General features: G+C 38.4%; 7 protein-coding genes, 1 long non-coding RNA gene, 1 other non-coding gene and 1 pseudogene across 10 annotated transcripts; 5 read left to right on the plus strand and 5 right to left on the minus strand.

Moving 5' to 3' along the window:
* The first annotated feature begins 579 nt into the window (after positions 1-579).
* Positions 580-4256, plus strand: LOC122657873. Its single transcript, XR_006332382.1, has 4 exons — positions 580-701; positions 830-831; positions 1978-1987; positions 4245-4256. It is a non-coding gene; the product is annotated as an uncharacterized LOC122657873 (long non-coding RNA).
* A 1242-nt stretch (positions 4257-5498) lies between these two features.
* LOC122657776 (probable xyloglucan endotransglucosylase/hydrolase protein) lies at positions 5499-7810 on the minus strand. Its single transcript, XM_043852569.1, has 4 exons — positions 7605-7810; positions 7401-7501; positions 7062-7255; positions 5499-5919 (listed from the first exon to the last, which is right to left on the minus strand). The coding sequence occupies exons 1-4, from the start codon at positions 7789-7791 to the stop codon at positions 5514-5516; spliced, it is 888 nt and encodes a 295-aa protein (XP_043708504.1). The 5' UTR covers positions 7792-7810; the 3' UTR covers positions 5499-5513.
* A 4410-nt stretch (positions 7811-12220) lies between these two features.
* Positions 12221-19739, minus strand: LOC122659510 (probable xyloglucan endotransglucosylase/hydrolase protein; the record flags this gene model as incomplete). Its single annotated transcript, XM_043854614.1, has 5 exons — positions 12221-12605; positions 13413-13621; positions 13741-13841; positions 13918-14052; positions 19673-19739. Coding segments are annotated over 5 exons (897 nt in total), but the record flags the coding sequence as incomplete, so codon positions are not given.
* Positions 19740-19820: 81 nt separating this feature from the next.
* Positions 19821-32358, plus strand: LOC122657410 (vesicle-associated membrane protein 724-like). Its single transcript, XM_043852107.1, has 5 exons — positions 19821-20127; positions 21415-21556; positions 21698-21818; positions 31575-31637; positions 31790-32358. The coding sequence occupies exons 1-5, from the start codon at positions 19932-19934 to the stop codon at positions 31937-31939; spliced, it is 672 nt and encodes a 223-aa protein (XP_043708042.1). The 5' UTR covers positions 19821-19931; the 3' UTR covers positions 31940-32358.
* Positions 32359-42863: 10505 nt separating this feature from the next.
* LOC122660134 (flowering-promoting factor 1-like protein 3) lies at positions 42864-73659 on the plus strand. Its single transcript, XM_043855313.1, has 2 exons — positions 42864-43285; positions 73609-73659. Exon 1 carries the CDS (start codon positions 42933-42935, stop codon positions 43275-43277), a length of 345 nt encoding a protein of 114 aa, XP_043711248.1. The 5' UTR covers positions 42864-42932; the 3' UTR covers positions 43278-43285; positions 73609-73659.
* Positions 61653-62300, plus strand: LOC122660132 (histone H2A.1-like). The gene is made up of 2 exons (XM_043855312.1): positions 61653-61870; positions 61963-62300. The coding sequence occupies exons 1-2, from the start codon at positions 61670-61672 to the stop codon at positions 62191-62193; spliced, it is 432 nt and encodes a 143-aa protein (XP_043711247.1). The 5' UTR covers positions 61653-61669; the 3' UTR covers positions 62194-62300.
* Positions 64093-64163, minus strand: TRNAG-CCC. Its single transcript has one exon. It is a non-coding gene; the product is annotated as a tRNA-Gly (tRNA).
* Positions 66829-86215, minus strand: LOC122660131 (ATP-dependent DNA helicase Q-like SIM). Of its 2 annotated transcripts, none has more exons than XM_043855311.1 (16): positions 85913-86215; positions 84859-85489; positions 84538-84757; positions 84313-84423; positions 83681-83870; positions 83151-83484; positions 82410-82636; positions 81651-81707; positions 77948-78028; positions 77589-77652; positions 77264-77363; positions 77083-77166; positions 76812-76899; positions 69695-69811; positions 69475-69567; positions 66829-67169 (listed from the first exon to the last, which is right to left on the minus strand). In XM_043855311.1, the coding sequence occupies exons 2-16, from the start codon at positions 85451-85453 to the stop codon at positions 66864-66866; spliced, it is 2667 nt and encodes an 888-aa protein (XP_043711246.1). In that variant the 5' UTR covers positions 85454-85489; positions 85913-86215; the 3' UTR covers positions 66829-66863. The 2 variants fall into 2 exon arrangements, with proteins under 2 accessions (XP_043711246.1, XP_043711245.1); XM_043855310.1 differs by having other exon boundaries at positions 85893-86215.
* A 646-nt stretch (positions 86216-86861) lies between these two features.
* On the plus strand, positions 86862-90513 carry LOC122659511 (annotated as a pseudogene).
* Positions 90514-91475: 962 nt separating this feature from the next.
* LOC122659804 (glutathione S-transferase F13-like) lies at positions 91476-92558 on the minus strand. The gene is made up of 2 exons (XM_043854937.1): positions 92336-92558; positions 91476-92254 (listed from the first exon to the last, which is right to left on the minus strand). The coding sequence occupies exons 1-2, from the start codon at positions 92480-92482 to the stop codon at positions 91739-91741; spliced, it is 663 nt and encodes a 220-aa protein (XP_043710872.1). The 5' UTR covers positions 92483-92558; the 3' UTR covers positions 91476-91738.
* Between the last annotated feature and the right edge of the window lie 17498 nt (positions 92559-110056).

Raw genomic sequence — 110056 nt, forward strand, 5'->3', positions numbered from 1 at the left:
GGGTTCTCAAGATGGCGACCTCCTGAGGCCATCTTCAACTCCATCCCCTGCTTGCTACACACGAACCATTCGTGGGATCTATTGGGACCATCAACGAGAGTTGCGACGATCGGCGACGACCTGCGACGTGGGATCTACTGGGACCATCACCGAGAGTTGCGACGATCGGCGACGACCTGCGACATGGGATTTGCTGAGATCATCACCAAGACCTGCGATGACCTATGACAACGGGGGAGGCAATTTATTTTTTTTTTATTTAGGGTTCGAATATGAGATATTAGACTTCCAATAAAAAATCCCATTCTAATTTTTTTTCAATTTAGGGTTCGAATCATCTCTACTCACCAATTAGGGTTCGATTCTGCTATTTTTTTTTTAACTAATTTCAATCAAAAATCCCATTCTATATTCCTCAAATGGAACCACCAGAAAAAAAATCGTTTGTGGTGCATGGTGTCTTCTGAGGGAGAAGTAGTAGTCATGGCAGTTGCCTCTGAATTAGTTGATATTCAATGACTTATTGCACAGTAATGCTATTTCAGCACAAATTTTCTATGATGAGGAATGTAATGTTTGATGGGAGTACTTAATGCTTCCTCTGCAATTTGTTCAATCTCCAAGGGTTGAAGAAAGCACCTAAAAAGGCAAGTAATTGCAGCAGTGGTGTACTTGTTGATCCTCATTTTGGAGAAATTTTGGTGCGGGTATGTTGTTATCATTTAGAATTGGGCTAAAAGGTTGCAAGCGCTCAAGCGTTGCCATTATAAAACAATGATGGTAATGCTCCATCAATCTCAGTCATTGATTTTCTGACATAAAATCTGAGCCGTTCAATTTTTTGAAGCACAAACAAAAGGAAAAAAAATGGATAAATGCAATGTTAAACGCACCAAATCAAGATCAACCATTGATTTTAATCCAAAAAATCCTAACCGTTCAAGATTTTAACCCATAACCGGCTAAACCCTAGTTTTCTTCTCCAAGGACCATCGCCGCTGGAGCCCTAGTTCTATTTAGAAGAAGGGAAGAAGCGAGAAGAGGCGACGAACACCACCGCCTAGTTCTCAGTCATTTTCTTCTTCGTCTTCATCACACGCTAAAGACCCCTGCAACGTTGCCCCTCTCCTTTTCTTTTGCAAAGGCAACTAACACTACCGCCCCAACTCTTCTCCCTACGGCCGAACCTACCCTTGTTTACACCATTTGCATCAATTCTAAATAAATACAGAGAGAGAAAATCTAACTTGTACTTTGTACAACCATGGACACATGAAGGAAGATAAAAACAGAAAAACAAAAACAGAGTAATGGCAGATTGGCTTTGAATTGTTAGGCCTGATTTTGTATGATTTCTATTTCAATTTCAGGGGGTGATTTGTATTTCTGAAATTATTTGGTTTGATTTTTACATCTTATTTCAATAAAATAGAAATTCTGAAATAGCTGAGGAGTTGTTTCAGAATTTCTATTTCATTTGATTTAGCACTCTTGCTCTTGAATGAACACATGGTTAAGTTTATGGGCAAAGTAGTAATTTCATGTTAAAAATAAAATACCACCCTTCTTCTCCTAGTGGTCTCATCATCACCACCCCACTCCCACCACTGCCACCGCCGCCACCACCACCACTACCCCGCCATCACCACCACCGTCACCACTGTCGCTGCCACCGCTACCGCCGCCGCTACCACCACCACAATTGCCATCACCACCACCACCACCCCCACTACTTCTACGTCACCACTACCTTGCCACCACAGTCACCACCACCACTACCCAGACCCCACCACCACCATCCTTCCCAAAGAAATATAGAGAATTTATTCTTAGAATTTGAATTATCACACGAATTTTTTTATTCTTGAAATATTTCATATTGATACAACCAAAACAATTTCAAATTTTTGACCAAAAAACTATTTGTTGACTATTTCAAGAAATCAATCCAAAATTGAAATAGAAATCATACGGTAGATTAATTTTTGTAGTTAAGGGTAAGGAATTTTAAACAAGTTTAGGATTCCTACAAGGACTGATGTATGAGTATGACTGTGGAAACATAAGGGCTGACTAAACTTTTTCTTGAAAACCGGCTATTTTTTAAGACCATTGTCAGAGACCTCAATCAATAATGTGTTGAACAATGTTGTTCTTCGTGGAAAGTTAAGAAAAATTTTCTACTTTTTCGGGGGTGCGAGACTTCAGAAGATTAGAAACACAGAGTCTATAGAGTCCTAAGAATCCAACTGAGATATCCCCTAATTAAGAACTTGAATCCAACGGAGTCATCCAGTATAGGTACCTCATGTAGGCGGAAATGACTATTGCTCTTTCAACCCTGTTCACGCCTTCCCTCTTCCCTAATCCTCCCCTAACCAGCTCACCCCCATCCCCTTTTTCCCCATCCCAGTCCCTACCCATGCTCTGTTTTTTTCATCCCATCTCAGTAGGGTTCCACTTTTTTCTTTAGGAAGATGACGGGGATTCATTGACGGTAACCGATGGAGAGAGAGAGATATCAACTTCACGGTGTCTCTCGATCTTCGTCGGCGCCGGTGAGAAATCCAACTCCGGAGTCAAAAAGGAGAGAAAGAAGAGACCTGTAATAGCCGGTAATAACTTAAAAGATAAATAAAATTGTGCTTTAAAAAATTGAACGGTTCAGATTTTATGTCAGAAAATCAATGATTGAGATTGATGGAGCACTGCCATCACTGTTTTAGAATGGCAGTGCTCGAGCGTTGCTACCGCTCGCCGTTAGAATTGATACAAAATTACTTCAGATTGTACAACAATTCTTCTTTCTTCCCTTATTTGTTTCGTCTCTGTAGTCTGTACGAGAGAAAAGAGAGGGGCAGTTGAGATGAGGGAGAGAAGAGAGAGATAATGATAGGTGGAGAAGGGCATACCTCTGCGGGTGAGTTTCAAGTCCTGCAACTTCAAAGAAGATAGCAGCAGCTTCAATTGTGGGGAAGGCAAACGGTTAAAAAGGTTTGAATAGGCTTTTGGTAATAAATGTTAGAAGGGAAAATTGACATTTTACATTTTATTATTAACACCGTCCATTTAAAGGTGTCGAATGTATAATTTAGAAACAAAGGGGGTTGCACTGTATTTAGGGCAAACCTCAGGGAGTCGCAATGTTTCATCCCTTGCCAAAAAGATAAAAAAAATCCAATGGGTTGAAAAGCCCAGCCCAAACCCTTCAAGGCCAACTTTGGATGGGCTGGGCCGAAAAAACATGAAATATAAAATAAAAAACGCTAGATGAAAGGCTTGAACCTTCGACCTTGTGGTTATCAGCCATCCAAACTAACCAACTGAGCTACTCCAGCAATTGCTTCTAACAATGAATTCAGAAAATATAAAATATTAAACTAAGGCAAGTAACATTATTCCATTTTAAATCCTATTCAATGTGCAAAAGTCTACTTGGATTGGAATCAATTGTGACCAAGGTTCAAAATCCAAGTATTGGACTCGGGATCGGTCATGGCCGAAACCTTTCTGGATCAGGATCGGATCTGTCTAAATCGGTCAGGATCGGTCAAAAAACCCCCCCAAAATTGTTTTTTTATCGATCGGGTCATGTATCGGATAGAGTTGGTGGGTGTTGTGATCTCAGGATCGGATCGGCCGTTATTATCTGGATCGGATCGGTCAAAATCGATTGGTATCGGTTAGTATCGATCGGTGTCGGTCAAGATAATATAAAAAACCTAAAAAAAAAAAAAAAACTTAAGAACTTTGAAAAAATAAAAAAAATATTCAATTGGATTGGTCAAAGATCGGATCAGATCGGCCGATCCAACCGAGTTGGGCGATCCAATCAACGATCTAGTCAAAACTTGTTGTATCGGTCAAATCTTGAGATCGGCCTCGACCGATACCAATCCGATCCGATACCTCAAACCATGATTGTGACTAATACCCGTCAATTCTACCATGTTTTTGGTTGATTTGGATCGGAATCGACACTTTCTAATTCCATCTTTTAAAACCATGCTAAAAGTACCCATTTTTAGTGAGTTCTTAAACACTTCGACCACTAAAAATGGTCAGTTCGTAGAGTTCTCAGAATTATTTCTATATTTCAGATTTGCCACATAACTATTGATGATTGCTAAGGGGAATGCAAGTGAAACCAAAGGCAGAGCTTGGTATGCATTATTAGAATACATTCTTGGTTGATTTCACATTCTCACATTCTTGGTTGATTTCACATTCTCAGTTGATAAAAGAATTATTTGTATTGCTCGAGAAGCCCTAGTAAAGACAAAGCAGAGTTTAAAAACTCAGAACTCGGATTAAATCAATCAAAGACGGTCATTTTCACCGTACCTGTGTTTGGGCCCAAGGGCAGCATACCGCACATGCCCAAGTAATGTTCTTTTTTCCATAATCTATATACAAAGTTTAATTAATGTTATTGATAAAATTTCACATTTGCTACACAATCATAACTAACAAATTTTGTTATTCAAAATTAATTTCACTTCCCTTCTTGATCTTGGATGGAATTGAAATATTTTATTATTCTGCTTAATTTTGGTTTAAAAAACTGGAATGTTTAACTTTGGAAAATGAAGCAAATAAGTAATTGTTAAGAACTTTTATAAGAAATATATAATTGTCGTTATCCAATGGACCTCCCCTGATGTATCTCTTTAAGTACATTCTCCCATGTTTCTAAAAAGTACATAAATTATCCCTACTTTCCAAACCATTTAAGGATCAGGATCGTTTCCAAGGAGCTGCCAGTTGTTGGGCTGTACCATCTGTACTACACACATCCTTAGGAGTGCGCCGAGATGTGTGCGGTACAGCTCAACCACTAGATGCCGTTCCTTGGCAGCACCCTGGGCGCACGCCTCCCTGGAGATGAGCTAAATTCACCATTTAACACTCAAACTCAGTCGTTAGTGAATTCTGTTAATTGCTAATGATAGGAATTCTGAATAATTTTTATGACCACTCTACCCTTGAGTCTTCCTTTAGCCTCGGTGAATAGGAATCCATTTGCTATAGGCTGAAGGATGAACGCGAGTGAGTATCAAGGGGTATTTTGGGAGCATACTAAAACCATAGGGGTTTTGTGAACCCTAAGATGGTGATTGAACTTGAACCTTCATTGGTCGAAGGAAAACTTTGTCCACACATTTATTTCTCCATACTTTGAGAGACAAGCTAAGATGAATGAAAAATATTTAGATATCACTTCTATCCTTATACATTTAATTAATGAAAGTTCTTACCAAAAAAAAAAAAATTTAATGAAAGTAAATAATACCACATTATCACCTCCAATTCGCGAGCACCTCCAATTCCTTCAATTCCTCTAATAGGGGGGAGTGGACCCCACCTTAGATAGTGTTTTCGGTCATTTCTGCCCCCATGTGAGAAATTGGAAGAATTGAAAAAGAGCAAATTGAAGAGGATAACAATCCGTGAATAGCACAACCAACGATATTCTCTCTATGTGAAATACCAAGCAAAAAAAGATTGTCTTCCTATATGTCCCTATCCCTAGCACACTCCGGAGGGACACTAGGGAACCTTGATCTATCAGTGCAATAGTTGTAAATTGTGTATTTCTTTCGGACCCATTGGAGTCTCCTGTACTGAAGCCCATCTAAGTCTTGGAAGGCTTTCTGGTCCCACCACATTTTCCCACGAGTGTTGCACACTTGTGCCGATTGAGGCGACGAAGCATCGCAACCGTCCACGTGGAAGGAAGTGTATGATGCTACAAAAGGTGCTTTCGTCCAATCAGTTTTATCCAATCCTCCTCTGGTAGCCCAGTCATCTGCATTCCATAGGCTTGAATATATCTTCATGGGTTGGTTGAAGGGGAACTTCACACCAAGATCTTTGCTGTTCTTGAATATCCTTATAGGCACTTCATCCACGAAGAAGCTGTGAAATTTTGTTCTCATGATTAGAAAATTTGTTCTCATGATTATTAGTCCATAATTCAAACCCACTTTAAAAATCCTAAATCCTAAATCTGACCTAGGACAGATCAATGGATTTAGGCTATGTTTGGAATGAAAAGTAGGGGGGAGGGGGTTAATCAACACTTCCACTCATGGGTGGCTTTGGCATAATTTGTTTTTTCTTTTTTTTGATATATGATACTATGTTAAATGTTAAAGGGTCCAATTTAAAATCTTTAGGTATGTAGTGAAGATAGCTCCTCAAATATATATATTTTTTTGATAAAGAGCTCTTCAAATATATGAAGGCACCAAGAATTGGTCTAGATATTGCTCATAATCGACAGAAATCTAGGGTTTATTTATAGAAAAAAGGACCGAGTTGGATTTGGGAGAATCAAAATCTGCCCAATCCGATCTGACCAAGGTTTTAGTGTATGATATGGGGACCAATATCGGTTGCCATCAATATTGATATTGATGTGAATCAGCTGAGACTGATACTGATTACTAAAACCTTGATTAAATCAACACTTTTGCCCCTCAAGATACCAAATACATTTTTTTTTAAAACTTTTTTGCCCTCCCTTAATTCAATACCACTAATACAATATCAGACATATCGATGTCGTCCACAATCGATACCAATATGGATCGGCCTCTATGACCATCCCGATCTTGATACCTAAAATTATGGTTCCAATCTTTAATTGTACGTCTGTAACTCCCAACACCTCAATAAAAATCCTTAGATATTAAAAAAATAAATAGAGTAGAACACATCTACTCATTATTATTTTCCTCCTTACTTTTATCGTAAGTAAAATTTTCTTTTCTTTTTATTTTTAAACACATTTCTTGCATTCCAAACATGAGTCGGAACCTCTCCAATGAGTAGGAGAATCCAATGAGCCATCCGACGACTGGGCTGATTGTACGTGCATCGGGATGCATGCAAGCACACCACACACATCCCGATGTACACCCATCACAGCCAGTGCTTATTGGGCGGACTCTCCAAACATAGCCTTAGGATATATACTATTGCTTTGTAAAAATGAATAGATCAATGGATCTCTTTGATTGGACCCATGAATGAAAAATGAAGAAAATGGAACTCACACAATCTGATACATGTTCCATAAAAGGGAGTAGGTATGATAATGCTTGGTAGGATCAAACCAGAGGTAGATCCTTTGCTCTCTGTCTCCTTTCCCTCCTGTGAAGACATTTGTCTGCAAAATGTAAGGCTGACCTGTTCTGTTCCCCAAGAACTCAAAATCTATCTCATCATGCTCTGTATTCTGTGATGAAAGCTGAAGCACAAAAAAAAAAAAAAAAAAAAAAAAAAAAAAGACCAACCAATATCAAATCAAGCAAAATGAGATGAGAATGCCATTAGAAGCAACACCATAGCCATTATAAAAGAAATATAATTAAAAGGAAAGAGCAAATTTTTACATAGAAAGCAGTGACAACCCCAGCAGAGTTACCTCCAACCATCTTTATTCTCATACTGAAATGCCCAAACAAGTAGGATCCTCTAGACTGAAATCCCGTTCCTTAAAACAAATTTCACAGAATTAAAATTCCTTCTCACAAGCCAAGTTAATGAAATAAAACTCTCCCAGTAGTGATGGTAGTAATAGAAAAAGTAGTAGTTACCAGAGTATTTGTCAAGGACAAGCTTGACCTGGGAACCACCATTGATGTACTTGATATGATCACTGGACCAACTGGGCACATAATTCTTTTGAAATGGCACATCTACAGGCTTCTTAGGTACTGCACCCATCATGACTTCACATACTCCACAAATTAGAAAACCCACAAGCAATTCCCTCATCTTCATATCTCTGCAACCTATAGAGAGAGAGTTTCAAACTGAGGGAGGGAGGGAGGATTCACTATTAGGTATAAATAGGGAAGGGAAGAAGGAGTAAAGTTGGTGGTGGGTAAGGGTTGCTTTGGCCAAAGAGAAAAATCCAAGTGGGAGCAATTAGCGGAGGACTGCACATGACAATAAAAACAGAGCTTTCTCTGTCTCTGTTTAAGAAAGAAAGAACGAAAGAAAGAAAGGTGTGGTTTCAGAGTATGGTTTGAACTTTGAAGAGTCATGCCGCGTTTGAAAAGAAAGAGACACCACCAGCTGATACCCACCCCGTGGCTATTGGGTCGGCCAATTGTCTTTGAAAGGTAAGAAAAAATGTGAAAGTTGAGAAGTGAAGGAGTAAGTAGTTCACATTCACCAACTTTAGTTGGTTCTAGCAAATGGGATATACGTGTGACCCTATCAATCAATAACCCAACATTGATGGAGAAGATCTCGGCTTTTTAATTTTACAAATTTTTCTATGCTCCCCCAAACACACTTGATGGTCTTGGTTGTGTTCTATTTATTAAATGTCTCAAATGCTTTATCTCTCTTTAGGGAAAAAGATCTCGTCCGGGAGTGTGGCCTATGCCAGCACTCCCATGAGTCTATCTCTCTTCTCCATGTGAAAAGACATATTTACCCCCTTTGTTTTAAGAAGGAAAGAGATATACACATGGAAAGTGCTGGCCTCCCTTTAAATTTATTGTGGAGATGTTATGTACAATAGTCCCACATCGGTCCCATAAGGGCTTGGATGTGGGTATATATATATATATATATATATATAATATTGGGTTTTCTTCCCTTGTATATCAGTTTATGAGGGTCAGATCTTTCAATCATAACATTGGTGTTTTTATTGACCCGTCCTTCTTGATCCAGAGTGGATTGACGAGGTGGGGTAATGTTATGTACAATAGTCCCATAAGGGCTTGACCGGTATTTGCCTGTTCATATCTTTGTGCCTGACAATGGCTCTCTGAGCTGAACATTACACCCCTACCCTCTGCACCCACTTTAGCTAAAATTAATAGGTTAGGACTTTTTGCATTTTGTTGATATCTTACATTTGTTTTTCTTTTCTTTTCTTGGTTTCCAAACATAGCTTAATGTTTTCCTTCACATCAAAAAAAAGTATGGATGATAAGGATGTCAATCGGGCAAGATCGGCCAAGAGTTAGAACCGGTTGTTTTAGTTGGGTCTAACCTGTCCCCACCAATTTAAGGTTATACATTGTTATCGACCGTTTCGTTAATCAAGTCTCGTAGCTTAAGACATGGATACGCATCTATTCAGTTGGGTCTATTAATGGTCCATAATAGGGCTCTTAGTGAATGTACTATAATCAGGCTAAATAGGCTTAAACGGTCTAATCACGCTATAAACAGTCGATTAATAATTGACTTAACAATGTCGTTATCACCTCCAGTTTCTACCCGCTTCAATTCCCTCCAATTCCTCACATAGGAGCGGAAATGACCACCTTATCCCCTATCCGAACACACTGCCCAAGGTGGGGTAGGATGGTCATTTCTGCTCCTATGTGAGGTATTGGGGGGAATTGAAACGGGCAACGAATTGGAGGTGATAAAAATTCAACTAAACATCGTTACCCACTCTTTCCATAATCGTGCTAGGCCCAGCCCGCTATCAGACCATTTACTAACCGGTCAATTGCTTGTATGATTGAAAATAAAATAGATGGAATTTGTTTCCATAGTATTTAAAAAATAAAAAATTTAATGGAACCCAAAACATAGAGAAATTGGATATGAAATTTAATAGAAATTAATGATTCTGTCTATTTATAACCTTGTGTTCACCCTTAATCCCTTATTATATACTCTCATATTATATGGAAACTTGCCTTTCAAAAGGGTACTACGGATTCGGCTCCTCTCTAGCGCATCCCGAGCTGCAAATAGTCCAGTACGGCAACAAGCGTCGTCACATTGCTTTGGCGCCATTTGGATGGTGCAGATCGAGTTGAAAATGAGGAGCACATGCGATGGAGAGAAGGATTCGGCTCGTCAGTTCCAGTTCAACTGTTACTTCTGGGTCCTTACAGCTCATCAGTTCCAGTTCAACTGTTACTTCTGGGTCCTCACAGCTCACAACTTTCCAATGTGCTTGTATTTTACTAAAGCTGTGTTTGGTATGCATTCTTGGAATGCATTCTCGGTTGTTTTCGTTTTCTCGAACGCTACAAACACCTATTTGTATCATCTGAGAATACAAAATCAACTTAGAATGCATTTCAAGAATGCATACCAAACACTGCCTAACTTAGTGGTGGAGAGTCAATTGATTAATTCGCCCATTTCTGCTAGAGTGTTAGAGTTGTTTTGGCTAAATTGGGGACAACCTGTAGGTTTGAAATCTTTTGATTTGAGAAAATTCTATTTAGCTATTGTTGGGCCAAAAGAAAAGCCCACTTATATTGTGGTCCATTTCATTTTCCAAAAGATACAGTCCAATAAGTTTTGTTCTAACAAAACCAACAGGGGTTCGTTTTCATACACGGCCGTGTACGCATGTATGGTCGTGTCCCCTCTCACAAAGAGTTAGAAAAGTCATAAACCCCTACCCATTAATTAATGCCTTGAAACTCCCACCTTCTCACATACACGGCTTACACAACCGTGTATGAAAACTTTCCCCAAACCAAAAAGTGTAAGGACTAGAGTTTCTCTTCACTCACAATGAAGAGAAAATCTTTTAATCCACGGGGTTTTGGTGAGTCTGGACTCTTGGTGGTTGAATGGGACTCCAAGAATAGTGCCAGGGACATTTCAATCTTCTTACAATTGGAGGCAGATCGAATAATGACACCTGAATGATTAGATTCTCTTCACACACAATGAAGAACAACCTGTGCGACCGTACTTAAATTTACAACTACCGCATACTGCGTTTGGTATGCATTCTAGGTCGATAATGTACTCTAAGAAATCATATCAAACCAAACATAGCCTTAATTTCAAAAAGTCCACCATATGATTCCATATGCTTTTAAATTATACTTGTATAGTTTATTCTCTTCAAACACGATTTAGAGTTGACATATTCAAAGGGGTGGGGTGATCACGACCCATAAAATGTTGAGGTTGAGAAGATGAAATGAAAAATATACATTAACTGAATAGTGGGCCCTGATGATTAAGATCACAGGTGGAAGACTAAGTTTGTGTTTGGTATGATTTATTGGAATGCATTATTGACCAATAATGCATTCCAAGAATGCTTAGCAAACAATTTTCAAAATAGAAATCATACCAAATCAGGCATTGATTAATGAAAATAACACCGCCAACAATACTCTCTTGTAATGTGTATGAACACTAAGGGTCTTTTTGGTATTATCATTCATTTTTTCGTGTGTTTGGAATCATTTATTAAACTTATTTTTATTTTAAATAAATGAAAACACCCCCAAAATCATAATTGATTCATGGATTATGGACAAAAACAATTTTCCTTTATTTTTTGTTGAGTTTAATGAGCACATGCTCATAAGGCAGAAGTAGTGAGGATAAAATAGACATTTGGTTTTGATTTAGAAAAACCCCTTCTTCTTCCTTCGATAAAAAAGGGAAACGATCTGTTATTCAGGTCTTTCTCTTGTCGGCAATTTTTCCGGCATCGTTCACCAGCACCTCCTTGATCCCTCCCTCTTCTCTTGCCGACCTTTTTTTTTTCTCTCTCTCTCTCTCTCTTCTCCCAATCCTCTCTCTAGGAGTGTTTGGCTTTTGGATATAATGGATAACCAACAACCCGATCAGCAAGAGACCTAGTCAATCCAAATCTCTCCTATTTCCATTCCCGCTCAGACTTCGTTACACAACAAGGATAAGGATCAAATCTGAGCGATGATTTATTGTAATGCAAACATTTACTGTAACAATCCAATTGTATTCACTACTTATGCAAACTCTGAACAGAGAAAATATACAAAACAAAATACTTCCAATACACATCAAACCAATCCCTCTATAGTCCCTGCTGCTTCCATCCTCTCTCTCTCTCTCTCTCTCTCTCTCTCTCTCTCTCTCTCTCTCCTATGTGCGTTTGTGCTTTATGTATATGTTACCACTTGGTATATTGAAGCTAGTGCGGCGGTTAAGTGGTTGTGTACATATATAAGAAAGTTCCGAATTGATTCCTTTCAGAAGAAGAATCCCCATCCGTTACAGTTTAGAGTTGATTTGAGAAAGAAGATGGGTGATGGGAGAATTTCTTCACCTATTTATTGTGAAAATTATTTACACATAGATAGTTACCAAACAATTTTTATTATTTGACCAAAATGGTTTTCAATAACAATTCTTTTTAAATAGGTCAAAAACAAAATAAAAAATGATACCAACAGACCCTTAAGAAAAGAGATTCTCTCTGTACATGCCCTTATGCCTTATTCCTATCACATTCTGGAGCGCGAGGGATACTTGGGTTCCTGCAATAGCTATAAAGGGCGCGTTTATTTCGGACCCATCGAAGTCTCCTATATTGATGCGCATCTAAGTCATGGTAGGCTATCTGGTCCCACCACATTCTCCCACGAGTGATGCATACTTTTGCTGATTGAGGACAGGCGTCCACATGGAAGGAAGCGTAAGTTGCTACAAAGGGTGCTTTCGTCCAATCAACCTTGTCCAATCCTCCTCTGGTAGCCCACCCCTCTCCATTCCATAGGCTTGCGTATATCCTCAGGGGTTGACTGATGGGGTACCCCACACCAAGATATTTGTTGTTCTTGAATATCCTTATAGGCACATTATCCACGAAGAAGCTGTGAAATTTTGTTTTCATGATTATTAGCCCATAATTCAAATACATTTTAAAAATCTTAAAACCTTAAACCCTAAATCCTAAAACTGATCTAGGACGGATCAATGGATTTAGGTTATATTTGGAATGAAACGTGGGGAAAAAAATTTATTGAGATGTGGGATAAACCTCTTCATTTCAACATTCCTCATTATATGTAGCATTGGCATAACTAGTTCTACATTTGGACAAACTATTTAGGAAGCATAAGATATATATGAGCTTTGATATCATGTTGGAGGGTCTAACTTAATCCTTAAAGCATTAGGTGGAGATAGTTCCTCAAGCATATGACAAAAAGTAACAAAAAATAGAATGAAATGACACAAAAAACGTATCATTACTTTTGTTTTAAGTGAGTTTTTCATCACCCTTGGAGAAAAGAAGATTCCTTTGTTACGGGTGAATTGACATCATGTTTGGATTCTTGGGTCATCATTACACTCTTTGAAATTATCCTCCCATGTTGCCACATGACCAAACCGATGCCAATAGTAAAGGACATGGGTAGAGGGAAGCTGGTCCTTTGTTTTATTATATTTTTCTTGTCTATTCAATTTTTGCTTTTAGGCTTGAACGGGTCAATGAATCTTTTGATTGAACCCATGAATGACCATAGTTTTAGGTATCGGTATTGGTAAAAAAAGATGGTCTATTTTGAATTTTCGATCTATTCGATATGTATCGTATCCATCGTAATCGATAGCCGATTCAATACCGTGAACTAAAACCATGTGAATGAACAATAAAAAAAATTAGAACTACTCACACAATCTGATACTTGTTCCATAAAATGGAGTATGTATGAAAATGCCTGGTAGGATCAAACCAGAGGTTGATCCTTTCCTCTCTGCCTCCTATCCCTCCTGTGAAGACATTGGTCTGCAAAATGAAGGGCTGACCAGTTCTGTTCCCCAAGAACTCAAAATCCAGCTCATCATGACCATCTCTATCTTGAGTCTCTGCCTTTGATGAAAGCTGAATTAAAAAAAAAAACCATAGCAAACCCAGAAATCAAAATTAGATGAGACAACCATTAGAAGCAAAACCATAGCTGTTCAAATATATAATTAAAAGGGAAGAGCAGAGAGATTTACATAGAAAGTAGTAACAAGCCCAGCAGAGTCACCTCCAATCAACTTTATTCTCATACTGAAATACCCAAACAGGTATGAAGCTTTGGAGTGAAATCCAGCTCCTTAAAAACAACATTTCCACAAAATTAAAATTCCTTCTGATCACAACCCAAAATGATGAATTTAAACTCTCCTTACCAGAGCTTCTGTCAAGAACAAGTTGGACCTGGGAACCACCATTGATGTACTTGATATGATCACTACCCCAACCAGGCTCATAATTCTTCTGAAATGGCACATCTACAGGAGTCTTAGGTTCTGCAGCCAATAAGGCTTTACATAATCCACAAATAAGAAAACCTATAAGAAATTTCCTCATCCCCATATCTCTCTGCAACTACCACCAATGAAAATGGCAGATAGCAGAGAGAGAGAGAGGGAGAGAGAAGAAGGACTTCTCACACTGAGAAATGGAGAGTGAATTCACAATTGGGTATAAATAAGGAGATGAAATTGGAAGATTTGTTCTGGGAATGGATAAGAGCAATTAATGGAAGACTGTTCTGCAAATTATCGATCCAGAGAGGCAGAGATCAAACGGTTAAAAAACAGAGAGTTGGGTCTCTGTTTTAGAGAAAAAAAGGTGTAGCCATCAACTTAATTTAGTTGGTTCCAGAGTTTCATCAAATGGGTTATTGGTATTAGAGATGAGATAAGATTAGAAAGAAAGAAAATAAGTGAGAGAGACAACAAAGATAAAATTAGAGAAAATGGAAGAAACCTAACATCTGGATGTACAGAGGAAGCTGGCATCTTTACTCATTATAGCATTTGCTTAGAATTTCAAATTTATCTGGGAAGTATCCAGTCTTGAGAATCAAATAGAATTTCTTCTGCAACCTTATGCGATATATATGGATTTCCGCTGTTCCGTGACTCATTATAAAGTCGACGGATTTTCTTCTTACTATAAAACTTCATTGTTGTCGATAGCAACAAACCTGTCCATTGATTTACTTAGCACTATTGTATTCTAACTCCTTGTTCGACAATACTGAATTGAACCACCATTTTTCCACAGAGCCTCCTCCGTCCATTTGAATGCAAGTAGAATAGATGAATAGTCATTTAATGAAAAAGAATTGAAATATTCATTTCCTGTCGGAATAAACATATAGATTTAATCACTAAGATTATTGATTAATTATGAGAGATGAATGAGCATGGGGGAATATTATCCTCTTCAATTCCTAGAGCTCGGCAGTGCTAGGTGGAGATGCCGATACGTGGTAGCTTGAGCATCCAATAGTCCGAGCTCAATATAGTCAATGAGCTCGGACCGTTAGATGTCCAAGCTTCCACATGTCGGCATCTCCACCTAGCACTGCCGAGCTTTAGGGAATTGGAGAAGATAATTTGAGTTGGGTGGGGGGTGTTGCATGAAGGGGGTGAGGAGAGACGTTCCCACATTTTTAGATATTAAAAAAAAAAAAAAAAAAAAACTCTTAGAGGAGATTGTCGGTTTTTTTGTTTGACACATGTTAGCTAATCAACATATGCGAAGAGTACTTAATATCCGCATATGCACAGTTGATCCAGACTTGGGTTACACTTCAAATAGTATTAGGGAAAAAGATCTCTACCTTTTTTTTTCAGTAGAAAGGAAAAAGATCTCTACTTGGTGGTGTTTCCTATGCCCTCCCACAGGGCACCTTGAAATGACGTTTTTGCCCCTGGGTAGATACCCAGATGTGCTCCCCCATTGGCCCAAACGCTTGTGTAGAGATCTCTTGCCCATTTTATTATTTTTTTTTGAGGGGGGGGTACTACTACTAGATTTGTCAATTCCAGGCTTGCCCCAGCAAGCCCGATCAAGCCCATCCGATTAAAGCCCAACCCAACACGTTTTATAATCAGGTGGTCCCGGTGTGGGGTCCTAGCCCCCCGACCAAACCTACTGTTTAGAAGCCCGGCCTAGCCCACCCGATTATAGCTTGACTAAGCTGGAGCCTTTAATATCCCTTAAAATCCCCATTTTTAGAGCTATGGGCCTATTTTTAGGACTCAATGTTTTTTCAATTAAATGTACTAGATTACTCTTTTTCTTCTCCTTTCATGATTTTAGAAGTCATCTTCAAGAAGGTTTTATTTCATGCATGCATAGTCCCTTTAGCTACTTCTGGTAGAGAATCCAAACTAATTTTTAAAGTTGCTTTTGGGTAAGTGGGTGGGGGTGATATATGACCAATTTTAGTCCCTTCATTCCTTTAATTTTTAAACTAAATGACATAGGTATATAATCCTATGTTGGAGTAGATGGGTGGGGGTGATAAATAACCAATTTTAGGGTTGCACCGTTTAGAATCCGTTTAAAGACCATTTTGAGTTAAACAAGCACATAACCCGATTATAGTACCTGATTATAGCCCGAGATCGACCGAGTCCATCCAGGCCTAGCCCGATTAGCTCAATGGACAGTCACGGTGCAAGTTTCAAGCTTGATTAAGCTCGGTTAGGCCTGAGTGCTCGACTGAGCCCAACAGGTTGACACCCCTAGGTTCTACAATGCCCACTTTGGGGCCAAATTAGATTGTTGGGCGCCCAAGGGGACAACCCGTGGTGGTGATCAAAGGGGGAGAGTGTGGGACCTATGGGGTGGGAATGAGGTACAACTATGCCTCAATTGTGTGGGAGCGGGTCTCAAAATCAAGACCGAGACCCTCAGCCCTAGAGCGACATCCAAGGTGCAACCAACTGCGCTAGGCAAAAGTCCAAATAATACCTCCTGTAACAGACAGGAAAATGGAACACTTCATAGGGGTTCTTTGAGTGATTTGGTCTTAATAGACATCTGTTTTGTGTATGTATTGTAGACTATATAACCTTTCTCCATAATTTCCTTGCCACATTATTCTCAGTTACCATTATTCTAGTCATCTCCTGACCGGTTTTGTTCTTTCTTTCCACAATTCCATTATGTTGTGGAGTTCTAGTTGCACTGTGTTGTATCTTGATCCCATGTTCATGGCAATACTTAGTAAGTTGATTCCAAGTGAACTCACCACCTTGATCAGACTTTAAGTACTTGATTGTTCTTCCCAACTCATTTTCCACTCACTTTTTGAAAATCTTGAAACAATCTAGAGCTTCAGTTTTCTCTCTAAGGAACATCACACATGTCATCCTTGTACATCGTCAATGAATAAGATGAAGTACCTCTCTCCTCCCGATACCTCTGTTCTCATAGGCCCACAAAGATTTGTATGGATCAAGTCCAAAGGCTTGCTTGAATAATGTTCCTTTGATTTGTATGTGACCCTGGTCTATTTCCCTTTCTGGTATGAAGCACAAACATGGTCAGTGGGAGACTTGATTTTGGGTAAGTCTCTTACTGCCTCCTTTTACTCAACTTGCCTCCTTTTATTCAACTTGGACGAGTTTTTGAAACTTATGTGCCCCAACCTCCTATGTCATAACCAATTCTCATCTTTCATTACAACCAACTTAATTTTTCACTACAATGAAGGATTCCGAAGCAGACTTGATAATCACTCATCAGTTGCCTTTACAAGTAGGAGCACACCACGCCCCATCAGTGGTAATAACACAAAACTCAAGACAATGCTCTACCTAAGGAGAAACATACCAGCATAAGGCCGCAAAGGGGCAAAGGAGAGGGCATGGATGATGGATTCCTCCTCGTTATTGCATAATGGACAATGAAATTCTCAGGCATTTAATGGGCAAAATCTAATTGTTAGGTGTATAATAAGGATGAAGTACAATGTGATCTTAATCTATTCCTAAAGGCAAGGGCAGATCGGGCGATCTAATCCAAACTGATCGGGATCCATCCGATTCACCCGATTCTTGTAGCTTGATTGCACTGCCTCAACTGAACTGGTGCCTAAGGGTGTCAAACGGTGCGGTTTCGATTCGGTGCACATTTTGCAAGGTAGAAATCAAAACCACACCGGATAAGAATCACCCAAAATCAAAATCATTTTATATGCGGTGCGATTTTTGCGGTTTCTATTCGATTTTTATTATACGACTAACAACCGATTTACATGCGGTTTGTCATACCAGTTCACATCTGGTTTCAACTTTGTACCCTTTAATTCTATCATTCATTTCCTTGTTATGTGGGAGAAATTGTATATTTCATAAACAAATTAGAATATAATTAAGAAATCAAACTATCACTAACAAAACCTTATAATTAATACTCAACCTTCCACCTTTGTACCCTTTAATTCAATTAACCGATTTCATAAACAAATCAGAATATAAGCAATCAACATAGAATCCTATAAAAAATTAACACCAAGCATTAAATAAAATATCTTGATCTTGTTCAAAAGATGATTCCATAAGGTTTCCAACACCACCAAAACCAAGCAAACAAAAGAAGTTCTAATCATCAAAATTATCCCCAAGGAAAAATGACTGAATAATCTAATATTCTATAATGTTATGCTTCCAAGCTCCAATCTCAATCCAACAGTCCATAATTAACCATAGACATTCTACAAAGATGCATCCACGTCACTTTAATTTGCATTCTTTAGCTTTTTCTAAGAGTTCCAATGCAACAAAGATGAGCTTAGATGTTCCCGTCTCCACCCATTAGAATTTTCTACTCCAGAGATTCTAACACCTCCCTGTTATGCAAAGTGAATGTAAATTTTTCTTGTTAATTTCTTAAGTGTAATAAAAGATAAATGAAGAAATCGTAAGTTGATATCTATACTGAACAAGCTAACCCTTCACGGGTATTATACATTAGTTATGGACTCTTGGATTCTATCTGGTTCTATTCGGTTTAAAATTGGCGGTTAACCAACGATTATCCGGTTCTGAATCGAATCGAACCAAACTGGATAGAGAACATGTGAAATCAGAATTGCACCATTTTTTTGCGGTCTGATTCGATTCGATCGTAAACGGTCGGTTCCGATTTCGATATTCGGTTTCGGTTTCATTTTGACACCTTAACTGGTGGTGATAAACTGACAATGAAGGAACCTTAACTCCATCGGGAATCACCTTAAAAGATTTATAACCATTTTGCTTCATTCTCCTTCTGAAACTTGCCATTTTCATAGAACAAATCCAGCGAGAAAAATCCGAGGATTGTGAACTATTAATAAAAGCATTGTGTCACTTAATAGGTTTCGAAGAATGACCAAGTTTCCCTCACATCTGTTGCGGTTTCTTCTGAACATTGTTTCTCATCAGTTTCATTTGGTTTGGTTTTCGATTTTCGATATAGATATTGGTCGATTTGGTATGGTCTAATTTTCAGTTGATCTCGTCATACCCCAGTCCAAAACCAATCCGAGAAAGATCGATTCGATTCGATCCAGATTTTTTTGGGTCGATTTTATCAGTTCGGGCTAAGTTTAAACAACTTAATTTTGTTGTTGTCCATTTTCTTCTCTTTTTCGCTTCCAAACATAGCCTAGAATACCCTATGAACTATGGCGATTGGCGAGTGATAGGAAGAGGATCCAGGATTCAGTTGTGAAGAAGAACTGGATGATGTGAAAGGGGTTGTTGTTGTGCCGTTGGAACCGGTGAACCTAAATCTGAAAAATAAATTGGAAAAACAAGATCAAATCGTCCCTTTTAGTCCAAGTTGTTGACTCTGGATTCAACTACAGATTGACAAACATACCTTCTTCGTCTCCATTTCTAAGTTTCTACCCTTTTTATATTCCAAGTGGAGAAATCAAGGGTAAATATAAAACCTGCATCAGAGTCGGAACCCTTTCAGTTACAGCGTTACACACTTACAGCTGAGACGAAAGGGGCAGCCCACCGCCTTTCCTGGCTCTCTCCCACCTTAATTTTGGTTTTAATCTCATTTAAAGAAAAGGTTTTGGTAGCAATTAAGAGGGAAAAACAGTTCTGGTAGTACTTTGCCTCTGCTTTGCTTTGCTTGGCTTGCTCTCCGAAGAAAGCAACCAACTGACCAAGGAAGCAGGCAGAGATCTCAGACCAGAGACAATTTCTTTTGTTTTTGGATTGAAAAGATTTTGATTGTTGTTGGTATAGCAGATCGACCTACTCTTTAGGAGTTAAAACTTGCAAGACTCTGATCCACTGTGAGAGACTGAAGGGTGGGTTTTTCCTGTTCGCTCTCTTCTTCGATTCCCTTGGCTGAGGCGAAACTCCCAAAGGAAACAAAGGACGGACACAGAGACAGGATGGGTGAGGGTCAGGAGTTGTTCATTTACAGCTTCGTGGCCAGAGGGACCATGATCTTGGCGGAGTACACGGAGTTCACGGGCAATTTCCCTGCCATCGCATCTCAGTGTCTTCAGCGCCTCCCTTCCTCCAACAACAAATTCACTTACAACTGCGATCACCACACCTTCAACTTCCTTGTCGAAGATGGCTACGGTATATATTTACTATCTACTCTATTCCCTTTTCTCTCTCTCGCTACCACTTCCATCCTGCTTTTCCTTCGAGTTTGAATTTTTTCTTGTTGATTTTAACTTAACTGAATTGGATCTATTCCTCGCCACGTTTAGCGTACTATGATTCGAATACCACTAAAGCCACTAGTATGTGTGTTTGTGCTTCTCTTGACATTTCACATGGTTAGAATTTTGTTTTCTGGTTCGGAATCACCTCGTCTTATGCGTCCCTCGTCACTAAGTGCATAGTCAATACCATAAGGGCTTCACTTTTGGCTCTGTACACCCAATTGTTTACTGCAATTTTTTTTTTTCAGTTACTGCAAGCTTTGTGTCTAGACTTTTAACTTTGCGGTTGACCTTGTCAAAATCATAGTTGATGCAAATGGCTGCTATTTACTCATTTATATCAAGAATCAGATAAGTCCGTGAGATGGTGAGAGGGACAGACAAAGAGAGGGTTCATTGCGAATTGAAAATTCTATTTTAGTAGTATTATTTGAATCCTAATTGAACCTTCTCATTCTTTGGGACAGAATATCGAGGTGTTATTGATTTTTCTTGGTCATTAAACTCACTAAATGCTGAACAGGCTGGTGGCCTAACTCTCCCTCCCCCTGCAAGCACGCGTCTGGCCTGTCTGTCAGTACCAACTGCATTTGGAATCTGGTAACACTCGTGAAAACAAAACCTGGAGCGTTATCTAGATAGGTGGCCCTGTGGCTGTAACCTCTATGAACATGGATGAACCTGTGTCTGAGTCACTAAACTTGTTGCAGCATCTCCTATTCAATTCAGAGTTTTCACTGATTTGAAATAGGTTTATATGGTTGATCCATTGACCGTTGGTTTTCGCTTCATATCTTAGAACTTAATGTATGTTTCTATCATAGTTGTCAAGGCATCTAGGCGCCTTGGTTGCTTAGGCACCTTGTTGGTGTCGCCTTGTGTCCAGACCCCCTTCAATGCCTTAGTTCACCTACAAGCCGTGACAACTATGGTGTGTATATTATTATTATTTTTGTCTAATGTCCATGTCTTTATGAACATCTAAGTGAACCATTTTGGTTTTTTCTTTATTTTTTTTATTGTATTATGGGGATATTTCTAGTTCTCTATAGGATGCGCATAAGTTGTGGGAATGTATTTTTGGTCCCTTTCTTACCTTTTTGTTAAGAATAAAGCCTTAGGCTTTTCTCAATCATCTATTTTGATAGGTATCCTTCTATTCCACATCCTACATCTGACCACTCTCTGGATTTTGCAGCATATTGTGTAGTCGCCAAAGATTCTGCAGGGAAGCAAGTCTCCATAGCCTTCTTGGAACGAATGAAAGCAGACTTTAAAAAGAGATATGGTGGAGGTAAAGCTGATACTGCCATAGCCAAAAGTCTCAACAAGGAATTCGGGTATTTTTGTCCTTAGAAATTGCACAGTCCTGTCGATTATGAGTTTATCCAACCTTACCACTCTTTTTCTTTAGTTTATTTTTCTTAGTAAAGATTGTTTACGAATTACAGATTAAAGAGTACAGGTTGAAAATTTTGCAGACCTGTTATGAAAGAGCATATGCAATATATCACTGACCATGCTGAAGAGATTGGGAAACTTTTAAAAGTGAAGGCTCAAGTTTCAGAAGTTAAAAGCATTATGCTTGAAAATATTGACAAGGTACTTAAATTTAGTGTAAAAAGCTGCTCTATCTTAAAGATTACTTGTGGATCAAGCTCAGTGGTATATAAACATTAAGTTTTTAAATCTATGAAGCACTGTGTATGTATGCATTGTTTGGACTTTTGCTTCACGAGTTTCACTGTATGTGTTTCTTGGGCTGTAATCTCTAGGCCTTTCACTATGTCTTATTCTTTCAAGAACCTTGCTTACATATTGTACTATATTCACCTGGGCATACCTGTTGGGGACGAATGTGCAACCATGAGGAAGAAACCAAGTAAGCAATCGCATACAACACAAGGAAAATTAATGTGATTCGGCACGAGCCTACATCCACCCAAAAAAACTAGAGATTTTTCACTAACCAGAAAAACAATCTACTCTACTTTCCACCTCACAATGTGATCTCCCTTGCTTGTATCTAGGGTTTTCCCCACAAGACAATATCTAGGAAACCCTAAAAACCCTAATCCCCACACAATCACAATTTTACCCAGGTACATGTAAATGATGTAATGGACCCAAAACCTGACCCAAACATATACAAGCCCAATAATTAAATGGACCACTACAGAATACAAGACATAAAAATCTAACAATCTCCACCTTGGCTTGGTTCTACAAGTCACCTTGACGAAGACCGGTGTTGATGTCGATTCTTCAAACTCTGCCATTGTCTCTGCTTTTCATCATACCCAAACCGACATGGCCCACAACCCCGCTCGGGGTGCTCCGCGCAACTCATTGCCACATGATGTGACTTGGCTCCACGTCTCCTACCGCTGCAACCTAATCGGATAGATCACTACTACTCGCAAGATTCGAAGTGGCAGAGTCTCGCTTCCAGATCTGCATGTGTTCACAATCTGAATTGTTTGCAGTCTTTGTTGTCATACTGTACTTCTTGCCTGAGTTCCAACAGTAGCTCTACTAGTTTCAACACTCACTACAAGTTTGTGCATATTATCAGTCATCCGTCCCTACATCACAACCATGGCCCCTCTAGAAACCCTGAAAACTCCACCTTCAAATAAGCATATGAAACCTCTCGAATCTAGTGTTTCTAGTGAAATTCAATGTTTTTTCCTTAGATCCGGCACATGTCTAACCCCATTTAGAGTTTGCACAATCTCATCAAACATGTGAATCCGTACAATCCCAATCCTAACAATTTTGCTTTCAACATTGTTTTCTATTTTGACCGTACCACTATCACATGCATGATATAGTTGGAAATGGTGTAAGGATCGATTCAAGAGAGGAGAGGAGAAGGTAGGAGGTGAGAAGAGTAGAAGAGAAGATGAGGAGGGAGGAGAGGAGAAGAAGAGAAGAAGAAAAAGATGTGCAGCCAAAAGTTAGGGAGAGAAGATTCCTCTCCCCTATTTGATTTACTAACATGAAGTGAGAATTACATACACCTCCCTAGTGAGGTAAAAGGTGAAAAAGTAAAATTACAACATAAACTCGAACACTCACTCTCAAGCTGGAGAATAAATGTCATACATTCTTAGCTCGCATAAAAGGGCACTCAAATGATTAGGGATGAGCCCTTTGGTAAAGATGTGATGCAGATTTATCACCAAACTGGGCTTCTTTTATTAGGAATAAGTCTAGGGTTGGGTTGCATACATGTTGGGCCTTTTATCCCATGGGTTTCTAATGTAATAGGCCACTTTTATGGGCCTAAAATATGGGTAAATAGGTTGTATACGGGATTAGCTCTCATACTTAGTTTTATTTCCATACTTAGCTTTTTATTTGGTGTTTTAAATTGAACCGGTTCAACCCATGGTTCAATTTAAGTGATTTTATTAGTTTTTCTTTTAGTTGTTTAGTTGGGCTGGATTAGGACTTTATTTTGAGTCTATTTCAGTTTCCTAGTCAGTTTAAGTTGGCTAATAGGTTAAGGATTGGGTTATGCCATTTTTTTTTAGTGTCTAAGTCTATTTTTGAGTCTTCTATATAAGTTTGTAAGGGAGGCCAGCATTGGATACGAATTTGATTAATAAAAACTCAGCTTTATGCTTGCTGCCTTTGTTGCTGCCCTTGCTCCATCGTGAGTGTGCCTTGTGAGTAATATCAAGGTGAAGGGATTGGTGGATCTCCAATCGACTCCTTGCATCGTGAAGATCGGGAGGGCTGTTACTTATCTCCTTGCATCTTGTAGATCGGGAGACCCCTTTGTTCATCTTCAAAGGTGCTGCCATTGAAGATCTCTTCAAATCCAGTAAGTTTGAATTTGAACTTTGTTTAAGCCTTCTTCTTCTCACTCCTCCCCTAAGTAGGATTCCTCCATAACTTCAAATCTGTCCATTAGTTTCAAACCAAACTTTCAGCATACATCCCTTACATCATTATTGACACTTGATCCAAGTTTCATCAAACTCCCACCACCCTAAACCCTAGAATCCCCTATTCCTACCTCCATTTGGAATTGTCTCCAATAACCTTATCTTGCTGTCTAACTCATCTAACCTACTTCCATTCACTCAAACATCATAAAACCTATACCATTAGACTTCCCTACACCTGCCTATCATTACCATATAAGACAACCCTAACCCTAATTCTTCCCTAATTAGCCTAAGCTGTCCCAATCAGCCAGCCTTGTTAGGTGAACCCATTCCCCTGGCTCCTAGTGGGATTACTCCTCCCTAGGACTACATTAAAGTGGTATCAAAGCCATGGATTTATATGGCAAACCAGTTCTGCCCCCTCCACCTGATCCTATGGCTGCTATAATGGAGATGCTACAGAAGTTGAATGAAAAGGTGACACGATTGGAAGAGAAGAGGACTACCCCTCATAGGGACAGCAACATTCTCCTAGAAAAGGACAGATATCAAGTCAATTCGGTAGTACAAAGAGCCCCAAGGAGAGATCAATACAGAGAAGACAGAGAAAGGTACACAGATCATAGTGAAGATAGGAACAGAGGATACAGAGATTACAGGAGACGCCGTAGACCTCCAGAGACGTATGAGTTGAGAGACTATGATGGCAGACCAGATCCACAGGTATTTTGTGATTGGTTAGCTGCTTTAGATGATTATTTTAATTGGTATAATTTGCCTTAGCATAGGAAAATGAGACTAGCACATACCAAGCTAGTGGGACCAGCACATAATTGGTGGAGAACCCAGATGGATTATCCTAACTATCGTGGTAGAGAACCTGTTACATGGGCAGAGATGAAAGAAGATCTGAGTAAAAAATATTTCCCACGGACGTTCAGAGCTCTACAACAAGGTAACTTAAATTCCCATCGATAACATCACCACCAAAAGGCCTTCAAATCTGAAGACAACTTGAAGCCTCCATCAATGAGATTCCGTTTGCAAGTTGAAGACTGTTGGAAATCTGACATTACCAGTGTTAAATCAGCGGCTGAATACAAATGTACATTGCCAACGGAAATTGAGAGAGCACAAGTTGAAGACAAAGCTGAAGTGATCACAGTGAATTGTGATGAAAAGAAAGAGACAATGCCTGGAGCTTCAAAGATGGAAAGTCAACATGTGGAAGATTCTACTGAAGAGGTCTACGTTGAAGAAGTCAAAGTAGACAAAGCTGAAACAGCAGAAGATGAAGAGGTGGTTGAGAATATTCCACAGGAGATCAATGATATTCAAGATGTTGTTCTTGAAGAGGTGGAGCTTGTATCTCAAGTATTAGATGAGAAGGTTGCTAACACTGAAGACTCTATGGATAGGGCATTCACAGTTGGTGCTGATTCAGAGGTAGAGCACATAGATTTTGTTATGCCACCATGGTTCTTCGAAGAGAAAGCTCCACGCCTTGAAGACTATATTCCTAATGTTCCTGCTTCACCGGAATTCTGTTTGGGGATGGTCAAAGCTGCTGATCACATGTTGATTCCCCCTCATCACTACAAAATTCGAGGATGAATTTTTTCAAGCTGGGGAGAGTTGATGCAGATTTATCACAAAACTGGGCTTCTTTTATTAGGAATAAGTCTAGGGTTGGGTTACATACATATTGGGCCTTTGGTTTCTAATGTAATAGGCCACTTTTATGGGTCTAAAATATGGGCAAATAGGTTGCATACGGGATTAGCTCCCATACTTAGTTTTATTTGCATACTTAGCTTTTTATTTGGTGTTTTAAATTGAACCAGTTCAACCAATGGTTCAATTTAAGTGATTTTATTAGTTTTTCTTTTAGTTGTTTAGTTGGGCTGGATTAGGACTCTATTTTGAGTCTATTTCAGTTTCCTAGTCAATTTAAGTTAGCTAATAGGTTAAGGATTGGATTAGGCCATTCCTTTTTAGTGTCTAAGTCTATTTTTGAGTCTTCTATATAAGTTTGTAAGGGAGGCCAGCATTGGACACGAATTTGATTAATAAAAACTCAGCTTTATGCTTGCTGCCTTTGTTGCTGCCTTTGCTCCATCGTGAGTGTGCCTTGTGAGTAATATCAAGGTGAAGGGATTGGTGGATCTCCAATCGACTCCTTGCATCGTGAAGATCGGGAGGGCTGTTATAACTTCAAATCTGTCCATTAGTTTCAAACCAAACTTTCAGCATACATCCCTTACATCATTATTGACACTTGATCCAAGTTTCATCAAACCCCCACCACCCTAAACCCTAGAATCCCCTACTCCTACCTCCATTAGGAATTGTCTCCAATAACCTTATCTTGCTGTCCAACTCATCTAACCTACTTCCATTCACTCAAACATCATAAAACCTATACCATTAGACTTCTCTACACCTGCCTATCATTACCATATAAGACAACCCTAACCCTAATTCTTCCCTAATTAGCCTAAGCTGTCCCAATCAGCCAGCCTTGTTAGGTGAACCCATTCCCCTGGCTCCCTCTCTTGCTGCCATGCATACCAGGGGGACAGCCATAAAGCATCCAACATCTCTCTCTAGAAAAAAATTCCAGCAAGTAGATAACCATAAAAACCTTAAAGAAAACCAACTCACATACACCCTTCACGATTTAGCTTCATTCCATAACGACATATAAGTCTCAAATGATGTAACTCACCAACCAATATCAATCAAACTCACCATACACAACATTTCAAGCTTCTTTAAATAGCCTTCACAATCTTGGAAGCTTCAAACATCTCATAAAAACTTGAAAAATCTCCAATCAAGTGAGTATTACAAAGTGTGAATCCATTGTATTTTAACTTGAAAGCTTCACATACCATAACCAACAACAAACAACCACTGAATAACTCAAGCACAACACTGACAGTCCAAACTTGGTGGTAAAACAGAGCAGCAAAGTTTGATGTTGCAGAGAATGAGGGCTAGGTATTACCAGCTGAGCCAATATAGGCTTGAAAATAGACCTTAGGGCGACTCCAAGGAACCTGGTTCCAACCTCTACAGATCTCAGACGAAGGAGAAAAACTGACCCAAGCCAATTTTTTTCAGAACTGGCGGTACTGTAGCAGTGGCTGAAAAACTGAGTTGCAGACCATGAGCTTCCCTCCTTTACAACCAAGCTTTTGGGGGCTTGAAAGAGAAGCCTAGGGTGACTTCAATGAGACAAGACCCAACTCAAACAGATGCTGGATGTGAGAGAGAAAGAGACATTCCAACACCGAAATCACTGTTCACGTGAACAGTATTTTGAGCTCCTATTGCTCCACATACCTCCTTTTGATGTTCCTATGACCCTCTTCTAAGCTTATCTCATGGTTCCTTTGAGTTTTTCACACAATAGTCTCTTCCTTTGGAACCCCTTTATAACCTAGGGTTCCAAAGAGAGAGAAATGGAAGCAGAGTACCGGTAGGACGACTCTCAAACCAAAGACCTGCTCTAATAACAAGTTGGAAATGGTGTAAGGATCGATTCAAGAGAGGAGAGGAGAAGGTAGGAGGTGAGAAGAGAAGATGAGGAGGGAAGAGAGGAGAAGAGAGAAGATGATGTGCAACCAAAAGTTGGGGAGAGAAGATTCCTCTCCCCTATTTGATTTGCTAACATGAAGTGAGAATTACATACACCTCCCTAGGGAGGTAAAAGGTGAAAAGTAAAATTACAATATAAGACAATAAGATACTAAACTAGTGCCCAAACTACCCTTATTACATAAACTCTAACAGATATGTAACAAACTAATCCCTGTCTGAACACATGAAATGAAAGACCATAATCTAAAATCCAATCTGAAATTTCCAAACCTAATAAAGAAGTGAGAAAGATATCTCGTCCTCCAGGACTCTTCTGTGACAACAATATTGGATGATTTATCTCCATTCTCCTTTTTATCCTCCTTATGCCCAAGACAATTCCTCTTTAAATGACCTTCCTCATAATAATAACAAATTATTTTGCGACTTTTCGACTTGGAGTGACCCTTACACTATTCAAACTCCTTTTTCATTTAATCCACCTCTACCCTGACCACCACCTGTAACCAAAGCACTACCCTCCTTGACGTCCCCTCACCGTTATTTTTCCGTCGTGTCTCATTTATCAACAGAGTAAGAATAACCTCGTCAAGTTTAAGAGTATCCTTACCAAACAGTAATGTTGTCACAATATGATCAAATGAAGGAGGTAGTAAAGCCAACATGAGACGTATCTCTCCTCCTCTTCAATCTTAACATCTAGAGCCAACAATTCCATCAGTATCCTATTAAACTCATCCAAGTGCATCTCAAATTTCGTTGCTTCTGACAACCGAATGCCATATAATCGTTTCTTAAAAAATAGTCGATTTGTCAACGGCCTAAACTTGTACCTACTCTCTAGTTTTGCCCAGAATTCCTTTGGATCCACCAACTTGATGATCTCATGAAGAGTGTTATCCGCAAGATACAATTGGATCGTACTATTTGCTAGATCCCTCAACTCTAGTTACTCATCTTCCATTATCTTGTCTGGTTTGTTCGACGTCTTCCTAAGAGCCTTGACAGTCCCCTCCCACTTAAGAATATTTTTCACCCATTGTTACCACAAGGTGAAGTTATTATGGCTATTGAAAGGTTATATGGAGAAGATTGAACCTTTCATTGCCATCTGATTTGCCTGATCACTTGACTCTGTGCCCGTTATCAACCTCAACATACCTGACCACCGTTGATCTTGCTGGAACCTGCACGATCTACACCAACGGAGTGGAATTTGTTTGATTCCCACTGTCCACTGTCCATAGTGCCAGAAAACCTTGGGACACGTATTTTGCAAATAAATGCTGGAATTTTCATTATTTACAAAATAGTCCCCCTCGCTTTACCAAAGCTCTAAACAGCCCTCTTGTTCTTGCCATACTAAGTTTTCATTGCTAAACTATGGGATCACTACTAAACCGATCTGAATCCAAAATAAGAACACCAATGGAAAGATCTTCAAGAACCGAAGAAGCAAAACGTCTATACCCTTTGATGTGAGAACTTGTAAGCCATAAAGGATGATGAACCCTACCTTGGGTAAGACAATGAAAAACTACTTTTTCAGTTCTTTGATCCACGGTATGTCTTTTCCTATCATTCAAGGAAAGCGTGCCATGTGACAGAAAAAAAGTGAAGAGAGATTCGCACTATTGAGTTGTGTGAGTTTTCTTTCCCTGTTTTTTTTTTCCTTCTTCATTCAACTTCCTTGTCCCCCTTTTTTTTCTTTCTTAGGCTATGCACGGCTTTTTTCTTTCTTCCCGCCACACGCCTTCTCTTATCGAATCTAAAGAAATTTTTTCGTAGCAGGAACTTTCGTACCACCTGTGTCTTTTTTCTTTACCTCCTTACTGGCCATGAGTTTCACCATACATTTCCTCTTCCAGTAGATCCTTTGGTACTGCTTGTTCCCCAAATCTCTATACACCACTTGTGACGATCTGCCGAACGTCACTCTGATACCACTTGTTGGGGACAATTTGCAATCATGAGGGAGAAACCAAGCAAACAATCACACACAATACGAGGAATTTATTATGGTTCGTCATGAATGCCTACATCCACCGAGAGAACTAGAGATTTTTCACTAACCAGAAAAACGCACTACACCACTCTCTACCTCACAATGTGATCTCCCTTGCTTGTATCTAAGATTTTCCCCACAAAGACAATATATAGGAAACCCCAATTCCAGTTTTGTACCACTTACATGAAATAGACCCAAAACCCGACCCTAACATATACAAGCCCAGTAATAATTATGTGGATCACTACAGCATACATGACATAATAACCCAACAATACCTTTACATGGAGGTCTGATATTTTCTTCAGGCTGAAGGATCTGCCCATATTTTTCCATTATCGCCTTGCCCATACTTCCCTACATCACTGCACTTGAAAATATATCAGTGGTGGGTATTTCATGCAGGGTAAGGTGCAAGAGATGCTCTCTTGGGATATGTGTGTGTGTATGTGCCTAAGTTTAATTCTGTATGCACAGAAACCATCTATTAAAAGAGTACATTATAGGGGTTGATCCTTGTCAGAGATACACTGTTGGGGTATGATTTATTATTGATCATTCAAGGGTATGGGTACCCTTGGAGAGTGTCATATTACCTTAAGACAATCTGGGGAGTCGGCATCCAGTTAGGACACCCATTCCAATCCAGGGCTTGGTCAGGGAATGACATAGCAGACTCTCTAGCAAAGAGTGGAACTTCAGGGATATGTAATCTGGGGGAACAATCATTCTATTTGTAATTTTGGTGTCTCATCTGTTTTTGTTCATGTTTTCTTCTCTTTCCCCTTCTTCCTCCCCACTTGGGGCGGCAGTGTCACTATTTCTTTCAAGAACTAGTGCCTTTTAAGCTTGATTTCTTTTGTTTTGATTGTAAGTTATTTTGTATTCTTTTCCTGCATCTAACCAATTGATCTACGGTTCTAGTTGGCTGGGTCAGAGCCAACTAAGCATTGACTAGTACCAGGCTGTTGGTTCACTGTAATGGTTTGACTATGTTGCGTATGCTTTTAACTTGAGGTAGTGTCCTGTTGTTCTGCTCCTTATATCACTTTGCTTTTATTTATGCGATTTAATTATTTTGCAAATACTTTGAACATGAGGCAGTTAAAGCTATTTCTTCATCGTGTGTATGTTGTCCCTTCTTGTGTGGCCTTCTGTTTTTCATTTATCTTCTCCTCAATGTACATGGATAGAATATGTAGTTGACCAATGCCGTGGTTGTTGAGATGAGCTTCTGTATGAGTCACGTAGCATGTTGGATGGGGCCCTGATTTTGTGGGGGAGGTGGACCCTAAGGTCCCCCGGTCACATGTTTTAGTCAGAACAAAATCCACCAAGTGTCAAAATAAAGTTTTGAAATCCAGGACTACCAAGAAGGTGCACACAAAGACAGACTACAGAGTGCATGCTAAAACAAGGGAGCATGCTGATTCACCCGGGGGGTAGAATTTGGGTCTGAAATTTGACATGTGGCTAGTTCAGAACTTGCCTTATCTACCAATGGTCAGAATTGCTGCATCATCCTGCCACGTGGTAGAACGAGGTGGACTGTGGAGAGAAGCTTGTCTACACTGAACCATGTAGCAGACATTATGCCTTAGAAAATGATTTTACTGGTGCTTTATTATATGATTTTATTATGTATTGGGTATTTGATTTATTCTTATCTGATGAATCTTGTTAATATTTGTTGCCTAGGAAATGTCTAGTCATTTGCTAGTTGCCTTAACGACACAGTTTCCTGCATAACCTTTATTCCTTGAATTATGTATCTTAATACTGATTGCAATATTTTTTATGGGAACTACTTTATATGATGTTTGTGACCTGGAGAACACCTTTCAGGCTCTTGATAGAGGTGAGAAGCTAGATATTCTTGCTGATAAGGCAGAAGATTTGCGTTCTCAGGTGAGTTAAACTTGGTAGTGTTTCTTAGTTGATCATAATTCATGTATCATTTTACATTCTCCAAGTGCTCAAGAAAGTTTTTCCCATTTCTTCTGTCATTTTGAAATCTTATTGAGCAAGAACTGAAAGACTGTGTTGGGTGATGCTTTCAGGCACAAAATTTTAAGAAACAAGGAACAAAAATCCAGCGAAAAATGTGGTATAAGAATATGAAAATCAAATTGGTTGTTCTAGGGATCCTCTTACTTCTAGTCCTGATCATCTGGGTTTCTATTTGCCATGGTTTTGACTGCACTAATTAATGTTTCTTAAGCATTCAATTGGACCATACAAGCATACAATTCTGGATTGATGCAAGCAGATATTCAATCAAAATGACTGAATTCAGTGGGGCAGGGCAGAAATTTGGTTTTGGAGGAAAAGTTCTTTATGCCATTCTTTTTTAACTCTCATATAGCAGAATTCCATTGGAGGCATCAGTTTTGTGTGAGATTTATTTGGTGGAGTCAGCTGGTTGGGTCTGTTTCAGTTCCTTTTCTTTGTTTCGCTTTTGAAAACAAAATACTTAATGTAATGTGGTAGCTCTGCAGCGATATGTTGAGAGTTTGTCTGGTAAAGGACATTTTGTTTTTACAGGAAAGCTAAGCTAATTTATTGGACCATTGTTTATGTAACTCTACATAAATTCCAATTGTGGAGTTAGAAAGACCTTTTCCTCTGTCAACGTATCTCTCTAATTCAGAATTTTTTTTTTTTTTTGGATGACTGTCCTAGAAGTTAAGATAAATTCTATTGATCTCTGGCATTAAATCTGTTCAGGAATTAGGCTGGATACAATATGTGTAGAGGACTACAGGGTCCTTTATTGGGACCTGCTTTTATGAACAATGCTAAAATGTGGAATTAGGCTTGTGATCACAAAAAAGGTGATGATGGCAGGAAATGTATTATGGAAACTTTATCCCTGTTTAACTGGTATTATGCTAGCCTGAATAGGTATATTTTCTTGCTAGTTGCATTCCAGCAGGGGAGAAAGAAAAGGTAGATAAACTAATTTAATTCACTGTGACTGGTTTTGGAACTTCGCATTCTTGTGATCTGAAGTATTTTTATAAGCTGAATACTTTTTTGAGAGATAAATATTTATATATGCTGGACTTTGTGATTTGTTATGCACTATGTATTTTATTTTCTAGTGGCTTCTACTCTCTATCCCTAAATGGTAGTATTTCACTAAAACTGCATTATTCAAGTTAAAACACAGGTCATACAATCACTGTTAAAACAATCACTGACCCTTTCCTCACCTGAAAAACTTTCTTTCTAGTTGAAGCTTTAGAGATGTCTGTTAATGAATCGTTAAGGTTTGTATTGCTGATTTTCAGTAAGTTTGGCATGCAAATCAAGCTTCATGTCTGGCTAATTTGTGTTAATAACAGGAAGAAATGCCACAACTCTGTGATGACAAAAGGATCAAGATTAGAGAATGTTACTTTCCTTTTTGGAAAGCCCATCCTTTATAAGGGCTATCGCTTAAAAAAAAATAGTTTAGGCATCCCAAGAATTGGAGTCATTCTTATTATTGAGGTTATCTTACTCTTAGCTTCTCCTCCTCTCTTGCTTTCTTTAGGCATGTTGAACAGCAAATATGATAGCTCACTCTGGCCATGTTTGGGTTAAGGATTTAAAAACCAGGAATTGGGATCTGGATCTGGATCTGGATCTGGGTCAGAATCAGTGGAAATCAGCCTAAACTCTAGCATCCCCGTACAGGATTGGTCTGATCCAGATCGGCCGACTTAAAAGATCTGATTTTTATTTGTTTAAATTTTTTTTCTTAAATAGAGCAGGATTTCATTCAAGTGATTCACCGACTTTTAAGTATGGATCACAACATCAAGGAACTTTAGCATGGCTTGAACTTTAACACTAAAAGTTAAGCCAAACCTAGCCTTCCTTCAGTGGGCCCAAATGTGTTTATTGGGCTAGTTTATAGACTCAATTCCTCTTATAAATTACGAAACCCAGCTCTGGCGAATTGGAATTTCTGGCCCATTAAACTTAATTGGGCCTTTCTTACTGGTTAAAGCCTGGGCCAGGCCAACTCGTATATCAGCTTTCACCTCAACCAAACCAGAGTTGGTGCTCTATCAAAACGGTAGGCTGAACAGGAGAAACATCGAGCAGCAAAAATTTAACTGTAAAAGAGACATCTGATGTTCTTGAATCTAGTTCATGTAAAAGAGTGACAAGTGGTATCAGGTTGGGTCATAACTCGTACCCAGGAGGGAGGTGAAGCCGGTGAAAGTATTCTGCTATTGTACTAATGAAAATAGTTATTTCGGTTTTCTACTGGCGGCTTCAACTATAACCTCAGCTCTATTACTCCAAGCCAGACGTCCGGCTTCGTCAATAAAATCACTTCCTCATCCAAGCCAGACGTCCGGCCTCGTCAATAAAATCAAAACCCTATTCTAGTTGCTCTCTCTATTATCTCTCTTTTTCTTATTTTCTCTTGCATGTAACTTTCTTCAAGATTAATGCCTAATTCCTGGAGACTTAAAGGCAGTCCTGTCTATTTAATATGCTTCCTCCTATATTGCCATGGCCTGGTTGGACAGAAAGAAACCTGAGTTTTTTTTAAGAATAAAACTGCACAAAAACAGAAGTTTTTGAGACTTATCTGGGATCTCTTACCCCATTGGAGCCAATCTTCTAAAGAGTTAGCTTTGATTACATCTTTTTCTTCTGTTCTTAGCTGTAACCTATCTAGAAAAAGCAATATTAATGGCAAATAGGGATTGGTGAGCTCTCCCTTGCATCTCTGTAGGTGTGTAGGAGGAATTAGATAGGGATTTCCAGTCTAACTCTAAAAAGGAATGGCATCTAATAAAGTTTAGATCAACATGATCTTTATTAGATCAACATGATAACTGAGACTACAAACCCTATATCATTCCTCACACTCCTCTTTATTCCTTTTCCCTCTTGTAACTAATCATCTTCATAGAATTATTATTATGTAAATACCCACCTGCAAACAAATCTGTGAGTATCTATATATGAAAACTAGGAATCAAAATCTAATTAGCTAGAGCTATCTAATACCATGTGAGTCATGGTTAGTGTATGTATTACGAATCCTAATCTCTATCTTAAGTTCAGTTTGATAGCATTAATCTATCTTTACTTGGAGAATATTTTAATATAAGCCCATCAAGAAAGTCTAATGTGGGAAGGGACTTTATTCTGATATTAATCAATGCAAATAAACTTTATACTTCATTTTTAATCAAAGTTTAACATAAACTTAGGAATAGAAAAAAAACAATTCTTTCTGATTTCAACTTTAACCATATTCTCTTTACAACAAAAAATCTCATTCCCCCTTTTTCTTTAGCAAAATTCCTTTTGAATTAATGGTATATCAAATGTAAAAGTTAAGACTCATTCATATTATGGATTGGCACTGGTTCAAATATCATGGAAAATGACCTCAAAGGTTATTCTGAATGGTACTCAATCAAATGTCTCTCACCATTTCCAATTCCAAAGAGGTTCTTCAGTTCTTTATAGTTTCAATATTATCTAAAATTTGATTATCTCTTCCTTTGTTTGGTATGTGCACTTAAAAGATGTAGCCAAGTATCTTTCTTGGTTGGATGGAGAAAATAAGGGTGTAAGTCAGTCTGGAACCGGGTATTTGGTTCAGTTCCAGGGAGTGGTGGTGTGATCTGAAACTGAACCAAGTCTCACCTCGGTTCTGAAAATCGGTACTCAAATCAAACCTGGTTAGTTAGTTTGGTTTCGGTTCTTATCTGGTTCTGAAATTCGATTTTTATTCGGTTCTTACACGGTTTGATTCTAGTTCCAGTACTTAGTTTATACTATAATATAGTAGTATATTAGTATTATAATGTACTAATATACTATAATACATTGGTATCCAAATTCAGTTTGGCTTTGATTCGAACCATCGGTTATTATGCTGCAACCCAAACCGAACTGAATTCAATTCTTCCATCAAAGTCTGGATTGCAACCAAATTTAATTTTATTCGGTCTGGATTTGATTTCGGTTTTCGATTCCAGTGCTAATTTGTCACCCTTAGTAGAACATAAAGATTTCGGCTTTTCAATGGGTTGGGCTTGGGCCAATTAGGTCAAGGATTAAAAACCAGAAATTGGGGTCCTGGATCAATCCCGGCTGATTCTGATCCGATCAGTCAAGAATCAAGATTGGTGTAGAATCGGTCCCCATAAGCCCTAACCTTAGTTTTTGTATAGGGATCGCCGATCAGGATCAAGTATAATGGGAATAGGCTTGGCTGATTCGAATCCATTCGGTCACGATTGGTGAACAATTGGTCCAATAAGCCCTAACCTTAGTTTCAACATAGGGATTGGCCGATCCAAATCGATTAGAATCAAGATTAGCCTTGGCCGATTCCAATCCCAATCATCCGATCTGGCCAATAATCTTGGGGCTATCATACACATTGTGTGTCTGGATGAGAAACTCTCTAGTTTCTAGTCTCTCAATTCATGGGGAGCCTACTCTTACTCTGATTCTCTAACCCTATTCTACTGGGATAGGGACCAGGATCCTCTGCAGTATCGACAGGGTAGTGGTGCACATCCGACGGCATAGCAGAGGCCAGATAGCACACATGGTACCCATGACCTCTGTTGTTCCGCCGGATGTGCACCGCCGCCCCGCCGATACTGTAGAGGATTTTAATTCTGGTCCCTGATAATAGCTAGCATGACACACAAGTTAAAGGTGGTTTAATGGGTTCTAAGAAATTTTCTCTCCTTGAATAAAACTTTAGCTGAAAAGATATGGGGAAAAAAGGTTTTGAAATAGGATTTGGCAGCTGATGAGGTAAGTACTGGAACCATATGGGGTGGGTAATGAGGTCCAGTGCCACCTAAGTGCTAATGTCTTTTTCTTTGCTTTGTCTTGTGTTTCTGTTTTCCTTTTTGGGTTGTTGTAGTAGAGGTATCCAGTGATATTGATTGAAGTAGTAGTGTAGAGAGAGAGAGAGTCCTATATTAATTTCTGTTATGGAAGGAATTAAAAACAATAGAGATTGAGTGAAGGGAATTTCTTCTCTTTTTTCAACTTTTATTCCTTTTGTAACATTTTCTCAAGATGGGTTTGTTTTGTTATGTTTTGAGTAAAAAATAAAATAGTGGTCCATGCCAACTTGATTCTAAGATGATTAAGATGGGTTTTTAATGAAGAGTACTGAAGAGGAAGGGACAAAGCCTTGACTTATAACACAAAACACTGGATGAAGAGAGGTGGTCAAGTCTGTGTCGGGAAAGAGAAGCAATAGAAGAAAGACAAAATTAAAAGGTGTCTGTGCTTGTTACATTTAAGGCGTATACGAAATGTACATCTCTCCTCCAATGGAATCACCATTTCATTATGCAATAATTATGCTTGATCATTATGCAATAGAGACTTCCACCTTAACTTTTATTGGATTTCTTATCTTTTCTTTTGCATTGTTCAGAGAGATCACTTTCACTTACAAGTTTCAAAGGGAAAGAGATCTACTTTTTTTGTTCCCCTCCAAATCTTCATTTGTTTATAACCTGAACTGTTTATCTATTTGCCAGAGTTTTAACAGTAATTCTATCTATTTCGATAGTCCTTATAAGTCAGTTTTAGAGATTCTCTATCATCTATCATTTGCATCACAATTATGATCCCTCTAGAAATCCGAGCACTTTACCTTCCAATGTTTCTAGTGATATTAGATTTTTGTTTCTTGAAATTTGACACGTATTTGCCGTCAAGTCAAAGTTCACACAATCCCATCAAACAAGATAATCTGTATTGTCTAATCCCTCTCTCTATCATCTGTCATTTGCATCACAATTATGACCCCTCTAGAAACCCGAGAACTTTACCTTTCAATGTTTCTGGTGATATTAGATTTTTGTTTCTTGAAATTTGGCACGTATTTGCCATCAAGTCAAAGTTCACACGATACCATCAAATAAGAGAATCTGTATTGTCCAATCTTGACAACAACAAAAAAATTTGTTCAAATCCCACTAATCTTACTTTCAGCATTGTTTGTCATCACATGCATGATATGCGACAAACTGGTCCCTGATTGAACACATATGAAATGAACCATCCGAATCTTGTATCCAATCTAAAGCTTTCATATCTTAAAAAATAGTGAGATAGATATCTTCATAACCCCAAGACCCTTCCAAGATAGAAATCTTGGATGCTTTTTTATTTTTATTTTTATATATATTCTCTTTTATTTATCCCCCTTACGCTTTAGATAATTCCTCTTTATCACAATAATAACAAGTTATTTTGAGATCTTTTAATTTGTGTAGCGATCCTTATTCTTGTTGAGCTTTTTTGCCTTTCAACTAACCTGTCTCTGCCCTTATAACCAAAGCATTATCCTCTTTTGATGTCCTATCAACACTATTTCTTTATTTTCTCTCATTCATAGAAAAAAGTAATAACTTTTAAGAGTATCATTATCAAATAAAAGTGTAGTTACAATGTGATCAAATGAAGGAGGTAATGAAGCCAACAAGAACAATGTCTTGTCCTCCTCTTTGATCTTAATATCTAGAATAAACAACTTTGTTTGCATTCTGTTGCATTCATCAAAGTGCACTTCAAAATTAGTTCCATTTGACAACCGAAGGTTGTATAATTGTTTTTTTTTTTTTTAACAACCAGTGTATCAGTGACCTAAACTTGTATATGTTCTCCAGCTTAACCTTCACTTCCTCCAGGTCCGCCAACTTGATGACTTCGCAAAGAGTGTTATTCATAAAATACAACTGGATCATGTTGTTCACTTAACTCAAATCTAGTCACTTGTCTTTAGCCACCTTGTCCGGCTTGTCTGATTTCTTCCTAAGATCCTTGATCGTACCCTCCTGTATAAGAATACTCTTCTCCTGTTGTTACCATTAGGTAAAATCATTAGGCCATTGAAAGATTTTATGGATAAATCTGCACTCTTCGTTGTCATCTAATTTACTCGATTTTTAACCTTTGTTCCTGTCATCAACCTCAATGAACCTGATTAGCCTTGATCAATATTGATCATAAACAAATGCACAATCTACACCATTGAAACGAAACTACCAGATACTTGCTATTCACAAAATTCGCATTACCAGAACACATATTTTTTTTTAAAAAAAAAAGACCACTAGTGTTTTTTTATTTGCGAACTGATGAACCATGAAAATGACCACCAATTGAAGGGTGACACATGGCAAATTCAAAACCGGATGGGAGAACCCGGTCCAAGAAAGAACCAGGCGTTGACCATATAGGATCGGATGACGCGAGGCATTGCCAAGCCGAGTCCTTTAAGCTTGGACACCAGCCCAAGCATACCAGGCCAAGTCTTGTACACTCGAGCACCAAGCCGAGCCCTTCGCGCTTGGACTTCAGGACGAGCTTGGTGAGCTCGGATGTCAGACAAAACCCCCTTGGCACTCGGGGGTAAAGACGAGTTCTAATAGCTCAACCTCATGGTGCCAACCATGGTCACATCCAGGGATCACCTAGGCATCCGAGGCTTAGCGATCGGATGTACTAAGCCGAGTCATGGACTGAAGTGATAACTGTTACTCCCGTAAAGCGAGGAGCCGGGTCAGCAAATCCCTATATTCTCTGGATAAGCTAAGTCAGCAGATCAGGCAGTTAGCGATCCATGCAATTGTCTCCCATCTAAATAAGGACTCTTGCATAACCAAGAGACACTCTCCGAATATAACTCTGCTGAGAGGTCTACCAATGGAAGTCGGACTCTTGCTATACAAGGGCTCTCCTTCACTGCCAAAGTTGCCCCATAAATACCCAGGTATGGGCTCTAAATGAGGGATCGATTTTTGCTAAGTTGAATTGTTGCTAAATTGGAGACCTGACTTAATCATCGGAGAGTCTTCGGCTAGAGTCACACCGACTCTCTTGTGCTAACCTAATTTTTTGCAGGCTCATCCATGAGCAGACCGGATGAAAGTTTCCAGTCCCAACACGAACCATTTCCTATCACTTTACCTAAGCTCCATATCTTTTGCATTTTACACCATGGGTCCACCTTTTTTCCTTCTCTCTCCTAAGGTTGCGCATTTTCCTTACTTCTCTTTCTCCTAGGGTTGCACCTTCTTTGAATGAAAATGAAAAAAAAAAAAAAAAAAAAAAAAAAAGTTGGATACTTACATTTTCTTTCTCAAGTGAGATTTGAGAAAAGATTCAAGCACCTCTCTCTCTCCTTACTTCTCTTTCTCCTAGGTTTGCACCTTCTTCGTATGAAAAAGAAAAAAAAATTAATAGTTGGATACTTACATTTTCTTTCTCACGTCAGATTTGAGAAAAGATTCAAGTACCTCTCTCTCTCTCTCTCTCCTTGGGCTGCACGATGCTCTTTTCTTCTCTCCTATTTAAGGCTCTCGTTTCTTCTTCTTGTAAGATCCTTGAGCACCACATGTTCCCTAGATCACTTCACACCACTTGTGAAGATTTGCCAAATATCGCTTTGCTACCATTGTTGGGATAAGAGCATAACCATAGAAAAAAAAAAATGCATACAATCACACATACACAAGAAATTTACCGTGGTTTGACATAAATACCTACATCCACTCAAGAGAACGAGAGAATTTTCTATTATCCAGAAAAAAAATTACACATCTCACCACTTTGTTATCTAATATGATAAACAAGGGTTTTTTTCTCTTCCAAAAGACAATAAATAGGCATCCTATGAACCTTGTCTCCCACGCAATTATAATTTTACCCCTATATATAATGGACCTAGAACCAACTCAGTAAAACAAATATAGGTCCAATGATAACTGTGTAGGCTTAGAGTATAAGACACAAGTCACACAACCCATTAGATCCATTATATGGGGGGGGGGGGGGGGAGGACAGTCTAAGTCAAATTGAATAAAGTTTGACTGAGCTAGGATCAGGGTTTTAGGAATCAGTATCTAGATCGGACAAATTTATTCCTATCTTTCATTTAAAAGGCAAGGTTTTTTATACTTTTACCCTTCATCCATATGATCCATCGATACAAGGTTGGCTAAGGACAGGGATTGGAGACCATTGATACTGATCCAGATCAAACAATTCTGTTGATCCGCTAGCAATCCCTAAAACCATGGCTGGGATCATTCAGACTTCAGACTTGGGAATCCTAGTTTGGCAGGGAGCATTTGGGAGAAAACCCAATAATAAACTTGTAGCACCAAATGATGTAACAAAGGCAACTATTAAAGATGTATTTATCTTTTAGGAGAGTAAGAACTTAAAGTTTTGATGAATTCAGTAAGATGACAGAATAGGTTGAGGTGAACCAATAGGCACTCTCCTTAAGACCTTAATCGCCCCCTACAAGTGCAGTCGGGTGTATGCGAGTAGGCCTCCAACATATAACAACTATGTTAGCTTTCGACAATAATAGTGCACTCCACTACTACAAACCCCTTCGAGAGAACTTCAGAGTTGTATTAGGCTACACTTGTAAGCAATGCAATTGTGAAGATATTGTATTGGTTTTTCAAGTTAACTGGCAACGTAGTAGTATAAGAGAGAGAGTATAACATGAACTTGTGCATTTTATTTTGAAGGCACTCACTTCCTCTATTTATAGAAGTGGATGCATCTCTTCAATGATCCCCATGGAATGGGTATGTCCATTGATTCGGACGGATTGGATTAAAAGATTTCAATTCAAGTGCTAGGAAGTAAGTGTCCCTTGAAAGTATCCCATGGAGTAGGTGTGACTCTTTTCCTACAGATTGAGTTTAAGTTTCAAATCCAAGTGCTAGGATCGTACTTGTGTAAATAGATGTCTCCTAATAAGCCATGTCCTTTCTATATGTACGGGTATGATATACTCCTTGCCTTATGGGCCCGAGTACAAACCCAAAACAATTAATATGTGACCAAGTCCAAAATTGGCCCAACAGTAAATAAAAAGATAATTAATGGGCTGGGCCAAACACGCCTCATCTCACTACGATCGGGCTTGGCCCGGCCCGGTCTGCTCAGTGCGTGCATGTGTGTGAAAAAACACCCGAACACCCCCCCCATTAAGTACACATGGGTGAAAGGATAGTCTCTCCTCTAAGAGGCTCACACCACTATAGAACCGTAACCTATTTATATGCCTCTTATCTTTTCTCTTTCACTTCCAATGCGGGAGTAAATATTCTACATAAAAAGTGAATTGCCTAAAAACAAAACACATGAAAACAAGAGTGCAAGTTCTCGTTAGAGGAAAAACCAAATATTTAAAAAGAAAAAAAGATAAATATTTTAAAACTAATTTATTTAAGGGAGAAAGTTCTCTCGTTGAGGGGAGTGTGCGCCTTGTATCAAACACATAGGAGGCAAATGACCACCTTGCCTTGCATAAAAGGTGATAATGATCACATGTTGATGCCGCCGCACATGCTCCCATTGGCCCCATGCACATACAAGGGCCACGCTCCCCACATAGAACTTTTGCCCTTTATTTAAATACCATTTAATACAACAAAAATGCAAGAGGAGGGAGAATCACTTTCGGAGTGGGTGGCTCCACCAAATGTTTCTCCGAAGCCCAAACATATTGGATCTTTTTGTTTCTTTAATCAGCTCTCTCTCTCTCTCTCGATTCAGGGAAAAATTCGAAAATGTGATAGGGGTTGTTACGAATCTGTACGGTTCACATCTTTCCCATTATAGAAAAACTATTCCATAACCATTATCAATCAATTTTAAAATCCAAACAGAACCTTCACTAATCACTACCATATATGATATTCTGTAACCTCACAATCATAAATTGAATACACGCTCACGTATCAGAGCAAAGAACGAACGGTGCTGATCTTTCTACTGAAAATAAAATAAAAAAAAGGTCATTTTCTGTTTGCTTTTTTGTCTAGAAAATTCTCGATCTTAGCTAGGAACAAAGATCCTTAAAAGGACCCACTTAGCAAATATGGGCCCTACTTAAGTTAGTTATACGGGCTACCTGTATGGAAGCCCAACAACACTAAATCTTTGGACATGCTGTTGTGGGCCACACAGCCCACTACAAATATCATTATTATAATTATTTTTTTATATATTTTAATCTGAAGCTCACCAATATATAGATGCCACTTCACTCTCTCTCCCATTCAGGGCTTCTCTCCTTCTATTCTCTTATCAGAGCTAGCTTCTCTTCTCTGTCTCTGTTCTTACAGTTACAGCTTAATTCCTTCATTACTCATCATCACTAAGCTCTTAGAGATGTCTGGAGTGTGGGTTTTCAAGAACGGCGTGGTTCGCCTGGTCGAGAATCCGGGGACGGAGACATTGGACGGCGGTCGTCAAGCCTCAAACTCCGGTCGTCGGAATAAAGTTTTGGTTCATACACCCAGTAACGAGGTGATTACTTCATACTCTGTACTAGAGAGGAAACTATTGGGGTTAGGGTGGGAAAGGTACTACAATGACCCAGACCTGCTTCAATTCCATATACGTTCCACGGTTCACCTCATCTCTCTCCCTAAAGACTTCACCAAGTTCAAATCCATGCACATGTACGACATCGTCGTTAAGAACCGTAATTGTTTTGAAGTTAGGGATATGTAGCTCTTCTCCAAGAACCCTAACTGTGTCTTCTTTCCTCTTCTCTCTATCGATCTCCTTCTTTAATTTGTGGGTTTCTTCTTCTGAGAGGCTTAAGTTGTTGTTTCATGAATTCATGTGTGTTAGCTCTGCAAATTCTTGTAGTAAAGCTATAGTTCAGCAATGAAATATGGGTTTTAATTTGTGGTTATTGGTTGCGGGGTAAGGCTATGTACATTTATCCCTCTCAGATTCTCTGCAGTAGTGGGAGCCCTGTGTACTGGGTAGCTCTCCCTCTTTCTCTCTCTCTTATTAAAAATTTCCAATTAAACCATTAAAGTGACTTACTACAAGCTAGCTATTCTGCAACAATACAGATCCTTTACGGCGTGCTGCTTGTAGCGGTCGGTGCAGCTCAGATAAAACGCCATGTGCAATGTCCGCCTTGACGGCTCGGACAGGAGTAACGTGAACATTGTGTGCGATGCTCTGTCTAGGCTGCACAGGCCGCTACTACGCGCAGTGTGCTGTAGAAAATCACGATCCAGTCTGCAAGAGAACATTTATTGCCATTCATTTGAGTTGGCCATGAAGACATTTTTTTTCCCCGAGGAAAGGTCAACATCAGAATGTCAATTGGGATGTCAACACATGGCATACAGACGTGAATAGTAAGCAAATCCAATGGTTGGCTTGAAGTGATTTTCCCCGTCAAATCTCACAGAGATGAGATCGCAATGTCGATCTCAGGTCTCACTCAATCCATTGTTAAGGTCTAAATTAGCTGCGTTTGGTATGCATTCAATGTGGATTTCGCTTTCTCCGTTGATAAAAATCAACTTAAAATATCAAACACATTCTAATTAGATAGACAATATTTTTATCACTTGAGAATATGAAATCGATCTATAATGTATTCTTAGAATACAAAACAAACACAGTTTTAGAGGAAAAAAAGACTTGCTACTACACTTATAGCAGGAATATTCCTGGTATAAGGCTAGCAGCCAAGGAAAGTGAATAATTCACTTCCCTTTTGGGTTCATAAATACCCTCCTAGTTTTTTGTATTTTCTAAAATACCCTTTAAGATCCCATTTCCTTGGCTGCTAGCCTTAGCAGGAATATTCCGCTTTAAAGAACCCAATCAACCATTCTAACTAGAAAAATAGCAGGAATGTTCCGGCTACAAGGCTGGCAGCCAAGGAAATATAATAAATCACTTCCTCTTTGGAATCATAAATACTCTCCTAGGTTTTAGTATTTTTTGAAAGAGAAAAAGTTTTCTGTCCGAGAGTGTGGCCTACGCCAGCACTCCCATGAGTCTATATCTCTCTTCCCCATGTGAAAAGACATCTTTACCCTTTTGTTTTGAGGAGGAGAGAGATAGACACATTGGAGTGCTGGCGTAGGCCACACTCCCGGACAGAGAACTACTTCCCTTTTTTAAATTACCCCTTAAGATTCCATTTCCTTGACTCCAAGAATATTCCTCCTACAAGTGTAGCACCAAATTGATGTATGCTCTGCATTTGTCCGGTCCTGCTAACATTTCTTGCCAATAGAAAGTTTCCAAGTTCATTCTCAGGTACTCATTTGTTCTTTGGGTAATAATTGCTGTCTTTTTAGGTTCAGTGTCTGTGATTGTTATGAAAAACAAAACAAAAAATACTTTCTGAATGTCACTCCTCTTTGTCTTAAGAAAAGAGAAAAGAAAAGAACCGTACAAACATCATTCCCGTGTAGGAAAAAAAAAAAGGGCTTGATGGCAACGTCTGGGACTCGCCATTCACTGAGGCATGGTCGCTACGGATCTTTATCGTCTCCATTTGTCTGCCCCTCCATTTCCTCTCATAGGGGGGCAAAAATGACCACCCTATCTCCTGCCCGAACACACTGTTTGGGTGAGATCCATTTCCCCCCAATTAGATAAAATGGAGGAAATGAAAGGCCAGATAAATGGAGACGATAATTTTCCTGGTGGCCACCCCCTCCCATCCTCCTAAGTCGATGAGGTACGAGTGTATAGAAATATTGTATGAGCATATATAGAGGCTAGGAGAAAGGTCAAAAAACACCAGAACTTATTAGTATGGACTATGGAGAAATTTTCATGCATGAGTGCAGGAAAAGTACAGGAATCTATAGGGTATGTTTGCCCTTACTGTATAGGATCATTAATATTCCCATAATGTTCCCCTCTAGAGACCATCCGAAACGCCTCCATCTCCTTGACCATGGCTGAAGGAAAATTGTCTCCTAACTAGTAGTATTATTAGCTGGAGAAAGAGAATGTTATCTGGGCGCATGCAGTGCGCTGCACCCAGACACAGGGGCATGCGAAATGATCACCACACCCCATAAAAAGATGGAAAATCCAGAGATGCGAAGGTCATTTCATGTGCCCTTGTGTCTGGGTGCACCACACACACCTAGGTAGCATTCTTTCTGTCAGGTAGCATTCTTTCTCCCTATTAGTTGGAACTCAACAACATTATTGCATAAAAGGATCAAGGTTCCCTTCACAAATGGTGAAGAGAGAAAAAAGCCTTTATGCCCAGGATCTGATCCTTTGATTGGAATTTTTTTTTTTGTTCAAACCCTTTGATTGGATTAAGAAAGGATGTTTTGGATCTTCAAAAAGAAAATAGAAGGCGGAATTATTGATGACATTCATTATTCCAAGAAGCTATTCATAAAATCAAATCATATTGAATGAAGAGATTCTCTCGTTACCATGGATAATGAACACCGTTTGCCGCCGTTGAACTTTCTTACTTCTTTCCATTGGGTGCCAACTATAAAGCAAATGGTCCCGACTCATTCAGGGTTGACTAGAATTGGTGGTCACCAATCACCTCCTGGATGGTCTATGGAAACGGCAATAACCATTTCTAGATGCAAAAGCGAGACTAGACTTTTTATCAGTCATTACCATTCAATTTGGGATTTGGGCATATACACTAAGGGTGTTTAACAGTATTGTTTGATTCACGGTGTCAGAGGTAGAAGCCAAAATTGAACCATTTATTAAATAGTTTTATATAAAAAGGCATAAATAATTATTTAATATAAATCTACTCTCATATAAAAAGACATAAATAGTTATTTAATAAACATATTTTATCTCTTTTTAATTTTGAATGATTAGTTTTAGAAAAAAAACATAAACAATGTCATCAATGTGGAGTGAGGCTATGTGGATGTCGAAGATTCAAGAAGGTGTTATTTCTTTAATATATAAATCAAAATTTAATTGATCTAAAAAATTTAAATGGTTAAAATCAAAATTGAACCATTTTATTAAACGGTCTCATTTTTTAAACTAAAATGAACCACATATTAAAAAATGTCATGATTTTGATGTAAAAAACTCGGTTCGATTTGGTTTTGACACCTTTACTTGTCACCCCCCCTAAGCCCTCTTGGACTTAGAATTCTAGGGACCTTTAAGGCTGTAGCCCTAAAGTTGTGAAAAATCATTGGTTTAACATTATTTACTTATTTATTTATTTTGGTAAAATTGGTTTAACATTATTTCAGTTGCTTTCACATTGGAAATTGCAAAGAGAAAGAAACTGGACATTATATGGTTTGAAAGTGATTCTCCGACATTTGTGAAGTCTCAGGCTCTCAGCCTTTCCCTTGGAAATTTGTTCGATAGTGATAGAACCTTAGGGATTATTTGTTTTCGTGGTCATGTAAGATCTCTTATTGCTATAGTGAGATCAATGTTATAGTAGATAATCTTGCAACTATGGGTTCAAATCCAAGATCTTATTGTGAGCGGGGAATCTTTACGTACGTGAGTGTATGTGAACGACTCATAGTCGTTCAGATGGAATCCAATTTGTGAGAATATTCCATTTGAACGGCTATGAGTCATTCACGTACACTCACATACGTGAAGATTCACCGGACTCGATCTTATTTATATCATACTTGATTTAGAATAGAATGGAAGTTATGTCAAGACCTAGACAAAGATTTTTATTAGCATTTGGCTTTTTGTTATATGAAGGGAAAGCATGGTATAGCATTTAAAATAATAACTCTAATAGACAAAAGATTGGCCATATCTACAAGGAGAAAAGCTCTCTATGGAGGAGTGTATCGCCCATGTCCAGACACAAAGGGGGCGAAATGTCCCCCCCCCCCCCATGATGTATACGCTTGCATTCTCATTGGCCCATATGCATGCGCAGGAGCCACACTCCCCCCACAGAGAACACCGACCAATCTATTATTGGATCAATCTAGAGCTGTGGATGGTATTCATTATCTGAATAAATTCCAAGTCTAGAATGCATTATGAAACGAGAAAATAAAGAAGGGTTGAGTTTCATCATACATTTTAGACCTAGAATCTATTCCAAGATAGATACCAAACACAACCCTAGAACTAATATTTTCCTTTAGGAGCCATTCCTATACATTAAAAACACACTTTTTGTTTTCTTTTTTGCTAAGGACTCTCAATTCTATGGATCTGAATCATCTCCAACTACTTGAGCATCCAACTCCTCTCCAATCACTCATCTAACGGCTATGAGGATTTGAACATGCATCTTAACATCTATCAATACCTGAGGATTGTGTGTTCAACTCCTCCTCTTCATTAGATGGGTAATTGAAGAAAAATTAGATTTGAAGAGGACCTTTTTCCCAAAATCTATCAGACCCCATTACTCGTTGACCTTTCTCCCACACATAATACAGACAAACAAAAAAAATAAAGAATGGCTGCTCTTCCAAGGTAGTGTGACATCATAGGCTCAAAACAGTCCACGTAGACAATGGATAACCAAATAATGGTTTTCCCTCTTTGGGCTGCCAAATCACCTGCCATATGTCAGATTTTTTTCAATGAATATAGGCTACAAAATTTTTGCTGGATTTCTGGAGTGAGAATTCTAAAATCTATATAAGGGTCTGGAAGAGTATGGACAAAGAAATTAAAATTGGCTTTTACTGGTATGGATAAGGGTCTTATCAACACATTCTTAAAATTCTAATTGAAGAAAGCTTGGCCAATGGGCCATGGAGAAACTAAGGATTCTCTTTGCCTCTTTGCAGGTTTAGCCCATTCCTCCCCCTCTCTCTTCCTCTTGAGTAGTCACTACTAAGACTCCTGGACTTGCCTTTCTAAAGAGAAATTTGTTCCTTAAAGTGTTTTTGGATTTGTCTATAGAGAAAGACAGGTCCCATGGACCCCATGGACCCATGGACCCCATGGACCCATGGACCCCATGGACCCATGGACCCATGGTCCCATGGACCCATGGTCCATCCTATCCATAAAGGATGAGGACAAGAGATCCCATTTTTTGTCTTCTCATAAAAGCCTTTGTCGTATCATGTAGATAGTTACTCAACTTTAGGAGAATTAAGCTTATAATTTCCTTTTACTTTGATCAATCATTGCTTAATGGTAACTTCTAATGTTCTTATTCCATTAAAGTGGATATGTTCTCTATAAGCCATTAGCACACTTGAGGAGGGTGCTTAAAGCCTTAAACACTTTATTTTTCTCCTTAAAGTATTGGGTTTAGTTTAGAAGACTAATGTCTTAGAATCCATTAAAACACAAGAGGGTATCAACCATCACTGATTACCAACTACATCGATGATTCGAAGAACCAACCAAGTGCCAATTACGACTTAATTGTATGGTTAGATTGTAAAAAAAATAAACATATTTTCCCTCAAGTATGGGTTGTTCGAATTCCATAACAACCTAATTGGTACTTTCGATCGCTTAAGGTGAGATGATTTGGTGTGATGATTAATAATGGAAGAACAAGAGGTGTATAATATATACTCTACCATCCCCTTCAAGATAAAGAGTGGTTGACAGCCGATGGCTTTGGCAAGTCCTTTATAAAATGTGTTCTAGACCCAGAATCTATTCCGAGAATGCATACCAAGTGCAGCCTAAATGTTCACTATTTCAAGTTTCCAATAACAACCAACTTCCATAAACACCTTTCTCGTCAAGCTTGGATTGCTTCTATGCATTAAGTCATGGACTGAGATGAGTCCTGAAGTCTGGGCTTAATGCATTTCTGCTCATGTTGGATAAGCCCATTCTTACTATTACCGGCCCAGAGAAGTTATATTACTTGGATCTATATGGATTAGGCTTGGGCTTTCATTGTTTCGGTCTAATGGCATGATGGGCCATGTTGGGCTAGTATTTGTGGAATCTATCATATGAAGTCACAACCAGCTTAAGACATTTTCCCATTTGTGTATCACATCCTAATAACTCCTTATTGATCAATTAATATTTAAAGGAAAATGAATTTTTTTCAAAACTAAAATCAGAAACTTTTGTATTCATAATCAACATGATTGTATTAACCACTTAAATTTCTCAATATATTTAGTGATGATACGTTTTAAGTGTAATTTTTATTTTACTTTTTTTAACCCAAGTGATTTGGATGTAAAGTAAAATAAAATAAAATTTAATAGTTAAATATGGAATGGTTTGGAGTTAGCTAGTGTTATGATCATATGTGGTAATGATTATAAAAAGGTTTGAAAATTTTCACTTCCCTTCCCTTCCCTTTAATTCCCCTTGCAAGTTGCAACCAAACGGAGCTTTGGAGCCTTAGGATCTCAATCAATCAAAATTCTACCCATTCTGGTGGGTAGGATAGTAAATGGGCCTGCCTGGTTCTATGGGCTTTGTAAGCCCATCTTCTGTAGGATTGGTCTTGGTCCTACAGTTAGGGCCGAAGGCCTAGCTTGGGCCTCTCTCTACTTCTAGGCTTTTCAAACTTCCAGTTTTGGGCTTTTCCGGGGCCTAAAACTATTGTCCTACGGTCCTACCACCCATTTGGATATGGCCAATTCCAAATCCACCTTAATGCTTAGCCAATATCCAAACTCATTTAAAGGGTAGATTCTGTTAGAATTGAGGCCATAAGTTATAATTATTCTTCCCATAAGACGAAGTCCACGACTGCGGCAGTCGTGATGTCGGTATCGGCTGGATCGGGATCGCCCAAACTCAGGTAAATATGACACTTTTGTCCTTGTTTTCTTATAAAAAAACTAATTTTTTATATTTATACCCCTGTCCGTACAGCTGGATCAGATCAGTACTGAGATCGGTCTCGACCAATACCGATCCGATCTAGCCAAAATCGACTGATCTGATCCAATACCTTAAACCAAGGCTTGGAGTGTCAAAGCATCCTATACCCCCACTCCCAAGCGAAAAGGCTCCTGTCCTGCAGTGGTGGGAGCTGGAGTGTCCAGCCCAGCTAAACCACAACAAAAACAGGGGTGGGGTGGTCATTTCACAGGTGGTCCCACCTGGGCCCCACATGTGATATGACCACCCCACCCCCTATTTTCAGGTGGTTTTGCTGGACTGACTCCCACCACTGGAGGACAGGAGCCAAATCCACTCCCAAGTCCCAACCCTATAAGGCTATAATAAGGTAGATTGAAGCTCAGTTGCGCGGGAAAAACTTCGAAGTTCAAATAAAAACATGAAACCGTAAGAAGGAGAAAAACAAAAAGGTTGGCGCAAAGCATCCCAAATTAGCCAAGTTTGAAACCCACGGATTGCCAAAGTGGCAGAGTTCTTTGGTCGTTGGATCAACTATCTTGAAAATGTTCACGGATCGAGATCGCTCCCACCCTGCAACTATAAATAAAGCGGCAAAGTTGAGAAACAGATATAGAGAAAGAGAGTTTGAGACGGAGATGAGCTCTTATCGGCCACTGATTCATCAAAAAACTAACGAGTAGGAGAGTTCCGCAAGGAGCTCAGCCTGTATGTTAGTTTCTGGTGAATTATTGGTGCGATTAGAGCTTAATTCTGATATGGGAGGAGGAGATTTGAGCGAAGATGACGACGATTCATTTCCATTTGTTTGTTTCATTTGTTGGATCATGTTGTCACCAAGTGATAGATCTAGCTCTGTCTAACTTGAAATTGAGTAGGTTCTTTTCCATACCTGAGGGAAATTAATAGGATTCTAGACAGTTTTCTGACTTGTTTTGGTTGAATTTTCTGAAATTACTTTGCTGCTCTGTGGTTTTATTGGACATTTGATTCTAGAGACTGACTACTAATCTCTAGAGTCTTGAGGAGTTTGAATACCGCTTGATTTCTGTAGGATGAAATAAGTCCTGGTTTGTTGTAGAATACTTTTAGTTTCTCTAATAACCTTTACTGTTTTGTTAATGTCCAGTCTCTGAGTATTAGTTGGTCTCCTAGAGAAAATGGGAAGTCACCGTCAATCTTTAATTTTCTGTCACGAATTTGTGATTCTAACATTTCAGTCAAGTGACAGATGAATTCTAAATTGTGGTTGCCAGTTTCAAAATTAAAATTAAATTGGAATTTGGGGTTACCTGGTAATTGTATTTTGTTTTTGAAATGCACACCAGTCGAATAACCCAATTCCAGCTGTCTAACATGAATTGAGTGTGTTCTTTTCCATACCTTTGGAAATTCTAGGATTATAGACAATTTTTTCTGACTTGTTTTGGTTGAATTTTCTGAAATTATTTGCTGCTCTGTGGTTCTGTTGGACATTGGACTGTGGATTTTAATAAAATTTACTAGTGATTAACTACTAAACTTCCGAGTTCTTGTGTAGTTTGGGTACTGCTTGCTTTCTGTATGATGGAAAAAGTCATGGTTGGTTGTAAAATACTTTAGTTTCCCCAATAACCTTTACTGTTTTGTTAGTGGTCAGTGTAAGAATTGATTTCAAATATGTATGAAGAGTTTGTGAAAGATCAAACTGCAAATAAAGGTGGAAAAATATGTATGTCATCTTCCTTCCAGTATTGTGATAATCCAGGTAGTAATCCAAGAGGGAGTGAATGTAATTCAAATATTAGTAAAGACATTTCTTTTTAAGGCTGAATCAGTTACAACCAAAGGAGATTCTGTCTTTTGGCTTTCCATTGTATCTTGATTGCCTTCTAGTGGCAATCAGACCTTACAAGTTTCTCTTGTGATTACATTGGAGACACTTAATCTCCAACAACTTATATGATGAGAATGGATAGAACTAAGAACTAACAAAGCCTTTTAAAAGGCAGATATATAAATTAAAAACTCTAAATGACTCTATAAACACTAATGCCCCAAGTAGATGTTTCCCAAGTGTTTTTTTTTTATCTATTTGAGAGCTTGCTAAAGTTCTCCTTAAATAGAGAAAATTCTGAAAGCAAAAAAAATAGGACTAGTTATTATTGCTCCCATATACTTGCTGTATATTTACTTATTCTCACCTACCCCAAGCTTCTATTTTGATCATGCACTTGCTCTTCTCACCAATGAAAATGCAATGTTGGATGGTGATCTTCAAAAGTTGATGCACCTCCTCTCACCAGTGGTAATGCAGTGTTGAATGGTGATCTTCAAGATGTTGTACCTGCTCTTACTAATGATGATGATGCAGAGCCTGGCTGAACCCCAAGTATAATTAAAAGATAAACTTGCTGTTGACACCCAAAAAAAAAGTGGAGACATTACCAATAATCAGTTCAGTAAACTTGCTGTTCCCATGTTTTTTTTATTAAGTTATTATCTTTTCTCAGTTCCTTTTATCTATGTGGTGATGTTATCTATAGACACTTCGCTATAGGAACATGGTCCCTTTAATTTGACATGAAAATTTTGTGACTGACCTTTTCTTCTAGTTTATATAGTTTGATAGCTTGACTGTTAGGTAAAAGCCACAACTGAAACTATAACAGTCCAAAATGAAATTGATGGCTCAGGTTCTAAGAAAGAATTCAAAATTTTTTTGCCACGAAAAACCCTGCAAGCGGGGCGATAAAATAAAGCTACTGGAAGGGGGAAAGAGAGTCTATTAAGGACCAAAACAGAGAAGCCATCACAATAGAAGGCTTTGCAAACTGCTTCTTCTATGGTTAGAACTTTGAAACAAGAAAATTATTTGATTTGTGATTATAAATCTATATTAATATTATTAAGTACATACTTTGCCATTGATGGTCTCTCTTTTAGTCTAAGAGACAGTCTGTGTATGAACAAACCAAACTTGAGTGCCAGAGTTGAAGTTTGTTGAATTTGTATAAATAGTACTATTGAAAGTATCCTTTATAAATAGTCATTGTAATTATTGATACAGTTTTGGTCCAAACTAGATAGGGTGGGTCGTTCGAGCTTATTGGGGGGTAATTTTGTAATTTTTTGAATTAAAGCTTTTTTTTTATAAAGTGTTCTTATCTCTTATAAGAGCTATGGATGAGAAGTTGAAGATTGAGATCTTTAAATCGATACGTATTTTGACATATGTTTAGTTTGGGTCTGAACTAGATTTGATGGCTTGTTTGGGTTTATTGGGGGCATTTATGTATTTTTTGGGTTAAGGCTGTTTTTTTATAAAGTGTCCTTATTTTTTATGAGACATGTGGATGAGATGTTGAGGGTTGAGACTTTTGAATCAATATGTAAATTGTTTTTTTTTACATGTCTAGGTGTGTTCAACATTCACATCTGAGATTTAGAGCAAACAATTTGTCTTGAAAGGAACCTTAGTTTATGTAGACTGGCTACCATATTATGTTGTTTCACAATGGTAACAAGCTTGAGAAGATGACAGATCAGTTGAAACTTGAGAGTTTGGTGGATAGAACCCAATTGTTGAAATCCATTTTTTATATTTTCCTTTGCAGTTGCATTGATCCATATGTTGTAATTCTTGAATCTATGGTCCTGAAAATTAGATTATGTTGTGGCAGGAGAATGGATTGCTTTATATTCCCAAGGGGCAGGCTTCAAATGCCTGGACACAAATGTTTCTCTCTGATATGATATGCCATGGATATGATGAAGAAGAATCTCTCAATGATCAGACCCCATTATCAAAATTGTGTAATCTAACACCACCATGTAAAAATTATCAGATGTAACCACTGACAATCATGTATTGTTCTGTTCACATATGATAACAATTGATGTGGTGGGTGAAGAGATTCTTCATCACCAAAGGTCAAGGAAAATCATTTAAATCATGTTTGGGCCGTTTGGCCCTTCTGTTATGGTTTGTATAAAAATTTTTAGAGTAAATTACCCTATAGTTATTGTCCCAATCTTATGATTTTCAGTTTTTTTTTTTGGTAAGAGAAATTTTATTAAGGATAATGTGAGAAATTGATGGTTGAGATGAACAAATATCTCGTAACCACGGATCGGATATAGGCCACATCATTGTACACGTAATCGATAGGGCCCTCCTTGCTAGGGAGTTAGCCAGGTTGTTAATCTCCTTAGGAACATAAGTGAAAATGTAACTAGCAAAATAATTTGACAAATGTTTGACATCCTCCAATGTAGATCGTAGATATGGAGGGGAAGTAGCGATTCTGCAAGTAAGAAACCACATCTTTGCAATTTGACTTAAGAAACTCTTCAAAATCTTCAAATAGTGCATGTAAAAGAGTACTATGAATGGTCATGGCTCACTTGTTGCCACAATAGAGAACTTCTTTGGAATTTAAATAGGGAGAGGAGTACCTTTAAAATCCCGACAAATCAATTTCAAATTGCCAATTGATGTATTTGGGATCAAACTTGCATCACAATTTATCGTTATTGTACCTAGTTTCGGAGTAATCCAAACTGCTGGTTGATGTATTTGTGGTCAAACTTGCAATGTTCTGATTCTGCTACACCTCATTGTGCTATGTTTGCACCATCGGCCTTTACGGGCCAAGCCTCTACTATGTCTTGAGGTAGGGGTGTCAAATGGTCGGTTCGGCTAGGTTTCGGTCTCTGAATTAGCGAAACCAAAACCAAATTGTTAAGAAATTTTGGTTTCAGTCCGGTATGGTTTCGATTTCTCAATATCGGGTTAATACCGGTTTTGATCGGTTTGTTTTCGAGTGTGAACCACAATGAAATCTTATATTCATAATTTGTAATGAGGAAAGATTTGATAAAAATACTTTAATTCACCTTCCCCTAGTCAAAACAAGTAAACAATCATAAATAAAGATATGTTCATGTTATAATTCAAACAAAGAAGAATATAGAATAGTTATTAAGAAGATAACTAATATTGAAATCACAAAATGAACCCTACTATGAAATCATTTATTTGACAACCAACTAATTTTATATAGTGAAACAAGAGATCAATGGAAGAAACATTGTTAAAAATCAATTTCCTTATTTTCATAACCTCATACTCATTGATTTGTAACAATTTCCCTTACAATCATAAATTTGCTCACTCATATTGAAATCAATGGATAATCAATTCATTTATTCATAGTTTTATATTCAATGATATTTTTTATCGATTTTATTCAGTTTGCTATCGGCCAATCCGATACGGTCCAATTGTCAGTCGGCCCTATCATACCTCAGTCCAAAACCAATCAAATAAGGATCGATTCGGTTCAGTCCAGTTTTTTTGAATGATTTTGATCGATTTTACCGGTTCAGGCTAGGTTTTGACACCCTTACCCTGAGGTAGGTAACTCTTCTTCCTCTCGAGGTTTTAGGCTCTATAGCTCGATATATAGGGCACTGAAATCTTCTTCTTCTTTTTCACCAGGTGGTGATGATGGATCCTTATCTCTTTTGGGTTCTGCTCAATCTCGGGGATGTAGACCACCCCCCTTTTCTTTCTTCGGATATATTATTGGTTTTTCCAAGCCTAAACAGAGATGTGCACAGAGATTTTTTGGGGTCCATCACTAGGTGCTGTTTTTATTTATTGCTATGATAAAGGGAGCTTTTTCATCGAATTCTTTTCCTTCAAAACTAAAGATCATGTCTTTGGTCACTCACCATGGTGGTTTGGGTAAAATCTGTTATAAGTTGTTAGTCAACCCAAGATTTAAATTTAAAGTATCGAATCGAAAGTATGATTTTAAGAGACATATTGTATTGTATTGGAGAGACGTAAGATACACTTTTGATTATGGAAAAAAGTTCTCTGTCTAGGAGTGCTGGCGTAGGAGTCTATCTCTCTCTTCCCCATGTGAAAAGACACTTCTGCTCCCTTGTTTTGAGGAAGAGAGAGATAGACACATGGGAATGTTGGCGTAGGCCACACTTTCATAAAGAAAACTGCTTCCCTTTGATTATATATAAGAGATTCGATTTCTTATATGTACTAATACCAGTTTTTTTAGGTATTGTATCGATACCTTAAAAGTAAGATAGGTATTGATTAGTATCGATAGATACGAAAGGATATCGGCTTGGATTGGCTGTATCGGACAAAAATACCCTTGAATTTCCTTAAAAATGAGTTTTCTGATCATTTTACCCCTTGCCCGTACCATGCTACCAGTATGGTATCGGCACGATATCGATACCAATAATTTGCAAAACCGGTACGTATCGCCCAGTACGATGCCGATACTTAGAACCATGCTTCTGAATGTTTTTATGAAGAAGCCTTCAGACAGAGTATTTTGTGTGGGAAAATTTATGGCAAGAATTAAGGTCTTTCTTCAAGAAAAAAATACCACCTCTCTTTTGCTCAAGTACGAACCGTACTCAATCTGTTCCTTATGCGGCAGAGCATTCACATTAGCCAAGTTTGAAACCCACGGATTGCCAAAGTGGCAGAGTTTTTTCGGTCGTTGGATCAACCATCTTGAAAATGTTTGTGGATCGAGATCGCACCCAACCTGCAACTATAAATAAAGCGTCAAAGTTAGTCTCACGCAAAAATGCATTCGAATTCCGACAAAAAAGAAAGACCAACCAAACTCCTTTCTGTTTTCTCCGTTTACAATCAAGAGAGGGTTTTGTGTTATGAGTGCGAGACAGAGATGAGCTCTTATCGGTCAGTGATTCATCAGAAAATAATGAGTGGGAGAGTTCCACAAGGAGCTTAGCCTGTGTGTTAGCTTCTGGTAAATCTCTGAGCCGTTTAGAGCTTAATTCTGATGTGGGTGGGAGTAAGGGATTTGAGCGAAGATGAGGACAATTCATTGCCATTTTTATGTTTCCTTATTTTCAATTACTGATTATTATTTTTTTAATTCAATTTATGGTTTCAATTGGTAGAAATGGTGGCTGGATTCCTCATACACAGACAGTTTTGATTGAAAAAAGGTTAATCAAGCTGAACTAGTCTTCAACTTTATCTATCGATTTAGGTAGTACCATTGTTGAAAAACCTGGTTTTCTCACTCGGCTCGTCTTTTAAAAAAACTTGGTGACTCGATTTTCCAACAATGGTTCTACCTAGATTAATGAATAAAGTTGAGGTTTTCTTATTGTTTTAGATTATGGATTTACTATTTAGTTAACTTTGTTTCTAAGTGAATTGGTTTTATGACTTTTTTTTTGTTTTAAATGACTAAGTTTGCCGATTTTTTCATAATTCGGGTAAAAATACCAAGTCTTATTTGACTTGAACCATTTATGACCTAGTCTCGTCATTTTTTATCTTGGCCTAATATACACAACTCTTGACTAGGTTTTTAAAATTTTGACTCGACTCGGACCATTCACCCCAGTCAAAACCCGATTTTCCACTATGGGTAGAACAACTACTTCTTCAATGATTGCGCCAGCAACACAGGTTCCTGTTTCCATAGAGAAGTGGCATATTTGCTCAGTTGCATGATCTGGTTGTTCTTAACATTTCAGTCAATTGATAGAAAAATTTTAGTTCTAAATTATGGTTGCCAGTTTTAAAATTAAATTTTAAGTTCGAATTTGGGGTTTTCTGGTAATTGTTTTTTTGTTTTTGAAAATGTGCACCTGTCGAATAACCTAATTCCAGCTCTCTCTAACATGAAATACATGAAATTTAGTGGGTTCTTTTTAGGGGTGTCAATAAAGCCCGGCTGGCCCGAACCCGCCCTGAGCCCGGCCCGGACCCGACCCTAATTTTTCAACCCTGAGGGCGGGTTTGGGTTTAGTTATAGCCTGGCCCTGGCAGGGTCGGGTCGGGTCAGGGTTTAGATCCCGGGCTTAGTCCGGCCCGGCCCGGCCCGACCCTGTATTTTAATTATAAGTATATATATATATAGATATTTATATTATAATAACACTCAAAAATGGACAATAAAAAAAAAACACCTCAAAACACTCAAAACCCTAAATCGATTCACATTTCACAAATGCTCAACCCCTTCTCTTTAACTTCATCCGCCGTTTGCTTCAAATCTTCTCCAAACCCCATCTCTTTCCCTTCATGCTCTGTTTGCTACAATTCTTCTCCAAACACGATTCTCATAAGCTCGTTCCCTTCTCGAACAAGAGAACCCTAAAGGCCGAAACCCCATCTCTTTCCCTTCATCTTCTGTTTGCTACAAATCTTTTCCAAATCCAAATGAAAATGAGAGTCGAACCCTAAACAGCCTAAACCCCTTCTCTTTCCCTTCGGCCTTCCCACTTTGCGATTTTCGCAAATTATCCCCACATCGAAAAACAAAAGGAAAGAATCGTTGAACTTGAAGGAGCTTTGAAGTCGAAGTCCGAACTCGTTGAACATCTGCGACTTTGAAGGCGGTTTATAGAACCCCCTGCGGTATCTGTCTCCTTTCCTATCTATTCTTATACCTATATTGCTAACAGAGAATCGAGTCGATCAATTCAACTCAACTACCCTGCGGCTATCTGTTCTTTCAATTTTCAGATTTGTTTAGCTTATCTGTTTCTGCTATTTAGAGTTAAACTCATTTCTTCAATAGTCTCTAATTTTTTTCTCTCTAAAGTTATTTTTTTCTCTCTGAATCTTCTAATCAATTTTCAACTCTTTTCTTAGACTCAAGTTCTATTGCATTTGATAAGACCTGCTCTTATCTCTTAATTTGCATATCAACAGCTTCTATATTTTGTGATTCCATTTTGAGTCTCTATAAATTTCTTTTTCTATTGGTCAATTAATTCAATTTTGTACAGTAGGATTTCTCAGAAAACTACTGTTTTGTTATCAAAATTTTATCCTACTCTGCAAACCCATTGATTGAAGTTTCATACCATTTTGATTTGATTTGGTTTGCTGAATTTATTAAATTATCTGAGTTTCTGATTCTTTTCCATGTCTATTTTTTCTTCTATTCTTCTTTTCGGATTATTGTTGTTGGAACTTAGAAACCCATTACTTGATCTAGCTTCAAGTATTAATTTCATGGGATTAAAACACAAAAATCAGGGTCAGGGTCAGGGTCAATCAGGGCCAACCCGACCCTGACAGGGTCGGGTCAGGGTTGAGGGTTTCTTGGCCCTGCCAGGGTTGGGTCAGGGTCAGGGTTTAGGTTAAGGCCTCTAGGGTCAGGGTCAGGGTTTAGGCAGGCCCGGCCCAACCCGACCCATTGACACCCCTAGTTCTTTTGCATACCTAGGAAAGTCTAGGCATTTTTTTGACTTGTTTTGGTTGAATTTTCTAAAATTACTTGCTGCTCTGTGGTTCTGTTGGACATTGGACTGTGGATTTTGATAAATTTTTCTAGTGATTAACTACTTTACTCCAAAGTTCTTATGGAGTTTGGATGCTGCTCGATTTCTAGAGGATGAAAAAAAAAAAATTGCAAAGGATGGGCCTAAGGGTGAGAGAGATTTCTATAGGATTAAAAAACAGTTGCAAAGTTGCTTTGTGCTCCACATCATGGGTTGGAGCCGGAGGTGATGGCGATAATCAATGGTCTTAAACAAGCATCCAAGATGGGCCTAAGGGTGAGAGAGATTTGGTGTTCAAACAAGACAATTCTAATATATGTGCCTCAGCCTTCCCAAGATAATTGGCTGTGGGCTATTTTGCCTTCTCTTCTCGAACTTAATTCACTTGCAAAGGATGAAATTAATTTTTTGATCCCTCTTGATAATTCCATTATTCTTTTGGTAAACAGGATTGCTCGTCTAGCAATCCTAAGTCATAAGAATCTTTGGTATACAAAGGACAATGTAGATATTTCTCTCTTTATTTAATTAATTTAGTTTTCGTTTCATCGGCAAAAACAAAGAATGTGGCCTGTTCGAAATTCCATGGGTTTTCATCAAAACCCCATTCCAAATTTATGTATGAATTATTAGAATATAGTGGGATAAATAAATAAATACAAGGGAGATGAATACCTTTCACCAGTGTATGTTAATGAAGAATAATAACTTGATGAAGAACAATTGCAAATCCTCAAATAATCTTGGATAACCGTGAAGAGGATCTTCTACAGTCTCCTAGACTTCCGTAGAGCTCTCTTTCTTGTGAAGAAAAGAAAAAAGTAACTGTAGAGAGTAGAAACCCTCATCAATAGTATTTATAATACTCCACAAAGTCCCAAACCCTAATCTACTTCCACAATGGGCCGGTTCAGTCTATCTCACTAAAAATAAGTAGCAAGCCCATGTATTTTAATTCTCATCAATGATCGATCCAATCATTCATCAAGCCCACATATCGTCATTGGAAAATATCTAACATAGCCCTCATGCGCCCCATCATTACCCCTCATTAGACTCATCTATGGTCCCTTGTATGGCCTTGATGGATCCCTTGCACTCAAAAAAAAAAAATTAAGGGAGGAGAAGAATGGAGATTGTTGAATAAATAATCCTAAATGGAAGAATACCCACTTAGGAAATCCATCAAACACAAGATTTGGAATAAAAACACATAAAACAATAAAATGATAATTAAATTCATAAAGATGAAAGAGTTCCTAAAGATAACGGCTAAATATATGCACAAAAGATTGCTGAATCGAGTACTATGAATAACATAATAAAAGGGAGAATTAATTTCAGAAATTATTGGAAGTAGAAATCATACAAAATCAGGCCTTACTCAAATTGCAGGACAACTAGTTCCATTGAAAAATTTACACAAAATGATAAATTTCTTTTCCACTAATCCAAAGGATGTTCTAATAACTTGATCGGACGGTAGTAATTAGTCGATTATTTATTCACCTAAAAAACATAAAAATAGTCGATTCTTGGCTGCTTCCCTTGAACCGTGTGGGTGAAGAGATTCTTCATCGCTTTAAATCGTGGTTGGTCCTTCTGTTATGATCCCACTCTAATAAATAAGATGGACGGTCATGATTGACAATGTTTACCAAGATTCTCAGTTGCGCGCGAAAAACTAAAAACTCCAAAAGTTCAAATAAAAGCACGAAGAATCGCGGGGCAAAGGACACCCTTGCCTTCTCTCCTAACTCAATACCGAAAAAAAGTTGGCACAAAGCATCCCTATTGGCCAATTCCAAAACGCACGGATCGCCAGCGTGGCAGAGTTTTCTTGTCGTTAGATTAACCATCTTAAATATATTCTCGGGGATCAAGTTCTTTCGGTGCCCTGTAACTATAAATAAAGCGGTAAATTCTGATCAACAAAAACATTATTCGAATTAGAAATCAAAAATCGAAACCAAACTCTCATCAGTATTCAATCGAAGAGAGGTTTTTTAAGTTTCAGAAGCAAAGTGGGTCAAGAAATGGAAGGCGGAAAGACAAAGGGAGCCGGAGGCAGAAGAGGCGGTGAGAGAAAGAAAGCAGTAACGAAGTCTATTAAGGCGGGTCTGCAATTTCCGGTGGGTCGTGTTGCTCGTTTCTTGAAGAAAGGTCGTTACGCTCAGCGACTTGGAACTGGTGCTCCTATCTATCTCGCAGCAGTTCTTGAGTATCTCGCCGCTGAGGTAGATTCAATCCATCGTTTTTTTCTTGATTTGATATTTTTTGTTTTTTCATTTTATTCTTATTGTTCTAATTTATGTTCATGGATGAATAGGTTCTGGAATTGGCTGGGAATGCAGCGAGAGATAACAAGAAGTCCAGAATCATACCAAGGCATGTGCAGTTGGCAGTGAGGAACGATGATGAGTTGGGAAGATTGTTCGATGGTGTCACCATTGCTAGCGGTGGTGTTCTCCCTAACATCCACGCTGTTTTGTTGCCTAAGAAGACGGAGAAGAGCGACAATGCTTCTCAATCCAAATCTCCAAATAAAGCTGTTGCTTGAAAGGATTTACAAAGCTTTCACTAACATCGTAGATATTAGGCTGTGTAATCTTCCAGAAATGTCTTCCTTTTGTTAAATGGAATGGAAATTTTGACTTATCTTTTGCCCATGTCCTGATTTCATCAAATTCGGTTCTTGCGTATATTTCTGCCAAGGAAAAGGGCTTGAAAATACATTCCTCTTCGATCCAGAAATTTTCAATTCTGAAAATGGATTCCTCTTTCGATCGAAATAGGGTTAACATGCAAGACGAATCCTTAATAGAACTTTCACAAATGGTGTGGCTGGTTTGATGTTTAGGTTTTTTATTACAACATTTGAACTGTAGATCAGGTGTTACCTTGGTGATCTGAGCTTCCCTGAGATGATCTAGCCTGTGATAAAACTCCATAAATTTCACCTTGGTAAGAGCGTATGATCGCCATCTGCATTTGCCGAAGACTATTGGTGTTTTTCATAGCTTCGTCCATTGCAGTTCGAGCTCCTGCTAGGGCTGTGACTAATTCTTGGTTGCAGAGGTAATATGAACAGATCTTGTCCAGTATACGGTCGTGTCTTTCTTGGTACCTTATCAGCCTTTCCTCAGCTTGTTTCAGAGCCTCATTAACAATTCTCAGTTTTTCTACGGTTGCTTGTCGCTGTTGCCATTTTCTTAAATTTGGCATACAGAGGAAGATTGATGCAGAAAAACCAACCAAAACGCTTAAAACGTGAGAGTAATCCATGGAGTTGTTGGGGCTGGAAGCTGAGGCCATGGAAATAGAGAAATAGTCCCAAGATTCATTGCTTTGTCTAGGAAACAATGTTTGGGTTACTTGTTACTTTTAATTCAATTCTCTTTATCCTTTCCCTTTATGAGAAGCATAAGTTTCTGCACCATTTTGCTATTCTCACTATCAGATCCAACCAAGCTTCGATTCCATTTAAATGAAATTTATGGAAAATCAACCCAAATTCCTGCAATCAATAATTCATAGACATGCTTATTGGGATCTTTTAGCTCTACTGAACTAGAACCCAAATCTCTTCTAATTGTTCTCTCTTTCCTCAACTGCCTTCCTTTGTCAAATCTCAACATCAATTCATATACCCATCTGCACATACAAGTTGGACAACCAAATTAGTTCCCACCTCGGTTCATACACAGTTTGGAGATATTCAATTAGTTGTATCTCTTCTCTTAAATCTATTCAACAATTGTTTGTATACTGTTTTCATCTCTATCATAGTTTGTTAGTATTTGTGAGTTTCTAAGTATAACCTTTGGATTTCTCTTTGTATTTTCATTTGATATTGCAATCCATGTGATTTGAGAATGGTTTTATTTTGGAGGTATAGATGTATGGTTAACCCAGATTGTAGAATTGAAGCATTTAAAAATTTTGAGGAGAATATTATTTAATGTGATTCAATTTTACTGTTTATAATTTGGGTATTACAAGAGGACTTGTATTGGTGTACATCTTTCTATAAGAATATTTCGGTGTCATACTATTAACCATACTAATCAGACTAAGTCTTATACTTTCTGCCAATCATATTATTTTCGAACAGTTTTTATTTGGCAAGAGTTGGGATGGCAAATGGTGTAAGTGTTCAGCAAATGGACAATTATGCTTCCTAAGTTGTGAAGTTGTTGAGGGATCTCACTCTCATCAGCTGATGAGAAAAGATCAACTTCAGAGAGGATTGAGAGGTGTAACTTCCAGATTTTCACTATTTCTCCCATTGTTGAAATGGACAATTCTGCTTCTTAAGTTGTGGAGTTGTTGAGGGATCTCTCTCATCAGCTGAGAATTGATCGACTTCAGAGACGTTTCCCCCATAGAGGTCTAACTTCCAGATTTTCACTATTTCGCCCAAGAAAGGTGTAAGGTGAAAATAAAAAGCTAAAAACCATGCGCATCCAGGGAATCGAACCCTGGTCAGTACCGTGGGAGGGTACTATGATACCACTACACCAGATGCGCTAGATGAAGAACTACATTGCTTATATAGTTAAATCTACTTTATTCTTGACATCGTGGACCCAACATCATGTATCGATGTTCCCATATGAGTCCAGAATCCAGATCCTCTCCCCTGTAGGTAACCATCTTAACCCATGTTACACCGTCCATGGAATGTGGGGATAAACTTTGGGGTGGGTGGAACGAAATTTTGCTGCTACATCTGTAGTAGGAATGTACAGGAAAAGGGTAGTTTAAAAAATACTAAAACCTAGGAGGGCATTTACGAACCCAAAGGAAAAGTTAATTATTCCATTTTCTTGGCTGCCAACCTTGTAGCAGGAAGTGAAACAGCAAAATTTTTGGTGGTTACCTACCCGGGAGGGGATCCAAATTCTTCCTATATGATTGTGTTACCATGGATTGTGGTTTTAGTTATTGGTATCTTTCAAATACCAGACATGAGTGTTTTGACATGCTAATTTGATGTATCCCATTTGCATACCTTTACCCAAGAATTGACAAATTCGACTCCACATTATTTTACAAAATGTTTGGTCTTTGATTTCATCCCTGATTATTTGATAATTTCCACAATATTGATCATTACTTATAGCAATACTAGACCCATACATATGCGTATCAGCTGCGACTGGTACCAATACATACACATATCAGTCTCAATTGATACATATACGTATCAGCCACGATTGATGCCTATACTAGACCGATACATATAAATATCAGCCTTGATTGATACCGATAGAGACTAATACATATATATTGTATTGGTGAAATGGCTTTAAACCCTAGATTTTAGGTTAAAAAAATAGACTTTAATCTCGTATTACACCAATACTAGCGATACATATTGATCTGTATTAGTAGTGACCGATACTTGTGCTGGTAACATATACTAAAACCATGCCATGGATACAAAAAAGTACAGTAACTGAAGTGTTTACTCTTTACTTAGATGAAAGTAATTAATAAATGGATCTATGATCTTCCCCTTTTGCCTCTTTGTCAATGTCCAAGTTCACCCATCATCTCAGAGAATGATAATGTCTTAGCCATTAATGAGTACCAAAAGTTGTCAGGTGGAGATTCTTGTATTGTTATTTGTAATGGCAGTTATGAATCCAATGGCGGAGCAGCAGGTTGGGCATCTGTATTATTATTATTCTAGTCTCAATTTGTGATTATTTTTATAAGCTCTAGTTTTGTAGGAAACTCTCAAGAATCATAACTTTGAAGATTGAACCATGGTTTGAGGGGAGCATAAGAACTTGGATGAACACATGTAGGAGTATGGACGGATTGCCAAGAAATGGGACTGGTTGACACAGGAAACATACAAGGGATGGCCATGGGAAATTTTTATAACATTTCGTGTTTGATGAAGGGGTTTGCTTCTATATGTATATTTAAAAAGGATAGACAAGTAGTTTCTATTGCCCACAAGTGGGCTGTTGAGGCTGGAGAGACTCTCAAACTCGATTAAGGTTATAATGTGATGAACTATTTATTTGGTTAATCTATTTTCTTCCTTCCGCTTAAAAAAGGGGATGAAAGGGGGAAGGGGGTTTCCTTCACCTATAGGGTAGGATTTAATCACCATTCTAAGATCATTAATACACACCTCCTATTGGATGAAGTCGATAATACTCGCACCAGCCCTTGCACGATACCCTCTCAATACCATCCGATCTCTTGAATATGGTTGAAGGAAAATTCAGTCCTCCTAAAAACAATATCAACATTTTATAAGAATTTGAAAGAGATTGGAGCGGCTTGAAATAGAAAAATACTAAAACAGTCAAGATGGACCCTACCCTTCCCCATGTGGGTAGTAGATCTAAACTTACTAATGTATTGGATGGCAGGTTGGCATCAGGTATGGCTTTCTAGGAATAGTATTTTACCATAATGCCCCTGAACTTTAGGCATATAATTCCAAAAATTTGCTGTACTTTTTCATATTTACAGATGCCCTAGCCCGGAAGGCCCTGTCTGTTATGTGAGACAGTTTGGTCGTTTTCCATTCCGTGGCTTCACAATCTTTGCCTAAGTGAAGCCACTAGTTGTACACATGATTATCATCAGTAAAATCACTTCTTACCAAAAAAAAAAAAAAAAAAAGAAGACGTCTTGGGACAGCCAAAGATAGTCACCTAAAGGAGCTCTTAGAAAATCCATAGGAGGGCCTCATCGGATCTTGACAAGAAGGTAGTGATCTATCAACTTAGCATCAATCATTAAACATACGGGGATAGCTCAGTTGCTAAAGACAACACCTTACAATTAGAGGTCATGAGTTCAACTCTCCTTGGTGGTCTACCTATCAAAGAAAAAACTCAGCATAAATCATCAGTCTGTCCAATCTTTAAATAATAAATTAGTTACCTGCCGATAAAATCAAAGGAATGATAAATCTCCTTTTCTTCATAAAATACAAGATTGAAGCAAGTGTCAATGTAGATGGATTTATATTCTTTGGAAACCCTAGCCTTGTTATTCTCTCAATTGGTTGGAGGAAATTTCATTTGACCTTTGTTGAGCAAATTGGCCTTGATTTTTTTTTTTGGGGTGAATGGAGAATAAATTAAAAGAAAAGAGCAAAATACAACCAAAAGCCCAGAAGGCTAACCACTAGGGGATCCCCAATTGGGGTAAGGAAAACAAGAATCAAAAGAATGATACATAAAACTGGCCTTGATTTTAATGCTTCTTTGTGAGTTTTACTGCTAACCTTCCTCGAACTGTTTTCAGATCAACATGGCGGCTTGAAATTTTCTTCCTACCCTTTCTTGAACGTCTTCTGTGTGTCTTTTTTTGCAGACGCTGCCGACGTATCTCAGGATCTGCCCAACCTTTCCCCCACTCCGAGAAAGTGGAATACGATTTTTCTTTTGTTGAGAGTAGCATGTCTGCTTCAGGGTATATGCAAAAAGGTTGATCCATCCCAGACTGAAGAAACTTGAATCCCATATCTGTTGGCGCAGGGAATTTTATACAAACCCTTGTCTGCACAAAGGAAAGCAATTTAAAGCAAATGTCATGATAGCTGCAAATACCAATATATAGATGTCTACATGCTTAAGCATACATGCACAACCACATTAACGTGCATCTTACTAAGACAGTAAAAGCACAAAAATTGACCGTACAGCCACCATAACCATGTGATGACAACTTCCTTCTCCCTCTTGGGGGGGGGGGGGGGAGAGGATGGGGCATAACCAAAAACCTTATATTGGGAAAAGGACCTAAATGGACCATAGAACAAAAGAGTAGCCACCCCACTCTTTTCTGGTGGTGTTGAGATACAATCCAGTGTAGTGTAGACTGGACAAGCAATGTCCATCAAAAAGGGGGACATGAAAAGCCAAAAAAGGTGTCAGGGCCAATTACCTGACAAGGGTGTTGTAGTAGATACAGGAGGATAAATAAACTGCACAGTTATGTCAACTACCCTCTTCCATGCACTGATTGCATGTTGCATGCCAATTGATAATATAAGTGTTCCCTTCCAATCCACAATGGACGGAACCTGATCTCCCTTTCTAAAATTGTTTATCATTAAAAAAACATGGCATTGGTTTGGTAAAATACGACCTCATTGATTAGTTTCCAAAAATTAATAAGATTAGATCTAAGTCATAAATTCTGCAATGTAAATAGCCACCAGCAGGGAAACACATAGACGAAGAAATATTAGTTTCCACTATTTGTTATGAACTGAATATGCATATTACAAGTATGTTCTGACTTATTTGCTTCTTTTGGAGTGGTTCCTTTATTTGCCTCTTCTCTGTTTCTCCTTTTCGATAAATTCATTGGGGTAAAAAAGAAAACCCACAATCTCCATTTTGTGTATAACATTTTTATCTGCCTTTATATATATAAAAGGACAGAGAGAACTGTTATGTATGTCTCAAATTCTTGTACCCGTTTCGAAGATTGACCCGCTCCGACATTTTTTGTGGCGACCCAAATGGGAATTTTTTTCCCCCCGAGGTCTGTGATGGTAGCAGAGGGCTTGGGCTGATAGGATCGGCCTGCTTAGAGGAGAATTTATATGTTTTACCCGTCTTGTTGTGTAAGCAAGTGAAACAAGTGAGATTTAGGAATTTTTTCAAGCTAGGGTTTCTGAGTGACAGTTCTTGCGCCATTTTGGGTGTTCTTGAGAGATCTCCATTTGTATCTTCTTCCATTTACATAGTGAATCATCTTCAGCTTCGCCTGTGGATGTAGCACATCGTATGGGTGTGTAAACCACATTAAATCTGGGTGTCATATTTGTTTGTTCTGTTTTCTTTATTTGTGTTTCTTGGTGTTTGTTTTAACAAAAACATTTTGTTCAACCACATCCTAAGAAGACTAACAAGATCATCAATCGATAGGCAGCAACTGTTTCATACATCAGAATCCCTTTCTGAATTTTTTTCCCATCTATCAACATTCCCTTGCTAAAGTAATATTCCAATTCACCCAAAAAAAAAAAAAGTCCTAACTTAGACTGATAAGATAAGGACTGAGCATCCATGTCATATAAGCTTTCTCTAGCCAAGAATCAATTATTGATCAAATTGGAGAAATTCATTGGCCAATAATTTTTCATCTATCAACACTCCCTTGCTAAAGTTTGGTGAATATTCCAATTCGCACAAGAACAACAAATTCTAACTTAGGATATTACTGTCAGTTCTGGATGTTCTTGCATATTTCCTACACTACATTCGCTATAAAATTGTGATGATAGTTGCAAGCATTAACTTGTGTATCTAAATCATAACATGAACATCAATCACATTTAAGAAAAGGAAAGCGAGGGGGTTATACATTAAATACTGCTTCCTCAAAGATTTCAACAATAACTCCTAACTTAGACTGATAAAATAAGGGCTGAGCATCCATGTCAAATAACCTTTCTCTAGCCAAGAATCCATTATTGATCAAATCGGAAAAATTCATTGGCCAATGATTTTTCATCTATCAACACTCCCTTACTAAAGTTTGATGAATATTCCAATTCGCACATGAACAACAATTCCTAACTTAGGATATTACTATCAGTTCTGGATGTTCTTGCACATTTCCTACACTATATTCGCTATAAAATTGTGATGATAGTTGCAAGCATTAACTTGTGTATCTAAATCATAACATGAACATCAATCACATTTAGGGAAAGGAAAGCGAGGGGGTTATACATTAAATGCTGCTTCCTCAAATATTTCAAGATATTAACTGCAGAGAATGCTACCAAACAATAATTATGCATCATGAGATTTAAAAAAAAGAAAAAGGCATGTTTTTGAGTGCTCACCAAGCCATCCCCCTCTTTTATGTATCCCTTGTCTTCTAATATGCGAGCAAGCCCTCGCCACCATAGCTGATCACTTGCAGCAAATTTATGACACTGTATTGAGCATCATACAGAAAATTATTCACAAACTAAACAAGAAAATTGGAAGCAAGTCTAAACAAAAAATGTACATATCTTTTTTTCTGGTGTAATTATAAACTGAGAGAGAGTTTGGAACTACCTGTTCTCTTATTTTGCTGACCACCATCTTAATGTTTGGCTTCTCCATTAATCTCCCTCTTTGAATTTCACCATCTACTGCATCATCATAAGGGCTAGTCCCATAATTGATCTGCCTCTGAACATGACAAAATTTTCAAAAATGAAAGGATTTGTGATTGGTGATATCCACAATATATACATAAATGAAAGAATATCTATGCAGCCCTCTTGAGTATTTGCTGCGTTTCCGTGAGTATGTATTTAATGTTTTTTGTACAAAAGCTTCTTGCTACTTGTGTTTTTGTGAGTGCTTGATGAATTGTTCACTTGTGGCGTGCAATATCTAATGTTCCTACCTGCTGCTGCTCCCAAAGTTCAGAAAGACATTAAGACCTTCTATTTTATTTACTGATGTTGGCACACCACTTAAATGTGCGAATGTATTTGTCTATTTATTCTTTTGGACTAATCATTTGTAAGACCACATTTGTCTTTTGGATAAGCAAAGCAACTTTTCCAAGCAAAGAGAGAGAGAGAGAGAGAAAAGGGGGGGAGGGGGGGGGGGGGCAACAGTAAAAGGGGGTTGTAAGACTGGAAGTGCAAACCACAACCAAGTGAACCAACATCATCTCCTACAGGCCTAGACCTTCTCACAACTGAATGTGCATAGTTACATCTGAAGAAATTGTTGATGTATACATTGACGCTGCCCTTCCCTAACAGTTTGAGCTTTTAGGTGAAACGGTATCGAACATGGTATCAGAGCAGGGAGGTCAAGTGTTCAACTCCTGCGAAGTGCATCGGAAGAATTTTCCTGACATTTCTTCTCCCTTGGTGTTGCGCAAAGGAAATGCCGCATGAGGCAAGGACCATAGGATCTTGGCCTACATGTGCGGGGGAGTCTTGATGTATACATTGACACTGCCCTTCCCTAATAGTTTGAGCTTTTAGGTGAAACGGTAGCGAACAAAAATAACAAAATACCCTCAAAATCAACCAAAGAAGAAACCTAGAGGTACAGCATTGAAAATTAATTATAAACTGGATTTTCTGGAGAAGAACCACTTCGAATATCCTGGAATTCACTTCTTTGCGTAAAACCCAGCAAATGGGAAAAAGCAAATATCACACTGCCCTAACAAGTAACAACTACACATAACTCTTTGTCTCTACTGAACAATAAACACAACATTGTTCAACTTATCTTTCTATGAGCTACATGATCTATGTTCAAATTTTATCCCGCACAGTGACCAACATGAAGAAAGCTACCTACTCTATTCATTCGTCGATTGCTCTTCTAATCTGCTACCAGTGGCATTTGATAGGACTTGGAGTGGCCACTTCTCGCCTGAAATTTCAGGCCCATCCATTGCTTAATGAAGGAGTTCGATTGCAAACTCCACTCAATCTGATTTTGAGTGGTATGAGGAGGTATTGGTGGCACAGTTTCACAATGGATTGCACCCTCAGATCAGTGTTGCATTAGCATCCAGTCAACTGCCTACAATGGAGGATGTTGTACAGATGGTATATCAGATAGAAGAAAGTCTAAGGTGGCCCTACACTCCAAAGACATTTATAAATAATTTCTCTAAAGGTGATAGTTTCAGTCAGCAATAGTCTTCTCCCTAGGGAAAATCATTCAGCAAGCCACAGGTTAGCGGTTCATCTATGGCACCTTCGAGGCAAAACCAACCTTATTCTCCGCCTCGGCGTGGTTCAGACAGATCTCCTATGAAGCCACGAGTTGATAATGTAAGACTAGATTAGGGTTAACTTAGTCCCAAAATAACCCACAATAGTTCACAACAGTCAGCCAACAATCGACCCTAACAGCAGGGTGTAAACCTGATCCAAAACCAGGCTTAGGGTCCAAACTAGAACTCAAAATTACAGCCAAGGATAGATGCTGCAACAGAGGTCGAGTGCAGGCCAAGAGATGGCCAATAAACCATCCAAACTAGGGCTGAATAGGATGACCAGAATCACAAGTAATCAACATGTCACAAAATTAGAAAGTAGGAATAGGTGTGTAAAAACCAAACCAGCCAATAGAATGAAACCAAACTCAGGTTGAGTGGAGCTTGCAGTGGTGGGAAGCTTTGCTGAAAATCTCATTCAATTCTGACGGTTAGGTTGAGAGATTTAGGGATAGAACCAAAATAGAAGGTTAAGCTCTGCAGGCCAAACCAGCCAGCAGACTGGGCTGGAATTGGGATCGAGTGGAGGCCTTCGTGTGAGTGTTTTAAGCTCCAAAACTCAGCAGGTTCTGATGGTGCAATCTCGAGTTATGAAAGCCAGAAGTTTGCTGCAAAACCCAGGGCAGATCTGGAGCCGCAGGTTGTATATAGCCTTCTTAATGTTGGATCAGCAGCAGCAACAGTCTGGAATACTTAGAGAATGATTGGAGCCTTCGAAGGATCTTCTCAGCACTTGCAGCAGTCACAATATTGTAGCAGTACAAGGGGATCGAGTGAAATAGAAGAGAAGAGAAGATAAGAGAAGAAAGGGAAAGGGATAAGGAGATTCGGCTCTCTCAGCCCTTCATGGGTTTCGACTCTCACCAGCCAGGCTCTCTGCCCTTCATCCTCACAATAGGATAAGAAACTTGCTCAAAGCAATACTCAATCAGTCACTAAATTGTTGGGGAGCCTCTATGGCTGTTACATATAAATACACTAGGGTTGAGTCAAAAATAGAAGGAAATAAAATAGCAGTCTCTTATATGGCTGAGACTTGCTTAACAAGTATTAAACTGAATTAGAAACTAACTGAAATAGAAAACCTACTTGACTAAGTTACTAAAACAGAAAATAGAAACAAAATAACTACTAAAATAGAAACTAAACTAACTCCTAAATCCCCACACACAGACATAATTGACCCTTCTAAAAAAGTCTCCACACGATCTGATCTTGGGTCCCACAGGTAGCATTCACACCAAGGCAATATAGGGGCTGTGACACTGTTCACGTGAACAATGTTTTGGCCTCTCTTTCTTCATGTTTTGTCCTACATCAGCAGCGCTACAGTGCTTCTCATGCAAGGGATACGGGCACTTTTCTGCTCAGTGTCATAATCGTCTAGTTGCTTTCACTGATAAGGAAGAACTCATGGCTACTGCTTCAGAAATGAAAAAAAAGGAACAAGCTAGTACTTCTGAAGTCAGAGCGTGATTGTGAACCTAATGAAGTCAATGATAGTGATAGTAACGAAGAGCCAGCGAACCGCAACATTGTTACGTTCTTCATCCACTTTTGGCTACATACAAGGTTTCTAACGAGGACGATTAATGTCAAAATAGCATTTTCCAGACCATAGTGAGATGCAACAATAGTCTGTGCACCATGGTAATCGACAATGGTAGTTGTACCAATGCCGTCTCTGAAGAAGAAGTTTGCAAGCTCGGTTTAAAGGCAGAGCTCCATTGTGACCAAGTGGTCACGGGTTCTGATGCAGGACAAAACATGAAGAAAAAAAGCCAAAACACTGTTCACGTGAACAGTTCACAGCTCCTTATTTTGCCTTGGTGAGAATATTATTAGAAGATCCTTGGTGGGGACCACATGAGAATCCAAGCTTTGACACGAAAGAGGATCGGCTGCTAAAAGACTTGAAGATCTGATCTTATTTTGTTACTATTCTCTTAGTAGTAGTTAGTTTCTAAATCTATTAGTTTCTATTTTAGTTATTCTTGCATGTGGTTGAACTATAAATCCTAGTAGTTTCTAATTTTAGTTACTTTCTAATTTCAGTTAGTTTCTATTTTTATTGTAAGCTTGCCTAAGCTATTAATAGGCCCCCATTGTAAGGAAGGAGCAGATTTTGGAGAATAGAATTTTCAGGCTATGTTGTCATCGGTTATGGGAGTAATTCCTTGTTTCAACAGCTGGGAATGCTGTGGGTGAGAAACCCAAGCTGAGAGAGCCATTCCCCTACCCCTTTCTTCTTCTATCTTCTCCTCCATTGCAATCGATCCCCTATTGTGTTGCTGCAACCACTGTGAAGAACACTCAAAGGCTGCTACCACTCTCCATCCAACATCAAGGCTGTTGCTGCTTCTGCCGCACTCATTCGAGTGAGTCTGCTGCTGGTCCTGAGGCTTGATTCCTGCTACAACTTCAAGGCTATGTATCTCCATTCCCCTTCATCAAAACCTGCAGAGTTTTGGAGCATCATCTCACACCATCATTCCCTCCATTCGATCCCCACTTCTACCCCATTAAATTGGCTGGAATCCTCCATATTCACAAACCACCTTTTTTCATTCCACCTTCATAACTTCACTTCCATCCATCAGAACTTCATCAAAATTGCAGCAAAGCCTTCCCTCAATAGGCCCTACACTCGATCCAAACTTGAGCCCCAACTGGTGGCTGGTTTGGCCTGCAGAATTTTATTTCTATTTTTGTATTGCTGCCATATCTTCCAATTCAACAATCAGTTTCAAGTGAGACTTTCAGCAGAGCTTCTACTCCATACAAGCATCAATTGATCCAAGCTTGGTTGAGTTCCAGTGGCTGGTTTGGTTTGATTTACTAAACCTTCTAATTCTGCACTTGTTTCTATTTTAGAATTGTGGGTTTACATGGGACTAGATTAACCCTAATCTAGTTTTACCTTAGGTTCGAGTCTGGAAACAGCCTCTCTTCGAAAGCAGGGGTAAGACTGCATACATTATTACCCTCTCTAGACCCCGCAGTGGCGGGAGCCTCGTGCACTAGGTGTTGAGAAAAATACTTCCCTCCCTCCATGATTGTTTTGATGATAACAAACGTATTGGCACAAACCATTGTGTATGACTATGTCAACAGGTTTGATGATGGAATAAAGAAGATCAAACCAAGAATGAAAGGACATAAAAGCACAAGAAAGATCAAGACTCTGAAGACTTGCCAAGACTCTCAAGCAAAGAAGATCTTGAAGAAAAAATCTTTTGAAGATTGAAGAACATCTCTTGAAGAAATCATGTTGAAGCTTCCTCCTACATGAAGATGTTCGAGTGCATATACATAGACACACTTGCATACTTGTAATTGCATAACATAAATGAAATTGCATTTGCATCATGTAGAGACCTTAGGAGGTTGATTTGAATCGCTCTTGACCTTAGAATAGGTTGGAAAAAGATTGGAGCGAAACCCGGCGAAACCCCCTCAGCCAAAATGTCGGAGATAAGCCAAACAGGTTGTCTGGACTGTGATCCAGTCGACCGGATCCCAGGCCATTTCGTCTGGATGCTGGCAGTACCTTAACGGGTACATACCAGTCAGATGATCCGGTCAATCGGGTCAGGTGGGACGATCGTCCGGTCGACCGGATGACCCAACATCCCTCCAACGGCTCTTTTTTAACGGCTATAATTCCACCGGCTATTTTATCCGGTCGACTGGATCGTTCTTCAGGTCAACCGGATGGACTAAAAATAGATCCGTTAAAGCACATTTTGCACATGTTTTTAGAGCCCCAAATGAGCTTATAAATAGGGAACATGTGTGAGTTATTCACCCATCCACTACAGTCCAAAATACTACTTTTGTGAGAGGAGAAAAGTCATTCTAAAGTTCTATTGATTAAAGTCTAGTAGTCTCCATTAAGATCATCCAAGGTTGATTTCAACATTCAAGACCTTCATAAGCTTTGGTTCTAAAGAAGGTTAAAGGTCATATGCATTTATTTTACATCATTTAACACTTGCAAGGAGTACAATGTCACACTCCTTGCCTAGGTAACTCTTATCCTTTTCATTTGTAATTATTTATTGTTCTTGCATTAGCCTAGACTGTACTTAGGTTGTGCAAGAGATCCTCTTATCCTTAAATGATTAGGATTAGCTTTTCCTGGTAAAAAGAGTGTTCTTGTATTAACCTAGACTGTACTTAGGTGGTGCAAGGGATCCTCTTATCCTTAAAAGATTTAGGATTCTCTTATCCTGGTAAAAAGATTAAGGATCCTCTTATCCAGAGAAAAAAATTATAAAAATGTTCTTCCCACCTATTGTATTGAAAGGAAGATACTAGTGAAACTCTCTCAAGGTTGAGAGGAGTGGATGTAGGCTGAGTTAGCCGAACCACTATAAATCCTGTGTGTTCTTCTTTTTGAGCATTTATTTACATGTACTCTGTTTCAATCAAAGAAAATTTAAAAAGGTTAATATTTCACTAGTGATAACCTATTCACACCCCCTCTAGGTTATCTCATACTAGATTGCCCTTTCTTTATTATCATGTTGTTTTGAATAGGTTATGTAGAAATAGGAGAAAGATTTGGGGTTTTACATTCCAGTTAGGAGTCTTTGTTTCTTATCTTTATATACTTGTAATAAAAGACAGATTTTAGATTTGGAATAGAAAGTTATTTGAGTATACTCAGTGTGAGTGTGGCGTGACTGTGGATGCGAGATTCTTTTCCTTTCTCCTCTTGACACACATCCTTATCTACCCATTCTCCTTGGGCCTTCCACCACTCTCTCTCTTTCTCTTCATCGAAGAGGATTGGTTTCTCTTTTTTCATATATATTTTTATTTATTATTCTGTTATATTCTAAGAGGGTCGTCACTTGGTGTTATGGCAAGGTCTCGTTACCGTCAGTGTAGTGGCGCGGGTTTGAGTCCCTGGGAATCAGCCTCTCCGTGAAGGGGGTAAGCCTGCCTACCATCTACCTCTCCCAGACCCTGCGAAACGTGGGAGCCTTGTGCACTGGGTACGACCCTTTTTATTCTGTTATATTCCAAATCCTTCTCATACAAGTTTCTTTACCTTTCTTCCAATTTCATGACAAACAAGCACGTCTGGAAATTTTTTCATTTTTTCCCGCCTTCTTTTTGTTTCCTATGGTTTGAAAAGTACTAGTTTAATGTTTTTTATCTGTATCTTTTGGTTGACTTTCTGAATCATTAGGTACTGAATGTCGAGATTACCAATTTGTTTGGAGAGTGGCTTGTTATGTAAGCTACCTACCAAGCCCACTGTCTATGTTCAAATAATGAAAATAATGAAAATAATGAAAAAGATTTCTGAGTGAAAGAAAATTACAGACTAATTTAGATCACACCAAAAGAAAATAACAAAAAGAGTAGCGGCTCCATGAACATTAATAGTAGAAAACACTTATAACACTAAACAACACTTACATACTGAGTGGCAAGAATTTGCATAAAATTAACTGCCTCCACCTTCAAATTCTCCATTTGGGGAGGTCCAACAACACATATATCACATCTGCACATTAAGAGATCATAAAATATAGGAAGAATAGTTTAGTCGTTAATGGTTCTTGGGTATGTGGTTAAGAGTTACAATCTTCCTCCATTAAGGAAGCATCACATTGAACAAACAAACTCACATCCATGAATTTCTAGGAATTCTAGAACAAGAAACTGAAAGAATAGAAGTATAACGTACAAAAAACACTTCCCGTAAGTAAAATCCTCTCCGAAGTATTCCACAAGTGTCTTCGCTCGACAACATGCACTATTCATTCCATATCTGCAAATGATGAAAGTAACTGAGATAAAATGTTTTATAATGAAAGGTTGCTTGCAAAATAAATAAATAAACTGAAAAAGATAAAATAAATGTGCACCTGAAGCAATCGGCTAACATTTTATATGCCTGTTTTGTCTGTTCATCACTCCGTTGACTTGGCAAAAGTGTTGGAATTCTTGATAGGTTTGCATACAGAACTGCTTACAAAAATACAACAAATTAAAAAATGCAGAAAAGAAGGTGAGGGTGGGGGTGGGGGTAGGCTATGCTGATAACAGAATTTTGAGACAAAAAAACTATTCATAATTCTTATCGAGGAATGTTGGTAATAGCTGAAAACATAATTTCTTAATATATTTTAAGAAAAGATATTTGACTTCTCCATATTAGGAAGGAATAGTATAAAGCATATAAGAACTCACCACAGTCTGCTAATTTACCATCCCTGCCAGCTCGACCTGCTTCCTGGTAATATGCTTCCAAACTCTGTTAAGTAATAGAATCAGAAGGTGCTGCAAGATCTTATAATGGCAACTGGAACAAATACAACATTACATAGATTTTGTGACGCAGAATGGAAGCAAAACCCCTCTACCCTACCTCCACCCAAAAATTTTAAAGAAATGATGATGATGCAGGAGTAGATCCATAAAAAGTATCAAAAATAAAAGAAAGAGTAGGATGCACAATTTTCCATGTAATAAGAAAACACAGTAGCAAGATGGATGAGTTGAAATTTGTACAAGAAAAAATGTAGACACATCAAATCCAAAAGATAAACCTGTGGCCAACCATAATGGACAATTCTTCGGACATTTGACTTGTCAATACCCATTCCAAAAGCAATTGTTGCAACAACAACCTGAAGGTTCAAGAAAACAGAATGATCCTTAGTTCTAAAATTTAGAATAATAACCCCTCCACACACACACACACACAAGAGAAACAGAGAGAGAGAGAGAAGCGATTTGGAATCCTCTCCATGGATCAATTCAGGAAATTGATTTTTAAAAAGTGTGAATATGGGGGCCAACCTACAATTCGGAAATCTCACCAACTTAAGATAATAGCACTCATTAAAACCAAGCTACTTCTATTTATACCAGAATGGTTGACAAAATTAGTTAACGACATTGCTCTCATGATAATGTCTACTATGGAATAAAAATGAGAAAGGACTAGGAATAGTGGAATACATAGCCCAAGACTTTAATCCTGTCATGTTGGAGAAGAAACCCGCACCAACACCGAGAATGGTGCTACAGATCATCTTCCCACAGCTCAATACACACTTATAGGCCTTCAATTGGAGCTCCTTTTGGATCATGTTATGGGCCTATAGTTGGGCGCCTCATAGCCTACCATTGGACCCTGTTAAGTTATCTAGAATTAGACAAATAGTTTTGATCTTAGAGTTCTACTTGATATCAGATCTTAATTTATTCATCTTACATATCTTACTAGAATTTTTGTTAACTAAAAATGGTTGAGTGTTCAAGAAATTAAGTTTCTGAATGTCCAAGTCAGTCGATTTTAACAGTTAACAACTTTGTAAATATGAAGTTGCAAGAGTGATGCAGTTGGACATTATATTTGAATTAAATCCAAATCATTCTAAATGCACAATTTTTCTTTCTTTCAACCGATAAGTTCCATTATTTAAGTCACTATCTTGCTTCTACCTTAAATTCAGGTCTGGTATTTTACTCTTGCATGTAAAGATCTTCTGTGTCTGTTTGGGAGAGTAAGATATAATAGCTACCCCCAAGCTTCAACTTTTAGACATCATAATATTCCTGAGACAGTCCACAATCCATTAAAAAAAAAAAGAGCGTACCCAGCGCACGAGGCTCCCACCACTGTGGGGTCTGGGGAGGGTCATAATGTACACAGCCTTACCCTTGCTTTCGCCGAGAGGCTGTTTCCAGACTCGAACCCGTGGCCTCTTGGTCACAATGGAGCAACCTTAACCGTTGCACCAAGGCCCGCCCCACAGTCCTCAATCCATCATTTCCCTCAAAAAAATTGAAAAAATCTATGCCCCTGATCCATCTCCCCTATAAACTCTTTAATCAACGAATAACCCATCATCTTTTTCCTTAATATTTGACAACCACCTTAGAAATCCAATTAACCCTTGTCCAGTCACTTAACTCTAGCCCAAATTCCCCATTAAATCTTCCCAAAGCCATTACACTGATGGAAAACACATATCATCAGACATCACAAGCTGCAAATTGTTGTTCTTTTGCCTTCTGAAAATTTCATTGCGTCTTAAACGAACCCAAAAAAAAGGCATCCATAAAACTTTTACTGAATATGGAAGGGTGATGTAGATCAAAACATGAAGAAGAAGAGGCCAAAACACTGTTCACGTTACTTTTCATGTGAACAATGTCACAGCCCTGTATTTGCCTTGGTGGGAATGTTACTAGGAGATCCTGTGGGGCCCAAGACCAGATTGTGTGAAGACTTTTTAGAAGAGTCAATTTTGTCTATGTGTGGGATTTAGGAGTTTAGATTAGTTTCTATTTTGATACAGGCTTAGATTCTATTTTTATTAAGTTGCTTGTTTCTCTTTTTTGAGTTTCTCTTTTTTTTTTCCTTTTTTTTCTTTTTTTTGGTGGATAAAAAAATATATTACTAAAGCCCGAGAAGGGCAAGAGGGAAAAGAGGGGGGGGGGGGGAATATACAAAAAGGGGGGAGAGAGAAGGAGGGGGGGAGTCCTGAGCCCCACTAAGGGGAAGAGCTAGGGCGTAACAAAGCTGTATCTAGACCCCAGGATACAACAATGTGCCTGTTCCTTGGGGTATCCCTAAAGGTCTTGTGAGGCAAAAGACTAAGCTTAGAGGATACATCCCAAGAGATGGCTTTCCAAATCAAGTCAAAAGAACGAGATTTGGAAGTCCATCTCCCAAGGTTCCCCTCCATCCAAATGTGATAGATAGTAGCGCCGAGCACTAGCTTGCCAATGGTGTCACAGGAAGTACATCCAGGGAAGGTAAAGGCCATCCAAGACCACTCTCAAGCGAAAGGAAGAATGCTCCTGCAGCGAGGCCAGATGAACGACAGGGCTTTTTTCCAGATGGTGGAAGAAAAGGGACAGGGCTTTTAGAAACCTTGCAACTTAGAGTTTCTATTTTAGTTTCATTGCTTGTAGTCCAAGTCTCAGCCTTATAAGGGACTTAATTTTTAGTTTCTATTTTAGAGCTCAGTCCTTGAGCCTTTAAATATTGTAACCTGCCCATAGAGGCACCCAATGATTTAATGAAGTTAATTATTATTGTGTGTGAGATGAAGGGCAGAGAGGCCTGGCTGTGAGAGCCGAAATTTCTTATCCCCCTTGCCTTCTATTTTCCTATCTTCTTCTTCTTCTCTGCCTTCTACACCCAATCGAGCCACACTCCTGCTGTGCTTTGGGACTTCAACTGTGTGCAATCAGCTGCTGCTGAAGAATAGAAGTGATTCTCAAATCAAACTCTTGACTTGCTGTTGCTGATCATCACCAGTGAAGGATCGAGACACCCCCAGCAGATCAGTTTTCTGCCCTGCTTCTCCAGTACCTTCGAGTCATCTTTTCTCTGAAGTCTGAACCTTGTTTTATCAGGGCTTTGGAGGATTGAATCAGACCAACAAGAGGCCCACTTGATCCCAGTTTCAACCACAGTTGCTGGCTGGTTTGGCCTGCAGTGCTTAACCTTCTAATTTGGGGTCATCTTCTCCTCACTGCAAGCTCCACTCGATCCAAGTTTGGATCCATTCCCACTGTTGGTTTGGTTTCTACACTCAGTTCTATTCTTTCTAATTTTGGTGCTCTGTTGGTAGTCTTGTTTCTGGCCATTCAAATCAGCCCCTACTTGGAGGGTTTGCTGAGCATTTTCAGGCCTGCACTCGACCTTGCTTATAGCCCCTTTTGGTGGCTGAAAATTGTGTTCCAGCCTGAACCCTAAACCTTACTTTTGGCCCTGGTTTATACCCTGCTGTTGGGGTTATTGCTAGTGGACTGCTGTGAATTATTGTGGGTTATTTTGGGACTAGGTTATCCTAATCTAGTCTTACATTAAAAAGGACATGTTGAAAACATTAAATAGATCAAATGTTTTCACCATTTTATTTTGTAACAATTTTCAAGAAAGTGTAATTTTGATGGGAGTTTTAACTTAGTATCAAATAAAACTCATTACAATTTACAATGATGGAATTTATACAGATGTTCAAAATTGAAGGTAGTCGTAGAGAAAAGGTAATCAATGCATTTTATGTCAATATAATAATTCTTTTAATAAGTGAATCTATAGAGTGTATATGCATACCACTCATTAAGAGGGGGAAAAAAAAAAGACAGCTAGAAATTGGCTACTTCAAAGAAGTACTTCAAATTACAATATAAATGAAGCAGAATCATCAAGCTACTTTTCAGAGATCATCGACAATGGAAGACCAAGCAAAAGAAAAATCCATTTCAAGAATCCAATGTCCATGCCTGTAAAACATTTTGATGGAACTCCTTGTGGACCCGCCTTAAATGTGCTCTCGGCAACTGAAAGGAAAAATTATGTGTTAATAGGGAAACAAATCAAATTGTAATTTAATTTTCATTTTCCAAATGAAAGTATTCAGTTCATTGGAGGGGAATGAATTCAAATGGAGCTTGCCGCAAAGAAAATATCTTGTGGGGCATTTTGCACAAATAAGTATAGGAAGGGCGTTCCCAGTGCACGAGGCTCCCGCTACTGCAGGGCCTGGGGAGGGGCAGATGTAACCAGTCTTACCCCCGCTTTGAAAAGAGACTGTTTCCTTGAATTGAACTCACGACCACCAGGTTGCAATAGAGCAACCTTACCGTTGTTGCACATATAATTATATGTAAGGCAAATTATTTGATGTATGACCCAGAACCATGCAGAATCAGAAAAGAATGTGGATGTTTGGGAATCAGTTTCCACTTGCCTGCATGAGCCTCGCCCAACTTCCATAACTTTTGGTGTTTCTACATTGTAAAGGTTCCTATGGCCAACCATTGGCCTATTGTTGAAACATTGACCCTATGACAAACTATTTAATCATAGGCTTTCCAGAAACTATTTTACAACCTAAAGAAGTGTTTGCTTGGTGCAGGACTTCTCATAATAAGAGGCTGAGATGGTGGGAAAAGAGAAAACCAGTGAATCCTAAACAGTAAGAAACTAAAATATAAAAGTCAGTAGTAGAATAAAAAGACATGGTTAAGATAAAAACTAACCTTGGCATTATAAGCAGCAGCTTTTACACCAAAACTACAAAGAAATTTTGCTAGTTTTAATGTCTCTTTTCTAGTTGGCACATAAATAATAGTTGATCCTTGTTCTAAAGGTGCCTGTTGAAGTTGTAGGCATTCTTCTGGTTTGGTTGGTGGTCCAAGTGTCTCAAATGACCCACACACATCCCCGCTATCGCCAGGAGATTTCCCAGAGAACTCACCACAAGCAACTGCACAAATGGGGATCAATGAATTCCTTTCCTGAATAGCTATCGAAATTTTAAGAACTAGAGGACTCCAGAATTTATTTATTTAATTTTTTTTTTTTACTTTTTTTGAAAAGGCTCTTGGCAAAAGGGGAAAGCTGGAAGAGTTGTAATGAAGTCCTAAGGAAGATAATGAAGTTCCCTCCTTCGATCAATACGGTAGGATTTAAACCTTTTTCACTTTGAGATTGATAGGAGACATTGAAGTTCTACCTTCAGGACTGTAGCCCTACACAAAAGTCATTGGTTTGGAAACGTTTAAGAAAAAAGTCACAGCCCTAGTCATAAAATTCCATTGCATCCTCCATCCCCACAGGGAAAAGTTCTCATCCAATGATTTTGGCCTCATGAGGACAAATTCTGGCTACCACAGTAGAAAATCAGCACTACTCCAAATGAAATGTGAAAATTGACTTGTGCCTTAACTGTAGGAGTTACTAGTAGACAATAAATCCTGGAAACAATGCAAGAATGGTACCATCTAAATCATTCACACTCTGAAATGTGTCTAGGTCATCTTCAAGATATTCTACTGACAGTTGGTCTTCCATTGAAGCAGCTGAAACATTTGCATTCACTGAACTTACTCCAGCACCGTTTCCATCTAAGTCATCATCATAAAGATCCTCGGAATCATTCAAATGCATTTCATCAGTATCAGAATCGCTGGAATTATCAGAATTATTCTCTGAACCACATGAGGCAGCATTTTTTTCCTTTTCAACAATCATTCTCTTCCTGGTGTAAGTGTCTATCAATTCACGGAAGTCCTTCTCATAAGATGACATGGACGATGTTCTACTATGGTTCACCTGCAAATAATAGAAAGTTGAATGAAAAGATTGATACAGCAGTGGTATTACAAGAAACTAAAAATAAGAGAAATTACTAAGCACTGCCCTTAGCATAACATGCATCTAAATGCATACGAGAAAAAAATTGCAATTTCTACGATGAAAACCAAATAGGTCCCAGAAATATAACTCAGACACAAGATCTAAAACTCACTGAAAACCGAAGATTCGGTCTAAAGAACGAAGTAAGCACAATCTTCGTTTCCTCTGACATGCAGAGTGACTTGACAATGTCTTCTCGAACCCGGATTGTAGCAGTAGCAGTCAATGCCATCAGTGGGATATCGAACTTCAAGAATTTCAATTTGCTGGCTGTGAAATTTTCTCTTAATACAGACAATCGCCTAAAACAAGTGGAATATGGGGGAGGGGAAAACAAGGACTTTGTCAGGGGGAACAAAATGCCAACTTAAAATGTAAGACAGTTGGGGAAAAGATAAATAAGCTAATGCCAATTAATCAACAAACAGTTTCTCCAGATGATAGAGGTTGGAACCAACATCGTATGTACATTCTCTTGCATTCATGTTTAAAGTCACAAGGGAATTACTACCAAGACACCAGTGATTGGATCCTAGGGAAGCAGGTTTTCATTGATGGACCCACTTCAATGGGACCCATGTACTGTGTACCTGCATGCACTTAGTGTGTAGTAGTGCCACAGTTATAGATGGTAGTTTGTGTATATCAATAGTATCTTATAGAAATAATCCAGTCATGTTGCACCAGGCATTATTAGTACTGGATTAAAAAAACCAAGAAGGTGGTCAGGGCATGGAGGTATACCTGTAGTCAGGTCGAAAATCATGGCCCCACTTAGAGACACAATGTACTTCATCAATGGCGAATAATGCAATTCCACGATTTTCTGCAAGTCTCTGAAGTGGTCCTATAAGTCTGCTCAAAACAAGAGAAATAGCAATTATTTTTCTCACAAGACTTGGATACACCTCCCCCCCCCCCCCCCAAGCAGGTGAGGAAGGAAAAGAAAGATGATGGGTTAAATCTCACCTAAGTACTGTCTCTGGGCAAACATAAATTATCGCATACATGCCACTCATTGCTTTCTGTTCCACACTACCATCACTTTGTCCGGAACCAAGGAAGCAAGCAGAGACCCCATGTTCTGCTAGCTTTAAGCATTGATCATGCATCAAGCTTATCAAGGGTGAAACCACAACCACGACCTTCCCTGTCAAAATTGCAGGAATCTGAAAACAAAGAGATTTCCCTGCAGAAAATGTATATACTAAATCAGCTACAGCCTGCCAGTATACTTACTACAAAAGCCATGGGTTGAGAACTGGATACAAGCAAGCCAAACGAGAATACCTGATCCTGTTGCAGCAAGGACAAGACAATCTTGGTGGGCTAACCAAGCCTCCAGGGCTTCCTTTTGGAAACTCTTCAAGCATGAAAAACCAAAATGCTTCATTAAGACATTATTAACTCTCTGCTCCCAATCTGATCCAATCACGTGGTCTTCTGGCCTACAAACTGGTGCTATGGACAATTTTGGTGCAGGTCCCAGATCATGATCCGTGTATGGAAGAGGTGCTTTCTGCTCCTCCATAGGCTTGAACATCTCAGAGCCAGAAATTGACACACCGGATGCATCATGAGTCTTGCTTCTTTTGAGTCTACCTGATGATTGGAGATGTTCCATGATACTAGACTGTCTCATCCAACCCATAGCATTTGAGGTGGGCGTAACACTTTTACCTGAAGTGTGTCCATTACTGGTAGAAATATCGGAACCATTTGATTGAACCCTACTATTTCCATTAGAACCATTCAAGATAAACTCAATAGCATTATTGAGAGATGGACCCACGGCTCCTATGGCTTCCATGATTAAAGAATATTCAAATCCCATCTCAATCAGCTCCGCAATGACATGGTCAGCAGAGACATCATTCCCATCCATTGCATGAAATTGTGAGTGAAAAGTGTGTACAGATATCTGAAGGTCATTAAACAATGAACAATACAGATAAGTACCATATACCCAAATTGAAAAATCTCACGAATGATAAAACAAATGGGATTACAGAAACAACATAATACTTTTACAGCAGTAAGTTACTATGCCCAAATTAGACTTCAAAAACGTCCAGCAGTTGATGTGCTCAACAAGGATTACTGATTTTGCAGGCTCAACCTAGCTTTCCATGATTGTTCAGACAATTTTTAACATTTTCAATGCAATATAATGAAATAAAATTAAGTAAACAAGCGTAGTACAACGATTCACATTACAAGACAGATTAGTTCTAGCAATGAGATGAGATACAACATAATGACCAAAAAAACATTTGGGACAAAATAAAAAGGAATCATCTAATGTATGGGGACGAAAAAATTACCGAAACTTGTCAATCCATACCAAGAATTTCAAGGTAGTCTCTGCGAAAGAATTCTGCAAAGTGGTAGAAGATGAGAAGAACTGCTAACGTGTGATTGAAATCGCAAAATTTGAAGAGAAAAAATAGAACGATTCATTCACGGGTTTGAAGTGCTTCTACTCTACGTAAAACAGATCAAACAACATGTCGAAGATTCCCACTCCAATTTGATTAAGTGAATAGAAATGTTAAGTGGAATGAGATGGGAAGAAGCCGAAGTTCCGCATATTCACAATTCGAGATCGAGAGAGAGGGAGCTAAGGAGGAGGGGCAGAGGAACCCGAAATCTCTGGTGTTCTTGGCAAACCGCGCGAAACTTTAAAACCAAACCTATTCATGAAAGGGGTTCAACCTAATTGAGTGATTTTACACGGAAGGATTCTAAACTCGGAATCGGTGATTTGAGTTTTTTCAAAAACCAGTGGGTGGTCTGAGTTTCGTTTAAAAACCAGGGTTGAGGTGTAATTTACCCTTTAAAAAATTATATAAAATGATATTATAACCAAATTGGAATTATCCAACCCCTATCATATAGTTGTGATGTGAATTGGTCCGATAGACATATGGGCCATAGTTGATCCATCGATCATCAGGCAACAAAAGGGCCTCTGAAGTTGTGGAGAATTTTATTAAACAAAAAAAGAGAGAGAGATTTTTACAAGGGATTTTTTGTATTAAAATCCTCTGCAGTACCGGCGGGGCGGCAGTGCACATCTGACAGCACAACAAAGGCCATGTGTGTCATGTGTGTCACCTGGCCTCTGTTGTGCCGTCGGATGTGCACTGCCGCACCACCAGTACTACAGAGGATCCTGGTCCGGATTTTTTTATGGTCAAATTATGTGTAAAATTCGTCAGGGCAAAATCCAAAAAATGTGTGTGCCCTATAAATATTTTGCTATGGAAATTTTATGAATTTAAAAATAAACAATGGAAAATGGAAATTATATTTTACGGTAAAATTTTATTTTCCAATTATTTATACACCTGACCAAAAAATATATTTTACACCAAAACAATAGAGTGTTTGACAAATATACATCTCACCGTTCATACTCTATATAGGGATGTAAATGAATAGTCAAAATTCGTTTTTGTATCCGTGTCCATATTCGTTCAGCACTATTCGAAACTGTCTGAAAGCTAAATGGATATGGATACAGATAGGCTATAGCTAATCGAAAAGCTATATTTACATGTAAACGAATAAAATATCCGATCCGTATCTGTGTCCGTATCCGTTTAACATTATCTGAATCCGTCCGAAAGCTAATCGAATGCGGATATAGCACTATCCGAGCCGAATCCAATCCGTTTACATCCCTAACTCTATATAGAGCCTGGATCAGCTCACGGTGCGTGAACTTTTCACATATGGTTTCATGACGACACATATTCTTTTGCTTTCATAAACACCCCTTCACAGTGCCATTAAGAGTGTTTAGAGGGACATTTATGAAAGAATAAGACGTATTGCCACGTAAGTAAAGAGTTATTACACTCCACATAAGGAAAGAATTATTATAACGTTACTAAATTTACCACAAAATAATTATACCATCACTAATGAGAGGATTTAAATATCATCCTTTGTTGTAATTAAGAAGCAACACATGGCCAATAAGCCCCAGTTTAACTTTCTTTATTTTTTTCACCTACACCCTCTGCCCTGCAAAGTATAGTTAGGGGTGTAAATGAATAACCGAAATCCGTTTCCGTATCCGTTTAGTACTATCCGAATCAGTCCGAAAGCTAAACGGATGCGGATACGGATAGGCTATAGCTATCTGAAAAGCTATATTTACATGTAAACGGACAAAATATCCGATCCGTATCCGTGCTCGTATCCGTTTAGTACTATCCGAATCCGTCCGATAGCTAATCGGATGCGGATGCGGATATAGCACTATCCGAGCCGAATCCGATCCGTTTACAGCCCTAAGTACGGTTGTTGTCTTTCGTTCATTCCATTACATGGGAGCGTAGAAATTTTATCCTCCTAGGAGTTATTGTATGTTATGGAAAAAAGTTTTATACAACGCCAGCTTAAAGATAAAATTGCAAAACCTCTCACATATCACTGTTAATGTGAGGAGGTAATTGTCATAAATGCCCCTCCCATTTTGCTAGATTCCAAAGGGTTCCCTTATTCGCCTGAAACTGCACTCAGGCAGGGTTGGGAACCCTCTCCCATATGTTTTTATTATAAGGAAACCATATTTGATTGGGTGTCCACACTATGATCTAAGCTCCCATTGGCCATAGGCCCATAGCCACCTGCGGCTATTAGCCCACCTCAATGCTTGAAGTGGGTCCCATTTTTTCATTGCCAAATAGATCAATTTTTTTATAAGCAAATTAATTTTGATTGGGTGTCCAAGTAGGGGTAAGACGGTCATTCATTGTCTCGCTGTGTCTCGGCAGTACCGTCCTGCCAGGCAGCTCGGCAGTAGAGAATCCAAATTGTCTATTCTTCCATTGGTCAAAGCCACGAAAGGCAGTCAGACCCACTTCAATGCTTGAATCGGTTACCATATTTTCATTGCCAAACAGATTTCGAACTAATTAGGAAGCAGAATCAGGAAGACAGACATTGAGAGCCCTTTTCATGGTTTACAGAACCATTTCCATTGCTTGTAGCTTCTGTTCTTGGTACTTATTTTATGATCTAGTTTCTGTTGATGCTTGAAATCTTGATAGCTAGGCTGTTTCAACTTTGAAAATTGTTTGGTCTTTGCTTTCTCATGGCCTATTGGCAGAAGAGGCCATTGTGGGTTTGTAACCTATTACTCTTGTTATTCTTCATTGTCTTCAGAGTTTCAGCCTCCAAACCAAAAGTGGTAAGTCCAGAACTCAATTTGATTTTCCTTTTGAGGGTTATAAATTTAATTTGATTTTACTTGTTGGTTGATCTTAATTTTGGTTAGTGAAACCTGCTTGTGACATTACAAATTATTCAAATCTGAAACTTTGCTTCTATGGTTTAGTTATTCTATGAGCCATTTGATGAGCCATTCGAGGGACGATGGATTGTGTCTGAGAAGAATGAATATGATGGTATATGTTTCCAATTCAATCATCTGCTTCAGTTTCTTCTATCTGATTTTCTTTTCTCACCATTGTTCATATAAACCATACAGTGTAAAAACTTATTGGATGGCCTTTCAGGGGAATGGAAGCGTGAGAAGAGCGAAGGGCATGGCGATTACGGTCTTGTCACCAGCCAGAAGGCAAAGAGATATGCCATATCAAGACAGTTAACCAAGCCTGTAAAGATAAAAGAAGCATCAGTTGTAGTGTTTCAATTCGAAACGCGTTATCAAAGAGGGCTGGAGTGTGGAGGTTCCTACATTAAGTTTCTTGGTCCTCAGAAACCTGAGTGGACTCCAAAGGAATTTGACAGTGAATCTCCTTACTCCATCATGTTTGGGCCTGATAAATGTGGTGACAAGAGCAAAGTACATTTCATATTGAAACACAAAAGTCCTGCTACTGGGAAGTTCCTTGAGCATCATTTGAGTGAAACCTCAGCAGCTCCTTCAGACAACCTCACTCATATATACACAGCAGTTCTCAAACCCAAAGAGAATGAACTTTTAATTCTGATTGATGGGGAACCAATGCACAAAGCAAACTTCACTTCCGACTATGGATTCGAACCGCCAATCATCCCGCCAGTCACAATTCCAGATCCTGATGACAAGAAGCCAAAGAAATGGGATGACAGAGCTAAGATCCCAGGTATCAATGCTGTTAAACCGGACGATTGGGATGAAGATGCCGTGAAGCCAGAGGAGTGGTTGGATGATGAGGCTCAGGAGATTGATGATCCTACTGCTTGCAAACCAGAGGAATGGGATGATGAAGAAGATGGGGAGTGGGTGGCTCCAAAGATTAGAAACCCGAAATGTGAAACTGCACCAGGTTGTGGTGAATGGACAAGGCCAAAGAAACCAAATCCTGCTTACAGGGGGAAGTGGTCTCCTCCTATGATTGATAACTCGAACTACATGGGTGTCTGGGTACCTAGGGACATACCAAATCCTGAGTACTTCCAGGCCAAGAGTCCCAATTTCGAACCTGTTACAGCCATTGGTATAGAGATTTGGACAATGCAAGAAGGAGTATTGTTCGATAACATATTGATTGCAAATGATGAGAATTTGGCTAAAGAATACTTAGAGAGGACATGGAGACCCAAGTTTGAGGCTGAGATGAGGGAGGGGCAGGGTGAGGGCAGGGCGAATGGCTTAAAGGTGGCTCTTCCTTCTGGCTTTCTAACATGATCCTCTACAATTTTACTTACATTATTCCATCAATAACTTTTTCTTTTTCTTTCTTGGCAGAAAACAATTGGAATCCTTCTTTCCATTGTGCTGGTTTTTGTCTCCATGAATTGGAGAAATCTTCTTGGACAGAAGAGAGCAACTGTGAGTTAAAAAACTTAAATATTGCTTTGAAAAGAAAAACTGAACTTCGAGTTAGACAAAATTCTCATGGGTCTATCTTGTTTTTTTTTCCCCAGGTTGAAGTCAAAGGAGAAAAGGGTGAGAAGAATGACAAAAATGAAAAGAGCACTTAGAAAGAGGATAACAACATTAAGCAGACTTGCTACAAGAAAAGCAATAAAAAAATGTATGAAGGGATGAATATTTATGCAGCTTGACTAGGGCTTCAGATCTGTATAAGTATTACTTGTCAAGTGTTTATAGATAGTTTATATCATCATAATTCAAAAACCCTGGCTTCCCTTGTTTCTCAGTAGTTTTAGAGAGATTGTTGCATTACTTGGGATTGGAAAGCTAAGGTTTTCAAAACATGATCCCACCTGAATTTTTTAGGTTTTAGGCCCCTCACCTTTTTTAATTTCAAGGATTTTGTACATTGAAAATGGATGATCAGGTGCAAATGGAATGTAAGTGTTTGGAGAACCTGATTGGGTTGATATTAAACCTCTTTAGTCTTCCAGGTGTGATCATGGTTAGCAGTGCAACAATGGAAAAACTTGAAAACTTGCATTCCATTTATGTGCAGTCATGGTTGTCCAAACAAAATCCCGTCGTCCGACCTGGAATCATTCCTAGTGATTTTCATTCTACTGTCTCACCACCATTCCCAATGATTCAGATTCAGTGTATAAAAAAAGGGCATAACAAGTGCACGAGGCTCTCGCACTGCGGGGTCTGGGGAGGGTCATAATGTATGCAGCCTTACCCCTGCTTTCGCACAGAGGCTGTTTCCAGACTTGAACCCGTGACCACTTGGTCACAATGGAGCAACCTTACCATTGCACCAAGGCTCGCCGTCTAGATTCAGTATATATATCAGTAAAATTAATTTCCATCTGCATACTCCAATGGTCCATGAAAGTTGAAATTCGAAAACACTCTTGAAATAACCCAAAAAAGTATATATATTAGTTCAGAGCTCCTCCATCCTTCTTGTAATTCGCAAAAAATATATACTATTTTAAGTATAATTTTGAATCAGTATGTGCCCATTCAAAGTAGTGAGCCTGAATTTGAGCAACCATGGACATGCATGAATAAGAGCAGTTGGAATAGAACTTAGATTGTGAAGACAACCAAAGGAAAGGCAAAAACCCAAACACAAATTTGATCCAACAACTTCCAAACATCTCACTTAATCCCTATAAGATTCATCATAACCAATAATCAAACAAACAAAAAGATAAGAAACACTTATTTCATTGATGCTAACAATTGAGATGCAAGTGAAGTAGTAGACTAGTTGTATACTAGTATAGATGATGAAGATGATGATGATAATGGTATATATTTCTTTCTCTATTTCTTATCACCAAAAGTCATGGCCTGAGAGACCTTCTGAAAAGCAGATCTAGAGGAGATGTTATCCCACCAAGCCTTGACATGAGGACGGGAGTTGATGAGTGATGCCCATGGAGTCTTCATGAAGTAATGGGTATAAGAGAGATGGTGCAGATCGGCAAGACTGTAGAAGTCGCCGGCCAAGTACTTGCTCTGACACAGCCTTGTTTCATACACATCCAATACCTTCCCAAACTTCTCCACCCCAGCCTCAATCACCTTCTCATCTGGTGTCTTGCCGTGCATTGGAGCCAAGAAGTACTCAGAGATGATTGGGGTAATGGCAGGGGAGTATTGCTGTGATTCCACCTCTACCCACACACCTACCATCGCCTGTTCCTTCAAATCATCTCCTTTCAGCCTCAACAGATCCTCACCCTTCTCCTTGTACTTCTTCGACACATACATCGTTATTGCTCTTGATTCGAATAGCGTCAGATCACCATCTTCCAGTACTGGAATCTGACCAAATGGCTGCAAAAACCCAACAAAAATTAACAATTAACCCTTATCAGGTACAGGGGAGGGAAAGAAGAAGAGATTGAGATTATATACATTCTTAGAGAGGAAAGGAGTTTGCTTGTGCTCGCCGACGGAGAGATTGACAGGGGCGAGCTCAAACTCTAAGCCCTTCTCGTGTAGACATGTTAGCACACGCGCGGTACAGGTTGACATGGGAATTCCATGGATCTTCAGTGCCATCGGTGGATTGATTGATTGATTGATGAAGATGAATTTGATCAAACTCTCTAAAAGACCTCCAATTTCTCTGCAAGTTACTTTGAACGAGACTACGGGAGGTCTTTATATACAGGGTAAAGCGCCAAATGCGGCTATCTTCCCTTCATTTCTCCATATTTTATTGCAGAAGAAAGACTGAGATTTCTCTGAGGCTCAGTATTAGTAATTATAAAATGGGTATCTTCACGTGATAGATCGAAGAAATCGAGAAGTCAAGAACATCAAATATTATTCAATGCTAGATATTGCGACGATTTTTACAGTTGAACGTTCTGTAAGTTGTCGTCAAGGGTTGATTTCCTTCTTTCTTTATAAAGTATGGTTTTGTCGTCAAGGGTTTGATTACATGGCCCTGATGTGGACTTCTCAGTTCGGGCGTTGGGACAAGGTCCAAGAACCCAGAAGAACATGGAATTAAGAAGATAAGATTTCCCAAAATCTATATTTTTTAAGTTCTTTATTCAATAGATCTGAGAATTTTTGCTAAAAAAGATGAATTTCATTGATTTTCGGTATTTTAGTAGCTAAAAGAAGGAAGAATGGGAACACATGAAGATTAAACATGAATAATCCTAGATGATTCAAAAAAGGATTGCAGGAAATGAAATTGGTCTCCACCACCGATTTGATCTATTTGATTTAGATTCCTCAAACCATGGTTGAGACTTTGGAAATTAGAACACTGACTTACCACATGATTCAAGTTGAACCCCTGTTGAATAGTCAATTCAATTCAATATATATCATCCACAACTGTGCCATTGTAATACAGAATTGATTCTATCTCTCGATATCAGGGATCTTCGTCTCTGCTTAACCTGGGTTTTTCTGCAACTAACAAAACACAATTGCTATGGGTATTTTTTTGATAAAAACACAATTGCCATGGTTAGCAGTTGTTTTGTGTTAGTTGCAGAGATGCCCAGGAGTAATGTAGGTATTCACGGAGGACCTCCCAGTCCCCTCCCTCCCCTGTCTTTGGATAAGTTTTATAGGGTAGATTTGAAACACTGTAGAAGGTAAAAGGGTTTTTATTATGTGCGTCCTACTCTAGTGTTAAAGGGTTTGATTTAACGTGTTCCATCAGTTTTGGAGTTTTTGACATATCGGTCAAGTACCTAACATCATGGAAAAAAAACTCGGTCGAAGTTGATCGAAATCACCGAGTTATCTTGGTTTCGCAATGAAACTTAGTGGGAATTTAAAAAGTTCCAGGTTTCGGTTGGTATCGACTGGTTTTGACATGTTTCGACCATATTTCGATAGTTTTCCTTGTGCTAGCATACATGAACTCAGTTTTTGGTTAGTCGAAACCTAGTTGAAACCCGAGTTTTAGAATCTTGCCTAATATTTGGTATCTACTGGACACCACGTCAGGGGTTCGAGTAACAGAAAGGGCTACCTGGAATAAAGTGAAAGCTGTTAAGAAAAAATTACCTGCCGCCAGACAAAAACCCTAGAGCAGAATAGAACCGTTGAAAAAGACTACCTATGGCCAAAGTAAAAACTACCTAGAGTGAGAGCTGTTGAGAATGATGGATGCGGAAGTGTAGTGGACTGTTATGTGTCTAATGGGTCATACTCTAGTATATGAGCGTTAGATTGGGCCAACCTAGTATAAAATAGGTTAAATGCGTTCCTTACGCTTCCAAACTTTTGACGTATCCATCAAGTACCTAACAGTTTCTTTTAAATTTCACTTTAGAACTCATTCTTAATTTCTTATACTTAACTTGCTCCACAATCAACATCCCATCGTCTATAGAGAGAGCTGTCTCATGGAAAACAATTCCATTGGTCTAGATTCTTGAGTCAAGTCACAACAACACAAGTACACAACCCAACTCAATTAGGCAATTTATTTATATGTAATTTACAATTAAGAATCTTGTGTTTTCTGTGCTGTTACTGATGTAAGCATACATGACTTTCTGTGTATCCTCCTCTTCGTTCATGACTCCTGTGACTTTGGGACCTGTGAACCACCTTTTCTTGAGCTGTTCGAGCTTTGAGTTTGACTGGTCTTTCTACCAAGCTTGATTAAATTAAATTAGTAACTAGAACCAGATGTATAATATGGGTATCAGTTCATCACAAGGTGCTAATTATTATTTATGGTTTCTAATGAAACAATTGTTTAATCGTGTACTGAAATTTTTGCTTCTAATTTAATCCAACAATAGTAACAGTACAGCTTCTCGTTTTTCGTTTTTCTATTAATAGCTGAGATTTTACATTAGTAGTAGAAGTCAGAACCTGTCCATAATTGATTATTTATGTGTTTCTCTTAATTTTTTTAGTTGAGATTTTTTATCGAACTCATCCGATCATAAAATGCTCTATATTAGGGTCTAACCCATGGTTTAAGTGCACGGTATTGGATCGGAGATGAGTCACCTTGCATGCAAAATGATCTTATTCGAATGGTATCGTATCAATATCGGCTGAAAAATAGTATGGCCAGGCGATTGGACAACTGAGTTTGATCCCAATTCTGGTAAATCCGAAACGGCTGATTCAAGTCAAGAAACCCTAAAATCTGTGAGTTTTCAGATCTAAAGGACGGTTTTTGATCCCGTTTTCACCCAATTCTGATCGGATTTAGATTAGAATCAACAGGGACCGATGCCATGAGAATTCAGATCCCGGTAATAAGAATGAAAACGTCTGATTTTCTACCTTGGAATATCAAATCTTACTGCAAATTAAGAAGTCAAAATCTGCCGACCTTCAATTACAAATGGACAAACAAGACATGCATGAACCAAACACTCGAGAAATGTATGTTAAAGGATCACAGAGAAGAAAGAGAAGACCGCTGCACACTTGGAAAATTCCGCCTTTGCATGGGGTGCAACGATCATTTCAATCCACCCTTTGTGTTTGGGTGCATAATGGCAGCGCACCGCACACGCCTAGGTAGCGTTTTTTCTCTCATATATAGTTATATTACATGACATAATATGTACTTTTGCGCTAATGAAACCTTGCTTTGCATATGATTTAAGCTAGAAAAGGTTCCTTACCCAAAAAAATGAAAAGCTAGAAAAGGTTAATGACATTTGCAAGGTCTCAAATTGTAATTGTTTATGTTTTTTATTTTCTTTGGGACCCAATTCCCCTTTACCCATGGTGAAGAGAAAATATATTCACCGATGGGATCTTTTCTTTATACATTCATATTATTTTTTTTTGGTAATTTTACATTTTTTATATTTATTTAAAAAATTCATCTCATTTTAACACATGACACACTTTATATGGCAAGGAAGGTGGTTGCTCTCACATTCATTGTGCTTTCTCACACCATTTTCATTCAATATTTAGAAAAGCATTTTAAGTGAAAGATTTCACCTTTTACCTGCATCGTGTAGTGTAAATTACTATAAAAATATCATGTTATGAGTGACATTTTCTTTAGAAAATAATACTATAATGTTGAATTCATGAGTTTTATGCAAATGTAATTTTTTCTCAAGAAATTTTATGTTGTGAGATGTATAATTTGAATTTTATATGTCTCTCTATAATTTGAGAAATTGGAGGAAATTGAAAGAATATTGATGAGACAAAAACTCCTAGAGCTTAACGTCAATACTAAACTTGTAGATCAACAAATCCATCAACATACATTTGAAGATTTAATGATTACATAGAGGAGAGGGTGATAATTGTTTCTACATACCTTCAATTACAAAGGCAGCGGTAACCTTCAATTATAGCATCAGTGGTAACCTTGATTACCGAGAGAGGGATAGACTGGCTCGATCTCTAACAATGCTAACTGTCTGTGCCTACGTCCTATTCATTGACGGATTCTGTAATGCAACAAGTATCATAAAAATAAGCTTATTAGAAAAATATTTTTTTCTGCTTTGCTTTTTCCGTGGATTTATTTATTGCCTACTTTGGCTGGCTGTATATTTCTCTGATAGATTCATGGATGTTTGAGGAATTAGGTAATTGTGGTTGAATAAAGTTCCATTTTAATTTTCAAGTCTGGGTTTCTATGCAGTTCTAAGACGGGTGTAGACATTTCCTTTTTAACTGTATTAACTTGGCGAAGAAAGAGGTGTTGGGACAATTTGCCCTTTTCCTTCTCTAATTTTTCATTTTGGAATTCAGTAGCTTGTAGGCAAGCTCAGAAGTGAGGTATGAAAGAAAAAATTTCCTATCTATTCGATCTGTTCTTTTTTCTCCCCACAAGTTGTATTGGATGTAGAAACCATATTAGAAATTGTTTTTCTCAAAGCTCTAGGACATTGTGGGAGAAGAACAGCTACAGCTTCATATGTTTTTTTTAGGAAGAGGTGGGCTTCTTTGATATGGAATGAAAATGCTTTTAGGCACGAATGCTTATTTGATGACTTGTAACAGAATTTGGATCATTGCAATCTGGGATAGGAAATATGTAATTTACATCGTTAGATGTTCTTTCCCGTAAAACAAGGGATATCTGACTAGTGAGATATTGCTTCCCGAGCCCCTACCCCACCTTCTTTTCACGAATTTTTTTCATGTGCGGTTCCCTTAAGGGTGTCAATTGGGACGGTTTCCGGTATTTGGGACGGGACGTTACCGGTATCGGTACCAAAAGTGCTAATCCCAGTACCGTCCCATTTAGTTAACGGGACCAAACCTAGATCCTAGTCCCGATTACTAGCGGGACGGGACAGTACCAGTTCTTAAACGATTCTCGACAATGTAGAAAAAGGGAGAAGAAGTTTAATTTGTTTCTAACAAGACGGGTTTATTAGTGTTGTGGAATTTTTTCACTATCATAAAATCTAAGTTGTCTACTGCTTTTTATAAAGCAACTTAAATTATGAAATCATAGTTTTACTTCTTCACACTCCCTAAGATCACATGTAATAAGCTTCCCATTTTTTTAAATCTAGAGAAGTCCTACAAAATGGAAGAATCCCGTTGTATTTCTTCTTTGACTTTCCCAAACAAAACTTTATTTATCACACATGTCACATGGTAGTATGGTACGAAGTATGAAGTGCAAAAAGGAAGAACCTGGTAGATGTAGTTAGTCGAGGGAGGAGGGAGGAGGGAAGAAGGAGGAGGGAGGAGGGAGGAGGGAGTAACACTGTAGCAGGTTATGTGAGGAGAGACTTCAAGCTATGGCTGTTGACCTATTGTTCTTCTTCATATGCAAAAGGTAATTAGTGAAACCCTAATGAGTCGTAATTCTAATACCTTTTCTTCTTCTTTTTTTTTTTTTAAAAAAAATATCTTATATACTGTTTCTTTTTAAACGGTACTAGTAGTTTCGGTACCATCCGGTACCTACTTGGTATTTCGGTATTGGTACCGTTGGGAGTCCCGTCCCAGAACCGTCCCGTCCCATTTATCATTCGGTACCAAAATCAGACACCAGTACCATCCCATTCACTAATGGGACGGTTTGATACCAGGTTTTAACGGGACGGTATTGGGATGGTTCCCGGGTCCGGTCCTAAATTGACACCCTTAGGTTCCCTAGTGCCTCTCACAAGAGGAGGGTGGACCCCACCCGGGACCCAACACTTTGCCCGGGTGGGGTTCACCCTCCTCTTATGAGAGGCACTAGGGAACCGCACCGATCAAAGAACCGTAGACGATGTGAACTCCCTTCGTCACCCTTCTCAAATTTTCCTGGTGGGTGTTGTATAGATTGTTAAATTGCATGCAGAATAAGTAGAACAGAAACGCAGATTGTAAACTAGAATCTCCAGATATTACGAATATATGCCTCTGAGGAGAAACAAAAGAATCTTCTTCTAAGATTTTAAAAAAAAAAAAACAATACAGTAGATCGGATTTTTTCTTGTTAAATTCACACAAGATAAAAAGAAAGTGATACAATGAGATTAAATTGAAAAAGCAATAATAAGACCAACAAAAGGATTAAAAAACCTAACAAAGGCTAAAAACTCATCTAAATCTAAACTCCATTCAAAACTCCTAGCTAGTTTAAGAACAAATAAAGCAAGAAGAAAAGAATCAAACTGAAACAACAGAACCCATATCACAACCCAATGAAACAGACAAAGAAAGATTAGGCATATGAGAGAGAGAACCCAATCTTCGAGGGGTTCGGAGGCGTCGGATTTGTTGATGAAGTTGCAGAGGCAAATGAGGGTGCTCTTGCGCTCGAAATTTCCGGCGGGTTCTCCGGCAAGAGGCAAAGAAGAGAGGTTCTCCGCGTGAAAGAGGCAAAGAGGGGAGGGGAAATCCTGAGAAATTAGGGTTGAGATGCTTGATTTTTGGATTTTCAAACCTAGCCGTTGGATTCACACATGACAAGTGTCGACCTCCCAGGGATGCAGTAGACGTGCACTAGGGTATCATGCACTGTATGAGTCGGTTGGAATAGCAAGGGTGTGTGGGTTTGAAGTTTGTGCTTTAATTTCACAAAAGACGATTGGGAAAGAGGGCTCCTACAGAGACTAATCTTCGCTGAAGAGTTGCTAGGCACTATGTTGTCCGCTGGAAACTTCTGTCTTCTTCACCTTGGCTGAAGATGGTGTATAGCAAAACCCTTGAGCGTTGCACCATATTTGAAAAGTGATTTGGGGATTTTAGGTTTGAGGATGTAATATGGTAAAAATGATATTTAGATTTTATCATTTTAGTTCAAAATATAATAAGGGTAAAATTGTCTTTTACATTTCAAAACTAATATCGCACTAACACCGTCAACCTTCATGAGTACGGATGTAATTGTTCAAACAACGGGGGTTAATTGACCCAAACTATAGGGGATGTCCATGTAATATTATGCATTTAATATATATATGTATGTATATATGGCACAATATTTTATTTCACACTAATTAAACCTTGTTTTGCACAGAGTTTAAGCTGGAAAAGGATAATGACATTTGCAAGGTCTCAAATTGTGATTGTTTGTGTTTTTTTATTTTCTTCGGGATCCAATTCCTCTTTACCCATGGTGAAGAGATCATATATTCATCGATGGGGTCTTTTCTATATACATTCATATTATTTTGGTAATTTTACATTTTTTCTTATATTAATTTCGAAAATTCATCGCATTTAACACATGACACACTTTATATGGCAAGGAAGATTGTTGCTCTCACATTCATTCTGCTTTCTCACACCATTTTCATTCAATGCTTAGAAATACATTTTAAGTGAAAGATTTCACCATTTACATGCATCCGCGTAGTGTAAATTACTATAAAAATATCATGTCATGAGTAATATTTCTTTATATGTTAAATTCATGAGTTTTATGCAAATGTAAAAATTTCTCAAGAAATTTCATGTTGTGAGATGTATAATTTGAATTTTATATGTCTCTATATTAAAAATTTGAGATATTGTAGGACATTGAAAGAATATTGTTGAGACAAAAACTTCTTAGAGCTTAACGTCAATACTAAATTTGTAGATAAACCAATCCATCAACATACAATTGAAGACTTAATGATTACACAAAGGCGGATGTAACCTTCAATTACAGAGTCAGAGGGTGATCATTGTTTCTACATACCTTCAATTACAAAGACAGAGGTAACCTTCCATTACAGAGCCAGATATAACCTTGATTACAGAGAGATGGACAAACTGACTCTCAAACAGTGCTAATTGTCTGTGCCATGATTCAAGGACCTTTATCCCTTTATCCGTTCCAGTACTGAAGGCGCTGCTGTGCGCATCGTGTGGCGCAGCAGCGCTGCAGTGCACAGCAACACGGATAAAAATTCCATGATTCAGTCTGTCATTTTGTTTGTTTCTTTTCTTTTTCTTTTTTTTTTTCTTTTCATTCTCTCTTTCTCTATTTAGGAATCCAAGTAAATGTCAGATTCTGTTATAAAACGAGTATCCTAAAAATGAGCAAATTAACAAAATCTTTCTTTTTTCTCTCTCTTCTCTCTTCACTTCCTCTCTCTTTGCGCAAAAGAACTAGTAATAAATGTTAAGAGTTTAGTACTATAAGTGATGAGCAGACCCTTCATTCAAACTTTTCTTTTGTTCTTAATTTAAGTTAGACAAACTATAAGTGATGAGCAGACCCTTCATTCAAACTTTTCTTTTGCTCTTAATTTAAGTTAGACAATGATATGCTGTGTAATCTCTTCTATTCTCCTCTCTAATGGGATGGGATGGGTTGGTGAAGAAGATATTTGTTGGAATTTTTCAAATAATAGATGTGGGACTTTATGGAGAAGTGTTTCCTTTGGTTTATATGTGACTGTGAATTATTATCATATGTTTTGTTTGGAAAAGATTCTACAGTACGCTTGCGAGTCAGGACTGTGACCGTTCGTGCGTGTGCGCGTGCATGAGGCGCTTTGATGACGTACTTTGCATTTCGCACGTACGCATCTGAACAGCCATACGAACCTATGGGTGTCCAATATATTAAAATCTCTGATAGCTTCACAGTGGTTACTGTCTCTGTAACCAGTAACAGTCCAGCCTGATTTATCTTGGGAGGTAGGTTTGCTACAACCCTTCGTAGAAATACGATAGTGTCAATACTGTCTTAAGAACAGAATGACCTCGTTCGACTCAGGCCATAATTCTGTCATCTTCTTTTTTATCCCAATTTTCTAACAATATTTATTCTTGTTTTCTTCATAAACCACATAGAGTAATTTGGATCCTTTGGTCTCTCTTTGATTCTGTTTCATCAGCTTTAATGATATGGAGTTCAAGGTCTAGCTAGCCTTCTCAATATCATATCTTCTGCTAAATTTAGTTCCACCGACTATATATAAGATTCACAGCCATGGTTCTAAGTATGGGTATCGTATCACCCGTATCGGGCGATAGGTATCAGTTTTACTAGTTGTTGATATTGATACTGTGTCGATACCGTATCGGTAGAACGATACGGACAAGGGGTAAAATTGTCAAAAAACTCATTTTTTAAGAAAATTCAAAGGTATTCTTATCCGATACAGCCGATCCAAGCCGATACCGTATCGATATCATATCAGTTTTACATGTTGCCAATATCCGTTCCGATACCGTGCACTAAAACCATGTTCACAGCACCTCACTTTCATCATCTGGGTTGACACTCATATTTGCCTCAAGGATTTTATTTGATTTAAGAAAACTGAGAGAATCTTAATTATTCATCTCATGTGTAGAACCTTTAAAGGCTTATTAGGTGACTCTTGATTTGGCTTCCTCAACCAAATGAATAATGACCATTTCTGCCTTGAATAGGAGCTAACCGGCATTCAAATGACGGGCAAATTTATCATTTAAATGACGTTTTCAGTTTCCTATTCCATAACAAAGAAATTCCGAAAAGAGAGGGATGGTTAGTCCTCTGTCAATGGAAATCACTCCCACCAGAAAAAATGATAAAACACATTATAAAAATCGGCCGAAAAGGTAGTATGGAGTTGACAAGTGGATCCAGATCCTCTAGTGCCGAGCTGTCCGGCAGGACCGTGCTGTCTGGACATGGTGAGGTGTGCAATGACCGTTTTACCCCCACTTAGGCAAGGCGCTTGGACAGGGGTGAGGCAGTCATTGCACGCCTCACCGTGTCTAGGCCGCAAGGTCTTGCCAAGCAGCTAGGCAGTAGAGGATCCAAATTGCTGACTGTACAATATAATAGAGGACAATTAGATGTGAGAGAATATGGATGGAGTTCCAAGGCTAGAGATTTGTAGATGGCGTTAGAATTATGTCATGCAAAGCCTGTGAAGCATTCAAATTATGAATATTAGTCCATCTCCATCCCCAGTTATAGGAAACTTTTAAATCTTGGAAAGCCTCTAGCTTCAGCTTCAATGGATTTGTTTGTCAATGATCGATTTGTTAATATTAAGGCTGTCAATGGATAGTCCAAAATTCATATTCAATCCGTGTTCGTATCCGTTTACAAGGATCCGTATTCGGGAATTCACTATCCAAAAACTATTTAAATCCGTCCGAAAACTAATCGAATACAAATATGATAATCTCTGTTTTCAACAGATTATTATTCGATTCGTTTGATTATCCGACGATATTAAAATATTCGTGTCCGTTTATCCGATTCGTTTAACTGTATTATAATAAACTTTCGGTTTATAACTTTATTTATTATATAAGTAGAACACCTAGTGGACATGACCATTTTATAAAATATCAAAGCTTTATCTATAAATATCAAATTTTACACTTCATCCATAACCCTGATTTCTTTTTGGTTTCTCATCTCATCCGCAGATCCACAGGAAAGGACAAAGGATATCTATAATCTCTCTATGTCTCTTCTTGCTTTGTTTTTCTCTTTTGAGTTCTATTCTTGGATGCCGATTTCTCGTTCAGTTGTTCTATGCATCAGAACACAAAGTAGTGAATGAATGTCCGATTCATAATACTACGCAACTTTTATTTGTTTGATTGCCTGATTTTATGAACATAGCATCCCTATGGTTTTCGTCTAGGATTATAACCTATTTGGTTGGTGTTTTCTGAATCGTCCTGAACTTTTTATTTTTTGGTGCAAGTCCTAGACTTTTATTCGTATGTAAGCTATTCTTTCAATATTCTCAGACAACTCCGAGCACAAGCTCAAGCTATAAAATTTCAATCCTTAATCCCAAAGGTCCAGCAGCCCAATTTTTTTTTGGCAAAATCGTAAGAAAATAAGATATGCCAAATTGTTTCATGATTGGTCTTATAGAGAGGGCATCAGGTACCACTCTCCATAGGTATAATTTGAATTTTGAGTGAATACTGAGTTTCCAACAAAATGTCCACCATTAGGAAGATGAAGTAGGAAAAAATAGACCATTAGAGTGAGGTTAAGGAGAAAGACATTTGTCTTTAATTATGAAATTAGCTACCAATTTGGTGATAAAGTGACCAGAGTTTGAAAGATGACACCACCATCGATCCAAAGATTGTGATAAGGGAATCTTTATTAATATTTCACAAATTGAGGATGGAGAAAAGAAAAGATATAGAAGTATTCACATTCCAAGAATTAGATGGAATAAAATCACTTTACCTTAGCCAAGTGGTCATGGTTGAATTGAAATGATAGAAAAGAGTCCATTAGCTGAGGGGAAAGCCAAGGATCATTCCAAAAAAAAGGTATCATGTCTAGATCCAATTTTTTGGGAAACCATTCATTTAAGGAGCCAAGTGGTCATGGTTGAATTGAAATGATAGAAAAGAGTCCATTAGCTGAGGGGAAAGCCAAGGATCATTCCAAAAAAAAGGTATCATGTCTAGATCCAATTTTTCGGGAAACCATTCATTTAAGGAGAGGAATAATGCTTGGGAAAATTATCACCTCAATTTGCCTGTCCGTCAATTTCCTCAATTCCTCTAATAGAGGGAGGTGGACCTCACTCGGGCAGTGTGTTTGGGCAGGGGGTAGGGTGGTCATTTCTGCCCCCTTATTAGATGAAATTGAGGAAATTGAGGGGATAAAGATCCATAATGCTTGAAACACTATTCCTAAGTCCAACACCCTTTTTTGAAATTGTGTTTTGGTCAAAGATGGATTTTTTTTTTTTTATAGAAATATTTAGCAAGCAAAGATTTGGATCCTAGTTTAGTTATCCAACTATCTGCGAAGTGAAGGATTAGCATGAGTGTGTCTTTCTTTTGATGTTGGGTGCATTTGAAAGAGATGCTTTCTAAAGGGTTTGAAACCACAAACCCTTAATGCATGCAAGCTTTTCTTTTGCTCTTATTTATGTACGAATAAGACAGTGATATGTTGTCTAATCTCATATATTCTCCTCTATAAGTGGACAACAAAGAGAGAACCTATTACATGAACAAAGGGAACCACCTCAACCTAATCTACTTTTGTAAAGAAGAAGATATGTTAATTGGAAAGTTAGGATGAGTTGGTTTAATTACTTTCCTTCTTCATCTTTCATTTTCATGGATGATGGGTGGGTCAACAAGAAAAGTGCCATCCACCCATGGATGTGCGGACTTATATAAGGGAAGTAGACAAGTGGAAATATTAATTTTATGGGAGAATGTTCTCTGTGCCGCGGCACAGACTGCGCCCAGACACATGGGCCTGTCACTCAGGGGGACAGGGTGATCATTGCGCCCTCCCCCATATGCCTGGGCGCAGCCTGCATTGTGGCACAGAGAACAACACCCCGTTATGTTATACATATATATGTGCCTTATTTTTTTCAACACAAACTAGAAGAGTAATTAATTTGGATCATTTGGTTCTCTCTTTTGATTATCCAAACTGAAGTAGCTAGCTAGGTTAATCATAGACCACCACAACACTACTTTCTCAGGCATGAAACAAGAGAAAGCTCCACAGAAAAGGATGTCATCAAGCTTTAGTAATCCTAAAACCTGTTCGTTGTAATAATAGAATTTGTTTCTGATCTCATTGACCTTCTATTAGGGAATGAAAATTTGACCTATTGTCTTCTATCTTCCTATCAGATTTTCTCTTGTAGTGGCAAGAATTTCGTTGATATATATATATTTTAATGATTGTTGGATCTGGATCTTTGATAAATAGGGTGTCTTTTCAGTCAAGACAGCTTATCATGTTTTCAAATCATCTTCTCCTTCTTCAACATGTAGTCGACCGAACCCTCTCCCATTTCTTGCACTAGAAAATCTATTTGGACTTTAGATTTGCTCCCCAAAAGTAAATCCTTTGTTTGGAGAGCTTCTCATGATGCTCTAGCTATAAAATTCAACTTGGTTGAAAGGAATCAAATCTTTGGCCCTTCTTGTCCATATTGTAATGAACCTATTGAAATTTTTGCTCATGTCCTTTTATCTTGCAACCTTGATAAGCTAGACTGGTTTGGTACGGTTCAACTTTTAGCCATTGAGGCTTTGACCCTCCATGTCTTACTGTTTATTTGGTTAGAGAGATAGCTTCGATAAAAGAGGTCAAAGGAAAAAAATCGCAGAAGAGTTAACTTGGAGAGTTCAGTAGACAAAGGAAGATAAGGTTTCCACCTCCCTCCCATTGAAAAGTTCAATATAATAAAATTAGATTGCTAACCAAATTTTATTTTTATTTTTGACGATGTTGATCAGCCCAATATGTTATAAGGACTAAGTTTCCTCCACCACACGATGAATGGATTCCCACCATCTTAGGGTTTTAGAAACCCCTCCTAGGTTTTAATATGTTCCTCAAAATATCCTGTGACACCTCCTGTGCCCATCTGAAGCTGCGCCGAAGGAAAACTCTATCCTATGCTATAATACAAAAGATCTTCCTCACTCTTACAAATATTTATCCAAATATTTATCTTCACACAGGTTTTTCTTACCTCGCTAATCTGATTCGATTCAACAGAACTCGCTAATCTGATCCAGTAGCCCCATCTTCAATAGTTTTTGTAAGGATTTGGATTTCGTTGCACTCGTCTCCGGCCTTAGATTTGGGAAATTTGCAGTGTTGCAGAAGAAGGGGAACAGAGGATTCGAGATCTCTCTCTCGTTCCAATTGCTCCTCTCTCTTCCATCTTGGTGGACTTATGACATAGAGCAAAGGCTATTCGGTGAAAAGCTGCATTTGATATAATGGTGTGAGAGCAGGATGTTCCATGGGAAGTTGCTGGAAGAGCAACTGGCACTAGTGTCTCCCTCAGAGAAGCAAGCAAGCAAGCAATGATGGTTTCGATTGGGGTATTGTTAAGGTCAACAATCTGAGAAAAAAAATAAAAATGGTTTCAATGTCTTTGGGCCTGAAGCCAAGATTAGAGAAGGTGGAGCTGGTATCCAAAACTGTGGAGCAAAAAATAGAGGAGACAAAGAGGAAAGACGAAGAAGTTGAAGATGGAGGAAACCACGCTAAATTTCCACACTTTTTTGACATTCTTTCCTCAGTTTCTTATTCTCTCAAGGGTACATTCCACTCTTTCTCTATTGATTTCTCCAGTCGAACCCTCGCCATCTGTCATCTCCCACGATGGCATAACCTATTGCTCCCCTGTCGTGCTCTCCGACTTCCGAACCCTGCTACAATAGAGGTGAGCCTCCCACTTCTGAACCCTGCTTCCCTTGTTGTGCGCTCCTCTATTGCGGACCACCTCACCCCCAACTCCCCTCTTACGTGATCCCTCTGCTGCCCACCCCCCACCCCCGGAGCCTGAGACTCTTGGATGAACAGGAAGGACACTGCGACGGAGTGCTCGAAGTGACACCGAAGAGAGGAGACTATTGCTTATTGAGAATGGGAAATACCGAAATACAATCTGAATAAACACATTTTTAAATTACAAAATAACCGTATATAATACTATATTTAGATATAGGTAAAGAAATGATTGAACGATCACGATTATGAGATGCTTTTTCGAGGGATGAGATTACTCCCCCTCACCAATACGGTTACCTACCGACCAGCAAACGTTTGCCATATAATAATATCAAATTTTACACTTCATCCATAACCCTGTTTTCTTTTTGGTAACTATCCATAACCTTGGTTTCTTTTTGGTTTCTCATCTCATATGCAGATCCGATGGAAAGGACAAAGGATATCTATAATCTCTCTCTGTCTCTTCGTGCTTTGTTTTTCTCTTTTGAGTTCTATTCTTAGATGCCGATTTCTCGTTCAGTTGTTCTATGCATCAGACCACAAAGTAGTGAATGAATGTCCGATTCATAATAGTACGCAACTTTTATTTGTTTGATTGCCTGATTTTATGAACATAGCATTCCTATGGTTTTCCGTCTAGGATTATAACCTCTTTGGTTGGTGCTTTCTGAATCGTCCTGAACTTTTTAATTTTTTGGTGTAAGTCCTAGACTTTTATTCGTATGTAAGCTATTCTTTCAATATTCTCAGACAACTCCGAGCACGAACACAAACCATAAAAGTTCAATCCTTAACCCCAAAGGTCCAGCACCCCAAAATCTTTTGGCAAAATCGTAAGAAAATAAGATATGCCAAATTGTTTCATGATTGGTCTTACAAAGAGGGTAGCAGGTTCCACTCTCCATAGGTATATTTGAATTTTGGGTAAATCCTGAGTTTCCAAAAAAATCTCCACCATTTGGAAGATGAAGTAGGAAGAAATAGATCATTAGCGTGGGGTTAAGGAGAAAGACATTTGTCTTTAATTATGAAATTAGCTGTCAATTTGCTGGTAAAGTGACCAGAGTTTAAAAGATGACACCACCATCGATCCAAAGATTGTGATAAGGGAATCTTTATTATTTCACAAATTGAGGATGGAGAAAAGAAAAGATACAGAAGTATTCACATTCCAAGAATTAGATGAAATAAAATCACTTTACCTTAGCCAAGTGGTCATGGTTGGATTGAAATGGTAGAAAAGAGTCCATTAGCTGAGGGAAAAACCAAGGATCAGTCCGAAAAAAAGGTATCTTGTACGGATCTAATTTTTCGGGAAACCGTTCATTTAAGGAGAGGAATAATGCTTGCGACACTATTCCCAAGTCCGAAACCCTTTTTTGAAATTGTTTTTTGGTCAAAGATGGATATATATATATATATATATATTTTTTTTTGTAGAAATATTTAGCAAGCAAAGATTTGGATCCAAGTTTAGTTATCCAACCATCTGCGAAGTGAAGGATTAGCATGAGTGTGTCTTTCTTTTGATGTTGGGTGCATTTGCAAGAGATGCTTTCTAAAGGATTTGAAGCCACAAACCCTTAATGCATGCAAGCTTTTCTTTTGCTCTTATTTAAGTACGAATAAGACAGTGATATGTTGTCTAATCTCATATATTCTCCTCTATAAGTGGACAACAAAGAGAGAACCTATTACATGAACAAAAGGGAACCACCTCAACCTAATCTACCTTTGTAAAGAAGAAGATATGTTAATTGGAAAGTTAGGATGAGTTGGTTTAATTACTTTCCTTCTTCATCTTTCATTTTCATGGATGATGGGTGGGTCAAGAAGAAAAGTGCCATCCACCCATGGATGTGGGGACTTATATAAGAGAAGCAGACAAGTGGAAATATTAATGTTATGGGAGAATGTTCTCTGTGCTGCGGCACAGGCTGCTCCTAGGCACATGGGCCTGTCACTCAGGGGGGTAGGGTGGTCATTGCGCCCTCCCCCATGTGCTTGGGCGCAGCTTGCGCTACGACACAGAGAACAACACCCCGTTATGTTGTTTGTTATGTATATATATATGCCTTATTTTTTTCAACACCTACTAGAAGAGTAATTAATTTGGATCTTTTGGTTCTCTTTTTGATTCTGTTTCATGACCTTATATTATCCAAACTGAAGTAGCTAGCTTGGTCAATCATAGACCACCACAACACTACTTTCTCAGGTATGAAACAAGAGAAAAAGCTCAACAGAAATGGATGTCATCAAGGTTTAGTAATCCTAAACCTGTTCGTTGTAATAATAGAATTTGTTGCTGATCTCATTGACCTTCTATTAGGGAATGAAAATTTGACCTATTGTCTTCTATCTTCCTATCAGATTTCTTGTAATGACAACAATTTCATTGATATATATATATTTTTTAATGATTGTTGGGTCTGGATCTTTGATAAATAGGGTGTCTTTTCAGTTAAGACAGGTTATCATGTTTTCAAATCATCTGTTTTTTTTTTTGATAGTTGGTACCAAGGAGAGTTGAACTCATGACCTCTTCTTTGCGAGGAGTTTGTCTTTGCCAACTAAGTAATCCACTTGGGATAAATTATACTTAATATGTTGCAAACAAGAATTGAACCTTGTACCTTCCACAAACAAATGAACTACACACCCATAAGCTATGACTACGTGTATTAAATCATCTTCTTCTTCTTCAACATCTAACCAATCGAACCCTCTCCCATGTCTTGCACTAGAAAATCTATTTGGACTTTAGATTTGCTCCCCAAAAGTAAATTCTTTGTTTGTAGAGTTTCTCATGATGCTCTAGCTATAAAATTCAACTTGGTTGAGAGGAATCCAATCTTTGATCCTTCTTGTCCATATTGTAATGAACCTATTGAAATTGTTGCTCATGCCCTTTTATATATCCTGTGACCATGCTAAGCTAGACTGGTTTGGATCACCTTTTAGCCTTTGACCCTCCATGTCTTCCTGTTCATTTGCATAGAGGGATGGCTCCGATAAAAGAGATCAAAGGAGAAAAAAATCATAGAAGAGTTAATTTAGAGATTTCCAAAGACAAACAAAGATAAGGTTTCCACCTCTCTTCCACTGGAAAGTTCAATATAATAAAATTTTAATTGCCAACCAAAAAATTTTTAATTTCTTGGATGATGTTGATCAGTTCAATATGCTAAAGGACTAAGTTTCCCTCCACCACCCGACGAATTGATTCCCACCATCATAGGGCTTAAAATCCCGTCCTAGGTTTTAGTATGTTCCTCAAAATACCTTGAAGCTGCACTGAAGGAAAACTTGATCCAATGCCATAATACAAAAGATCTTCCTTACTCGTACAAATACATGTCTAATTTTATCCAATTGTGCCCAAAATTTTGTAGATGGATAGACCCGAAGGTCCCCGCCTACAGGCCTAGTTTTACTCAAAAGAGGATTTTCAAGTGTCAAAATAAAGTATGAAAAATCTAGGAACTACTCAATGTGCATGGACA

This window comes from Telopea speciosissima, chromosome 4, assembly GCF_018873765.1.
Source record: "Telopea speciosissima isolate NSW1024214 ecotype Mountain lineage chromosome 4, Tspe_v1, whole genome shotgun sequence".
In the NCBI taxonomy this organism is placed as follows: Eukaryota; Viridiplantae; Streptophyta; class Magnoliopsida; order Proteales; family Proteaceae; genus Telopea; species Telopea speciosissima.

Bases quoted from the DNA above. Each gene is read 5' to 3' on its own strand.
- LOC122657776 (XM_043852569.1), bottom strand. From the start codon at position 7,791: ATGAAGATGAGGGAATTGCTTGTGGGTTTTCTAATTTGTGGAGTATGT. The intron at 7,502-7,604 runs GTAACTACTACT...ATTTGTTTTAAG, and splicing joins TGTCCTTGACAAATACTCTG to GAACGGGATTTCAGTCTAGA. The intron at 5,920-7,061 runs GTGAGTTCCATT...AAAATTTCACAG, and splicing joins TGGAACATGTATCAGATTGT to CTTCTTCGTGGATGAAGTGC.
- LOC122657410 (XM_043852107.1), top strand. From the start codon at position 19,932: ATGGGTGAGGGTCAGGAGTTGTTCATTTACAGCTTCGTGGCCAGAGGG. The intron at 21,819-31,574 runs GTACTTAAATTT...AACACCTTTCAG, and splicing joins TGCTTGAAAATATTGACAAG to GCTCTTGATAGAGGTGAGAA. The intron at 31,638-31,789 runs GTGAGTTAAACT...TGATGCTTTCAG, and splicing joins CAGAAGATTTGCGTTCTCAG to GCACAAAATTTTAAGAAACA.
- LOC122660131 (XM_043855311.1), bottom strand. From the start codon at position 85,453: ATGGATGGGAATGATGTCTCTGCTGACCATGTCATTGCGGAGCTGATT. The intron at 78,029-81,650 runs GCATGGACATTG...TTGAACCTTCAG, and splicing joins TCCATCAAAATGTTTTACAG to GTTGTTGTTGCAACAATTGC. The intron at 77,167-77,263 runs GTGCACATTTAT...CATCATTTGCAG, and splicing joins ATGTTAGCCGATTGCTTCAG to ATATGGAATGAATAGTGCAT.
- LOC122660134 (XM_043855313.1), top strand. From the start codon at position 42,933: ATGTCTGGAGTGTGGGTTTTCAAGAACGGCGTGGTTCGCCTGGTCGAG.
- LOC122660132 (XM_043855312.1), top strand. From the start codon at position 61,670: ATGGAAGGCGGAAAGACAAAGGGAGCCGGAGGCAGAAGAGGCGGTGAG. The intron at 61,871-61,962 runs GTAGATTCAATC...ATGGATGAATAG, and splicing joins TTGAGTATCTCGCCGCTGAG to GTTCTGGAATTGGCTGGGAA.
- LOC122659804 (XM_043854937.1), bottom strand. From the start codon at position 92,482: ATGGCACTGAAGATCCATGGAATTCCCATGTCAACCTGTACCGCGCGT. The intron at 92,255-92,335 runs GTATATAATCTC...GGGTTTTTGCAG, and splicing joins CTCCTTTCCTCTCTAAGAAT to CCATTTGGTCAGATTCCAGT.